The sequence below is a fragment of the Lutjanus erythropterus genome, chromosome 20 (assembly GCF_056507025.1).
Source record: "Lutjanus erythropterus isolate fLutEry1 chromosome 20, fLutEry1.hap2, whole genome shotgun sequence".
In the NCBI taxonomy this organism is placed as follows: domain Eukaryota; kingdom Metazoa; phylum Chordata; class Actinopteri; order Lutjaniformes; family Lutjanidae; genus Lutjanus; species Lutjanus erythropterus.
In genome coordinates this window covers 21,469,144-21,607,723 of record NC_139336.1, presented here as the reverse complement: position 1 = coordinate 21,607,723, position 138,580 = coordinate 21,469,144, and the positions used below count along the sequence as shown (strand labels likewise).

Sequence of the window (138,580 nt, the reverse complement as noted above, 5' to 3'; positions counted from 1 at the left end):
GATCATGTTAACCTTTAAAACAAACAAACTCCAGGTCCTCATCAGGGTTTGACTCCCTGACGGAGGCTTAATGCAGAAACGTGCTGTTTGGTTTGAGGTCTAACATGACAATGATCCTTGTTACGCCTTTTATGTAATTTTGGTCTTGTTATGTCTTTACATTGTATTCATCTTGGAATGTCTTTTTTGTCGTTTCATATGTTACATTTTTAAACACTTAGTTCATCTTGTATGTCCTTTTTGTCTTGTTACATCATTTGTAACATCATTTCGTCTTGTTACGTTGTTGTGTAGTCCTTTGCACTGTACTCATCTTTTTACATCTTTAACATCTTTTTCATCTTGCTGTTGTTGTGTGTGATAATCTGCACTGATTGACACACCCACGTCCCATCATTTACATTGGTGAAAATGTAAAGAGTAGAAAGTAAAAGTAAAATAAAGTATAGATAGTGAAAAATGCACTATAGTATAGTATCAAAGTATTTGTAGTTTGCTACTTTCAACCCTTCTTCACATTCTGATCTGTCTGGTCTCAGCGTTACTGATCTCTGATCACTTTGAAAAAGACAAATTTTCAGTTTCCTCTCTGCCTTTTTCTGTGTTCGTCTTGTTTTACTCTCCTTTTTAAAATGGGTAGGTTTGAGCTGAGTAAGTTGTGGGTGAGGAGGAGGGGGAGGAGGAGGACGAGAGGGGAGGAGGGAGCTGATGGGTAAACGTCTTCCAGGCAGATCCACCTTAAGAAAAAGCCAGAAGGCCCCTCTGACACGCTGACAGCTTGCCATGAGTGACGTGTGATCTGTACAAATTTCAGGACTAATAAATCTACCTGTCAGAGGAAGGAGACTTGAAAGGGCCGCAGCCCCACGGCGCAGCTTAAATGCAACTGCCGTTGATGAAATTCTGTAGGCTGGAGAATTACAGCTGTCAGGAAAAAACGCCTACATCAGATCTGACGGCTCGCCTGGCTCCTTTTTCTAACCTGTTCTCTGTCTCACACAGCCTCTCGCCTTCCCTCCCTCCCCTTTCTTCTTTTCCACTCATTTCCTCCCTTTTATTTCTAATCCAAAATATGTGTGACATGAACTTTAAAAAACTGGCGTGGGAAATATTATCTGTCTGACGACGTGCGACAGGAAATATTCTCTAAATTTACTTGTTTGTTCTTTCTCACAACAAAACACACTCTTTAAAAGGAACAAAGCTAAATCATATCGCACACAGCTGTTTTGCTTTTCCATTACAGGGCGGCTCTATTTTCTTATTGCTTTGAAGTTCGGCTGGACTACAGCCAGTAAGAGACATATTCACTGCTGGTCCGTGACAGCTATAAACATCAGCTCACCCATTCCATCGTCTCCAGAGAGAGGCATAAACCAGCTGAGCGTGTTGCTGTATTTATGGGTAAACGAGTGGAAAAGCCATTGCTCTCTCTAATCTGTCATAAAGGGGATTTATGGGTGTGTGATGTGAGGACCTTGTTCAGACTGTGTATTGACTCATCTCATGCAGACAGACTCCATGAGGCATGCAGGCAGCTAGCTCGATTCCACATCACTGGACACAAGATTCAATATAGCTAAAACTTATTTTGTGTTTTCATTTAGAGAAATCAAGTCATGCTAGAGCAGCTCTGTGAGACTTTACTTAAGAGCAGTGGTGCTTTAAGCTAAATGCTAATGCAGGCATGCTAACATATACAAAATGGCAATGCTAACAAGCTAATGTTTAGCAGGTATAATCTTTACTATATTCTCTATCTTAGTTTTACATGTTAGCACATAAACATTTGCTGCCAGGCAACAGATGGTGAAGCACCAACTGCAAATAGCATTACAACTGCCAGATGCAACCAAGAATTGCTAAGTTTTCAATAAAGATTTTTATAGTATATTGTAAGTTTTCTTATTTATGTATACACAAAGTTTTTAACAACTTGTTTCTGTTTAGCACACAGCACATCTCACTTACTGATGCCTCTATATCAGTCATTCTCAGAGAGACTGGGTCATGACCCGTTGGTGGGTCACAGGAGATTTTATTTGGGATGCCAAATATAAATTCTGCAAATGTAAGATTTATATCAGCAGTATTTTTTTTAATAACCTGTTTGGAAAAGGGCAGACACTTTCAAGAAAACCACAGGCAGGTGATTGGATGAACTATCTGTCATGTCCAACACGGGCTAACTTCAACACAGCAGATCAACTCCAGCCAAAGCCAGCCAGGAAAAGAGTGACAACATCTTCTCCATCGATAAAAGCTTTCAGTGCCGTTCTTTGCTCTTCTTTCAGTGACAAAACACTCTTCAGTTCTGATATAACTGATGCTATCACAGTTTCTACACTAACCACTTCAGGAGCCGTCGTTGTTTGTTCAAGACGAGTCATTTCCATGGACTCTGCCCGCAGTCCCTCCAAGGATGCTGAACCAAGCAAACAGTGAACGGGATGTTACGTCCGAACTTGTCAGTTTTAACATTGTTATTTATTTTGAACATTTGGCTATTTATTTAGAACAAGCAACCTGGATACATTTCTGGAGAAATGCATAAAAGCTGAAATTCTAAATAATTTACACTTGATGTTGTCTATTCGTAGGTCAGAGCCTCCATGTCCTGGCTGAAGTTGTGGCTATTCGAAAGGTTAATATTTTGGCATAGAGCTGATTAGTTCACCCCCAGTAACTGAATTTAATTCCAGCAAGTAACCACCATTACGTTCGATTTCGCACATTTTTAACAAATTGGATTTCATCAAAATCGGTTCAGAATTAAGCGAGTTACAGTTGATTTGCAGTGAAGTCTCCATCTCTCATTTGTTTGATAGTGGACCTCAAACGCTCCACTATGGCGACCGCATAGATGCATAGCGGAGGTGGCAGTAAAGATGACATAACAAGGATTTACAAATCTCCTTAAAGGATCTTAACATATCCGGTGTGGAAAAAATCCGCAGATGCTCTGATTTAAGATGGATGTCAAAAATGTGTCCTGCACCAGACAATTAAAGCCTTGTTTTTAGCCTAGCAGTTGACTCGAGGCACCAGCTGGACCGTTAAGAAGAATGAGGGGTCAGCAGTCGGCATAAAACAGAGCTCTGAGTAGTAAATAAAATAGGTTTTCACTGCAACCATGAGAAGTCCCTGGACATACTGTCAGAAATGTGCACAAAAATATAGACTGATGAGTGCAGTAATATGCAAGACTAGCTGCTACAATATAAGTTGAAGAATGTTTGCATGAACAGTTTGGGTTTTGTTTCCTTCATTTGTACTATTAAATAACCAAAGTGGTTACAAATATGTATTGAAGCGAAAGTGGGGATTTATTTGACTCACTTGCATGGTTGCCTATGAATTTTATTGTGAAGTTATGTGTAGCAAAGTTGTCACGGACCCCGTTTGTGAAAAGTGTGTTCCTTTAAGGTAAAGACGTTTATTTAGCAAACAGATCCCAACTGTCGATTTGCTGTTTCAGTCAGCACAACATTTACATTCACCTAAAACAGCCTGTCATATTATCAGCAGAGTTATCGCTGAATGTTGAGTTGGGACAAAAAGTAGAAGAAGAAAAATCACTAGCAACAGTTAGAAAAGCGCAAGAGCAAGATGGAGAGGGAGAGAAAGCACTCTGGGGTCCGTCTCTCAGTTCCACATCTGGCCCTGATATTTCAGAGTTAATTAGTCATGCAGGGGTTGTGTGTAGATAAATCTATCATCCCGCAGTGCACAAACCATTTGAGAAATGAAAGGAAGTGAGGAGATATACACAGTCGGAGCTCCTTCATAAATCACTGGCCCAGATTAAAAACAGGCACTGCCGTGATGAGAGGGAGGGATCAGGACGACGCTGGCCCTGGACTTTCTCACACAAGAGCACACTTTCATGCACGCACGAACACAGACAGGATATAGCTGCTATATACGTCTACATAAAACAAGATATTGGGGAGTGGTTCAGTTAATTCGAAAAAACAGAAAGGGTTTGATTTTCAAAAATAAATACACATATTATAGCCTACACCTCAACACTTTGTTGCAGTTGCAAATACTAGTTTGCAAGCAAGCATAGAAGGCAGCAGTTAGCTAGAGGCGGTTATAGTTAGCCAAATTCAAAAAGCTTATGGACAAGGAGTTGAAGTTGTTAGCTAAGAATAATGGATAAGAAGTTAAAATAGTTATCTAAAAGTAATGGAACAGTTATGAAATAGCTAAATGGTTTAAATAGTTAGCTAAGTAGGCTAACTGATATGGTTAAAACTCCCAGCTTCTGCAGGATATGACTAACGACCAACAATTTAAGCAGCAATTTGGCAGCTCATTTGCAGGAAAAAATAACTGTAACAATATCAATTTTTAGACAATTAATTTTGTTAAATAATATCAAGTTTGAAGTCTATTCAAATTAACACATTTGGAAGATGACAGGTGGTGTCAACAAAGACGTACTGGAGTTAATCTGACAGGACTGTGGGGTAAATACGGGCTCCTTTCCACAGACATTCAGAGACATGAAGACATACAACACACTCCTCTCACAGCTATTCTTTGGTTGGTTTTCTCCTCCAGTGACACCATCATTAGTTAGAGGAGCTGTTGAATGTTTACACAGTAAAACAAACTTACTCAGCAGTGAACTCATAAACGTATGGCGACCACACCATCTGCTCTCTGTCCCTACAGTATCTCACTCAGCAGAGGAAGGAGTGGGAGGGGAGGAGGACAAGGAGCTGAGAGACTGACAACAAGGACGTGCAAGAAGAAAAGAGTGAAAGCGGGGGAAAATGGAGGGGTGGGTCAAGAGGAAAAGGAAGAGGATTTGGAGTGAGAAGAAAAGCCACTCGAACAGCGTCTGTTAGTCTTTGGGAGACAGAGGCCCGAGGGCACATCTTGGTCTGATTCTGACAGGGTTTCATTAAGAGCTGTCCACCCTAAAGCCTCAGTACAAGGCGCCTGCATGTGTCCATATACTTACAAACAGGACTGAGTGATATGGACAAAAAGGTTCAAGCTAGGGAATTCACAACCTGAGACCTGCACCATCCACAAGGCTGTCACTGTTACGCCAACCCACTCTCATGATGGTTAATGAAATAGATACTAACTTTAATGTATTAGATCTGCATACATGGACACGAATTTTCACTCTTTTTTGTGACACTTACAACCTCTCTGTTCAATTTAGCAATAATAAAGAAGCAATGACATCTTAAACTTTCAAAATAAAGGTCTTGGGTAGGTTTAGGCTATGTAAACTACTTGCTAAGGTGTAGGAAAAGATTGTGATTTGGGTTAAAATCACTACTTCCTTGAAATGATCAACACTAATTATTGGTCTGACATGGGAACTGAACCCTGTTGTCCTGTGAAAGTTCCATGTTTTAGAGAAAAAGCCTCAAAGACCCAGTGTATGCTACTTGTTCAGCACTAAACAGTAAGCAGACACAACTGACCTCTCCTGTCCATTGCTAACTTTTTCAATTGTTTAGCAGTTAGCTTATTGTTTAACCCATTTATCCACTTTTTTTGGGCTTACTATTACAACTGTTTCTCCATTAATCTTAGCCAACTATTTCAACCATTTATCCATTAGCTAACTGGCCACCTTTCAACTACTTATCCATAGCTAGCTTCTTCAACTATTTAGTTACATCAATTATTAGCTAGCTAGTTAGCTAGTGATTTGCTAACATAATGTATGCAAGTGTGAAATCACCTAAATATAAGAAATGTTATGTTTTATTTATCTTAGAATGAGATATTTAAACAAACCAAACAGTGGCTCTAGATTGGGTCTTTTGCATTTTTCATGAGTCTAACAGCCCACACACTGGTCCTTGGAATAAGTCAAGCTGTTGTGTATCAGTTTTCCAGTAGCAGATGGTAATTAAAATTATTTAAAGGCGATGAAATAATTCTTAATGCAGTTTAGAGTTAGGACATAAATTCAGGACTAGAGTCTGAGTTAGGCTGGACACCGAATTACAAGTTAAAAATCAGTATTTTTTGTTGGAAAAAAAAAATTCATGCACTTTTTATTTTCTACTTATTATTTCTTGTTTGTGCTTGAGTTAAGTGTTTACACTCTGCTTACTGTCAATCAACTGACAGACACAGAAAGAAACAGGAAATTACTCCAACAGCATGTTGCCTTACAGATGTTACTGTCAATTACTTCACACCTTAATTAAGGCTTTTTTTAGCCGTCAAGTTAATTTAAAAACAAAAACTAGCAACTTTATAAAAAAAAACTTAATGCAGTTTTAATTGGATTATACGTGTACTACAAAACGACAAGGCAAAAATGGAAGCTGACAGTTGATGGGCTGAACTTTAAATCACCTCAACCTTTATTTTAAGGGTGGGGATTTATAGGTTCAGAGAATTTACGATGAGGTCGGGGTTAGGGTGAGGGTGAAGGTTAGAGGAGGGACAAGGTCAGAGGTTAAGGCAGGGAAAGTGCTGAGTATGAACAGGAACGTGTGTCAGGGAATGTGTGCTCCGGAGGGGGGTCAGGAGGCATCGTAAAGTGTGCAAAAAAGTGTTGAAATGTTGAGAAAATAAAGAAAAAAGCAGTTCAAATGAGTTGAGATGAACATGCAAAGATCAAACTAATAGAAAAGCACAAAAATACAACATTTTCAATGGATTTTTCTACTTTTGTAGAGCCAAAGGATGTGGTTTCTCTTCAAAGAATCACATACCAGTCTCCATTCATTTATTTTAATATTTAAGAGGGAAAACAAGCCCGAAACCCTCTATTACATAATGCCATTCTTATGATTCTTTACAGATTAGATTGGATTATCTGAAAGAGAAACAAGGGAAACAACACTTTTTATCATCCTGATTCAATTAACTGGATGTGACAGTGGATAGGAAACAAACTTTTTGGACACCGAAATCCTGCAGCGTGTTTTATGATTCATATCTGATGATTCAAATAATCTTAGAGAACAAAGACATTTTCCTAATTATTTCCTCACAGCAGAGCAGAGCCTTTATCGTCTGGTTTAGCTTTGAAAATGAGTTGTTAATAATACAAAAATGTAATATGATTACAAGTGGTGGAAAATGAAGAAGCAGATTTAATCAAGTGTTCATCAGCTGTGCTTAAGAACAATTTGTGATGTGCTTGTTCTTTTAAGTATTTCTATTTTCAGCTACTTTACACTTCTAATATACAATATTTCAAAAGGGAATATTTTTGTTTTTATCCCACTACATTTATCTGACAGCTGTGGTTACTTTTAAATTAAGATGTTACATAAAAACATATGACAGGCTTACAAAATACAAAGTTTTCAATCTTCTTGGCATTTAAACGCTTACAAAAAAAATTTGCATCAGTTGGAGCTCCTTGTTACACATTTCAGATGTCAGTATTTAGCAGTTGAGAGATATTTCTATGGAAGCCTATGATGAAATAAAGATACTTAAAGGCATAATGAGAAACACTCTTGTAATCATTATCTTATTATTTTGAGATACTGTGTTATTATTTAGTTATTAATTAGTTATTAAATTAATTAATTTCGTATGACTTGACTTGTGACTTGCTTGACTTAAAGCAGGGACTTGACTTTCTTGATTCTCTCCACAGTAACTTGAGACTTACTTGTGTCTTGAACATGTTGATTTACTCCCACCTCCGCGTCCAGCTAAACAAAATATAAGATTACTTCACAGCAAAATCCCAATCAGGCTGAGGACAGCTGATTCGTTGGTTGCCTGGCAACATTAAAACAAAAAAGCACAGTGCTGCTCTCTTTAAAAACAACGACAACAGCAACAGCTTCAACAAAAAGTTAGATTACTCTGTCTGATCGGGGACTAAAGTATCTCATGACCCCTCAGGTTCATGCTGTGATCAGAGTATCTTTAATTTTGATACTTAAGGTACAGTTGCTCATAATACTTCTGTTGGAGTTTGAATGAAGGATTTTTACATATAATGTAGTATTTTTGCATGTTTGTCATTTTTGTACTTTTACTTAAGGGATCTGACTGGCACAGCAACAACTGATCAATTAACGTATTAAATTCATCTCCAACTATTTTGATAATCAATTACTCGGTTTAAGTATTTTTTTAAGAGAAAAAGTCAAAATTTTCTCATTCCAGCTCCTCAAATGTGAATATTTTCTGGTTTCTTTACTCCTCTCTGACAGTAAACTGACTATCTTTGAGTTTTGGACAAAAATGTTGACAAACTTTGGGAAACATTGATCAACATTTTCCACCATTTTACAGACAAAACAATTAATCTGTTACTCGAGAAAATAATCATTATTTTCAGCCCTAGGTCTGAAAACTTGTTCCACCACTGATAATTACCCTGGGTTATTTGGCGCCATCACCAGAAAACAGATCAGTGTTTTGATTCTATTTGAAATGCAAAGACCTGATTGTGGCCGAAAGCTTATGTGTGTCACTACTTTTTTTCCACGTGCTGTCCTGCAGGACCAGAGCGGACATGTCAGGCAGCTGATAGCCATCTGACCGGGAAACACTAAATCACAGATGAAACAGCAGGGGGAAGCTGTAAATCACACATTACAAAGAGCCTGGTGAAAGCACAGGAACATTGCTCCGCCATGACATCGTCCCTCGTAGCCTGCCTTCAAAGCCGACTCGGGCAGGAAGCAGTCATCCCCATTTCCTGTCTGCGTCACCCAGGGGACGACGGCACAACTGAGGTGCGAAGGAAAATTATTATATGTTTTTTTTCATGTTTGGATTTATTCTTTCTCCCAAGGACGTGCGGGTCCATTGTGATTATGCTCACAACTGTTTCTCTGAGCTGATGAAAAGAGATTACAATGGCACAGGAATCACATTGGTATGAACGTGAACTCTGACCATGATAAAGCTGTTGTCGTGGAAACACTGATGATGGGTTTGTTGGTGTCAGGGTTGGTTTGGTTGAAAGTTAAACAAAGGAAGGCAAAAGACTTTTCCAAACTATAAACACTCATCATCAGGGTGTGTACTTGTTTTTCTGTGTGCACTTACATACAGTATATTGTGTATACTCAATATTTAAAGCGGCTCCGATCAAAATTTTTAACATAATAATGTATCAAATGACTATGCGCTAATGTAAAATGAGTCGCCCGTGGTGATGAACCTCATTCTGTAGTTCACCTTAGCTTTATAGAGATGCAACTTAACTTAACTGCACCTTCAGAGCTCTCAGCATTTTTTTTGTTTGTTTTTTTTTTTGCAAAAAAGCTCTAAAAACCTGCTGTACACTACCTGTTCAGCATCAAGCGGCAGACAGACTCAGTTAGAGTCTCGCTGGCGAACCATAGTAGAGCATTTAGCAGCTAAGGAGCCAGATGTTTCCCAGAGGAGCTGGCAGAGGCCAAAAAAGGGAACGAAAAAGAGAGACTTATTGGATTTAAATCCATGAGGTGGACACAAACACGACTCCAAATGACAAATGAATGATAATGTTGCTCTGTAACTGCTTATAAGTTGATGATATGTCAGTGCAATGTTGAGAAATTGTACAAATTGATTTAAACTTTAAATAAAAGACTTCATCTTTGGGATTGGGGGAAGTATTTTCAAATCAAAAGGCTCAAGTCCAAGTGAAGTCACAAGTCAATGGAGTTCAAGTTGAGTTTCAAGTCAGCTGGTAATAGTAGTAGTTCATTACTGATAAGTTCTGTGTTTACAGCAGCATCCAGATTAAAATGGCTCATAACAGTGCCGGCGGGCTGTTATTTTTCTGGCAAAGACTTCCTCAACAATTGTGATAAAAAAAAAAGTGTGTGTACACATATGTGAGTGTGTGAGAGTGGTGGAGGAGCTGGCTGCAGCTCAGTCTCACCTGCTCCGTCTGTCACTCAGCCGTTTCCATGGCGAGTCAACTGACAGACACATCCTGACACAGCGATGCGACACTGTCGACTGTCGAGTTCACCTGTCACCTACAGGCACCCACGGTGATTTGTCCCGTCAATCATTCACCTCCTCTTCCTCAAAGGAAGGTGAAAGGAAGGTAACAGAAAATTAAATAAAAAAAAACAAAAACAAAGCATGTGTTCATTTCACTCCACTAAAATTCACAAGTGGTCTTATTTTTAATTCAATTATGTTTTAATTTCAAGCTGTGAGGTTTTCTGCAGATCTCGTGACTGCGGCAATGATGATGCTCATTTGGGTGCGTTTGATTTGTCACACTGCCGGGATGTAGTTAGTGAATGTGAACCCCATTAGCCCCGGATCACCAGACTTGTTAGCAGCAGCACCTTCTGCAATAATTTACAACCCTTTCATCTCAACAGAATGTGTTTCTTGTAGAGCGTAATGGAAGTAATCCATTTTCCCTGTCAGCGCTGGAAAACACTTTGTTTTCAGTACAAATTGTGTTTGGGTGGAGGACACTGGTTGGAGGTAGAGGTGGTGGAACGGGGAGCAGGAGATTTTTGCCATGGGTATGTCTCATATATGCAGGTTTTGAGGCCAGGAGTGTTTCTATTTTTGTGCACAGAGGATGTATATACAGTACAGTACAGTACAGTACAGTAAGTCTGCACTATATACTGTACTGTGCTTATGTGAACATGAATCTTACAGTGTGATTTATTGGGAGGAAACAGCAAATGTATGTGTGTGTATATTTGTTTCACAGCAGATATTCAAAGAAGAATATTTTCCCAAGTAATATACAGAGGCAAAAAGCCCTTCTTCTATTAAATTAATATGACAGCTATAGTTTTTAGTTACTTTATGGATTTATACTTAATACCCCAAAAATATATGGCCTTATAAAATATGAATCATATTGTTTTAGATTAATCTACACAAAAAGTGGATGACATTTAAATTTTGCTTAATATTAATGAACCACAACATTCAAGATGCAGCTCAAGATGTTCAGTTACCTTGACATGATAATTCTAAAAGACTCATTAACGTGGGAAAAGGGAAGCACAGGGAGTCAGTTAGTGCAGCAGACTTTGAGACGGGTCACCCAGCCAGACTGTGATCGCAGAGGACAGCCAGGATAAGAGCTAAGCTAACTCGCCTTAGACCCGAGACAGCGAGCCAAGAGTGAGATCGATCTTCGTCGACCCACTTTGACTCTACATCGGCCCACATCCTCCTCCTCAGACCCCCACAGAGCAAATGCCGATGCAGTGGTATCTAAAGAGGTAAAGTTACTGCAGCTAGTAGGCTAGTCTTAGTTAGCCAGGCATGCTAACATTTATAGGTTATGTTGTGTTTCACGTCTTTGAGAGACTACAAAAAACACGTCACTGTCCAGACTCATGAAAAAACAGAGCATCACTCTTCTCAGAGCCTCCTGCACACCGCTTCAACATGTAGACAGATGCAAGGATTGACAGCCCTAGTTACAGTTGCTATGCTATGACTGGACAGCGAAGGGTCGGTTACGTTAGGAGAAAAAATACATGGCTCCATCATGAAAATAGTTCCCTAAGAAAAAGGCTTCAATCAGTGATGTTCAAGTACAATGTATTATTTTTCCGATTGACCGAAGCCAGATGGATTTCATCAGAAGTGCAGCATGCACAGAAAATCTGTGTGCTTTCACGTGGGCAGCAACTGCTTCTTACTGCTACTGCAGTGATCAAAACCACTTCCCCCCCAGTACAAAGTGACGTCATCCATTGATATAAACATATTGATTAGGTGCAGATAGTACTGCTGTATTTGAACTTCAGAACTGGTGGCAGTATTGCAAAGTTGATTCAACTTAAGGATAACTTCACCCAGTACATAAATATAATTTTTCTGGTGGGTAGAGTAGTTAACTCTGACTCTCTAAAACTGCCTACGGACTTCATATTAAAGCTGTGTTAACAGAAATTAATTTAGTTCAGTAGCTGTAATGACATTAATGCCCACAGCATTCAAAAACATCACGCCATTCTGTATTTTCCTTTCTGACCATATCAGAGCTGTGAGTGTGGAGACCAGCCTGGGTATGTATGTACAGTAAATGATGCATTACCTCATGGAAATTAAATTGTTAGCAAAGATTATATTTCAGCCTTCATGGTGATTTATAATCGTGCAATTAAACAATATTTGTTTACAAGAGGAACAACATTTGATTTGCAGACTCTGTGCTGCTTTATTTAAAGCCTTTTCAGCAAACTTTATTTTTATCCCCGACTTTCAAACCAAAGCGCACCCCAAAAACAACAATCCATCTTTCATCCTCCCCCATACATCTCCTCCTCCTCCCCTCCTCTTCTTCACATCTCCCTGCTCTCTCCCTCATTCCTCTCCTACTGTATCTCCCACAGCCCCCACAGTCCCCTCCATAAATCCTGGGACAGCAGCGCTTTAATGGATAATTAATTGATGCCGCTGCAGCACTGTAATAAGACAATAAATTACGACACAGGCCGGTGTGCTGTGTCAGTGTGTGTTGCTAATGGCCCTTCAGGGCTGGGGCAGGAGGCTAATAAATTAGACAGGTATTAACTGTTGTGTGCTAAGTAGCCCTCCACTGCTGACTGCCATGAGAGGAGAGGAGGAAAGAGAACGACGACTCGGTGAGAAACGAAGAGAGATGAGAGAGGCGAGGTGATCTCATCATTCTGTTTAGTCAATATGTATAATATGCAATAGTTTCCGCATTAAAATGTTTAAAAAACGACTAAACCCGTTATATGTTTAGTTGAGTTGTGTACTTAAATTAACCCAAGTGTTCCCAACTATCTTCAAATGCAAAGTAATTTTATTCAAGCTAATGGTGCATTTCATTTGGTCGTGTGTTGCTAACGCGTGTTGCTTAACTTTGAAACACAGGTTATGTCAGAGAGTGACTAAACATAACATTAAACTTTTGTTGAATGCTTCTTTCTGATTGGTCAATCATAATATTCTATGGTCTGGCATTTCTTTATAGCAGGCCGTTGCCATGGATGCAGTTCTAATAATAGACTAATAATAGATCTTTAAATCCATAAAAATCACTTTAAACTTAATATTTTGTGCCACATTATTGATTTATTTTGGTAAGTAATCATGTAATAAGCAGGATAATGTACAGTGAGCAGGTCATTATTGTGAAATAAACCCCGACAGGGTAATGCAGGATCCCCATGCGGCTGTTGCAGGCAACCAAGAAGGTTTTAAGTTGCATTACAATCTGTTCACAAATTGGTGATACAAAGCAATTGAACAATAATACATGTAAACTGCTTCACAGATCAAATTCATGACAATTCATCCCGAGGAGGTCTGCACCAAATGTAATGGTGATCCATCCAATAGTTGTTGAAATAATTCAGCCTGGACCAAAATAATGAAAACTAGAGCCCGGCAGATATTATCGGCCCGATCTTGGCCTATCACAGCTATATCAGTCTATAACAGTATCGGCATTTACTCATACAGCATGCACCTATATGTAAACTTTTTTAACAGAACATAATGCAGATGTGGACGTAATTCCAGTTTAACACAAACCTATATTTTGTTCTATTTGTGCCTTTGTATTTACAGTTATTTATAATTATTAAAACTAACCTGTGGAAGTTTACTGTTCCAGTGTTCTTCCCGAATATCCCTTTGGACATTAAAGTTTTTTGGTAAATTGTAAATTATCCTGCCTCCATTAGATATCTTTGTCACATGTTAACCACTTTTGAGGGATCATTGCAAAAAATGTGTTTATGCGTATATGTTCTATATTCTGTGTATTATATTCTGCATAAAGAATGTTGCTCAATATACAGACCCCAGAATTTTTTACTCCATATCGGACTAAGACTTAAATCTTAGATGTTTTTTCCACAAACATTTAATTCAGCCTCTTTTGAAAAATTGAAAAAAAAAGTCAAATTTAAAACATGCATATTTAACGTCAGTTAGCCAATAAGAAATACTAAATTAATAACTCATAAATACTGATTAAGTTTAGAAAGCTCACTAACTTTTACAGTACGACGGCAACAATGTCCAGATTTAGACATGCAGTTCAGAGGTAAAACACTGGAGTTCAGTACAGTACGCAGTGTCAGTGTCAGTGAAGCTCTCATCATGTTGAGTTTAAGGGATTGTGTCGCTTTCCAGAGAGGAAAATCACAGCTTAGTAAACAAGGACAACATCTCCCGCTTGGAAATGTGGAATTTCAGCAGATCGCCTCTAATCCCATTTTAATGGTTGTCTGATTAAGAGGTGAGAAGGATTAGGGTGTGAGCGTACATGTGTGGTGTGCTGCATGCATGCACACGTCCCCATGTACAATACACCATATGTGTGCCTATTAGAAAGACTGCTGGTGGAGAATAAAAAGAATTATTAATACAGGGGAAACAAAGAGAAAGGGAAAAATTGCAGAGATTAGAAATGAGAAGAAGAGGAAGAAAAATGGCCGCTCAGTTATGTCGTTCCAATTAAAAATGCTGCAAATCTCTCATCTGCTAATGTTAGCCCTAACGAGCGAGGCTTAGTGGCAGTTATGTAGATAAAAACTCTTTCTGATTGATTCCAATGGCCCATTGAAATTTGTTTCACTCCACCTTATTGATCACACCCCGCTGGTTGAAAACTGCTAATTAATAATGATAATAAAAGTGCCACAGCTCATTAAAATCAACCACACGAGGCTGAACTCCAGTCCCTTTTACCCTCTCCACTGATCTCACTTCATCTGCCCTTTCCTCCTGTATTCCTCACTGTTTCACCTGCTTCAAAAGCTCAATTTTTAGTGTCAGATCCAGTTAAGTTTTCAAGCTGACATCCGCAACATCAAATCTAATAAATATTAATATTTCACTTGCTATTATACTTGTTATTGTCTTTACTAATTCACTCTGATGCTGGCAGATAAGTGTCCTCCCACACACACGCCTTCATCCACAATAATAATGTGTTTGCTATTTTCTGCCCACAATCATTACACTGATTGGCACATTCATCCTTTTATCTCATTACATGTTTGGAGCTTTTTATGATTGACATTCCCTGATCTGTGCCTCAACTTTGAAGGGTTGGCTAACCTCTTTTACAGTGTTCTAACTTGCCTTTTAGTGGTATCTAGCCAGGCAGATTTTAGTTTTATTTGTTCTGATTTCAGGATTTCTGCCCCTGGCCAAATGCATTGGAGAGTTTTCATTCTTCTGAAGAATTTTTCTCGTAATATGAGTGGAAGCCCCATTGATTCTACCTCACTACATAAAGGTACTTTATATCCTGCAATGGTATCGAATGTTTTCATTGCACATGAATCGTCAGGTGGAGAATCAGTGCCACAACATTGTTTGGATAGCTAATAATTGTGAAACACAGTCTGAAATAGTTTGAAAAATGTCCCATTGGACTGAAAGCCCATCTGTCCAGCAGTCATCTGACATTTGCACACCAAAATACACTAAAACAAATGCAAAAAAAACAAAACAAAACAGGGAATGCATGCATTTTCAAAACAGTGGGCTTTCAGAGGAATGGGCGTTTTTTTTTTGCAGCATAACAGGCTGCTAGACAAATCCGCTTTTGGTCCAATGAGACTATTGGGGTTTCAGAATGATAGATCATCAGAAGACTTTACTTTCTACCTTGCTACATTAAGGGTACATTACATCCTGCATTGGCACTGAATGTTTGCATTGAATCTTAAGATGAAGAATCAGTGCTATGTCATTGTTCCAATGGCCAGTTATTCCAAAACCTGTCCAAAACATGTCCAAATGTACTGGAAGCCCACGTGTCTGACAGTCATGTGATGCATACATGTCAAACTACACTTGGATATTAATGGCAAAAACTCCATGGTTTGTGTGTATGTTCAGAAAAAAGGGCCTTCGGAGCGACGGCCGTTTGTTTTTGGGAGTACAGGCGGTCATACAAATGGGCTCTCAGCCCAATAGGACATTTTTCTGAGCATTGGGTTTTTGGAATAATGGACAATCGGAACAGTGGGCCTGCAGAATTTACCTCTCCCTCACTACATAAAGGGCACATTATATTCTGCATTGGCACCAAATGTCAGCATTGGACGTGAATCAGCAGATAGAGAATCAGTGCTGTACCATTTCCTGATGGCTCATTATTCTGAAACACCAGCAGTCTGAAAAATGTGCCATTGGAATGGAAGGCCATCTGTCCAGCAGTCCGTTATCCTGACTATTGTTACCATAACGACAAAGGTCACCTGATAAAAGTTATTTGATGTTTATATATTAAAATAAATTAAGAGATTAAAGGCAAGGAGATCCAGATAGTCTGTGTATCTTCAGAACAAAAGGCCTTCAAAGCAATTTGCGTTTGTTTTCGGGATAACAGGCTGTCTCACAAATGAGCTCTCAGTCCAATGGGACATTCTTCTGACTAGTGTGGTTTCAGAATAATGGGCCGTCGGAACAATGGACCTGCAGAGTCTAACAATATGGGTGTAATTCCTCAGGATAGTTTGCTGTTTTACCTGCTGCCTCTTTGTGTTCAAAGTATCTCATTGAGGGTGGAGATGTCTGGGATGAGGTGGAGGCAGCAGTAAAGCCGTGGTAACAGTGACTGTGGATGATGATAAAGCTGTTTGACTGTGTCATAGGCAGCCCTGCTACTACCCCGGCTCTGCAGAGAAGTGGAGCGCTTAATATATTATCAGCGGACACGACTGACACCGCCAAAGACAGAGTGCCCAGTGCCGAGCTCTCGCAGCCCGGGACCTGAAACATTCCACCATATTTTTCGCCGGCTGTCAGGTCGTCTAATAAAGCGGGACAAAATGGAGGGACGGTGCAGGAGCTGAGGGTGGATGAAGTATCTAGCACTGATGTAATATGGCTTATAAATCTAATTTAATTACCCAGTGTGGGGACAGGCTGTAGAAGCCATGACTGGATTTATTGTGTCTTAACTTGGCATCTTAACGACTTTGTGCTTTTAATATCATTACCCTGTAATTTATTCTTTTCCGTGCACACACACTCACACTCACACACACACACACATCTACGCAGTATAACCACAGTCGCCCCAACACCCACAGTGCAGTCATAATCTTTTTAAGCAGGCAGCTTTACAGATCGTAGGACTCCTGAGCTGCGACAGCTATTGATCCATAAACTCCTGCTTTGACTCATCCCACGCCGTCCCTACTGTATGTCATCAAGGTGATATCTCTGATTCAGGCTTCATTTAAGACTTACAGTTACATTTCATCAATGAGAAGTTCAATAAGGCCTGTATGCTGAGGGCAGGGTAAATGCATATTAGTTTAATATCTTTAAAAGGGAACCACTGATTTTACACATCAAAGCAATGAAATACATTTTCATAGTCAGTATATTAGCTACAGTAGATGGCAGTCAGCAGGCCCCCAGTTTAAAGAAACAACAGGAGTACTGATGTTGGAGGCTAAGGAGTATATTGCTGTGGACTGGCTCGGCAGCAAAACGTATTCTAGCCACTTATAAACGGTGCACCTAAAAAAAATCAATATCAGTTTAAATGTATGCTATATTTAGAATATTGTCACAGCTTTTCTTTGCCATCCAGCAGCTTTTTCTGATGGGAAACTGCTCTTTCTGAACCAACCAAACTCCATTGTTAAAATCAGTCATTTTACCTTGCAGAACACAGAAGTTGCTGGTCTACCTCTGCCTCCACTGGTTAGTTCATTTGTGGTATTGTGTGGTTGTGGTGAATCTAAACTAACCTTTTCGAACACCACCGTCATACAATAACAATAACTAACCAAGCCAATTGAGGCAACAGTAGAGCAGCAACTCCTGAAATACTGATTGACTGGTTTTACCAGTGGAGTCTGGTTGAGTGAGAGAGAGTGAAGGTTGTCTAATGGCAAAGTAAAGCAATGACGATCAAGTGTAAATTCCACCATCTATCGCAGATTCATACACTGACTTTTTATGAAGCCTTTTGTAGCTTCAGAGGGAGCTGTATAATGTCAGATAAATGTCCTCAAGTGATGTCACTTGAGTCTTTATTGGTTGGAGCTGAAGACTACAAGTTTGAAAATGAAAGAAATCTGGGAGCTACTACTAGCATAACATATTTCAATCTCCGGCTATACTGTTGGTGGTTGAGTTGTTTTTTTTTGGGTAATAAGAGGTAAGAATAATGCGTGAAGTGAAGAAGACTTGCTTTTTGTGGTTCTATATAGTTAAGTAGTTTCTTTTCTGTCTGTCTGTATGATTGCGAGTCTGCATGGGTCTTCTATTTTGAAATGTAACCAGATTCTCTCTACTTTTCCTGTGTCTTTTTCTGTGCACATTTGAAATGAAGCAGAGCCGAGGGCTGCTTCTGGGACAGTCCAAGGCACCGCTGGTGGAATCACAAGCATTGTGTAGATTGACCGCGATCAGATCTGGCTGCCGCGGCGCAGCTGTAACGCGACACAGTCGTGCCTGGTGGAATTTAGTCGCAAGGGTTTAGTTGATTATTAGGGGCCAGCTCTATAAAAGACAGAGATCAGTGAGGCAGTGAGATGCAGCCAGGAGACTAAAAAGCATTTTTGTCATGTCTGAAGACAGGCTTGTGCTCAAAATGTCGTGTGGTAGCATAGTTATACATGTGCATGGGAGCATTATCTAGGGTGCAGACTCTATTTTTCCTAAACGGCAACTTTAGTTGATTAAATGAGAAAACATCCTTCACACAGTGATATTCTCACTTACAAATCCGGACTTATCCTGATCATATTTCCATGCAATGCAGCCATAAATTTCAGTCTGGCTGAGCTTCCATGTAAGAAGGTGACGATGAGGCCATACCCTCCTCTCTCTACAGAAACAGATAACAGATACTGATTCGATAAAAAGAACACCTTTGTTTTTTACTTAGCACTGTATCACTCCTTGTTTTCTCACCTCCTTCAACCATTCTACATTCTCATTTTTTCATTGCAGTTCACCCTGCTGCTCGTCTTTATCTCATTTCATCTGTCTCCTCCCTTCTTACACTGTTCTCTCATCCTTATTCCCTCTGGCCATCCCACGCCCTCCAGTTCAGCCTGTCGGCTTAAATAAAACAGACAAAAGGTGGAAAATAGACAGAAAGAATTAAGAAGAGATAGAAAATGAGGGATGGGAGAATGAAGGCAGCTTCACTCCTCCACACTCTTCCCCTCTGCCTCCCACCATGGCAAATAGTTCCCAGAGGCCCCTGTTCCACATTAGCTTAGCTTGCAGCTGAGCCATCGACTTAATGCAATCCCCTAAATGCCTGCTGCATGGCCTCACTGACAGTGACATATTTGTTTTGCAGGCTTCTGCAATCTGATGTCTGCCACCGTACTAAAGATTTGATTAATGCCTCTCCTTTTGAGGCCTGTAATTGGCTGTGACTGCACTGGCAAACAATCACAAAGTCTTTCCTGCCTGCCATTGGCTGGCAAGGTGTTAGGAAAACTAATGAACCAAAAGTCTGATTTAACTGTCCTCACTAGAGGAGACACTTAATGATGATAGTCAGAGATTATTTGTTGCACATTTAATTGACCGTTTGCAGTGATTGTCTAATCCTAGCTAAGCAACCAGAACGAGGCATGATGCATTTGTCCACATGCAGAAACATGCATATGGGGCTTTTTTAGCCTTTACAAAGTCAAAGAAATGAATAAAACAGGGTGTTTATCTGCGCAAATATAAGCTGCAATTGTTAGCATAGCGGTTAACTAGCTTACTGCCTAGAGTAGTGAACAAGCCTTACGCTCAAAGCCAAGGAGCATTTCATAAACTATGTGTAATTTCAAGTTACAATTTGAATAAACTGTTCACAGTACACATTGATTGTGTAGTATTTCCTCACAGTTTGGATGCTATCAGAGTTTAAGATAACATTAGTGACTCTGTCCCACTCTTTTTTGCACTTGGCAAAGTTTACATGCCACTGTGAGCAGCTTTACCCTGCTCTTTATTGAATTTGTGGAGGTTTGAATTAGCGTTAGTGGCTCTGTCCCACTCTTTATTGGATTTGGCGGAAGTTTAAGCTAACATCAGTGGACTTGGGTAAATTTACGCTTCTGTAAGGGACTCTGTCCCATTCTTTAATGGATTTCAGGAGGTTTAAGACAATGTTAGAGGCTCTGTCCCACTTTTTGTTGGACCATTATTTTATTATTGGAAGTTTACACATACATTAGGAGTTCTGTCCTGCTCTGTCCTGTCCTGCTTTAGTAGATTTGGGGTAGTTGAAGCTAACATTGGCAGCTCTGTCCTCCCCTTTATTGGACTTGGGAAAATTATGCTAACATTAGGCTAAAAATAAGCTAAGATTAGAGGATCTGTCCTGCTCTTTAGTGCATTTAAGGAAGTTTAAGGTAACATCAGCAGCTCTTATTGGACTTTGGAAAGATCAAGCTAATGTAAGTGCCTCTGTCCTGCTCTTTATTGGATTTAGGGAAGTTAAAGCTAACATTAGAGGCTCTGTCCTGCTTTTCATTGGTTTTGAGAAAGCTTCAGATAGTTTTAGAGGCCCTGTCATGGTCTTTATTGGACTTGGGGAAGTTTAAGCTAACAGTAGTTGCTCTGTCCTGCTCTTTAAAAAAAATACTGACATTAGCCTTAGTCTTTCAGCATGATATGTATCACCCATTCATACTTATAGCCATCAATTGTTTATTTAAGACCCCCCCAAAGTTATTCTTCTGGAAGCAGTAAAAGGTCAGCTGCAGTCATTCTTTTAACCAACTCATGGGGTTTAATTAGCCAGCTAGCTCCGGCTAATAAAGTCTAGTAGCAACAGCTGTATTTCACTCGTAAAAAATTAGGAGGCTGATTTTAAACCTGATGAAGAGTGAAGAGTTTCTGTGGTAACTGTTCCACCATTACCATTATCGTTGTCGGGTGTGAGTCAACAGCAGCTCTATGTCGTCCCCTACCTTATTCTTCCCATTTTACTTCCTCTTCCTGTGTCAGGTCATCAAACCTTAGACCAGAGACAAGAGATCACAGCATCTGTTTTCACTGCCCTCATGGCTGAATCCCGGAGGGTAGAGGAGAGAAGAACAGGGAAGATGAAGTTTGAAAACTGAACTCTAATGAGATTTGATCTCTTTGCCTCTGACCTGACCCCGCTGGTTCACACATATGGTTGAAAGCAATGGAAGAGAGGTCATGAAGGAAATCACTGACCCATATTAAAGACAGACAGAGAGAGAAGGAGGGAGGAAAGAGATAAAGGAGAAGCAAGAAAGGGGAATTTTAATAGCTCAAAATGACAGTAACATGACATCTGGCTCAAAATTATTTCTTTTGTTAACCCATTTTGAAGCTTTTTATGCTTTGGGTGCATTCATCTCTACATAATTGTACACATATTTCCTTGAAAACTGCTCCCCTCGTGCACACATGTAGTTGAAAAACTAAGACAGATCACATGCAACTCGATTTATGAGGCTCTATCTTAAGACCCCGAGGCAGTAATGGGATTTATTCATTCTGCTTTGTACTTAGGTCTCTTGAGATGTTGTTTGTTTTTAATTATAGATAAATATATCTTACTTTTACATCTTTTCTAACTTCTAGCTCTCTGTTTTCTTGTTTATTGCCAACACACATACACAATACATGTGACACTTGCACAAACACATACAGCACAATGCCCTCTACTGTTTGCAGCATTGCTAATGTGAGTCACACTGTCCTCACTGCTGCCTATAGGCTTGTTGTGTTAAGGTTAAATGTGACCTGGGTCACACTAATGATTTATGTCCTGTGTTTGCTGTAAACATAATGAGTGAGGGCCACTGCACTGTGTACATACAGACCCTGTCATATTTTATACTATTAAAACACCAGCTGTTACATTCATTACACGTAATGGGACTATTCACACAAGCCTATCAGAGTGCGTGTAACACACACTCGCAGACACACAAGGAAAACACACATCGTTTGCAGCAAATGAATCATGCTAGTTATGTTTATATGTGGTCTTCCACATATTTTTATGGTATTATTTTCTGTACAGTACAATAGATTAGACCTGGGTGATAAAGCTGACAAACCTATCATGAAGTTTCACATCCACTGATGTCAATAATTATTGAACATGTAGGTTGTGACTGACAACATGTTGTGTGGTCCAAAGGGTGGAGGTGGCAAATGTGATAAAATAAGTTTGTTATATCATTGCTGAGGGATACAGAGAAAATCACATATCACAATATTTTTGACCAAATATAATGATATCAATTATTTCGGCAATATTTCGGATCTGGAAAATATAGTCCTTCACAATGGAGTTTATCTGCTTGTCAAGTTTTAAGGCTGAATTGGAAAAGAAATCAAGAAACCATTGCAACAGTATTGTAGGTATGACTATTGGAGCTGTCACAAAATACTGTATTAACAATGGGGTTGCAAATGTGCATTTTCCTTCACTGATAGTTGAAAATGCTAACAATCGATTTAATCATTCATAATTAATAAGACATTTTCTTCTCATTTTCATTATTTTCTCCTTTTCCCCTTCAAGTTACCTTATTCAACAAATGCCTTGGCCAGACAAAACCATGTCAAATTAGGCACAATTACTGCCTTTTCTAGACTATTGATTATTTATCAATTAATAAATTTTTACTTGATTAAATTTTTCACAATATTATATCCATATCCATCCATATCACGATATAACAATAACCAAAATCTAAGATGATATCTAGTTTCATATCACAACATGATTTAATATCAATATATTGCCCAGCCCTACTATAGATTTCAAGAATAATGTTGTTTTTATCTTAGAAAAGGATCAAGATTATCATCATGTGACTTTCCTCTCAGCTCTAACAGAACATTTAGCGTCCTTTATTGTTTTGGTTTTCTTGTAGCAACTTCAGTTTTAGTTGACTTTCACCACTCTCGTCCCGATCATTTACTTCAGCACCACGGACAGCACCATGGATTATCAATACACAGCACCATGGATTATCAATACACAGCACAGTTGGATGACTGATATTTCAGAGCCATGGTCGGGGTCATAGATTCAGTCAGATAAAAGATCAATGAGTCAGACAGACTAAACATATTCAGCTAAACAACCTCTACTCTCTCTCTCTGCTATTAGAGGATGGAGGGAGGACGGCAGGTTAATAAGCAGGAGGTATTTTGGCAATTTGCTAACAAGGAGGATGACAACGCCCTCCCCCCGATCCCCCACAAACCACCTACTGGTGGTGTGGGACTTGAGAGTGAGAATCAAGGCGCCACTCTCCTCATCCAACTTTGACTTACTATACTTACTGTAGTTATGCCACGGTGCTGTTTTCCCAGATCTCAACAAATAGTTTAGTGAGTGCAATAACCAAATAGAACAGAAATTATGTATTAACATAAGACCCAACTTCCAATAAATTGCCACAAGCTCACATCTTGTCCATGCTGAATTTTGTACATTACAACTAGATCAAAAATCTACATCTAATTGTCTAATTGTCTCTGAAGAGGGATGTTTTAAGTTTTTCAAATGTATATTTTCCACTATTTTTTGTTATAATGATCGTGACTTATTTGAATGTATCATCCATAGCACGAGGATCTCTAAAGAAGCAGGTGTTGTGCTTTACAGCTGGACTAATCCTTGAAAAGAAAGTTGTTTGCTTTAAGCAGCTTTAACCTGAAGCCTTTTATTCTATCTGACGATTTAGAAGAGAGGAAAAATATGAACACTTTCAGGGAGTTTCACATTAGTTCAAATTGTCTAGAACGTACATCGGGCATGGATTAATATAAAATTAAAGGGATATTTACATGAACAATTCTGCTCATATGTAGATGTTCATCATGATATTAATATATTTTTTTACTGGTATTAAAACAAAGTAAGCGCAACACTTCAGAGTGGATTCTGGGTAATATTAAGCTTAATAAAAGTCTGCTGTGTGACACAGGGAAAGGAGAGGAACAGTAAGAGCCCAGAGTGACAGATGTGTTTCAGATGAATTTTTTGATGCTTCGATTTGCCAAACTCCAGTGAAGACCGACATCTTCACAGGCAACTGCTCCAATCCTCAGCCAACGCGTTAACTGCCTTCTAATGGCTGTTTGTGTATCACTTCAAAAACCTTTAAGAAGTTTTCTTTTCTTGGACGAGTATATGGGAAAATGGAAATAACTCCTACGGTATTTTTTTTTTTGCCTGTATTCCGTGTGGTTAAATTTGCCCAAGTCTCACAGGATTCAGTATTTCTCCAGCAATTTAATTCTTGGCAGAGCTGAAAAAGCCTGAACCAGCACTAAATGTCTTCATTAATATCCATCACAGTAAAATAATTTAAAGTAGATTAGTGGCTCTTAAAGGCAAGATAGGGCAGGTACTGAGGTTCTGAGCTGTTGAGTGAATCACATCTTTACCATCTTTAATTAATTGTTTCTGAAAGCTCCCAACCATAATAATCACTGAAATAACAATAAAAAGAACATTCTGCGGTGAAAACATGAGGGCAGCCACTCCCCGACCTGCCCGGCAGCCGTAGTCAGCGCGTGGCCCGCTGTCAAAACACGCCATGCATGTCAGCGAAGAGGTCAGGGCTGGGCGAAGAGGAACTGGCACTCCTCACCCTCTCTGGGCGGGGGAGGAAAAGTGGGAGCTTTGTGACTGACGGAGCCCACAGAGAGCGTCGATCAGACACTGAGCGGCCGGCCTTGGCCGCAGAAAAGAGGGGCGGAACAACCGGGCAGCGCTGCTGCCAGCTAAGTTTTACTGGACAGAGAGCGGAAAATCCAAAGGTTACAGGAATATTTGGTCCTTATTTTCCCCTCAACAGAGATTATGGTGTTCAAACAGTCTTGTTACATGAAAAAAGAACTGGAGTGACCACAGCAGTGGAGGAATAAGATCCTTTACTCAAGTTAAAATAAAGGGTAAAAATTACTCATTCACTCAAAAGTACAATTACAGATGTATTATCAACAAAATGTAATTAAAGTTTTTCGAGGAGCTACTTTGTCAGAAATACAACAGAAGATCTGATTTAAGATCTGGTCTATCTGTTTGCAGTGCAGCCAAACAAACTCATGTTGTTTTAAGAAGTTTAGAGGGGTAATCTGCTAACAACCATAGACTGTAATCGAGTGGCCAGAGCTTCTGGGTCTGAACTGTAAAGCCAGTGTGGAAGTGCCTGCATTCTCCCTAATGGTCAGCAGGGGGCGACTCAACTGGTTGTAAAAAGAAGTCTGATTGTATCATATGAGAAAATTACCCTATTTTTCACGTCCTTTCTTACCTCTGAAAACACTTAAATAGTGAGTTTATGGTCCCAATTGCTCGTTTCAAGGTGAGGTTGTACAATGAAACATTCTGGATTCTGAATGGTTCTGGTTTCTTTACTTCTTAATGTCAGTAAACTGAATATCTTTGGGTTGTGGGTTAAAAAAGGATGTAATTTTGGGCTTTGGGACATACTGATTGACATTTTTCACCATTTTCTGACATTTAATGAACAAAACAACTAACCAATCAATCGACAATAGAAATTATCTTTAGTTGCAGCCCTAAAATGCATCTAAATCCCATTTAGATACCTTTTTAAATACAAAATAGCATTTACTCACCTTGTTGAGTAAATGATGGTTGTAGAGGTTGAGGTTGCAAATGGCAAATAGTTTTAGCTTGTTTGCTTAGTAAGTCTAACAAACACGTGTATGCCAAACACTAGTTATTATTATCTGTGTGAAGATTGATGAGTTCAGTCAGGCAATTTATTTGCAAAATACTGTTGGCTGGCTAAAGTTATTAGCCATTGATCTGTAGTAGGGCACCTATACAGTGCAATTTGTTAGAAATATGCTGAAGCCATATTCTAGCTTATTTTAAAAATTCACTGCGGGCCAATTAAAGTACTCCATTTAGTATAGATTACCTTCTGTTAAAAGAGGAGGAGTAACTTGTTTTGAGTTTGTGTGTTTGTTTCTTGGAGCTGTAATGAACTGATTGGCTGTTAACTGTTTAATTGATAGCAATGTTTTGATGACTGATTAATCAGTTTGAGTACTGTTTTGTTTTCTTTAGAAAGGTCAAGGTTCTGTAGTTTTAGCTTCTGGAATTTGAGAGTTTGCTGGCTGCTCTGGTGCTCAGCGGGCTGGATGTCTTTGAGTTGTGCACAGCAAGGACATTTGAGGGCATCATTTTGGGCTTTGAAAGGCACTGATAAATTCAGTATTTTCTGATATTTGGTGGACTGATTAACTGGTTAACTGATCAGGAAGATGATCGACAGGATTGATGGTTGCAGCCCTACTTTTTGTTTTTGTTTTGTGTTAATGTGGCGAATTCTCTGAAACTGACTGACTGATGTTAAAAATTCAATTAAATATTGTGGGGGAAAAATCCCTGCAGGTCAGTTAAACAGGACCAGAGAGACAAGACAAAAATATCATTTAGCTTTACTGTAAAGGATCACAAATCAGAAAGGTTGGGAATAATCTTCATCAATGTATCGTCTATTATCCAATGTTTTTATGTAAAATCTTAAGCAGGAAAGTGTCAAGTAAATATATCAGTTATTAAAATGTAACAGAGTAATGAGCAAAATATGCACAGTGGAGTAGACTCGAGTAAATGTACTTAGTTACATTCCACCACTGCAGCAGAGAAACAGAGACAGAAAAGACAGACCCCAGATGTCCAGAGTGAAAAAAGAGACAGACATTTTTAAAACAAGCTGTAGGAGACGTGTGTTTTCTGTTCACATGTGGCTTTCTGTGCGTGTGTGTGGCCATGGATGTGTTTCACTGTGTGACTGCATGCATGTGTGTGTGGGTATATGTGTGTGTCTGAGTGTGTGTCTGCTGTGAAGTGATTTATGGGCCCTGTCTTCCTCTGCCAGCAGTTTGTCTCTTCTAGCATGGAGGATGAATGGCCCTCTGTCAGCCCTGCCTCAACCTCTTCTACTGGTCTCTCTCTCAAATTACCTTTCTTCTTCTCCTCCGTCCTCCCCTCTCTTTACGTCTGCGCTATCTTATCTCCCCACATGCTCTTCCTCTGCATGCACCTTGTCATCCTCACTTCCTCTTACACCATCCTCTCCTCCGCTCACTTAGTTGATTTGATCCTTATTTCCCCCGTTTCGTGACCCCACCCTCCCCATCTGTCACAGCACAGGGAACAGATCTCCTCGGTGGATCTGGGGTGCGCTTTGACCAAATCCTGACCTCTAATCTGAGCTCTGATTTCAGGGACACTTCATTCGAATGCGGTGCATCCATTTCAGAGACACTGGATAGATGTCGAGTTCGCTTTGAGCCGACAGAGCAAAGTGACACCTGACGCATACAGTCAGTGATATCGGAAGTGTTAAGTTCCTTTACTTAAAGGGACAGTTCAGATTATTTGAAGTGGGTATTACCTACAGTAGATGTTGGTCAGCCCCATTTTGAAGAAGCAGAGAGAAGAACGGACATTGAAGCTAAGCTAAGCTAACCTTTGTGGTGCTCTAGACAGCGTCTGCCATTTTCACATGAAAAATTACTTTAACAATTAATCAATTATCAAAATGCTTTAATAGTTTATGTTTTTAACCACTTGCCTGGTGGTTTCCTTGCCCAGCATGACATTTTACTTGCCCTGGGCAAGCTTCATTGTTGAGCCCTGTACTCAGAATATTTTCACCCCTTTACCGTCAGGCAGCCCTTCATTTGGCACATTTTCTCAACTGTTGCACTTTTGTATTCCCCCACATGAGCGCACCCGCCAGTGTCGCACAGCTGCAGATCAGCTGTTTGAGTCAGAGATTTATGGAAGAGACAACAAATGCACTTTATGAACCAGAGTATGTATAAAAAGAACTTTTGCAGATAGAGACTTGAGGTGGTTTTTCAATGCAAGTGCAGAGTTGTGCCGATCTTGCACGATCTCACAACATTTCCAAACAGCTGATCTGCGACATAATGCAGTGGCAGCACAGGCATTCATGCTCATGTGCAGGATTACAAAAGTACTGTTCTCTTAGGTGGCTAAAACACATTTTTCTGCTGACTCCACCTGCAACAAAACAGTGCTGAGCTACCATGCCTGGACTCCTCTTTGCTTCTTCAAACCAGAGCAGAGGTCTGCAAGCTTTATGATCAAAAGAGACATTTTTGGCCAAAAAAAGAAAAAAAAAGTCTGGAGCCACATAAATAAACTTATTGTATGACCTCTTGCAACAGGGCTCAAAACTACAAAAGGCATGATGTCTAAGTTTGAAAATGTACACTTTTGTATCAACTGTTCAGATGAATGTGGAAAGATATTTTTGGCATTTTTAGCTCAAATTCTTAGCAGAAAACCATTTTAGTTCAAATATTTGTGACTGTCAGAGGCAGATTGATATCTATAAGAGTGAACCTTTAACAGCATCAGCACACTGCACATCTTCAGCACCTCTAACAGCTGTGAAATGCCAAAAGGCTGAAGAATAATGTCTCCCGGTGTCATTAATTGTGCTGTCATTATCATAATTTAACATCCTGCTCACCCCTCTCCATCTTTATCACTGCCCGTGCTGTTCAGTCATTAATCAGCCAGAAAGAGGAAGGAGAGAGGAGGGCGGGCGGGCAGACAAATGAAATTTTAAGAAAAAAATGACCTCTCTATCAATTCCATTTCCAACACATTAGAAAGGAAGCACTTTTTCTTCCACTCCTCTCCCTCCCCTTAGCACTCAGCCTTCCTGTGCTAATGGTAGATATACAGTGACATGGTAATGATCTGGCCACGGCTGCAGAGCACAGGCTGTATTGATCAGCGGCTGATTTATTGCAGGTTACGGCTGATTATTGGGCCATTAATCAGTCTAGGATTACCCTATCAATAAACTGCTTACGTTTGTTTGTAAAGTGCTTGCCGGAGTGCATGTCCAAACCCCAGTGACACACACACAGCTACTATTTCATCTCAAAGATTAGCTATTTAAAGAAAGATATTCCTTACCATATTCCCTGCATGTATACTGGCTATAAGCTCTGCTCATGAAATTAAGAATAATGGATCACTCCACCGATGCATCTTTCTGCCATTTGTAAAGATAAAAAGATGTTCAATTTTTTAAAATGAGGGCATAATGGTGACTTAGTAGGAGAGGATGCAACGTGGCTGTGTCATCATATCTAAACAGCTGTGATTACAAAGATAAACCCAAATTCAACCAATGCCTGAACACTACATGACCTTCCAATCTTTCAAACTTTTCCAGAAATTTCACCAATTAAATATACACAAAAACTTTTTTGTGCAATTTTCACTTGTTAGCAAACCTGTTACTTGCTTATTTACACATCCAGCAGTTCCAGAGAAACAATATCATTCTTCATGTGAAGTCGTTTGTGTCCTCTTGATGAAAAACAATATAATAACACTACAAACCGATACGATACAATATACTACACTACAATATGATACACTATGATTCAATACAAGACACAATGATACAATACAATGCAATACAGTACAACACTATACGTTGTATGTATGAAACAATGCGATACACTACAACACAATAAGATATGATACACCACAATACGATACAATATGATACGATACGCTACAGAGCAATACACTACAACATGATATGTCATGATACAATACAAAATGGCATACTATGATATGATACTGTACACTATGATCCAATACAATACAATAAAATTTTATTGTCAGTGTACACTGACATTCATTTTACATCTTTGGTCAGCTCCGTTCAAGAGATTACACCCAAATTAAACATACAGTAAACACACAGGACTTTCCACAGACATATGAATCACACCAAGAAGTCATAACAAATATACAAATCACATACAGATACAGATGTCAGTCAGCAGCAGCACAATGATTTTGGTTTAGGCAGATTGTGTATAAAAGACTTCTTCAGCCTGTTGCGTTTCAATGGAGGGACTCTGAATCGCCTATTCAAGGGCAGAAGTTGGTATTCACCACTGAAAAACAAGGAAGAGTGACTCTGTATGCTGCTCAGACTAAACTCTTTGTCACTAACAACAAATAGGAAAAGAGCCTTTACCACGAATGTAATTCACAACCTTAATCTCCTTCCTTAAATTAGCAGCAGCCAGATAAAAAGATACTGCCTCTGTCGGCCTGCCAACAGCTTTACAGCATGCCATAAAGCAGGAGAAGGAGGGTGGGGGATTCTGTGGCGTTGTTTAACCCCCACCAGAACCCACAACCACTACCTGGAACACAACTTTTACAACAGCCAGCAAATTGAGAATAGTGATTTTCCTATAAAAGCCCTGAAGAACAGGGGAGCCTGGATCCGGAGAGTTTAATGAGAAGGTTTGATGGCTCTCCCCGTCAAACACACCGACTTCCCTGCCAAACGCTGTTCTCTCCTTTTTATTTGTGAGGGTGTTCGAGTAACTGATTAAACATCCCAGAACCTCTCGGACGCGCTGCCAGCGGTCCCCGAGTGCCGTGGTCGTAAAACCTGACTTGACAGTGGTCTCGTAAAGCAGACATAATGCTGTCGTAAACATGTCACGACACCTGCCATAAACATTAATGACTGTTTATGAATGAGGATGATGAATTGGAGCGCGCTGGCGTTTCTGGAGGCCGTTCAGCAGGTTGCGGCTGGAGGAACACAAAGCTGTGTTATGATCCAAACTTTGGCAGGCAACTCAAAACAACTCTGTGCTTAGCAGGACATAATCCAACGAAAAGTCAAAGCAAAGTCATCAAGTTCAGATCTGAGCAGATCTGATTTATATATTTACATCTGTAATTAATAATACACTCAAAAATCTGCTGGGTTAAAGAAATAGCCCAACTTTAATCCAACCACTAGGACAGAAAATGTGCTGGGTTGGTTTAACAGGATTACATAATTAGGATACAAAAAAAAAAAAACTGCATTCCATTACAGTTACAGAAAAAAAACTAAGAATACAGATACATTTGGTAAAAATGGGGATTATTAGCAAGATTACAGTTTTAAAGTTTATGATCAAATAAAGAATGATGTACTACTATGTGCAGTAAGAAAACAACATCTATTCTAAATAAACATTTACAGTTAAGACTAACCATTAGCTACACAGGATCAACTGCTAAAGTAGGCTACACACACAAAGCTGACCAACCGCTAAAGTTAATTACACAGACTAACAACAACTATTAACTACACAGACCAATTGCTAACATTAGCCACATAGACTAACCGCTAACATTAGCTCAACAGACCAACCCCTAACGTTAGCTACGCAGACCAGCTGCTTAAGTTAGCTGCCATCAGCCGTCAGCAGAACCAGGCTCAGTGGCCTCCAAGGGAACACAACCGGTCCGCAAGATTAATAAAGCCTCCAAGGCAGGGAATACAACACTGCGGTTGTACTAAGGTGGTGTTTTGTTTGGCCTCCATTACCGCAGGGCTAATCGAGCTTGAGCAGGAGTTAGCAGTTAGCTACGTTACTTGGCTCACATAGTCATGGCTAAATGCCGTTAGCTCCATTGGCCCTGAGCTGCTGGGAGCCAAACTCTGCAAGAAAACCACCTCGGTAACCTATTCCCTGTCGTCAAACTGGCCACCGTTGGTCTCAGAGGCTGTTCTGGCACCGGTTTCACTCTGATCTTCTTGAGTGTAATAATGAAACTCATTCTCACTGATCTTGCCTTCTCTCAAGTTACCAAATATTGAAAAACACTGAACTGAACATGCCAAAAGTTTCATCATCGTCATCTTTCTTTGTGCGGTCACATGGCCAGCTGTTTTGCTAGGTCAAACACCTTTGCATAACAAAGTAGCAGACAGCATGTGCGCGGCTGATGGAAACATGTAACTGCAGAATCACAGGCTTGGCGCTCAGCACGCCGCAGAGGAACAGATAGCTGTAATCCCACTTTCCCACCGGGCGGTCCAGCATGCCTGTCTGTGGTACTTAGAGATAAACATCGCCATGCACTCTGTGTGACCCAGCACACACCTGCTGAGACAGGCTCTATCACATAAACACACACACACACACTTACACACATAAATGCAGGTGCAAAGACAGCAAAGACTGCTTTATGAGCTTTGTCAAAGTATGAATTATGGTACATGGCATGACAGTTTGTATTTAAGTGATGTCAGCAGATCCAATAAGGCTATGTGGAACAGATGTATGTGAGCTTTATATACTTTGTGTGCTGTGCTGTCAGACATCCCTAAGGGGACAGTCTAAGACAAATGTGTTGGTAATTTACAAGTGTGCTTAAATACCCATTATTCTTTCCTCTGCGAGCTCTCTCAGGATCCGCTGTGCTCATTTATCATCAGATGCACAGAGGCACACACACACACACACACACACATAAACGCAGGAAGAAAAATGAGGAGTTGTGCCAGAGTTGTCGCTGCCGGGATTGCGTCAGTGCGGAAGCTTTAAAGGATCATTTCAATTTATTATGACATGTTTGGTCGTTTTAGCTGTCATTGCTATCGGTAATGATAACATTGTACTCAACAAAGTGAGATCTGGGAACATGCTGCAACAAACTTTGATGGTGCAAAACGTACAAGACAGAAAGGAGCAAATAGTTTAGTCAGGCTATCTAAAACCAAAGGTATTTTTTAAATAATGAAGTTTAGGTACAAAACTGTAAAACGTAAACTGTAAACAAAAGCAGGATTCTCATTTCTAACTTTCTAACTTCTGACAGGACAGCTGAAGCTAGCAAGCTAGTTAGCTAGTACAGTTAATGGTTCTGCAGCCAAATGGAGCTTAAGAGTTTGTGGTTTCAACATGGGAAGTCATGTTTAAGCCGTGGATAAACGACGACATGAAACGGCTAGCAAAGTCTTTGGCAACACATATTGCGTAGCTCCTGTAAAACCAGGCGGCGAGGGAGGGACTTGTTCCAAATGTTTGGTAACATTTTTGTCTGATAAAATTATGGGAAAAAACACCTAAAATTGTAGATTAATATATTAACTTACCATCCATAAAAATAACTTCCATGGCCTCTGACATTTCTGCAAACATCAGCAAACACTACTCAATGTCACAACTCATGAACTTTGAAAAGCAGTAGGTTGTTAACTAAAATAGCATCTTGACTATGCTAGGTTACTAAGTGAATTAGTTAGCTGGACATGCTAATATTTGCTTGCACTTAGCCAACAGGCCTACCTTGCCTAGTTGCAGTTGCTAAGCTGTGTTTTGACAGTCAGCGTTCAAGGAAGGGGTTTTGCAAACAGTTATTTTCCCTTAGGAGATGTTGTGTATGGAAGCTGAGATCAGATGAGCTTGCAATTAATTTTATCCCAGGAGTCAAACATTTTGTTGACAACAAAACAGGTTACATTATCTTCTTATCTTACATTTATCTCAGAAAAACAAAACCAATTTCTCAAGAGAACGAGATAATTTATCACAAGAAACCAACTTTCCTCTGACTCGAGATCAGAGGATAACTATGTAAAACTTTAAAATGAGTGTCTCGTTCATTTGCTGCAGTTATTCCGTCATAGAGCAGACAATCTTCTTAGCCAAAGATGAGAGGTTAAGTAACTCCCCTGTTTCAGCCAACATTTTAGATAATAAGACGACATGACCCTTTATTTTCTTGAGATAATGACATAATTCACTTATGATCTCGAGATCTAAAAACCTAATGAGTGCAAGCATAGCCCTTCTCAGCTTCCATGTGTGGCTTTTACTTCATTCAGTCTGACTCAGTTCAATCTCGGAAATGTTCATGTGTCTCTCACCACAGCCGAGCAAACAATCCTCCATTGTATTCGGTGCTGTTGTCATTGTGCAGTAAGCAAATTGAAATGTATGATGCCGTGACAATGTGGCACAAAACACAAAACACTTGCTGGGCACATCAATCACCGCTGCATGGAGGGATGACGCTGTTTATAGCCAGGTTACAGTAAATCACACAGTGACGGTTTAATCCCAGGGAGAGTTTTACAGGAAGAGGGGGGAATTCAATTTCCTAGCATGCCTGAGCAAAGGTATGCTAATACAATACAGGAGGCGAGGATACACAGAGAGTCTGCAGACGTGGGCTGGGGGGGGAGGGCGAGCGGTGAGGGTGGGTGGGGGGGGGTTTGTTTTCTCTGGGGTCTCACACCTTTCATGCTGTTCAGTGAGATTACATTTCAAAAATGCCACAGACAAGACAGACAGGATAATCAATCACGTGAGTACAAAACACACACACACACACGGACGTGTGCACGCTTGCTACGTGCAGTGATGTCTGCTGGCTGTGTCTGTTTGCAGGAGTCATAAATCAATGCTGGGTTGTCAGACGGTCTAACATGAGCTGGAGAGAGAAACGGAGCAGTAGTCAGAGGTGGCAAAGGTGCACACGTACTCTGCTCAAGTAGAAGAAGACATCATATTCATGTTGTGATGTCCTGTTACATCTTTTATGTCATTTTCGTCTTGTTACGTCTTTTATCTTGTTAGATCGTTTATGTCACGTTGTTTCTCTCGTATAACATTGTTTTTGTCTTGTTACATCTTTTGCATCATTTTTGTTTCGTTACATTGTATTAACCTTCTTAGACCTTTTACATTGTTTTCGTCTTGTTACATCTTTTATCTCATTTTCATCTTTAACGTCATTTTTGTCTTATGTATTGTTACATTGTTTTCATTTTGTGACACCTTTATCTGTTTTCGTCTGCTGTCGTTTTGATTGTTTAATCTTTTCATTGTTACCTCGTTAATTTTATACCATTTTGTTATATTGTTTTGTCTTGTTACGACTTTTACTTAATTTCCTATGAATTGTTACATCATTTTCATCTTATGTCTTTTACTTAATTTTTGTCTTGTTACGTCATATTATCCATATTACATCCTTTACATTATTTTTGTCTCGTTATGTATTTTTACCTTGTTTATGTTTTGTTTTGGTCTTGTTACATCCTTTATGTTTTTATGTTGTTTTCATCTTGCGTTAAAACTAAAGTAACAAGCCTGTTTTGAAAGTGTAAGGAGTAGAAAGTGCAGATATTTGTGTTAAATCAAAGGGAGTAAAGATGTCAGAAAAAGAAGAGAAATACTCCAGTTAAGATACCTGAAAAATCTACTTAAACACAGTCACAAAATATTTGTACTTAGTTACTTCCTATCTCTGGCAGTAGTACAGTCTGATTCACGCTCTGTTACACCCTCTCTTTAGCTTTATAGGAGTGACGGAGGACAGATAATGCCAGGTGATCTGTGTGTCCTTGTAACAGGCCACAGTGTCAGACAGCAACCTCATTAAAGTAACACAGTGGCTCATAGGTGACCTCATTATTCTCCTCCCCAATCTCACTGATAACTAAGTCTCACCTGCCCTCCATCCAACTGTGCGTGTGTGTGTGTGTGTGCGTGTTTGTGTGTCTAATGCTTTCACAGTCATGAATCAGCGCTAACCAACGTCACACTGTTTTGATAGCAGCTCTCCTGTTTAGCTCAGTAATTATAGCGCTCGGGCTCGTATTGCTCCAGTAAATCTCTCATAAAAATTCCAGCGCTGGAGCGTCACACAGCTCCAGGAAAACACAGGTAAACACGGAGTAACAGGGAGAAGATGCTGTGAAAGAACATGAGGAAATTTCCCAGCCAATGCTTACTAGGCAGCTGTTTCTACCATAAAAACTGTCTTTTCTTAGTTACCACTAGTAATACAGGAGATTTCACACAACACCATGGACATAATCACTGACCATTTTGTATTAGCCAAACACACTAATCTGTCAATTTTCATATACATCTATATGCATCCTAACCTTTAACCTGTTCATATTTTTATTATCCTTATCATTTGTAGTTCCCTGGTGGTGGAATGAGTTACCTAACTGTGTTCAATCTGTAGAGTCCCTCTTAGTTTTTAAGAAAAGACTTTCACCTCTGCACTTGATCGACTGCAAAAAATTACTCGCAAAAATAAAAATTCGATCCATCCCAGGCACTCTATGCATTGCCTCTTGCACTGCCTGTAGGCATCCACATCACATCAGACTTCAACTTACTCATGCTGTTCTCGCCTGACTGGATCCTTGCTTGTGTTGTATCAACTCTCAGATGTACATTGCATTGGGTAAAAGCGTCTGCCAAATGAAATTGGAAACTAACCTATTTGACATTGTATATATTTTGGATTTGCACGTTATTAATATTTTACATTTACACATGTACACTCTATATGTTTGCACTCTTACCTTGTTCTGCAACTCCCACACAAATAATTTCCCTCAGGATGAACAAAGTTCTATCTTATCTTGCATGTAGATCGTTTTTGATTTTGTTGGCCCAGGTTTTGAAATATTCTTTCCACAAACAATGTTCCTGTTGCTCCACAGAATTGGCTATTAAAGGACCAGTGTGTAGGATTTAGTGGCATCTAGCACTGCACATCTCACCCTTTCCTTTAAGCTTGTAGGAGAAACTAGGGTGAAACTTTTGGAAAAAAAGTACATATCTAGAGCCAATGTTTGATTTGTCTGTTGTAGGCTACTGTAGAAACATGGCAGCCTCCATAAAAGAGGACGCACACCCTCCATAGATATAAAAATGCTCATTCTAAGGTAATGAAAACACAACAATTCTTATTTGCAGGTGATTATACACGAATGAATACATACTTATGAATATTATATTCCATTCCATCATATTCTGCTTTTATAGGGATTATTTCTTGAGTAGAAAATAGTGAAACAGCAAACAGCAAACATCCAGACTGAAGGCCAGATCAAACCAGCATTTACAATTACAAAAAATTGCAGTTCATTTCAATGAAATCACAGGTTCCAGTGTGCAAATCTTTCACATCAAGATCAACTTTGACATGCAAATTCATGTTGCTAATTATTGGCAAGAGTTGCAGAGTCCAAAATAGAAGACACTATCACAGCTTATTAGTTGTGCTGCACCATCTACTTTTATTTAACCCTCCTCTGCCAGAGGATTAACTGCTCCACACCGAGCCCAGACTGATTTTTATAAATCTCTCTTTATAGAATGACCATACCATGGGGGAAGATACAGTACAGGCAGTGCAAAGTAGCTAAGTACATTTAGTAAAGTGCTGTACAAATTTGTACAAATTTGAGGTACGTGTGCTTTACTTGAGTATTTTAATCTCATGCCACTTTATACCAGTTTTTGTTGTCTAGACAAATTTTGCTTTGGGGACAATAAAGTTTACTCTAAATCTCGTAACGTGAATTAAACTTTCTGCCTGAGTCACGTCAGATATCTGCATAGTTGCTCAACACTGAAGACAACAACTCCCATGATCCCACACTAGGCCTTTACTCGGGCCTGAAATGTTGAGCCCGACAAGGCTCAAGCCCGACAAAACTCCGTCCAAAACGGCTCTGAACCCGACCCTCATCAGCATATTTCAGCTCGAATCTGATTACAGCACGACATTTTTATGAACAAGCTTCCCTCTACGCGCCCTGACGCTTGAGCCTGTGAAATGTGTGAGAAACACAAATCACAGATCGCACACAGATCTAAAAGCTCTATCCAGCACCACTTCACAACATCATCAATGTCTGTAACGGAAGATCTTAATGTGCCTTTGAGTGAATGATTTGAATATGTGTCCTTGCCACAAGCTCTAAGTGAGAAAATCTATTGTTTTGTCATTTTCTGTGACCCGGCCCTTTAAGAGCATACAGTGAAACAGCCACATGTTTTTTAATGCGAGACACCGGAGTGCCAGCTCTCTGGGTAAGTGCATGTTTGGGCTGTCAGGGTTGTGATGTGGACAGCTGAGAGCTGTTGTAAGGGGATCTGCTGCTGATGACGGTGATGATAGCGCGGCTTATTGGCCTGTAACTCCGCTGTCTGCTGTAATAGCAGCGCTGACAGATACAGACCACCCACTCTCCTCTGGCCAGAACACATTCATCATACTCTTAAGTTTTTTTTTTTCTTCTTCTTCTTCTTCTTTCCACCACAACATCTGAGCCTGAGGCAAGAAAAATATATATTCAGAACAGGCGATCCGCACGTTCCACTTTTGAAGCAAAGGGATGTTATAGATTTGCAGGATGGCCAGAATAATAAAGTTTCGTGATTTCAAGTGTCTGGTTTGTATTGAGGGCTTGACCGCAGTGCAGCAGGCCAGCGTTGTGGTATGAAATGTGGGCAAGAGAAAGGAGTTACCATCTCACTCATTCCTCCCTCTGTCTGAACTACCCTGAAATTAAATTGCATGCTTTTACTTCTGCTACAGAACATATGTGCTCTGTAAATCACTTGTCTTGTGCTCCCCTTCTCCTCTGAGGAAAAAAAATGTTTTGGTCCCATGAAGGTTCACCCCATTTTGCGTTTGCACCGTCTGAATATCAAATACACACATCTGCGTACACGGCTACGACATGCTCGTTGCTGCCATTTGTGATTTATTAAGTTTTTTAACTCCACATTTTGTGTTCAAAAAATGGCATTGTTCCAACGGTGCATTATTCTGAAACGCAAATGATCCAAAAAATGTCCCAGTGGCCCAAAAGCTATTTGTTAGATAGCCATTTATCCTTATAAACAAACACCCATTGCTTTGAAAGCCCACTGCTGTGAAAATAACCATAACCCTAACTAATATTAAACATGTTTGATTTTGTTGGAACAGCCAACATGTCAGAAGAGACAAAAAAGCTACTAGGACAGCTCCAACTGAGTTTCTGATGAGCCTAAACCAAACAACTGAGGCAAAACCCTCATGATTTGATTCCAAACTTGAAAATCTGTTTTTAACCATAAAATCGGAGCCTTTGAAGAAATGGGCGTTTGTTTTCAGGATGTTGGACAAATGGACTTTAAATCCAATGGGACATTTTTCAGACTTTTGGATGTTTCAGAGTAACAGTAATAAGAACACAAATGATAATAATTGTAAGTCCAAAAATTAGCTAAAATGTAAGTTTAAAATGTGCTTTCTGGTGAGACAACAGGCACATCCCAGCCTGATGATGTTTGTTTACTTTTTAGAAAGTTTCCATTGTCATCTGTGCTACTTGCTGATTTCCGCTTTTCAAATGTGAATATTTTCTGGTTTCTTTACTCTTCTTATGACACTAAACAGGTTTTGGACATGAGAAGACACTTGAGGACGTCAGCTTGGGCTTTTGAAAACTTGACCAACATTTTACACCATTTTCTGACATTTTACGAACAAAACCACTAGTAGATTAATAATCGATAATTGAGAAAATAATCGGCAGATTAATTGCTGATGAAAGTAATTGTTACTTGCAGCCTTTCAACATACAGTTGGACCTGTTTTTGCGACCAGTGGAGTCGCCCCCTGCTGGCCATTTGGTACAGCCTGGATTCATCCATTGATGTTTAAACAAAGGTTTCATAATGTAACTAAGTTCTATGAGTTATGGATCGTCAGATGTTATATCTAGCCCTGAAAACAGCTGGAATAAGTCCGTTTGAGGGAGTTGCATTTTTTGAATTTGTGAAGGGAGCATGTTTTACGTTGCTCTTTAACCTTTGATCTGTGATATTGTATCTGTACACGTCAGCGTTTGGTCTGATAAGCCGAGTTCCCTCTGGAGTCTGAACATTTTCATGAAACATAACTCAGTTGTCTTCATGAGATATTCGGGGCCTCTGGGAGCTGCTAGACTGGCAGTAATTCAATGCACAATCCATATGCGTTTGTCAGAGCGCGGTGCATTCACTTCCCCTCCCTTTTGACCGGGACGCTCCTGCTTCACCGACTCAGAGCCCTTCAGTGCTCAGCTCTTGAAGGAGGATGTGATGTCACAGCTTCATATCAACAACAAAGCGAAGGCTGCTGAATAGGTTGATTCATCTCATCTCTGGAGAGAGATTCCTGCCATGTCTGCTGTGCTCCATCTCTCATGTCTTTCATCCTCCGTCTCTCTCCCCGCCATGACAGTGATTAATGACCCTCAGCTGCCGTGTGCTTCCTCGCTGACACTCCCATCTTTCTTTTTCTCCTCTCCGTGCTCACAAGAAGAAGGATTAAAGTGGGAGAATCTGGACCAAAAAAAAGACGATTGATGCCACATGTGCTCAGTGGGGAAAAAAGGTGGAAAAACCCTGATATTGGTCAACATATCTGGTTATTCACAGGCGTATAAATACAAGTGTTCATACTGCCACATGGTCTGTACCAAGATAACTAAAGGAATGTCCCTGACTGTTTGAGGATCAACAGGTTTGTCTGAGCAGTACATCACTCATGATACTGTATGTCACACAGTATCAGGAGTCATCAGGAGGGAAAGAAGAGAAGATCTCTTTGAGGAAGGAATGACAATCACTCAACTAACAGTGGAAAACAATTTGAAACCTCTAAATCCACACATTACTCATATTAAGCTTACATGCAGTATACAGAGAAGTGGAAATTGTGAATCACTTTGTTCATTTCCATTAAAAGATTCATAGTCACTGATTAAGTGGTTTGAGCACTTTTTAAGCATCTGAATCAGTGTTCAAATACACATCAGTTAGTGAACGCATCATTGATCATAAAGCCTGATGTTTAGTGCTGATTCAGACTGTCCTCAGTTCAGTTCAGCTCGAGGTTTCTGCCTCTTATAAAGGACGTTTTTCCTCGTTACTGTCACCTCAGTGTTTGCTCTTGTTGGGTCTCAGTGAATAATATTATAAACAGTACAGTCCAGGTCTATTGCCCTGAGATAAGAGCACAATATACAAAAAAAAAATCACTTGACTTTACTACTACATTGACTCCAGGTGGTTAGAAAAACAGTCACCTGCAGGTCACCTGTGCAAGCAGCCTATTCCAACTCATATTTGCATGGGAGAAGGTTGGGCGGAGTCAAACTTTCACAAAAAACAGGGCATTCATGAGATCATGAGACCACTGTTTGTGTCACATGTGAAACCAAAAGTTCATGTGTATAATGTAAATTAGGTTACATGTGTAACTTAAGTTATGTAACTAACATTTTACTAACCCAAACCATGATCTTGTCCTATAGTCTTGTCTTTGTTGATAGCGAATAGCTAGCAAGTTTGCAAACTGACAGCAACCAAGCTCTCATCCTAAATAAAATTCTTTATTGAATGAGACTGGACCAAAATCAATTTTTTTATTTAACTTATTGACAAATACAACTCCAGAAACTGCTTTCAACAGAGACCGAGCTAGCAACAGGCAGTTAGCAAGCTTGTTAGCTCAAAGTACTTTTTTCCTGTTTAATGAAACTCTATTCTATCAAGCATTTTGATTTGATTTATCTAACTTATTAACATATACAACTTCAGAACTTGATAGCAACCAAGCTAAAGAGCTTGCTATTTGCTAGTTTTCAGTTAGCAAGCATGTTAGCTTTGAGAGATTTTTTTCCTTCTTAAACAAACCCTCCATCAAATGAAATGATGCAACAACAGTTGAGCATTTGGACCAAAATCAAACTTTTTAACCTTTACTGCTTGTGATGATTATAGAACTAAAGAGCTAGATAAAAGTCAAAATACGCTAGGCAGGACGATAAACACCAACCAAAGGGATGTTTCACAATATAGCAACAGCTGAAACTGTTGGCTTATTTAAATCAGGTCTTAAAACATTACTGTTTACTGCAGCCTACCAGTGAAGTGGATACGTTACATATTTTTAGGATAATCTGTAGCTATTGTTTTTATATTCGTCTGTTGTCGCTTTTGTTTTATGTTTGCTTCTTTCTTTATATGCATTTCTGTAATGTTTTAAACTATTTATTGTCCTGCTTTTAGCTTTTGTTTTTAATTATCTATTGTTTCTAATTTAATGCATTTTCAAGTTCTGTAAAGCACCTTGAATTGCCTTGTGTATGAATGGTGCTATATAAATAAAAATTGCCTTGCCTTGCCTTTTAATGCCTTATTGCATATAAACAACACATTAATTCATGATTTATTAACTGTTAATGAAGCCATTAATTGAAACTTAACGCACATTTTCTTAATATTTCATGTCGTACAAAGTGTTGGTGAATACCAATCGCATGTAATACCAAATTAAGAGGTGAGTCAGTGCTAACAGTCAGTAGCAGCAGATGCTAACAGCGCACAGCTACAGCTCATCCTCCAGAGTGACAGTCTTCATTTGGACTCGTCCCTCCTTCACTGTCTGACCTGTTAACTCTCAAACAAGAGGTTTTCTCACAGGATGTGCAGGTGATGAGAGGCACAGAAACATCTCTCGCCCTCCCGTGTCACTTCCTGTTTCTCTGTCACTCTGTTTCTTTATTTGTCCTGATGTCTCTGCCTCCACCTGATCCCCATGTGTCACGCTGAAGAGTCTCTTCCTCACTCAGCGCCCTGACAGGTGACAGACAGACGGCAGGTAGGAGAGGACGGTACAAAGCTCTGTTTAGCTCTATATCCACTCTGTCTTTCACAGAGTGTCTACACCCTCAGATGCTTCTACAATCCCCCCAGTACACTTCAAAAATGTAACAGAGGATTTAGGGGATTTAGGGGGGTCTGATTATATACAGACTCAGCAAATAAATAATGAATCATTTATTTAATTGTCTACAACACGCTAAAGGTGTTAATTTGACAACATCGATAAGTGGAGTGGAGTGGATTAACAAATATGTATGGTAATTTAATGTAACACAGTTGCAGTAGTTATCATTGCAAACAAAATACTGTATTAGTAAACACTCAAAACTGGCAATATAGCTGCGTACAACTACTTTATTACATTTATTAACAAGATAAACCTCAGCTTAAAGAGATACATACAGCACAAGCTAGTTCTGACCGGGGTTGTTCATAGACAATATGTGTATTTTTCAGAGAAATCATATGTATAAACATCATAGAAGCTCTGTCAATGTGCACAGCACAAAAGCTGAGACTCCGACTCCTCTATCTGTCATTTTCTGAGACGTGTTCCTCATCAGACAGATAGGAGAGCAGAGGAAAAGAGGGTTAGGACTGGGTGCTAATATCAGCACCTGCCTTTTGTCCGACGTCCACGCGGACAAATCATGAATAAATCATCGAGAGAGGCGAAGATAAGACAGCTGAAACAGACTGTGACCTCGGGATTATTTCACTTTAAAAGCTCCCAATCAGTGTGAACAAGAGGTGCTGGGAGAAAAGGGGTTCAGGAGGAGATTAACCTCTGGTCACAGCTGTATGTCAGCTGAGATGGTATCGCAGGGTTTGGTGCCACTCACAGGCCTTTTTCACAGCACTGACACAACAGTATTTAGGCTGTTGTTGCATAATTTGCTGACTTATATAAAAGCCAGCCTATTATTTCAGTCTACCACCCACTCTTCATGGTCCTTCACTCTCTCTCAGCTGTTCAAACACGGTTCTTCTATTTATAAGCATTAGCCTGAGAATATATTTACTCAGGTCCAATGAAGCAGTCCGGTATGAAAGAGCACCAGTTTAGCTTGTCAAATGAGCCTGCGCCGGTGCTGCGCTGCCTGCTAATGACAGATAATTGAGCTGCTGGCAGGTTTGCCTGCCTGGTTTTATGTCGAGATCTGAGTACCCGATCGCGTCGCCGTGACTCTCAGGTCACGTCAGTCTGCACAGCCTCAACAGAATCAATCCTGCATGATGAATGTGAGTCAGTCGGCTGAAGCGAGCTCACATGCATAACCATTAAGAGTTGAGCATTATCTGCAAGCTGAAGGGATAGTTCAAATTATTTTAAGTGTGGTTGCATGAGGTTCTTATTCATAGTGAGGGTGTTACCGACAGTAGATGGTGGATGACACGACCAACATGGAAGCTAAGAAATGGTCTGCTTTTGACAGGGTGAGCAACAAACATATGGTAGCCACTTAAAAAACTCAATATCTAACTTTTTTTGACTAGAAATTAATGTCATATGAGCCAAATATCCCTCTCTCTCTTGTTAAGCCAAACTCCTTTGACAAAATGAGTAATTTTATCTTACAGCACGCACTAGTTGCTGGTCTACTGGTTCCTTTCTTGTGCTATTTTGTGACCTTGGTGTTTTAAAATGTTAGTCTGGATTCACTGAAGTCACAGTAACACAAACAAACTGACAGACAGAGGCAGCAGTGGACTATCGGGTACTGAGGGTGAAACATGCAGAGTTTGTGTATCAGTAATTTTTGTATTTTCTGTACCATTTAGATTTTCTGTACACCTGCAGCCAACAGCCAGTTAACTCAGCTTTCCACCTACACCAGCGAGGGCGGCAGAGGCCAATTTATGGTTAGTTTGCTCGATATATCCAGAGTAATTTAATTCATTGCCAAGAACCTGTGAAAAAGTTTAATGGCGGTAAAGAACGAAAAGAATTAGCGATACCAAAGGAGATTAGAAAGGCATTAGGATGTGGGAGGCTCGGCCGCGCTGCTTAACGACTCCTCTGTTCTGAACAAATCAGTTTTACTAAGCAAAGCTGCTCTCAGCAGAATTATGGCCACTGTTATCCTCTCTTATTGCCTGCCCCCATTAACTGGGTCCTACCTGAAGAGGGATCGGTGGAATAACACCATCAATTCACTCCGCAACTTGGTTCCTGGGAAAAAAAAAAGTTCTCCTGTAATAAAAAATGATTCTTCTGGCTTCATTTCTTGGCTCATATTTCCAGAAAGATGACTTAGCAAGGTGAGCAGCATCCAGTCCAACACTTTGGTCCAGACTCAACAATTACTAAATGGATCGGCAAGAAATGTTGTAGGAGAAGAAGAAGACGTACTTTACAAATACTTCTTGGGGAAATTACATGATTTCACTCTCTTCTTATTTTTTTATACACACAGGTCCAAAAATCTGGATGTTATTATGTGAATTTTGTAAATCTAAAGTAACTCTTTACAACACAGAAGTCACACAAAAATACAAACAAAGTGCACAATTAATAGAAATTTCACTGAGATGCAATATGGCTTTCTGCAATTTTCAAATCGCAGGTGCAATATTTGTTAAAGGCAAAATATGTGTCAACATTTTTTTAGATGAATGGATGAATGTTGTGAGGCAGAGATGTCCTGTCCTACACACCGGATTCTACAGACTTAAAATTGTCTTCATTTTGTAGAGATTCCTGAAAAAAAAAAAAAAAAAATAAAATAAAAAAGTAAAAAAATTACACTATAGACATTTAACATGTTTTTCAATCAAAATAAAAATTATTTTATAAAAATTATCATTACCTCAAATACTGGAAATCATATGGCAATTGTGATTTCAGTCAAAATGATCTCAATTAGATATTTTTCAATATTGTTCAGCCTTAATAACAGACCTGCACCTCTTGCGTTCTACTAGATAATATTACTGTTTTTTCCAGAGAGCGATATTTGGCTGTAACAGTGGATTCTTGGTGAAAAGGGCTGTCTGTCATCAAAGTAAAGCTGTGAAAATAACTCAACATAGCATACACTTCAACTGACACAGATTTTTCCAAATGTACCTTTTTTGTTTTGCAGCTGACTCTGTCCACTCTGTTAGTTTGTTACTGCATGATTTCTTCATTTTTAAGTTCAATTTTGGTTTCATCAAAGTCACTCAAAGTCGGTCAATAAACTAACAGACTGAGGCATCTGTAGACGAGCTACTCCCATCTGCTGTGGGGTAAAATTGCTGATTTTGCCAGTGGAGTTTGGTTGGTTTGGAGTGAGTGGTATTTGGCTTATATAACCATGGTTTCCTGTCAGAAAAGTCAGCAAGGTAAAGTAGTGAAAATATTCTAAATATAGAGTACACTTAAACTAACATTGATTATTTTACATTTTGCTGCTGACATTGCTTAGCTTCCTACTACTCCTGCTGCTTCTTCAAACTGTTGGTGTGCCGAGCGCCATCTACGTAGCGAATACACTGGCTATCGATAAATACCTCATACGACCCCGCTCAAAGAATCGAAACTGTCCCCTTTAATACTAAGTGACATATAACTGCAGTAACTACATCCTACAGTAACAGTGGAAAAGGTACGGTTTGATATAAAGTGCATTTCCACCCAAAAACCTATCATTTATAGGACTTGAATTACGTCTCAATGTCAGAGAAGATTATCTACTGCCATCGACACGTCATTCTGATCTCGTTCCATGTTTCAGGTGCAGCTGCCCTGCCTAGAAGGGCTGACAGGCTCAGTTTTCTCACATAAACCTGGGCTGCAGAGAGCCAGACGTGAAAGAAATACAGTGTGGAGTAAAGGAGGACGAGGAGGCGGGAGACGTGGTGGGGGGAAGGAGCGGGAGGGGCAGAAGGGGAAGGGCTGGTATTGATCATCCGCCAGGTGTGATGGATAGCGCAATAAGTGGCAGCGGCCAGCGGAGGAGAGGAGAGAGTGATTTCTGCTTTTCAAAGTCCTGATGAATGAGAGCGTCTCAGGGAGGCCGGTGTCCAGAGCCCAGTGCATGATGGACTGTGGTGTCAGACGGAGAGAAATTGAAGGAGAAAAGAGGGGTGAGGGGAATGGAGGGAAGACAAGAGAGGGCAGACTGGGAGGAAGAGGCTGAGCTGAGGGATGGATGGAGGGTGAGAGAGATAAAGGACATCAAGGAAAATGTAAGAAAGATGGGAGGTGGAGGGGGGGTGAGATTTTAGGAAGAGGGTCAATACAGTGCAAAGGGAAAGGAGACAACTGAGAGATGGAGATAGAGAGAAAGAGGGAGATGAGGGCAGGAGGCGACAGCAGAGTGAGTTCATCTTTATTAATGGCCAAAGAGCAGAGAGGGAGTTATTAAAAAGGAGAAAGATGAATGAAAGAATGAGTGTGAACGAGGGGAGGGGTGACGAAGGGAGATGTGATATATGCCCCCTCCCGGCTTTCTGAAATCCAATAATAACACTGAGGAATGGGCCAGCTGCTGGACTGAGGGGAGGAGGAGGGAGGAGAGGAGGGAAGGAACGAGTGAAGACCAGACAGGGGCAGCAGAGAGTCTCACACACTGACAAATTTATGAAGGAAGTTATTTGCTACACATTAATTACCCTGATAACGGGCTAATTGTGCTTAAAAGTCTAAATTATAACCAATCAACATAAGTATGTCTGTGTCTTATTCCATTCATGCAAGCAGCTCTGCAATAGCTAAATGCTAACATGCTGACAATTAGCAGGTATAAGGTTATTTGTCACATACAGAGACACATTAGTACAATATATAGTGACAACCAGAGCGCTACAACCACCGAGCCACAGTTTGCAGGCAGTAGGTCATAAACCACAGTGTAGGATAAATTACAAGTATAATTATTATTTTAATTGTGGCACCAAATGGGACAGTTTGGTGGTGAATGTAGAAAACCAGGAGATTTTAGTGTTTTACAGATATTTGGCAGGATTCAGGACATCCAACTTGAAAGAAGGAAAGTCTAGATGTCAAGTCACCGTGTGTTAAATGAAAAGTTAGAAGATCACAAGTTCACAAAAACCATGAATGTCTGCACCAAATTACATTACACTGCATCCATCTAAACGATGTGAAGCAGGACTACCAACGCTGGCAACCCACACCCCAGTTCAAGGGGCTTGTGGGCGGGTGACCTCTGATTCCCCCTAAAAAAAAAGACCCAGTCTCCCCCCCAGAAAAAAACTTTTTGAAACCAAAATGTTGGCAGATGTGGTGTTAAAGACTAAGGTTGGTTATCATTTGGATTTTAATGGTTTTAATGGTTCTACTTATCGATTCGGTTCTTAACAATTCTTGACGCCGCTTCCTTGAGGTGCCGGGTCAAAACAGGTCACATGTTTATTTTACTTTAATCAGAAACTATTTTGATAATCATCAGCTCAACAGTGTAAGAAGTGAAGCTAAAACTTCGTCATTATTTTAAATTAATATCCAAGTGAAATGTAGCGGTAAATGCAATGATGTGTGGAAATATGTGCATACACGCAAGTTAAATTAGCGTGCTGGAATAACTGAAATCAAAAGTTTAATTTCTTAATGATTCCCTCTGACCCAGAACTCTGGAACCGGTTCCACTTTAGGACAATTTCAGGACAATTCATCTAACAGTTGGTTGTGTCTTGGGAACCCAAGTTTTGCAAAACTCTTGTGAAATTTGTATGTTCTGTTTCTAAATGTGGTTAATATCTGCTTAGATTTAGGTAAGAAAGGGTTAAGGAAAGATTATATTTTGGGTTCAAATGATCACTCTCATAAGATCTTTTGCAGTCTGGGGTTCCCATCCAGATACAACTCCAATAACTTTCAAAATATTTCACTCAAAACCAAAAGTTTCAACTTCATGCTAACACTAGAGTAAAAGTCAGGGGATCAAAAAAATCCTCTGATTCATTCTCTGTGGACCGTGAATGTCTGCATATGATTTCACAACACAGACATATTGTTGCCTGATAAAATTAATATGTTCATGTGCATTAAAGTCCAAAATTAACTCTGCTTTTAGCTTTGATTTGGTCTCCACCAACTTTCTGAGAGAAATACCTGTCTCCTTAACTGCTAAATGTTCCACTATGTTCACCATCTAGTCGCCAACTTTGCCTATATGGTGCTAAGCAGGTAGTGTAAAGTGGGTTTTTAGAGCTTTTTTGGTAACAACAGCTTCCTGGTGCATCTGAAGACCTTTGAGAGTAAACAAAACAGTAAAGTTGCTATAAAACCAAAACGATGAGGTAAAAGTTGCTACAACTGAAGGTAACTCTAGACGAGTGATAATTAAGTCATTAAAACTCCTCTGCACACAGTTTTAAAACATATTTAAATGGGTCTCAACTGGTTTTCAACAAACCCTTAACCCACATAGGGCTGCAGCTAACGATTACTGTCATCATCGATTCATCTGTTGATTATTTTCTGAAGTTGTTTGGTTTAGAAATGTCAGAAAATGGTGAAAAATGTCAATCAGTGTTGCCAAAAGCCCAAGATGATGTGTTCAAGTGTCTTATTTTGTCTATAACACAAAGATGTTGAGTTTACTGTGATAAAGTAGTAAAGAAACCAGAACATATTTACATTTAAGAAGATGGAATCAGTGACTCAAACCAATTACTCAGTTATCAAAGTAGTTGGTAATCGTTGCAGCTCTACACCCCAAATGTCAAAACCAATTATTTAAAAGTCAAACACAGGGAAAATTTAAATGTCACTACCTCTGTAATTTACTATAACATCTTTTGCATTGCACAGCAAGTTCTGGGGAAGTTTTGACAGGAAACATATTTTAATTTACATATTTACATGTAATAAACTTATCAAAGCTTGTCAGACGTGCATCAGTACCATTTTCTGTGTTTATCAGAACTGCAGGCTCGGGGATATTTGCAGGCAATGACACAAACTTGCCAAACATTTTTTCGGGTATTTCTTTCCGATAAAAATGAGAGGTACCTTCAGAAGAAAGTAAAAATTAGTGAGAAACTGGTTTAAGCTGTGCACTTCATGACAATCACTTGCATCATTAATAGGGCTGCACAATGAATCACAATAAAATTGCAATATTGCCAAGTGCAATATCCAAATCACAGAGCCAGACCCAAATCACCAGTTTTTGAAAAAAGGAATTCTCCAGATGAAAGAAAACATGTTTGTTTGGTACCAATCTCAATAAATATCACATCATCACAATTGTAATATTTGTTTTTCAGTGGATGTGAAAATTGTAATGCAAAACTGATCATTTCCACTAACAGTATTGCATATCGCCATCGCAATTTCAGTCAAAATAATGGAAAAATGGCTTTTTTTAACCAAATCGTGCAGCGCTAATCATTAAGTAGACAAAATGTCCACACCTTTTGAGGATGGAATAACATTAAAATCAGAGTACAAGCCTGGCAAATTAACACTGCTTCCCTTGGCATCCAGAAATATGTTGTTGAAAACCAAGCAGTGTGTCATCTTGGAGGACCTCTCAGAGGAAGGACGCTGCCTCTGATGGTGTAAACGTGCAGCCCAGAAACTGAACTCGGAGTGAAGATCTGTAATCAAAACTGAAAAGAGCATCGAATGCGGCAATGACAAAATTCCTGCATCGAGCTCCAGTTAAAAAAATGGCCTCCATCTCATAGAAGAGCCAGTGAAAGATGACAGCTTGTCCTCACATTGCCAAGTACTGACAGACAGTCCTGAATCACCTCCAATGAGATGTGACCCATACTGGCAACAAAAGAGCACTTGGTTTTGGCAAAATGATAAAATTAAAATAGAGATGGAGCAGTACATCACCAAAAGATGTCTTCGCATTCAGCAAAACATTCAGAATTAAAGCTCTGTGGGGACAATTTAAAAAAAAAAGTCACTCCCTTAAGTTGTCAGCATCGTTGTCCTGCACTTTGAGGCCTGTTATGTTTGCACATGATGTGATGTGGGAGGATTTCTGTGTGTCGTTTGGTGCTGCACAGGTAGGACAGTTTGTTTACTGCTGAGTAGTAAAGTTAGGGGCTGTAAACAAAACAACAAACTACAAAAACGCTAATAAGCTCCACAGAGCCGAAGCTGAAGCCTTGTGGCTCTAAGTCCCAAAGTCCGATAACTGTCACTTGACATCACTTGAGTCAGGGTTGGTTGAAGAGTAACAAGTTTGGAAAACATTCCTACAATGTCACAACTGCGACAATTAATGCAAATTCAACCATTCAACGTGAATTCTGCACGACCTTGCAATTTTATCTAAATTCTGCAACTTTTCCTCAAATCACTGCAGCTTCCTGCGAGTTCGACCAATCACAGCGGTGCTCCGGGCAAACATCATACATGTTTGAACCCAGTGTTTTAGTATTTACTTTTATTTGGATTTATATATTTTTTTAATTTTGTGATTAGTACAGAAAATAACATGTTCCTGTTTTGCTCCAAAAACATTTTGCCTCTTGCACTTCTTCTACAAATAAAGAATATTTTCTTAGATTTTTTTGTAATCCTGAGCCTCTTTGGTAAGGTCGCTTCAAACACTTAAAACAAAGTGTGGTTTTGTTCTCCCTGGAACAAGTTGCCTTTGATTGTTAATGAATTATTGTACGAAAATGTTGTGAATAAATCTTGCGAGCATACAAGATGGTGTGTTTAAGACTTTTTGCTTTTTAATGAATTAGTTTTCTCTTTGTTCTGCAATTTTATTGCAAAAATGCCTAAAGACATTCAAACATGCATCACAATCTGATTTTTTTTGCCTGGGTAGACAAGAGAGCAAGTTCATATTAATAATTAGTAAGTGTGTAAATCAACAAATATGCCTAAATGAGATGTTGGTTTCACATTAGTGACATTAGTCTTTTTTTCTTCATAAGCAGAGTTGGAAGGGTTATTTTTAAAAACATATTCAGATACAGTTACTAACTATGTGTTAATATTAAAGTAAAGTAACTGGACTACTTTCCATTACTTTTGGATTACCTGAACATAAAATAGGGTGATATTGTTTAACCTAATATAGTGTTTTTAGGGCTGCAACAGTGGCAAAAGGAGTATATTATACTTTTAAAACAACTACTCTGACTTTTCCTACTGGAGTATATGTAATCCTGAGACGATTATGATAATGAACATTTAAAATAAAATAAATAATTGTTAGAAAATTATGAATTATTAAGATGAAGACATGAACAATAGATACAGCTAACATGTAAGCTGAGCAATTGTGCATTGAACAAAAGCACTGCATTGTGGGAGATTTTGAAGGAAGAAGAATGAATGGAATAAAACTGACAATATCTCTGATTCTATTGCATCGATTTTGATACTTAAAGTAAAAAAAAAAAAAAAAAAACTGATGGCGTGTCACCCCAAATCCACGTTGTACCCCTTTAATAAATAAATATTGGTGCAGCTGAAATTTGGCCTGAAGTGTTTATTGTTTCTGCAGTTGTAAGGACAGGTTGTCTCCTGTTTATTTGGCACCGCTGTCACATGTCAGTGATCTTTCCATTACTGCTCTGACAGTCGTTATTTACATCTGGAAAACTTGTGTGCCAGAAAGAAACAGAGACGTCTCAACGTGCCAGGAGTCCAATCTCTTTAAAGTACAATGTGTACCTGATATCCTGCTCGCACTGATGCCCTTTATGTTGCAAATCATTTTATTTTAAGGATAAAAAATGTGACATCTGTTGGAAGTAAGTCACAGTGTGTCATCAAATGCTTGGATCACATTCTTACCTCTTATTGTGCATCGTATCTACATCTCTGATTACTCATATCGGTAAAATATGAGTCGAAAAAGAGGCCGTTTGATTCCAAGAAACTGACAACTGTTGATGTATTTGGTAGCTGGAAATATCTCGAAATGAGCTCCAAATATTTTAATGAGACATCACTTTAGCGAAGACAAATACACCAATAAATATCAAAATAGCTCCAGGCAAAACAAGTTAGATCACCAAACGTCATTTTTTAAAGAGCATTTTAAATAGTGTCTCAGGATAAATGTTCCCCTTAAGCCTCACACTCCTCTGCACTGAGAGAACTTGGCATCCTGCTCTGCCGGTCTTTATGTATCTGTATCCACAGGACATCATCCATTATAGCTGAGATTTCCAGCCTTTGATTCCCTCACATGTCTCATAAATCACTGTTTGGAACTCATTCTGGGCTGGAATATCACCAAAGCGTAAATACAACAAGCTGCGTCCACCCAGCATAGTTTAAAAAGCAGACAACATGGACGAATCCTCAGTTAGTTTGACTCGCCAGTAGCCCGACTTTCTATCTATCTAGAATCACTTGACACTTTTCCACTGCGCGATGTGAACTGACCAGCTGTGTGTCTGCTTTGTCTTCGCAGTGACGCCATTGTTCTCCAAGTTGACTTCATCTTTACACAGCTGCAGAGTGCAAAGTCCATGAAAGACAAGTGAGGCTGAAGCGTCCACCTCCAGGCAGCCTGTGCAGTGCAGTGTTGTGTCACATAAATCTTCATACTAACCATGTAATAAGCAGGATAATGTACAGTAAGCAGGTCAGGATTGTGAAATAAACTCCTTTAGGATGACTCAGGAGCCCCGCATCATCCTGTTAGGATTTACTTACATTTTCCCTTTTGTAAATGCAACATTTTTAAGTTTGAATTTTGCAATCAAGTTTCAAATTTCCATTAAATATTTCTGATTAATTTGGAAAGTAATCAGAGCTAATACAACAAAGCCATGGGATTTAAATTACATGTTATTCTTCATTTATCTGACCTTCTTCAACAGATATTTCACTGTATTTAATTTTGAATGCTGAGAAATTTGAGAAATGTAAGCACATTACTATCCAGTGTCAGCCTGGATACAGGCTTTCACTATTTGCACTTAATGTCTTACATTTGTTTCTTTACAAATTGTAACCTTTATGTGCATGGATTATAATGGGTCATTTATGGACTGAGACCAGCTTTGATGGATTGTAATAACTGCATGCAAGTATTGGCAGATATGCATTTCGTTTTACTAATTTTTACATGTATGTGGATGGATTGTGAATTTGCACTGCTGAGGGACCCTCCACACTGACTGGAGAGCCATGAAAACCACTTGCCTCATAGTCACACCTGTAACCCCAGTGCTCCCAGTGAATACTTTTTACACTCCTGACCAGTATGGAGGAGTAACATCATGTCCATATTGTCTGGACAGTCAGACAGACTGGTCTATGCAGAGGCTGCTGCAGGAAAGTGTGCATGTGCGTGCAAACACGTTCACACACGACGCGGTTATCTTCTCCGATTATAAACACGATAAACAGTTCTATTTCGTGATGATTACTGTTCACCCCGTTCATTGTAATTTTGTTTTCAGTTCTGCTTCATCCTCTCATCAGATTTGTAAACAATAACACCCGTTTTGACATGAGGGGGAGGCAGGGCCCTTGCGTACTTCATGGGGCCCAACTTGCGTAATGTGTGTATAGGGCCCGAGCAGCTCTGCCTTCTGTGCTGACCTTTATTTCACTAAAATTCAACTTGGATCCTTTTTTTAATTATTATTTGTTTTTCCAAATATTGTTAATGACTCGTTAAAAAATTGTGGGGTGTGAACGTTTTTGGCTTCTGAAATGAGGTATGCCAGAAAGAACTACTGGGTTACTCTAAAGACAGTCCTTATAAAACAGTGTTTCTGCAGTTATGTCCTCAGACATCAACATCCCAAGCACCAAACGTAGAGACAGGAACAGCACACAAACACACAACCACTTATGAGCATGTGCAGAGTCTACAAGCTGATGTGGTGTTGTGTTTGGGATCCCGGGGCTCATGCATCACGTCTTGTGGGACACGTAAGGTGACTCCCGGCAGCCCAACAAGAAGTGGCACCACATACATCTCTTAATGGAGTCACTCACAGCTCCTCCCTCCCTCCTTTATTTCTCTCTAACACACAAACTGGTACGCAGCTCGTTTATCTGCTCTTCTTAAGACAGATTAGCTGCTCAGGCGCCACGGCAACCACGCATCTACCATCATTACCTGAGCAAGTTTTCCTGCAGTCACAAATATACTGACCCAGCAGAACCACGACACGCTATCTGAGACTGTTACCCACAGGCAGAAAGGAAGTATGTGTATACTTAGTATACACATAGTAGATGTTTTTTAAGTGACAAACAGGAATTAAGCGGAATCAACTAATCTTTGGTCATTAACTTAATGTAAATATGTTTAATCGATTAACTACTTAACTATTTTGATAATCAATATTTGAAAAAAAAGCCAAACTTCTCTGATTCCAGCTTCTTAAATATGAATATTACTCCTCTATGATAGTAAACTGAATATCTTTGGGTTGTGGATGAAACTAGATATGAGGTCGTGATCTTTGGGCTTTGGGAAACACACTCTTCCACCATTTTCTGACATTTTATAGAGCAAACAACTTATTGATTAATCGAGACAGTAATCAACAAATTAATCGACAATGAAATAATCATTAGCTGCAGGAATTTTTCATATTTTTCATTATACTGCTTTTTAAAGCTAAAATGATGAATAAAATGGAAGTTGCTCCCTTTTGCTTTGTTATGACCCGTTATTTTTTGGTAAACTCTGCAGAGGCAGAATACAGTAACTTCCAAATAAGGGTCAAAGGTCACATTAGAGGTCAGGATTAAAGTGTAGGAGGAATAACCTGATATAAAGCTATAAAACTGCCACATATCCAATAATCTGCCCGCAACTATTTTGGCTTGACAACAAGAAAACCTAAAAGTCATTTTGCCCAGCTCTGCTGCTGCCTTTTTCATTTGCAGGCCAGAATAGTATTTAAAGGACCAGTGTGTAGGATTTAGTGACATCTAGTGGTGAGTTTGCAGATTGTAAACATTTGCATCACCATCCCCTTCCAAGCGAATCAAGAAAACTTAGGCCATATCTAGAGCCATATTCTGTAAAATATATATATATATCTATATTATACATCTCCCTACCATATTACGCCCATAAATCTCTCTAAGTCTTCCACACTGGACCTTTAATTACAGCACACTACTTGCATCATTACCTAAATAGAGAAGAAGTCATGGGAGGGGGCTGTCAGTGGGACAAGTGGAGAGAAAAAAGTGTTTCTACATGCAGGCTCGTGGAGTTAAAAGATGGGAATAGTCAGCTGAACAAGGGATGAGAAGTGAGGAGGAGAAAGAAGGAGGAGCTGAAGCCAGACAAGCTCATTAAAGAGAGGGCAGCGGTGTGACAAATGATGCATGGAGCTGGCGGCATTGATCTCCCCTCCTTCACGAGGGGGAGGAGGCTGTCTGGGCAGGGAGATGCATGGAAAAGTGTGTGTGTGTGTGAGTGTGTGTGTGGACTGAGAAATACTCAGGTGCCACTGCCCTAATGGAGAGGCCAGAGCCGCCAGCCTGTTGACAGATGACTTGTCAGAGGAAGGGAGGAAGAGAAAAAAAAGAGGAGAGGTAGTGATTAGATAGTTGTGCTAATGCTTGACCTCCGCTACCCCGGTGCCTGTCCTTCATCTCGACTGAAGGAGGGAGAGGAGGAGAATGAAAGAACGAATGAAAGAGAGAGAGGATGGGGTGATAAAGAAAAAAAAGTGGGAGGAGAAATGCTGAGATGGATTTTTTTTTTTTCTTTTGGAGAGGGGAAATAACTGGCTTTCTTGGCACTACATCAGCACATTGTTCAGACGCTGAGAGCTCTAATAAATTAAGTTTTCAGACATTTGTTAAAGTGACCGCGTGGACTAAATCATCCTACATCATATCCTGTCTCGTGTCTCTGTATTTAAAGGTTTTATTAATATCAGTATCGTGCTATAAGGAGGTTGTTCCAAGACTGTCCGCCAAAGAAGAATAACAGCAAGTGCCCCAAAATGACGCATCTTTACGTTCAAGTGGCAAAGACGATGATAATTATGACAAGAGCAAAGGAGGAAGTCAGGTGATGTTGTTATAGAGCAATGAAGTCCATGTGGAGGTTGGGGTGGATGGATGAATCAACAAAACATCGGACTACAACATGAGAGACTGCTCTTCATTTCCCATTTCCAACCAAATGTCAACTTTTCTGTTTCAAGTCTGACCACGATTGTTCCCTAAATCTCAACCACCTGTTTATTTCTGGTAACCATGATGACAAACATCCCCCCCGTAAACTTAACAAAGTATCATATTAAAGCAAACCACGGCGTTTCCCTAAACCTGACCGAGTTGTTTTGTGCCTAAACCTAACCAAACCTTAACCACAGTGTTGTCACATCATAAAACAGATTTGCCAGCAGTGTTCTGTGGTGGTTTTGGAAGGCACTGTCAAAAGTTCGGACAAACGACATAATTTGTCATTTAATTTGAAGGATTTTCCTGTTGGATGACTTCTAAACAACAGCCTTACTGATTCTACCTTTAACACAGTGTATTTTTAATTTAGATAATATCAAACATTTCCATTAAAAGCAACAACTGTACACAATGAATGTTATTCAATACAACAAGTATAACCTTTGCAAGCTTATAACATGCAGTTTTCTGTTGAAATGGGATCACAGAGGTGTCGATTAAACTGTGTAGTAAATCCACTGTGGAGTTAATGTATTGGGTTGCATTATATTGTAAGGTATACCTAAACTACAGCCTTAAAAAATGTGTGAAGAGATGTACCAGGCACCGTGCCACTGTGGTTGGCGAAGAGAAGAGCGGCGCAGGCTCACTGTTGGCAGCACGAAGAAGGCAGCTGCTGTGAGTAACATCCAATTTCTGTAGAATATCTAAATATTATCAAAAAATGTGGTTAAATGTAGTACTATAACAACAAGTGAAATGTAGCATACACAGCACACTTTACCTTCTCGCCTTCAATTTAGCTTTCTTAAGCAGCATTCAGTTCAACTCAGTTCAATTAGATGCAACTTTGTCAATCCACAAAGGCAATTTGATATTGGGCATGTTAGAAACACATGTAATTAAAAAAGAAAGATTAAATAAAGAAAGATGAACTATTACAAAGGTTTACAGGGTCTGAATCTAGTGATGACAGTGTGAAGGGGGTAGAGGGTCAAAAAGGGGTTTGTGATTGGATGTTTCTTGCTGAAATTTAGGACTTGCAACTGACATCGACTTCGAAGTTTTTATGTATACACGTGTGCCATTGACACAGCATTTTTTTAGACAGTGTTTAACATTATCGATTAATAAAGTGTTCTTCATTTTAACTGCTTACCGTGAGACTAGTCACAACAATGTTTTTTGCTCACCTGACATGATTTTTGCCTTTTTTTTTGAAAGAGAGTCTCGAGTTTGGCATCATGGCCGTCGCTATCTTGGGGTTGTTTTAGAGTGAGGCGTGACCATATTTGGACAAGAGGGTGGAGCTGGGGAGGACACACATTGCTGCACCTCTGTCCTGATTGTATCTGACTGAGAACCTGAGGACAAGCTGTGGAAGCGACTTGTCCATCATGAGGTAGCCACGCCCTAAAGGTTTGTCATCTGTTTTAGTCTAAATTGGACCATAATTCATAAAATAAACATCATGCTGCGTTGAAGAAGACTTGAAGCTACTGATTGAGTCCATAAACTCGTTAGGAAACTGTTTACTGAGGTCATAAATTAAGTGAGAATTAGGGCCATTTTCTCATAGCCTGACATACAGTTATACCTCTTTTTGCAACCAACAGAGATGCCCTCTGCTGGCCATTACAAACAACACAGGTTTAAGGCTTCACTCATCTGACCTGGAAGCTCCGCCGAATAGTTATACAGTCTTTTTTCCAAATAACTTCTGATGAAGTCACATGACTGATCAGCTGTTTCTGCTCCAACAGTCTCCTCATGACTCTATAATACATGAATGATCACTCTACACAGACCTGAAGGCACTGTTCTCACATTAATACAAGTATTATTATTATTAATTTGAATTTTCTTTGGCCAATTTACTCAAAATTTGGTTAAAATTTTAGATACATTTGGATGAACACACAGTTATTGTCTACGGGGGGAAAAAAATCCACATTTCCACATAACATTAAACAACCAGTCACTGTAAACAATTTGTCCTTGAAAGGAAATAAACAAAACTTAATTTGCTTCCTGTTAGAAGAGAGAACTCTGCGGATCAGTTTGGAAATATGTCATCATAAGTTCACAGCTTGTGCCATGCAAAACTGTTGTTACACTGAACTTGACCAACAATAAAGTCTCCCTGAACAAACACCCTGTAGAAGAAGCCTGGAGAACATCTTTTTTTTTTTAAAATAACAAGTGCTTGTCAACAATCAACAAATGCACCAAAGAAGCTCTAATTTACTCAAACCTACTGACAACTTGCCACATAGTAAACATGACTGTTTAAAAGGGTTTGTCAATTTTATTATAGGCTGTCCAGGGAGACGGTTTTACGTATTTGTGTGCGTGCGTGCAGAAATGCCTGCGTGTATTACTGGGAGACGGGCCAAGTCAACTGCAAGGACAAAGTACAAAGAAAACAGTTTTCAGAGGAAAGGCAGTTGAGAAGGGAAGGAGGGAGGAGAGAGGAAGAAGAAGAAGAAAATAAATGAGTGGGTTTGTTGCGATTCAGGCAGCCACACCGGGACTATCATTACCATACATCAGGACAATGAATGAGGCTTTCAGCAAGCGGTAATAAGAATTTGATAAATCATGAGCCGAGAATTAACTAGACGTCAAAACAATGAGAGCACCCTGATAGATGAAGAGAGGATGATGGCATAGATTAGTCAGAGCAGAGCAAAGGAGAGGAGAGGAGAGACGGAGAGGAGGAGAAGGAGAAGAGAGGGAAATAAAGGTCCACACAAGGTCAGGAGAGGTCTGAGAGAGGGTAAGGAAGGGTCGGCAGGAAAGGAAAGTGGAGTGAAAGCTGAGGGGAAAGAGTGGAACCAGAGAGGAGGAGGAGGAGGAGGAGAGGACTGAAGAGGTGAACGAGGGTTAAAGAGTGATGCGGCGGACACAGCGGAACAAAAACTGAGCAGGTTTTCCTGTGGAGATGTGACTGGATGATACAGTAACACCTGCGTACATCTGCACAATCCCTCAAGAGATTATAAATTAAAAACTGGCTCTTTTCAGATCATCGTGTTGTGATTGCAGATGATCATAACAACCGCTGACCTGTGTGTAATAAAACAAGAAGACTGAGGGTTTACAGCTGCTAGCTAGCAGCTCTTGGCTGTACTGTAGGAACAGAAGATTGAGTGAAACACCAACATGCTGATTATTTTCTCAATTAATTGATTAGTTGTTTGGTCCATAAAATGTCAGAAAATGGTGAAAAATACACAGAGGTATTCAGTTTAATTGCACAATAAATTATTGGTTAGAGTATGAGCTCATGAAAATAAAGGAAAAAGCTAACTTGTACAACTTGTTAGTTTGAAGTTGGAGGATGGATGAAGTGCATGGACAGTTATTACTCTTAAATAAACATTTATAAAGATGTTTTTTCTCGTACCTGTTAATTTCATAATATGCATGTTAATTTACATTTTTATCAACCGTATACTAATAATAGTCAATTCCCTAATTAACATGTAAACTTTATATAAATGTTAACAAAAGACTTTTGTAAAATGCTAATTATAGCATTAATTAACTGTTGGTTAATTGTTAAAACAATTAATTGTCGCAGCTCTACCAATATTAAAGCAGCTACAGGGAACTTTCATGTTGTGTTGATTTTGGAGCCCCCTGTGGACAAAAGCAGTAGTGTTTCCAACGTCATAACTGCAAAATGTAATGTCAAAAATACAATTATTTAAAGAACAAAATGTCCTCCTGCTTGTTTTTAAATTGCAAACTCACAAATCACTGTAACTTTGTCTGGAAAAATGAAAACACGGGCTCAACAAAAATCTCCGGTGAATGACTGATAACAGAGGCATTAGTATGAGACTAAGACTGTTTTAAGATCAGTTCAAACTCCTTGTGGTATATTAAAAAAGATAGAATGATTACATGCTAACCTCGGGTGACCATATTTTCAAACCCACAAATCAGGACCCATAAGTGTATCACACATTCATGCACACACTCACATATTTGCTTATCCACTCAACACAAGCGTTTTTATCAAGATATGGACGGTTATTTCATAACTACTGACCACACGTTTCAACATCGTGGACGCCGTGAAACACAACACTTTGGTTACATTACAAAGGAAAGAGGAGGCCACCTGGAGCTCTTTAGAAAAGACTGACTTTCTCTGACAGCATGACATGACAGCTAACTGTTAGCATAATGACAGGTTCTAACAGAAAAAGCATCATAGCCTATGAAGATTGTCTATGACTCATAGGCTAGCAACAGGCTTGACAACAACTGATTGAAGAAAGTGCAGAAGAATCAGTGTTGAATTCAGACCGGCGGTACATTTTTATATTGGGTTGGATTATAATGAGTCGGACATAATAAGCATCTATGTAACAGCTGAGAACATCATATTTTAGTTGTGGTGAAAAAGAGGACAGTTTAGAGTTTTACAGATATTTATCAGGACTCAGGACTCCCAGATTTAAACCGACAATCCTGGACAGACTGGGGTGTGTAGTCACTGTATGTTAGCTATGTTAGCTTAGCATGTGAGCATGCTAGCATTTGTTAATCAGCACTTAAGTGCAGCTGAGGGTTATGGGAATCACATTAGTTTTGCAGATACTTGGTAATACATTCAAGAAATAATAATAAAAAAAAAATAAAATTCCTGATGACGGTGCTCAAATAGAAGTTTAAAAAAGTACTTAGCATTGCACTTGTATAGTTTTGTCAGATGGACAGTGTTAAAAGAAACAATCAAAACCGATGAACCACGGATATCATCTGGATGACTGACGCCTTCGTCCTGTGTTTCCCAATCCTGGTCCTCAGGGTCCACACCGCCCTGCGTGTTTTAGACGTTTCCCTGTTCACACACCCAATTCAAATGATCAGGTCGTGATCAGACTTCTGCAGAGGCTTAACGATGAGCTGGTCATTTGAATCGGGTGTGTTGGAGCAGGGAAACGTCTAAAACATGCAGGGCAGTGCGCCCTGAGGACCAGGATTGAGAAACGCTGCCTTAGACGCTCCACTCAACTTGAGCCAAGATTCTAATATTGCTGTTTTACATAACTTCAGTGAATACATTAAAAGGTACACATAAAGGTCTGTCCAGAGGCATTTATTAGTTTCTGACTCTGGAAAAATGGGAAAAACTGTAACATTTCACAATACTGCATCTCTGAACTATCACTGTGACCAAATCACACACATTTAAGCTACTCTATCAGGGGTTTCCAAACTTTTTCATGTCTAGCTCCCCCACAATAGATGCCTATTAGATCATGGACCCCAATCTGAGATGATTTTGTCTTAAGAAATCCCTTCTGCGTGTTTTTGAGGGAGACTGAAGATAATCAAGCCTTTACAGTCAATCAAGTTAGAGCTACAACAATTAATCAATTATTAATCAATAATTAAATTAAACACCAACTATTTTGATAATAAATTAATCGTTTCGAGTTATTGTTTAATAAAATAATGTCCAAATTCTCTGATTTCCATTTCTCAAATGTGAATATTTTCTGGTTTCTTTACTCCTCTTATGACAGTAAACTGAATATCTTTGGGTTTTAGACGTAAGAGGACACCTGATGACATCAGCCAGGGCTTTTGAAAGCTTGACCAACGTTTTCCACCATTTTCTGACATTTTATGGACTAAACCACTGACTGATTAACCACGAAAATAATCAGCAGATTAATTAATGATGAAAATAATCATTGGTTGTAGCCCTAAATCAGTTCTCAAACTAGGACCACTATAAATTACAATCAATCAAAATAACCAACCTTTTTTCTTCCCCTGTTCCAAATTTCAAATAAAAACTTAAAATTATTTAATTAGTAAAACTATTCCTCCTTTGCTGGGGACCCCCTACAACCCACTGCAGGACCCCAGTTGGTCCCCAGACACCAGTTTGAGAACCACTGTTCTATGTGGTCTCCTTCTGATAACTAATGTAATGAATTTTTATTACTTACTCTTCATTACTAATCTATTCTAATAATATTTTGTCATATATAAACATAAACAATATAACAACCTTGCTGAAAAACAAACCTAAGTGTGGACAGGAATGGTCTGGACCAAAGTGGTGGATCCTCCAACACACAGACCAAAACACAGACATCGCCGTCCCTGGAGCCATGCAGCTAGCATGACAAAAACAGCACTGCAAGCAGTTCTGCAAGGACGTCAACCCAAATTCTGCAGCTGATTTGACTTTGATTGACAAGTTTTTCATTAACATTCGAGTTTATTGTCTGTCTTACTCATACCTCATCTCCCTTCACCCTCTCCTGCCTCGGCCGCTCCTCTGCTGGCAGGGTGAGGGATGTGACAGGAGGATGTTTATTTAATGAGAGCAGTCTGGAGGGGGTAATGAAATCTACCCTAACACCATTAACAACCAGGCTTATCAGCTCCCAGGACACACGTCAGCATGCTGCAGCCTTTTGTTCTCTGGCCCGGGGCGGCCGCCGACCTTAAGGACAGATTAAGGGTTCCCTGAACGTCGGTGACACCTACCCCGAGAAATTAAAAACTGACCACCAATCTCTGTTTTGAAGTAACTCTATCATTTAGCTCATATGGAGGAGACGGTGTAATTGGGCAGGTGTGTGACAGGTACATGTAAGGTATCTGTAGTGTGTGTGTTCGAGTGTGTGAGGTGGTTGGTTTGTTACCTGACCACACAGACACAATCAATCTTCCTCCATGTCACCGTAATTGATGCTGATGGATGGACTTGGACTTCTCTTCCTGTGACACACATGCACAGACAGGCCACAGACCTGCACGCTAACACAGACAGGAAGTCTGTGCATGTACGGCAACCAGAGGTGGCAAAAGTATACTCAGTGTTTACTCAAGCAGAGGTACAGATGCTTGTGTAAAAAAAACAAAAAAAGACTGCAAAAGTAGAACTATGAAATTCAGCTTTTTTATGTAAGTAGAAATGAAAAATAATTAAATGTACTCAAAGTATAAAAATCATCTTTTCGCATCATTTTTGAATGTTTTTTGTCTCATTCCGTCTTTTAAGTCATTTTTTGTCTTATGTCTTTTTCATCTTTTTTGTTTTCACCATCTTATTAGGTCTGTTACATCGTTTTTCGTCCTGTTATGAGTTTGTCGTGTTCTTACACAATGTTTTGTTTTGTTACGTCTTATTAGGTCTTTCATGCAATCTTTCATCTTTTTATGCTTTTTTCATCTTTCATCATCATTTATTGTTTTTGTGTGTCTTTTTTGTCTTGTCACATATTTTTTGTCTTTTTATTTTACCTCTTGTTATGTCTTAGGTCATTTTTTATCTTTTTATGTATTTTATTTTTTTATTAGGTCTCTTATGTTGTTTTTCATCTTATTACATAATTTACTCTTAATTTCATCTTGTTGCATCTTTTTTGTTTCCATCATTTTATTAGTTCTTTTATGTCAGTTTTTGCCTTGTTGCATCTTTTTTGTTGTTTGTATTTTTTATCTTTTTCATCATGTTCCATCATTTTTGTTTCGTCTTATTAGACTTATTATGGCTTTTTTTTTTTTGTCTTGTTACGGCATTTTTCATTTTGTTGCATCTTTTTCATCTTCTTATGTATGTTCTGAGTTTTTATGTCTTATTAAGTCTTTTACGCTGTTTTTCATTTGGCTTTCATTTTTCACTTCATTGCATCTTTTTTTGTCTGGTATATTTATACATATTCTACATTGTCTTTCATCTTGGACTTTTATGTGTTTTTGTCTTATGCCTTATTTGTCTTGTTAGGTATTTTTTATGTCCTTTATGTTGTTTTTGTCTTATTACATCTGTGTGTTATTGTCCCATCCATTGAGGCTGCAGTCACTCTTGATGTTTGGCAGGCAGAATGCAATGACTGAGTGAAAATAAAATAACATAGATAATTCCCTTCAAATGCAATAAAACCTAAGAGCCTGCTCTGAAAAATGTTAGGAGTAGAAACTACAGTCTCTTGTGTTAAAATGTAGGGAGTAAAAGTAAAAAGTCAGAAAAATAAATACTCAAGTAAAGTACAGAAAAAAAAATCTACTTAAGTACAGTAACAGACTATTTGTACTTTGTTACAACACAAAGAGGGACAACAAACGTCAGTCTTTTTGCAAATTTATCTGATGTCTTCACCTCTTTTTTCCTTTTGCTCCTTCCCTGTTTTCCAGACCCATGTTTCTGGTGAGAAGTGCCATCCTGGTGTCGTTGTTCCATCCTTGAATCGTACAATATTCAGTGAAAGGCTCATTTGCTGAGTGTTACTTTAGAGCGAAGCTGCTGATGGCCACACAAAAGCCATGTAAATGAGCTGTGAGAGAGGCCCATCAGTCATCATGCCAGATGCGCTCTCCCATTATTATTTATGGCCATAATTGGCCCGTGTTTCCTCAGGCAATGACTCTACACTGATGGATCTGATCATGACTCTGCTCAGCCCAACAATCAGGAAGCAGTCAGAAGGAAGGGAGGAAGAGAGAGGAGAGGGAAAGTCTGCATGTGAGCAGGAGGCGGGAGCTTTCAAAAGGCAAGCAGACTGTTATGTAGTCGCACAAAATGGGATCCGAATACTGATGGAATTTGATTGTCGAGGAGGAAATGTTGAATTACTTAGCTGATTCAAATTGTTTTGTTCAGTTCAGTTGAAAGACTCATAGTCATTAGTCAAGTCTTGATTCAAATATAGTTCAAATTCTACATGAATTCATGGGAAATAATAAAAATATTTCTTGGCACGTTGGCATTGTCTGACTTGGCTAATCCAAACATTGGCAACGAGGTGGAGCGTGGGGCCAGCCTTTAATTATGCACAACTTTAAGCATTAATATCGTTTATACGGGCGAGTTATTTAAAAATTCGTCCTCGTACAACTGTCATGAACGGTGACGTTAGCTATAGAAACCAAAACATTTTTTGTTTGGCAGTCTAATACTGGGGCTCTACGGGGACTGACTCAATTTTGGAGCCAGCCTTTTGAGGAACTGCAGTTTTTGGCACATCCACATTACACACATGTTCATAGTAGGACGTAATTATTAGTGATTAAAGTACGATTCAAGATTGTGATTAGTAATACGGGCCTTTATAAGTAGAACTAAGTTGACTTAACTTTTAGGACAGAGATAAACAGTTGGTGATGTTTCCTCTCCAGTCAGGTGCCATTAAAGGTTCAGTGTGTAAGAGTGGGGATTTATAGCAGAATGTGGCACAAATGGAGTATAATATTTGTCACGTTGTCATTTGTGTATAATCACATGAAAATAAGAATAATTGTGTTTTTGTAACCTTAGAATGAGCTGTTTACATCTACAGAGGTCATCTTCCATGGAGGCCGCCAAGTTGAACCGCCATGTTTCTACAGTAGCTCAGAACAGACCAGTTATACACTGAAATAGAGCCTTAGGGTAGTTCTGTGTAATTGTGTAGTTTCTCCTGCACACCACTAGATGCCACTAAATCCTACACTCTGGTCGCTCTTAAATGAGATGACATGATTAAAAGTGTGTCACCTCAAATGATGGAAAAAGTAGGGGAAATAGTTAGTTTTACATACATCAGCAAGTGAACGCATCACTGTTCATACCGCCGTGACTTTCTGATTCTGACATCTTCAGTTCAGCAGGTATTCTGCATTCCAGACAACGTCGGCGGTCAGAATTTACCAGCTGAAATTTCTAACCTCCTGACCTCAAAGTGATCCAGCGGCACGATGCCGACAAAAAAAAACATGGCTGACTGTGTCAAACCGATGACCTGCACCTGCCCTGCATAAACAGCACAGATGAAGAAAAATTATGCATGAGGTAAGAGATGCTATTATGCAATTTACATGAGGAAAAAGTTTTAAGTTTAAGTTTTTTGTGATAGTATTAATTATTTTAGGCTTCCATGGCTGCTGTCACTGCTGTGTGATGTCAAACAACCGCTTCTACATGAAGTAAGGGTAGATGGATTTGCCCCGAGTTCACAAGTAGTGGCATTTCATTGTACTGTTTTTTAGGAGGAGGTCGGAGTTTTCAAGTTGCAGGCTGTCTGGGTTAGTTCAGTTGATTGCTGGTTAAAGCTGTTGCAATTAATCCAGTACAAAACTGAGCCCAACAAAGTTATAACATCATGATGTTTCTGTGTCTTTCAGTCAGGTTTTAATCAGGAAGTTATCCAGGCTGAGCTGACAATTGTGCTTTCAGTCAGTGACTTTGGTGATTCAGTCAGTTCAGTTTGAAGATTCAGTGTTAAAGATCCTTAAATGTGCTGAACACCTCTGCGTGGTTGTGGCACCGACACACTGCAAAGGCAGAATCGACTCACTCCACAGATTCATCCATCATTCGGGGCTGATTTAACCCTCCTAATAAGAGTCAATAAGAGTTGTTGTGCAGTCAGTGGCGATCAGGAGAAACAGTTGGGGGATTGAGATATGGATTGTCAGGGGATTGACGTTGGATTCGGTTGGTTGACTCGACGATTGACTGGCAGGGCTCAGAGGTCGTCGGGTAAGTGGTCTTTCTGCTCCTCGTCTCGGGTGTGAGGCTGACCTCCTCTCCTGATCACCTCCTCTGTCTGGCCCGGTGATGAGTTAATGACTTTCTGTTGAGGACGGCTGAGAGGAGTTCGTCTGTAGAAATGTTGCGTGTCGCGGTTTGTCGTCGGTCATCAGGCCTGTGTTGACAAGTCCTGTCAGTCTGCCTCTTTCTCCTCCAGTTGGCAGGTGGACGACTTGTTGGCAGGTCTATTTCCCCCGTGTCGTACACTGAAGGGCACCATGTTGGATTAGTGCGTGCGGTGTTGAGTGCAGGTGCTCTGAGGATGCATATCTAATATGTGTGACCGTGCCAGCAGGCTCAGATAATGTGTTTTGCCTTGTTCATTTGGCTCAGAAAACGCTGACCTCTGGAACTGGTGAGCGCTGCTTCCTCGAAGTTTTTCCCCCTTTAATGCTTCAGTTTGTCTATCGACTCATTGCGTGCAGCTTGTAGTAACCTTTCTGACCTTACTATAACACTGTTGACTCAGGTGATGAGAGACTCAGACATTTACAGTAACTGTGTCCAACACAGGGGTGATTTAAGTACACACTTTCTGGACTCGAGCAGAAGTACAGTACTTGTGTAGAAAGTGTCTGGTAAAAGTAAAAGTTCTGATTCAACTTGTTTACTCAAGTAAAAGTGAAAAAGTACAGGCTCTGAAATGTAAAAATAAAAGTAAAAAGTTGTCCTCTGAAGGACACTGCTACCAGCTGTTTCTGTGCAAAGCTAACTGAACTTCAACTTTTCTCCAGTCAAGTGTCCCTCTCTCATCTTTTACGTCTTTTTACATCTTTTTTGTTTTGTACTACGTCCTGTTATGTCACTTAGTCACCCCTTTCTGTCTTATGTCTTTTTACATCTTTTTTGTTTTGTTATGTCTTTTTTTGTCTTTTGAAGTCTGTGTTACCTACATCATTTTTATTCATGTTACGTCTTTTTCGTTCTGTCGCGTAGTTTTTCGTCTCATTACATTGGTTTTCTTTTGTTATGTCATTTTTCATCTTATATGTTTTTCAGCTTATTACATAATTTTCCATCTTGGTATGTCTGTTCGTCTTTTTACATCTTTGATGTCTTGTTGCATCTTTTAAGCAAAAAATAAATTAATTAAATAATAAGCCTGTTTTGAAAATATAAGGAGTAGAAAGTACAGATACTTGCGCTCAAATGTAGGGAATAAAAGTAAAATGCTGTCAGTCATACTCAAATAAAGTACAGACACTTAGAAAAAAGTGAAGTGATTGTAGAAATGGATTTGTACCTCCTAGAATTCAAGAGCACAGTCTACAATTACAGTACAACACTAATGACAGATGTCATAGCTGTCAAAATAGGACAAAGATGAGAATATTGAGATGAATGAGTGATTACTTATTGGAGAAATCCACTGTGCAGACACATTTTCATTTTGGGAAACTGTTCTTAGGATTTTTGAACATTTCAAGTAACTGTTGCTTTTAAATGAGAATGTATTTCATTTGTATTCAGAAGTATTAATGTACTGTGCACTATAAAACTGCAAGACTACTACGTAAACAAAATATACTCATGCAATATATTAGGAGTGTTTTCATTGATGGCAACCATTTCCTGATGCAGCAGATTCAATCAGCACCACGAACAACAAGCACACAATTAAAACATTAAAAAATGTTTGTGTGACCTACATTTTAAAACCCAACAGTAACCAAACAGATCAATAATATTCAGCACAAACACTGCTTTCACACAGGCAAGGTCCAGTAAATCCAGTCTAGTCACATATTCAGCTTAAAACCCACAATCACAACTATAAATACTCTCAAAATGCACAAAATCAGCCAAACGCTGTTTACACTTCTGCTTGTATTTGCCAAAGTACACAACTAATATGTGAGCATGCATTTTCATGTCACACACTGCCAGAAAGCTGAGACTTATATGATTCAACTGATGCCAAACATGTTCAGATACAGTCACACCAGCAGAGACAGTCAGAATAACAAGCCAGCAAACAGCAGTGAGACACTCACCCTGAAGGCTGTCCTCATCAGACAGATGTTGGTCAAAAGTGACGAAAACGGTCTTTTTTTTCAATCCCAAAGGTCCAGTCGATCCAATCCAGTGACACAATCAGTCTAAAACGCAGGATTTCTGTAGTACAAAGTACAAAAAAGACGAAATCGAGGTAGTTACATGAGTTATGTTGAGAACCATGGGGCAAAAAACACTAATGGGGTCCATGTTTTTGTGAAATTGTAATATAAATTTAAAAACTCTACACCTTCATCAGGGTCTGACAAACACATAATCAGTCTGGATTGAATGTCAGCTGTGGGTCACATTCTAATTCTTACCCCTAGAGGGCGCTAGACTGATGTCTCAGGCCTCATGTACATAAATGCCCAAAACTGGAGCAACAGTGACAGTAAATCAGTTTAAACTGAAAATATATCTAATCCTGAAAGAAACCCATCAAATCAAATGCTAATGAACGAATAACATTCAAGAAGAAGAAGAAAATATATAACTAACTGAACAAAATAAAAATCCATGTCAGCGAAACTTACCATCAATAAATTCAGTTCATTTTCTAAGAAAAAACAAACAAACAAGAGTTTGAATAACTGCATATAACCCTCACAAAAAACACACACATGAATTTCACATGTGCAAAATCACGTTAAATATGTGAAACTTTTTTTTTCTTTGCACATGGAAAACATGGTTTTAGAACAATTTCATGGTGTAAATGTAACACATGGATTTCACATGGGCAAAATAAAATGTGTTGTGTGTGTTTTTTCACATATTAAACATGTTGTTTGCATACAGGAAAGTTTTCATGGTGTAATTTGTATGTTCCCACGTGAACTCCATGCAACATGTGGTAACATTTTATACTTTTATAATTTTATACATTGATGTGTTTCTGTAAGCTAAAGAAAGAAAACTATACACATATACAGAAAAAATGCTTCCATACCAAAAAGGGAATTTTGTGGGACTCAAATGTGAATGAATCAATACTTGTCTGATCCAAAATATTTTAAAATTTGAATCTAAACATTTGACCCTTCCACTGCCTCCAGGGCCCACTTGCACCATGCACTTCAGACTATAGTTTAAATGGGGCCCCTTTGTCTTATTAAACCTGCTATAACTGAATTTTGGCCACTTGCTTGTTAGCTAACAGTTTCATTTTGCATATTCAGTCGACATAAACACTCCGTCTGCTAAACACTCCAGTATTTCCACCAGCTCATCTTGTTTGTCTGCAGTCTAGAGCTGAGCAGGTAGTGTACAGTGGGGCTTTTTAGGGCTTTCCCACTGAAAACAGCTGCTTGCAGCATCTGTAAATTTGTATGAGAGGATGAGAGTGAACCAAGGCAATAAATTTTGGGGGCCATAAAAGCAAAACAATAAACTTAAAAGATGTTAGCAAGTTCCCCGTGGAGTTGCTGCTCATTATGCAATGCATCCAACATCTTTAAAAGTAGCTAATATTTATTATTTAGAAAAATTTATTGTAATGTGCACAGTCCCAAAACCAATATGGTATTAAAGGATGATGAAAGAATTAGGTAATGTAAGAGTACAGTAGATTAATGAACACACTCTAGTTGTGATTAATGTGAGGTTGGAGGCAGTGGATCATAGTTGGAATAAAACATCTGGGGGGGGGGGTTTCCAAATGATGTAACCTGCTCTCAACCCCAAAATATGCTATTACAGAAGACATTAAAAGGTACAGTTAGATCACAATCTGTGTGTCTGTAAATCTGATGGTGGAGATATTTTGTGTGTAGATAATGTGGACTGACAGAGGTAGAAGAGAGCTGTCTGCTCAGTGCGTGCCTGTTGCTCCGTGTTGACAGACATGCAGTCACAGTCGGCTGTTTCTTGGCTGCTTCCTCTCTCTCAATCATATAATAACGCAGACAGACAGAGCTGACTTGGCCATGAACTTCACATTCCTCTTGACATGTGGTTGCGAGGATTGCCTAAACCTAAATTAGGTCTTTCTGTCTCTATTTACCAAACTCTTTTTTTTTTTTTAGACTTGCTAGCAGCATCTAGGAATGTCTGTTAGTCCACCGTATTGGTTCAGATTGACATTTCTTATAAAATACTGGATGGATTTCTATGATATTTAGTACAAACTTTGATGATTCCCAGACTTTTCCTCCAGTGTCACCATGAGGTTGACATTTTTGTTTTTGATGAAATGTCTCAACAACTACAAGACGAATTGATATGGCATTTAGCACAGACTTTCACGTTCCTCTCAGGACGATTTGTAACAACTTTGGTTGGATGTCTTAACTTTCATCAAGCATATGGTGTGAGGGCCAGAACCAAACCACCAGAGGGTTTAATCTGACACCCTGGATGAGTTTGCGCAACGTAAAAAAATTGCAGAGCAGTCATTAATTTCAGACAGTCCTCTGAAGAAAAAAAAAAAGTAGTTATTGTGGTTAAAATTGTGCAAAAGAATTGTCAGTCAACAGTTTCAAGTAAAATACTACGTTGTTGTTCAGTTCCAAAATACTTTTTTTCCTCTTTTTTATGTTTGTAGATCCACTGGGTCTGTATATTGTCATGTACATGTAAATGACATAGACTGACTAAGTGTGGAAAAACTGAGACATTGATAAAATTGCAATCAGTGATTTTATTGAGACGTCTCAGGCTGTACATCATCTGTGTAAATGGATCATTCATTCATTGCAGATATTTCCAGAATGTACTTGTACTTACTTTGAAAAATTTGGATACTTTGTTATTTATAGCTGATTATGTGGTGGTTTTTCCTGGTTCAGCCGACTTGAGATCAAACAGCGCTGTATGTGGCCACATGAACTAAGTCTATCATTAGGTCAAATTTTTAATTAGCCCAATACTTTACCAGCAAAATTAGCAAGTAAGATCATAAATATGGTAAACATTATACCTGCTAATGTACTGGCTCACAGGCATGAAGGAAATCTGTGTGAAAGTTTCACATTAAATTCAGCTTGAACAACTGAACTTTGACCCACAAATTTAAAATATTTTTTAGTTGGATAAGAATTACTTTACACTGTAAAAAAAAATCTAGTTGACACAACTCAAAATTTCAAATCAACGTACTACAATACATTTTTGAGTTTTGAGCCCAACTTAAACTTTATGACTTGTGTTGCCAACCTATAATCTTTAGTTAAGATAAAGTTCTGTTTTAGATAAACTTGAATCTTTAAGTTGTAGAAATTTAAAAAAATGTATTTCAAATGTATTTCTGATTTGTCATGGCTTGGTGTCTGAAAATGAAATTTAATTGAAAATATAAAAATCTTAAACCCTCACTTTAGTGAATTGATGTCATAATTTTCAAAATAGAATTTCTGGGGTGTTTTTAGACTTTATCTAGAGAAGAAAAGTAAATTTTCTCATCAGTAGTTAGCAAAACTTTCTCAAAACTTAAGAGTCTGAGTTGAGCTCAAAACTCAAAAATCTATTGCAGTGTGTTGCCTTTAAATTTTCAGTTGTCTCAAGCTTTTCGTCTTTACAGTGGACCTACAACAATGATTAAAAAAAAAAAAAAAACATTACTAATTTCCTTTTTTTTTGCTAAAACCACAGGGAGCCACTGTAGAGAGACTCAAGAGGCATGTGCAGGTTGCAGACTCCTGTTAAATCCAAATATTTTGTAACTTTCTGATATAATAAGGTTTTTTTCTTTTACCAATATCCAACTTATCTGCTTCCTGAACAAAATGTTTTTCCTCTCTTTTTTTTTTTTCCTTCCAGCCCCCCCTCCCGTCTCATGTCTTTATCTGAAACACATCTTTCAGGCGACGGAGGAAGCCTCTCTGTCACAGTGTGCTTCTTTTTCCTTCCAGGAGAGGATTGATGCGTCTCCCCTCTCTGTGACTGACAGACTACATAAACAGCTAAATGCGTGGCTCAGAGCTGTCTGGCAGCCGGGCCCCCCTGTGCAGGCAGAGGCTGTACTCACACTGATGTCCTGGGGGCCTGTGAGGGAGGAACGAGGGCCGGGGGCTGGCAGTGTTCTCGTACGCCTACACCCCTGATGTAGCTACACAGTGTGCAAGCTGCTATTCTGAGGAGTGCATATAATTTGGCGTGATGCTCTCATGGTATTAACTTGTAATCTTAATTAATTCATGAACATTTGGACACATTTCGGAAGCATGTGTGATGTTTCCAGTGATATATCTCACAGCAAGTGTGTAATTCCTGCTTTGTGGTGCCCAGAAGGGGGGGAACACAGAGCCAGCCAAATTATGAAATGCACTTAAACACCAAATTTTCTTCTTTAACAGTTAATTTTATACACTGATTTTTTTTTTTAAGTGAGGCAGTTAAATGGCTCCTTTCACCTTCTCTACTTGTGTTTGCTTGAAGAAGCTTTATTGAGTCTCCTGGCGGTAAAAGAGCAGGCGTGTGTCTCCATCTGCTGGTGAAAATGTGTATAACTGATTGTGATCTTTTGCACATTCCTGCACAAAATCTGTACACCTTTACTTATAATATTTTGTACATATTTTCATTATTCTAACAATTTTTCAAGTTTAGTGTCAAATTTCTATTTATGCTTCTTGACTTGCTGTACATTTTTTTTTTTTTTTCTTTATATATTTTTTTCTACTGTTTACAGTCAAACCACCAAAATGCAAAGGCAAATTCCTTGTGTGTGAAAACCTTCCTGCCAATAAACCTGATTCTGACTGGATATTTACAAAATTTGACATGATGATGGTGCAAGATGAAAGTTAAGATCGCCAAAGTTAATACAATACATCCTGAGGAGAAAAAAAAGGATGTCTGAACCAAATTTCATGGTGATATTTTCAATAATTGTGGAGACATATTGAAAAAAAAAAGATCAACCTCGTTTGCCAATAAAGAGACACTTCATCCATTAAATTTGTTTTATTTTCTTTATGGTTACATAGCAAATCAAACAGGACAAAAATCTGTTGTCAGTAGTTGTAACACACATACAGGTTTTCACACCTTTAGGCAAAGTTAGGAAAAAGGGCAGAGTTAATGTGTCATTTCCAACAGGAACGGTCATATTAACCTGTTTTGAGAAAAGACTGAACACTTTCAAGAAATAAAAATGTTTCTATCATGTTTTAAAAAATAGATATTTTTCCAAAATAAAAATATATTTAGTTTTTTGTTGTTTCTTTTCTGTACTTCAGGAGTTTGACATTATTAATATTGAGCATGAGGAAAAGGCATTATTATGAGCACTGAACTACAGACTAGATTGTCTAAAAATACTGTTGATCAATAGGATAGCATGTCATTCATATGGCAATTGATTACCCACACCTTGCATAATATAACATGAACATCTGGGTATGTTATACACTGTCAATGAGTCATAATGATCGATATCTGGGCGGTCAGACAACCACCTGAAGGATTTCAACAGCCTTTGTGAGTTTGGGTTGGTTTGAGTCCGACTTGTTGCGACCCCCTTTCTCTGTCGCGCTTGTTTTATCGCAGAACTCCGGCTGACCGCTCTGCTGGTGTCCAAACTCGAAGCTGATCCTCAGCTCTCCCATCTGACAGTGAGGGAGGACGTCGGGGATCCACTCGATCACAAACGGACTGGCCTCCTTCTGGTCTGCTGAGCCTGGTCCTGCAGAGAGACAGCAGTATAAAATAAAGTTCTGCAGACTATTTGTTGCTATTGCTGCTAAAAAAACAAACAAAACAAAAACAAACAGTCACTCACCGACTTTGAGGAAGGTGCGGAGCTCCATCGGTCGTATCGCCTGCGGCCGATCTGTCCTGAATCCCTCCGGTAGCTCAGGTTCAGGTGGAGGCTCGGGGCAGCGAAAACGTGAATAAGAGCCGTCAATGTTCTTTACAAAACTCTGAGAGAGCTCCAGAGGCAACTGGTGGACAGACAGTGAGATATACAACATATATACAGGGTTAATATAAATAGAGAATACTGGTGGATTAACTCAAAATAAAAAAATCACAAATAAATATTCCACTTTAAAACCCTGACATCTGAAAACATTTTTAATGCAAATAAAATGCATTTTTGCATCAGGCTCTTTTTTTTCTCCCACCAGGTCTGCCACAAAACTGGGCACTTGTCTAAGATACATCAAATAAATGTGTCAGCTTTTTTATGAACTCATATCTTCCCTTTTTTTTGGCAGCTGTGCTGTAAGTAAGGCTTGGTTGTTTTAAAATGCCAGAAGCTGCAGAAAAATGTCCATCAGTGTTTCCCAGAGCCTAAGATGACATCTTCAAATATCTTGTTTTACTCACAGCTCAGGAAATATTCACTTTACTGTCATAGAATAGAAAAGAAAACAAAAAATATTAACATTTAAGAAGATGGAATCAAAGAATTCTGGCTTTCTTCTTAAGAAACCAACTTATTGATCATCAAAATAGTCTGTGATTCATTTAATAAGGAGGGTGCGTTTACCTCGGGGGTGTCAAAAATGCGTTTGACCTGCATGAGGTTGGTGATGTGCCAGGTGTACTTGGAGAAAGAGCCGAGAGGAAGTCCATCATTTCTCACAAATGCTGACGTCCACATAGACAGACAGAGAGAGGGAGACAGTATTAAGATCCTTAAGAGAGTAAAAGTACTAATATAATGATGTAAAAACACTCTATTACAAGTAGAAATCTGTTCAATTTTGTCTAAAACTAAAAGAACAAAAGTATAGTCAGAGAAGTCTACTTTTTTACTTTCACAGTATTTTGTTGTACAGAAGAATGGCCCTTGCAAATGATATATTATTGTATAAGACATTAGTAGGTTGTTAATGCATCAGTGCATTAAGAAGCATTTTACTGCTGTAGCTGCTCAGTGTGGGACCAGTTTTAACTACTTTAGTTTGTTTTATCTGGAGGTTCTGAGCCTCTAAAAGGTCACAAGATAAATCTGACATGATTCTGAGATGATTAAAGAGGACTGGAGAGAAGAAAATTAATATTGATTTTTTGTGTTGTTCTCTAATCTGTTGCTGTTTTAGTGAAATATGGGACATTTTTATGTCTTTGAGCCTTGAAAAAGTATTTTAAAGAAACAATCAAAGTTTAGTGGAGAGGAAATTGTCCCTCTAGTGAAACTATTTATATCTGAAACGTGACAAAGGGCCACAACAAGTGGTCACAAGTCCAAAAGGTTTAGGAGCTGCTGGCAGTGTACTTTATAACATTTTTTTAAATGTAAAATTTTACAAAAACTAAAACACTGTAATAAATGTAGTGGAATAAAAACTACAGTATTTCCCTCTGAACTGTTAAGAAGTACCACAAGATTGTAGTTAAGTAAAGTACAGGAGTAAATGTAATTAGTTCTTTTCCACTACTGTGTTTGGCTGAGATTTGTGATTTGTGATTCAGTACAACCACTTGGAGCTCTATATTTACACAAGTGTAATAACAATTGCATGATTAATTATGTGTAATTAATTTAGTAAATGATGATGTTCCACCTGTTGTGAGGTTGGGCAGTCTCTTCTTCTTGGAACCCAGCGACAGACGATGTTGCAGAGCGTTGAAGAACTCCTGGGGGATGTGGTACACCAGAGGTTGAGGTTTCCCTAAAGGAAAAACAGAGACACCATCAACTTTGTCTTACTGTTTGCAACAAACAACCAAAGCCAGTCCTCCTGCAGAGATTTACAGGGTCGTGTCTAGATGGGAACACTAGACCTGCAAAAAATCTCCAGTGAGTGATCATTTCAACCCTAACCATGATCTGTTCCTAACCCTAACCAAAATGTTTTTTGTCCCTAAACCTAAGCTGATCTTAACTTCAGCACTGTCACATTATAAAGCAAAAATAACAACAGAGAAACAAGTAAAAATCTCACAAAAGTTTCACAAACGGATTAGTATGTCATATAACCCCACTTCAAATAATCTGAACTATTCTTTGAACTTCCGAAGTGCATATTAATGGTGAAATGATTTATCTTCTAGCTGAAACAAGACGCAGTGCAGTAAACAAGCTTCAGCTTTACCATCAAACTGGTAGTGCATCGTCTGATGGATCCTCTCTGTGACACTGGCCAACCACTGATGGAAGCCCATCGTCACTGAGCGCTCATCCACAACCTGAGTGCTCCCTGTGGCAGACACACACACACACACACACACACACACACAGATTAGAAGATCAAGCAACACAACACTCACTTATTATCTGCTTTGTTTCTAGGTGGACCACCCACCAACCACGCATTTAGTCTGTAAGCTCTTGCCTGTCAGACGTAATTAAAAAAAGGCCTGGAAACATTATGTCAGTCACTAATTAAATGTTAAAATATGCTGCGTGTTTCCACTACAGTGCGACCCTGTTCTTTTCAACAGTGGATCAGGATTAGAGCTGCAGGATTAGACAGAGGAATGATAAAGATAGAGACAGATGTCTAAGACGATGTAAGGCTCTTTAACAGACAGATTTAGGCAGCAGAAAGATGAAAAGGCAGAGAGGGGAGGGCTCAGGGGTGAGACGGGCACCTGAGGCCTTCAGCCCACCAGCACCAGGCGCCTTCCTCTGACCAGCTCTCCTCAGGCCGGAGGCTGCTGACACTCCCTCATTCCCCACCCCAGAGGGAGAGGCCACTGAGGGGCAGGAAGTAAAAGAAGGACAGGTTGGAAGAAGATACAGATAGAAAGAGAGGGAGGACAATGGAAGATTCAGACAAACTGCATTAATGAGTGATAAATGTGTGTAATAAATCTGTCGGGGAGTTTAATGATGAAACCACCAGAGAGAGATTCATCCAGGCGAAGTTTCTTTGTTTTATGATGAGAGTTGACTGATCCGGCCTGTTGCAGAGGCTTCTCACTGGGACTAATTACTCTGCTGGTAGAGTTCTGCTGCACGCCTGAAAAGACAAACATGGAGAAAGACATGTTAAGCAATGAACCAAATAATACATTAAAAGAATGGTTTGACATTTGGAGAAATATGCTAATTTATTTGCTTTCTTGTTGAGAGTAGATCAGTACCAAGGTAACAGCTGTCAAGGCTGGCACGAAATGACGAAATCCGTGATGTGCGATAACACTGTTCAGTACTGCCATAATGATATGACTTGTGATAAATAAAATTTAAAACATCTAAGTGTGGATATTAGCTACACTTCCTGTCTTTCTACTTTAAGAAGTATACTGCAAATATAGATTTAACCACATTTCCCTCGCTCTTCTCTCCTCCCTCAGCCATTATACTAGCTAATTTTGCACTATAATAATAATATTATTAACTAACTTCTAATCTTATTATTGTTGTTGTTATTATGTTTATTATGCTATGCTATCATATCATATTCAGTTATTATTTCAGTCAAAATAATTGTACTATGACGTTTTTACCAAATTCTGCAGCCCTAAGTTGAATCAACAACTCTAACAGTTTCCACAAAAAGTGAAAATTATAACCGTGAAAGTATGAAAGACTGTTGTGTTAGTTTTAGCCAGGTGTATCTAATAAACTGGCAACTTTATGTTTTATCTAAAAGTGGTCTCGGTGGGAAGATGGTTTTGTTAGAGGGGAAAACCAGTGGAGACTCTCATTAGTCTCAGCAAGAAAGCAAATGAGCGGCATTTCCCAAATTGTCAAACTATTCTTTTAAAAATCAATTGAAACCGATAGAAAGTCTTAGTTACCACTGGGGGTGTAGTTGATGAAAGCAGCAAACTCTGAAGCCAGCTTCTCGTCGCTTGCAAAGGCACACACACAGGCGTAGAAGTGAAGGCAGGGCTGTGATGTGACCGAGCTGGGAGAAGGCTGAGAGTTGGTGGATCCACCTGCTCCTCCATCAGCACCACCTTTACTCCTCCTGCTGCTGCTGACCTGACAGGCACAGTGGAAGACGCCATGCTGCTGCTCTCTGCTCTTCCTCTCGCTCTTTGAAACCTCAGACAGTCCGGCTGCACCTACAGTGAGGTGCAGCAGCCCCAGAGGATGCTGGGAATCCGTGTGGCACTTCACCACCAGGGTGTCTTTTGCGACACGCTGCACCAGTGGCCCCGGAGACTCTGTGGCCAGCCTCCACAGCTCCTCCCTGGCTTGGATGGAGGCTTGTAGCCCCTCCAAGACGGAGCTCTTTAAGGTCAGCGGCGTGGCGCGGCTGCGGCACTCGATGGCCTGCTTGATGTGAATGCAGAGGCTGTCGGATGACTGTTTGGAGCTGGTAACCGCTGATTCTGACTCACCCTGATTTGACCTTTGACCCTGCCTACATGAGGGCAAAAAGCAGCGCCCCAGGTTGATGCGGGTCAGCAGAGTGGCTCCGTCACCTGTCGCAATGGCCGTATCTGTGGGAACGACTTCGACGAAGCCCTGCTCTGTCGCCGTGGCTCCTCTTCCTCTGTGACACACCGAGAACACCTGCACTCCTCCACCTGAGCCACCAACCAGGACTCCTCCTCCTTTCCCGCCTCTCTCCTCACTGTCAATTATCACCTTCACCACCTCCACCGCACCCGTCTTGCTGCTCCTGCTTACCGTCGAAGCATTTCTGAGGGAGATTCCGCAGGCCTTGTTCTTGCAGCTGAGCCCGCGGGTGCCGTTGTAGACGCCACACTGCGGACACTTACGAATGCCACGCAGGGTGGCCCTACCCAGGTTGGAGAGGAAGGCAGGAGTCGTGGATGTCTTTCTGCTGTCTCCCTGTTTTGCTGCCAGGTTGGCCGGAGTGGTGGTGGAGGTCTGAGGGGTAGAAGATGAGGTCATGCTGGTGGAGGAAGACACTGTCACTTCAGTCTCCATTCTGGGACTCAGTACCATTAAGTGTTCCGCTAGAAACCTGGACAAACAGGGAAAAAGAAACATAAATGTCTGAGCAGATGACAGGAAAAAGTGACCCACCTAATGTTATGAATGTGAATAGGTGACATGACTTATAAATTATCTTGATATTTTTAGACTATTTTAGACTATTGATATAAAATATGTATCTCTAAATACACATTTTCTCTCACCTAACATACCATAAATTCTCAAAAAGTGCAAACATATGATAATCTTGTAGAATATGATGCATTGTTGTAGATTAAACTATTCAACAGTATATAAAACAGTTAAGTGGTCCCTCCAGGCTTTTTATTAGGGCTGCACAATTAATTGCAATATTACTGAAATTGAAATACAGCCAAATGCTACATCCAAAATTGCAGAACCAGAACCAAATTGCAAGTTTCTGAAAGAGGAAAAGTGTGTGAGAAAACAGCATTATAATGTTATAAGTACTACAGTGGTGCAGAGATGTCCTGGTATAAAAATCATTGAGATTTTTGATAAATAATCAACAATAATGTGAATATAATAACAAAGTTAGCAAATAACAGAACAGTTAGAACAGTCTGGTAAGTTCAGAAAATTACACAAATTAACTGTAATGCAGCCTTTAAAACCAGGAAAAGACAACACTTCGCCTATATATTGCCCAGCCCTAATTATGTGCAAAAATGAACTCATCCTAGCGTGTTTAAAAAATATGAAATAAAATTACCCTATCAAACTTTATTCAAAAACACATAGCTTTCTTAAGTTTTGCTAACAATCTGACAACATTATAACAGTTACAACGCTTTGTAACAGCACTCTACTTCAGATGTATCATGTATCCGTTTAACCTCGCCGTGAACACACCACCTGTCACACACATGATTTAACTGTGTGTGTTTTTCAAAGCTAATGTTTAAACTACCTGTGTTCCGCTTCTGTTTGGTCAAATTCAGCTCTACTCTGGCCTCCAAAACCGTCTCGACCGTCGCCATTCCTCCTTACATCCCGACAACCGCATTGCGCCTGTAACGACACTCCCCATTCGTCAGAGGTGATCACGTGGGTAAAAAAAGGGGCGCGGCCACTCGGAAGCGCTGAATCATGGGAGGTGTAGTTCGTATTGATTGGCGGGCGGATGCTTGAGTTGAGATTAGTTTTCAAGTGGTTTCTGTCTACCCTTTTGTATTGTTAAGTACTGTACATGTACTTTACTTTCTGTTTTTTACTTTTTCAGTCTCTTCTTCTATTTGTTCCAGTTTTAGTTAGCTTATTTTACAAATTAAAAATGTGCTGAGCTTATGAAATATGTTTTGTTGTTAATTAAACCAGCCAGTAGTTTATACAATACACCTTTTTCACAGCAGAGATATTGATAGGAAATAGTAGGATAAACACCATATACCTATGTTATAGGGGTCTGCAACTTTTATATGGAAATGAGTAATGTTTAACATTTTAATTTTCATTGAACAGAAAATTCACCAACTACTAACCCTAAGTTTTACCAATTACTAATTTTTAGTTGAGATTATTTACTTTTCTCCTTTAGATAAACTTAAATCTTTGAGTCTTCAGGGATAAAAAGAGAATTAAATTGTTGTGGCTCCGGACAGATTCTTCTTTTGGCGAAAAAAGGCTCTTGATCGTAAGGGTTGCAGACTCTTGTGTTAGACTAATCAAAGTCCTGTTCCATTTAGTTTGGCTTTCCGGTGAGCCAAAATGCACAACAGCAGCACCCAGACTCTGTTTGAACTTAATGGAACTGTACTTATGTTAATGAACAATTTAATTTATTTAAATTACCACAAACTATTGTAACATGGTTAACCCGGAGCCTTCAGGTCCCCAGGCAGTTGCCCATTTATGCCTGTGAAGACATCCAGTCTTGGGCTGCAACTGACAATTAGTTTCATAGTTGGTTGATGGAGTGACTTTTTTTTTTTTTAAATAATCATTTAGCCAAGGGGAGTGCAACCTTTACGGTCAAAAGAGCCATTCTTGGCCACAAAAAAATAAATAAATAAAACTGTCTGGAGCCACAGCGATTTAATTCTCTTTTTTCCCTGAAGACTTTTCCTTTTTTTTTAAATTTGGCATCCATAGCTACCTTATGTAGACTCAAGAAGACAAGCCCCGCCCAAATTTAGAGTACACAGTACCAAGATGTATGCTATGATGCATTTTAAATAAAGTTTTAAGAATTGGTGTATACACTCATCAGCCACTTCATTAGGTACACTTGTTCAACTGCTCATTAATGCAAATATCTAATCAGCCAATCACATGGCAGCACGTCAATACATTTAGGCATGTGGACGTGGTCAAGACGACCTGCTGAAGTTCAAACCGAGGATCAGAATGGGGAAAACTTTTTGCTTTTTGAAATAAAAAGTTTTGCTGACCTATAACCTTTAGTTGAGATGATTTACTTTTTTTCTTTAGATAAACTATTATAAATTAAACTATTCATTCCATATAATTTTTTAGCCAAAATCACAAGGAGCCACTGGAGCAGGACTAAAGAGACACATGCCGCTCTGGAGCTGCAGGTCGCTGACCCCTACTGTAAAAATTTCCTTTTCCCCCTTTCCCAAGGTGATGTATTTACAAAGAAAAAAAACAACTGTCCAAAACCTATTTACAGTGATTCAACAGAGTGAAAAGAAGCAAATCCTGGTCTGACAATGTGTCACACACTGGGCTTCAAAACATTTTTAACCTTTAATACACTAAACTGATCGAATAATCCAAAAATAATTAGCAGATTAATTGATAATGAAAATGATTGCTAGCTTTAGCCCTATAATACTGTGAATGAGATGTTACTAGGCGAGTTTAGGAAAAACATGACATCCCTGAAATACGAGCGCCTCTACAGGACTGTGCAGTAAATAAAAGTCAACCACAATAATTCTCAGCGCTACATGTTCCACCTGATTATAAAGAGAGGATGCAAACTGTGTGAATGACAGCTGTTTTAAGCATCAGCATTTTAATGGGACAAAGCAAAAACTCAAACCATGTTACTGTAGCATCAACAGAACTTCCCTTGCCAAAACATAGGTTGAAAACATTCTTAGGCACCGCCTACTCTTGGATGATTTTTGGTTAAATTAAAAGTAACTCACTGATAATAAGGCAACACAATGGATTTTCCAACTATATTAAAAATGATGGTGGCCACAGTGCAAAAATCTGATCCTCACAAGGTTGTTTCTTAATCTATAAAAACAATCGTTATTTAGGTTTAAAACAGAATAACTTAAATTATGCTTCACTTGTCAATCGAAAAGGCTTTTTGCATTGCATAGCAATGCCGCTTGTCCTCCGGAAGCCTCTGGAAGAATCAAATGTTGCACTGTTTCTACTGTACATGGACCAGCACTGGACAGGGATGCTACTGTCAAACAGCTGTTTCTGGAATCCATAACTCCGACCAGAAGCAAGCACGCTTCCTTAATTAACATGTTGTCTTTATACAGATTCAGTACAATTGAGCAGACTGTTACATAAAACAGACTTCCAAAAGGAAATTACAAAAGAAAGTGGAATGCAAAAACATAAAAAAAACCCTAGTATTTCAAATTTTGTGAAAAGATAACCTTTAAGTATTTGTGCAATATTTGTCTGCCTATAAGTAAGATAAGAGTGGCAGTAATCCCTGCAATTGGTTTTATTTGAGATATTGAAAATCTAATTTAAAAAATAAAGTTGACAGTTGACAGCCACTTAAATGTTTTATAAACAAACATAAAAAGGTCTCACGTGTCACATAATTCGATGGTGTCACTGCAACGTTTCTTTATAAGACAGTCCCGAAATGAAACACAAAAAAGGCAAAAGCTCTTTATACAATGTCAGCATTTTTTAAGAAAAGAAAATGACACTTGAAAATGACAGCAAAGAAAAAAAAAAGATGGCGTAGTCCTTTTTTGTTTCAGGGGGGAAGATAGATGAACTGGACGTTGTCTTGTGTGTAAAAGCATCAGAGTTCATGCACACACACACACACGCGAGCACACACACGTTTTCTTATCCACAGGCTGGATTCTCAGTCCGTTCAGTCTGTTCCGGGAGATGAAATGAAGGAGCGCTGAAATTTACTTGTTTTTGTGGTGTCCGCTTTCCCTCAACCTGCCTATGTTTCTACTCAGTGATTTCCTACGTTTCACAGAATGACTCGACAACACCCTGAGAACTTTCACTTTAGTAACAGGTGGACAGACCAGAGCAGTGAGAGCAAGAGGTTCCAATTGAGAAAAAAATCAAAATCGCACCCCTTACTGTGGACTTTTATGTACTTTCTGTGGCAAAGTTGGTAGCCTCTCCTCCCTGTCTGATTGTTTAACACTGGTATAAAATTCTGCCCTTTGCTCTTTGGCTCTGAGGGGCTGAAAACAAACAAAAACCTGGTGTTTTAATATAGATTTCATTAGCTGAACCTTTCATCTTTTTGAACTTAAACATGGCTGTGCTAAAAATATCTTGACATGGTTGTATAATTTACAATTGGCCAGTTATCTGCAGGCATTACAAAAATACGCCAAACAATAAAATGGGCCCAGGAATGCAAGGTGCATTTAGCGATGGCTGTTTTTTAACAGTGTTAAAGTGTTCTGGAGTGAGTTGTTTTCTTTACACTTGCAGATTTGGGCAGTGGGTGAGGTTATGGGGCTGGTAAGGTTGATAAAATGGCGAACCAGCCTCACTAAAGAGAATAACTTGTGTGTGGTTACAGAGAGAGCACATCTAATGCACTCCTTCCCCCAGCAGAGTATCATCCTTGTGGCCTCAGAGGCGCAGAGAGGGCTACTGTGATCAGTGATCAGTGGGTGTGGTAGCCAGCAGTGCTCATGCCGGCCTGGTTGGTTAGCACCGTCCCGTTGACTCCTTGTCCAGCGTCCACCATGCCCCCATTGCTCACGGTGCCCACGCCTGTCCATCCAGCACCAGCATGTAAATGACTGCAGCAGAGAGAAGCAACACAGACAGACAAATGGAGTCAGATTAAAATTACACGAAGTGTAAACTATATATTCTACGCTCTACCTGTCATATGTATATTTCAGCAGTCTTGCATAGCCAGACTCTTCACTGGCTCAAAGGGAAAAGAAACACGCCCCGTCTTGTTTGCATTTGTTTAATCCAATCACATACGTCTTGGATGGCACTACGCCCAAGATGCAGCGACGGTGCTACTGCAAAATAGCGTCGAAGCAGAGCTTGTTTTGGTGGAAAACTTGCTTCTTCCCACTGTTGATCGTATCACAAAAAAGTGAGTGAAAATGTAAACACAGTTACTATGGGGACCATAATTAAAGCACGTTTCCATTAAGTGTTGCCATGGTGACAGTAACTGGGAGAGCAAGAGATAAACAAGTTCAGGGAGGGAAAATGATGGCTGCATGAAAACAAGATGTGCAAGAAAAGGAAATGAAAAAACATTTTGCCATGTTCAATCTCTCTGCAGCTCCTTCGATCTTGGATCAGATAGGATCAACTTTAGCGATCCTGTGCTCATCATCATCTCTGGTACTCACTTGTAGCCCTGCTGATCCCAGGTCTGTCCATAGACTCCATAACTTGGCACCTGCCACCCATTGGGCACGTACTGACCAATCTGCTGCGTGTTGCTGTACCACTGACCCCACTGGCTGTAGGGCTGCGCTGCGAAGCTCACCGTGTTCTGCTGACATACAGAAGAATATTTCAGGAGGCAGAGGATCATGTTGCACCAACATCATACAGCAGCACATGAAAACAGTGCAAACACAGTACATAAATGAACAAGCACAGCAGCAGTCTAGCACCAGGGATTTCATTTAATTTAAACTAAGTGTATATGTTGTATTGAGGATGGTCTTGGTGCATACCTGTGGCATCTGTACCTGCTGTATGGGGCTGACCATGTCTGTTGTTTCTTTGCCCCAGTAACACTTAACAACATAGCCCTCTATGGATGTGCCATTCACAGAAACAATGGCATGAGCTGCTGCTTCATGGGAGTTGAACCTGCAAACAGAAAAGAGATTTTAGACTGTTTAAAGTGATAGTTTGGATATTTTGAAGTGGGGTTGTGTGAGGTACTTGCCAATAGTCAGTGTATTACCTACAGTAGATGAATCGCTTTACATTGCTATCAGATAGCTTTTTCTGACAGGTAAATACCATTATAATCATTATAATCCAAATCTCGTTCTCCACAAAACAACATGAATCCTTTAGCAAAAGCAGTAATTTTACCTCACAGAACACAGGAGTTTCTGATGTACCGCTGCCTCAATCTGTTTGTTAGTTTGTGTTCTTGTGTGACTTTGGTGAATCCATACCAACCTTTTAACTCACTAACTAACTGATCGAGGCAGTGGTAGACCTCCTATTTTCTGCGAGGTAAAATTACTGACTTCCCCAAAGAAGTCTATTTAAAGGATGTACATTGCTTAGCTCCCTACACCAGTACTCGTTCTGCTTCTCCAAAGTGGAGGTGTGTCACTGCCGTCTACTGTCGGTAATACACTGACTCCTGATGAATACCTCATACAATCCCACTTCAAATAACTTGAACTAATCCTTTAATATCAAGTCACCCTGCACATAAATGAGATTCATATGTGATTGTTAAGCCTTCAGTTGCATCAAATAAATGGCTGCCAGGTCAAACAGAAAATCAGCTTACCTCACAAATGAGTAGCCTTTGTCTGGGAAAACACGGATTTCCATTATTTGGCCAAAGGGTGAGAAGGTCTGTCTCATAATTTGCTCTGCAAACAAAATAAAAATCATTAATATTCCATGTGCATGTTGTACTTTTAAATCTGCAGCTAAATCTCATGGACAAAACATGACTCACCTGTGAGACCCATTGTGACTCCCCCGCAGTACACAGTGCAGTTACTGGGGCTGGACTGGTTGACCACCTCATCAAAAGATAACTGCTTAGTATTGGTTGCTAAAAAAAAAAAAAAAATAGGAATATTAAATTACTATTTATTTGTTGTATTTTCTCAAAACATTTCTCTTAACCTCAAATATTACAACCATTTGCATTTAATTATTGTAAACTTACTTTCATTTGTAGTTTTGGGAGCAGGCTTCCTCGTGGCCCAGTTGGTCCTGATCTGCCTCCCTCCCAACCACTGACCTCCCATCTGCTGTATGGCGTTCTCTGCATCCTGATTGAACAGAGCAAACGTGCAAACTCCTGAATCACTGACAGCAAATACAAAACATCTCACTGGAACCCCTGGATTCAACAGTGAGTCAACAGCAAAAACCTACTAATGTTTTCTCAGTCCTCTAAGTCACGGGCATTACTGGCACACTTACCCATTTGTTGAAGAAGGAGACAAAGCCATAGCCTTTAGATTTACCTGTGGCCATGTCTTTCACCACTCGACAATCCCTGTGGACAAACATAACAGACAGTTAGTCAAGAAATTCAGTTTATGATACCATTAACCAAGTATTTTAATAATGATGTTTCATTTAATTTATTAATTAACTGTGGCATTTTAAAGTTTTGTATATATGGAAGTTTTTGGGGTCAAAACAACAGTGATGGAAAACTGACAAGTCGAAACATATTGGTAGGCAACCTAACACATTGCTTGTTTGGGTCTTTTCAAGATAAAACATATAATTACACAAGAGTGATAAAGATCATGAGAATACACTTACGATATTTTCCCAAATGGCGCAAAAGCTGCTTTTATGTCATCTGTGGTAATTTCAGGACTTAGATCTCCAACAAACACATGGAAGTGACCTAAAAAAACACACACACACATAATTCAGTTCAAGAATTAATAAACATTCCCTGTCTGTTTATCATTGCAGGATTTATGCTTTTGACTACTAGTCAACTAGGAACATCTTTATTCTGGGGCAGCCGTAGTACTCCTATACTTTACATGATTTTCTGCACTATTTTATGTCTTAGATTCTAATTTGACTCATGTGACTTGATACGTATTTGTATGAGCACTGTTGAAGGGAACCTGAGACCAAAGAACTTCATAGTCAACAACTGCTTCCTTGTGATTGATGTGCATGTGACAATGAAGAACATGAACTCTTATTGAAGCACTGAAGGAACACTATTCTGTTTCCTTGTGTAGTGGATATTATATATAGAGAAAATTACAATAAAGTCTCCCTTTAACCCCCTTGAACCTTGAAAAGCAAACAATTTTCCAAGGAGAAATCATGTAACCTTGAGACAGTTTTTCTTACTACTTACTGCTTGTGTCTTTCTTTTGGCTGGTTGGCGTTGTGGCCCAGTTGACCTTGACCTCCTGTAAGAGAGACAGTTGCAGAGAACGGGGAAGAGGACAAAAGTGAGAAGTGAAGTATGCCTGCAGAAGAGAGGAAGGTGCTTTTTCTTTGATTTGAGGTTTTGTCACACACCAGTTTTACTTAGGTTATATTTTGTGATTGAGAACTTTTTTTTTTAATAAGGTGGTCTCTGTATGCCACACTTGGGTTCTTAAACCACCACAACAAAATTGATTTATCCATTCTTATTATAATCTAATCTTACATACCTTTGCATTAATAAATAAAACAGTAAAATACAGTGGAGAATATAAAGGGATATCAAGATTTCACCTTCATAATCAGGAACATTTCAGTCTCAGTCTAGTAAAAATTTGGAGCAAAACTGTAGGAAGTAAGGTCCAAATAACAAGGGACTTACAAACAAGTGATTTTTACGAACTTGTTATACTCCTCAAATGGTCCTTCAATACCTGTTGAGGATAAAATATTTTCAACTGAATGTATTTCTCTTGAAGTTGCTCTTATGTGGATTCTATGTGGAAATAACTTTGCAAAAAGAACACATAGCAGTAAAGATGTAGGGGCACAGAAGAGCATCAATTAAAGGAGATCAAAGAATGTTAACACGTAGCATGATTACACAGCAGGGCCATGTTAAATCAAGTCATACACAGATGGCAAACTCACTTAAGGAAAATCTTAATTAAAGCAGAGACAGCATGGCGCATGAAGTGACAATCAAAAAAACCCAAATAGCACTTTGTTTACACCTTATTAGGTATGCCTGGAATGCAATCTAATACAAAAGTCTGCAAAAAATTCCACCTTTATAACTCAGAAATTTCAGGATTTGTTGTAAAAATGTGCACTGAAGAAACCATTCGTTACAACAACTATATATGTTAGAATGGGTACAACTGATCTCAACAACAAACAGCATCTGGAAAGTTAATTAATGGAAGCTTTCATAACCTATTTGGTTTAATGTCTAAACCAGGGGTCAGCAACCTGCAGCTCTTTAGCCCCTCTCCAGTGTTTTCAGCCTTTTTATAGGTCTAAAGTGATTCTTACATTCTCCAGCTATAAGATTGTGTAGACAAATAAAAGATGTTTTAATATTCTGTCAATTAAAATGTGCATCGTAGCCCAATCTTACAGTTCAGTGCCTTTTCCTCTAAATTTTGCCATTGGCTCGTCTTAAGTCTCCTAAGCCTCACTATGGATACCAAACCAAAAAAAGGAAAAGCCTCCAAGAGAAATAGAGAATTTAATAGTTGTGGGTCCAGATAGATTTATTTTTTGGGCTAAAAATGGCTCTTTTGATAGTTGTTTGCTGACCCCTGGTCTAAACTCTGCAAAAAGAGTTGGATAAATCAATCAGCAACTATTCTAAGAATCAACTACATTATTGGTTCCAACTTCTCCAAAGGAGATACTTGCTGGATTTCATAGTTCAGCATCAGAGAGTATTAGGGCCAGACATTAGGAAAAAATATGAAAGGAGAGAGACTTCTTTTTTCTTGTTTTGAATTTTGAGAATAAACTCAATGTGGGGAAAATACTTTCAGTATTGGTGCCAGGCTTAAGGAAAAAATACGAAAAGGTAGTTTTTTTTAACTGTTGAGAAAGTAAAAATGTCAAGAATAAAGTCAAAATGACAAGAATAAAGTTGAACTTTTCATATTATTGGCAGGCATAAGCAAAAATAAATCACAGGAGGATCAGTCTTTTTGCTTCTTGAGAGTAAAGTCAAAATATTGAGAACAAGGTATAAATGTTGAGAATAAAGTAAAAATGTCAGCAGTAAAGCTGAAAATTTTCCTGACATTTCGACTTTGTGCTCAAAAGGCTGAATTAAAAAAAAAAAATCCTTTGTGCCTGGAGCCCAAATACTCCTCCGTACTTTGGTCTTTTCACTATTTGACATTCTATATACTAAACAATCAGTAATTGTTAACAATCGTAGCTGCAGCCTGATGAACGATGGCTTGAGTTGATTTTTATTGTGTATTGTACAGTGATGGCAATATTGCTAAAACAACTATTATTGAAATGCTCATAGCTTCAGCGCCTGTGCAAAACATAAACATGGGTCTGAATTTGATTTTCTTTTCCTTTTGGTAGAGGAACAAAAAGGCATCCTCCTAAATCCACGACTATGAGGGACAAAAACACATAAAAAGGCAGAATACATACACTTTAACAATCTAGTCATTTATCATATCTGATTACTCTGTGTCCATTATTGCTTTGATGTTTTGAACCCATGGCAATTACTTGATGGAGTATCTAATGATGTGTTAATACAAAGAGGAAGCAAGAAACCGGGAAACAATAACAAACAAAACCAACAGCTCACATTGTCATCTATTTAGACATTATGTTTTTAAAATTCTGATACTTCACATCAGTCAGGTTACAAAGGCTAAGATCTGGTCCTCCCACCCTGTTATCTAAGTCTGTGCACAGAATTTGAATAATGTGCACATGGGAATAAAAAAAAATTAAGTGAAGATAAGGTTTAACAAGCTCCACAAGCTTTTCCAGCTGCTTCATTTGAACCCTGCCCACCCAGCCTCGCCCTAGTCAACTCACCCAGGAGATATGATTGCTTACCTTACCCAGAATTTTCCGACCATTCATGGCTGCAATTGTGGCAGTGGCATGTCTATGCTCATAGAACTCCACAAAGCAGTACGGATCATGACCTGCTGTCTGTAGCGGACAGGAAACACAAATATTAGAGTCCAACTGAAATCACATTGAATACTTTGTATACTATTTTTTTGTAGTTAAAATAATAAAGTTTTAGAAAATGCTTTGTTTATAGTTTCTTATTACCAAAAGGAAGGGGAAAAAAGCTATTTGTGGAAATGTGTCCCTTTGCCAGACACAATGGAAGTGAACAGAAGGCTGTGCAATATGACCAAAATCTCATTTTCCAGTACAGGACATTTCATATCCAGATAACAATACATAAGACAAAATAGCATATTTTCTGCGAATGCAATCAAATAATAGTTTATATAAATATAGGTACCGGTCCGAGGCATAATTTGCAAAGCGTGGTTGTCTGGTTCGTATCAGACATTCCATACCCAAGCTACGTCGATGCAACAGAAGTAGCCACTCTTTTACCAGCTCCTCGTTCTGTCTTGGCTGGTCGACGTACTTCTGTTGGGAATTACCCCGTTCTATGTCAACCTCACTCTCCTCCACAAATTTTCTACCTGCATCTCTGCCATGCGGAACAACGTAAAGCGTCCAAATGATGAAAAATACTTCTGTGAAGTGTGTGATTTGGGACACAATGAAGTGAATAATAAAGCATAATATGAAATGATAGATATTTTTGTATCCTCACATGATAGATATGTATCATCATATAACAGCCCTAATGAACAGCAGGCAAATCTTCAACAATGTTAATTTTGTGTATGTGTGACCATGCCCTTATTTCAAACCATAGGGCAGTGGTTCTCAGTCTTAGAATAACCTCGCTGGTGTTTGCAACCACTTACTGTTGCTGAGACTGTTCAGGGATTATTGTAAAACACATGAAAGTTACCAAACTCATATTTTTCAGGGCTTATTGCTTATGTTGTGTGTCTTTTAGGGACAGATGTATTAAGAGCTGCTTCCTGTGCTGCTTGCCACAGTTTATTTTAGTTGTTTTATTTTACCTGATTAATCATGTGGCCTGAAAACCAACATCTACAGTGTCCTTTTCTGAATGAATGTTTGGTGGTTCTGTCAACAAGCAAAGGTGCAGGACAAGACGTGTATTCATGTTTATAAGTAGCGTAAGAAGGAGACTTTAGCAGGGCAGTTAACGTGGGTTAAGAGTGTATGGCTCTTGTCAGACTCGGTGTGACCTTCTGCTCTGGCGATGATAGACTGCTGATGCTTCAGATTTATGCAAGATTTGATCTGCTGTATGGAAACAAGGTCTCCATCTATGTAGATGGATATCTAACCAAATTGCCTTGAATCAGTGCAAAAACAGGGGGTGCCAACAAAAGCTGGTCACTGTGGCCATTATACAAATCATAGTAAATACATTATCATTAAGAATTAAAATGGGAGGATGTAATACTATTGGAAAAATTGTGAAGAGGTGAGCAAGTGGCAAAATCAGATCACAAGAGTGGGTAGCAAGGTGTTTATGTATGAACTCTCAAAAAAAAAAACTATTAAAACAGTTATTCTTGAACTTAACTAACAAAGGGGAATGTTGTAGCCAAAGCATCTTCTCAGAAAAGAGGGCAAACAGGAGCAAAGAGTGAAAAAGATGACAAACAACCTTACATCTACTATCATTTTACAGCTCTTGCAGGGTCCAATCTGGCCAAACAACTCCAAGATGAGGGCCTCTGTCACGTCCCTGGACAGATTCCCCACATACCTAGATACAAAAGAACAAAGGACAGAAGACAGAAGACAGAAGACACAGACAGAACTAATTAGGCTACTGTTTTGTGATGTAATTGGTGATCAAATAAAAATGATTTGACATCTTGTGTGCCTGCTGAAGCACAAGCAAGCTTTTCCTTCAGCAGAATGAAAATCCAGCCTGGGAGACAGACATTGTTCATAGCCTGTGACTTGTTAAATTGTCTCTGATTAACTCAATCAGTGGCTCTATGACTGGCTGGGTTTTTAGGTTGTTTTTCGTTAACACAAACATGCCTGTGCACTGCTACATGTAGGAACTGTAACAGTCTGGATCACTAGGTAGGTACATGGGTGTTATGTCTTAACAATAACTGGCTTTACATGCCTGATTACATTGACATTAACTTATATACCATATACACACAACTTTTCTGATAATTCAGCCTACTCATTGTCTTTGGTCTCCCTTTAATACAAGCCGTCATCAATAAAGCAACCAAAATCATTGGCATGACTCAACCCAACAAGAAAAGCAGACTCCATCACTATGGACCGATCACACACCCCTCACCACTTATTTCAGCTACTCCCATCACAGGTAGCCGCTTCAGAGCACCTCTGGACAAAAAGAGAACTTACAAACGATCTTTAATTTCTACTGTTATATTCACAGACATACTGTTATATCCATTTTACACAAAGCAAAATAGACTGACACTACTTTTTAATGCAGCTTTGCACACTTGCACTTACTATCAGTGTGTGCATGAAAAACGGGCCTGGAGCTTGTCTGCGGCTAATCTCGTGTACTACTGGACCCATCAGCCCAATTTTTTGTGTGCACATTTGTGACTGTATGCTGAAGAAACTGTTGACTCCTCACTCCTCTTAATTGGCCGCAAGTCATCAATAACTGCGATGCTACAACAAGGCTTAATTACTAGCATAGTGGATTTCAAACGAATCAGGGGACAATTTTAATCACTTATGTGAAGTGTTTTTTATCTTGCGCCTGTTGCTGTCATGAAGGAACAGACTCAACATGGAATTTTACCATAAGGAACCAATGTGTAAATGCCAAAATCGCATACAAAAACAGATTGCAGCACCCAGCACTACTATTTCAAGTCCACCTTCATGATTCTGAAACTGCAAGCCTGAAGGCAGTTAAATACCAAAATCATTCACTGCAAATGATTCTCTATAATACCTAATAAAAAGAAGTTATTAAGCCAGACAAAGAGTGCAGCTGAGGACAACTAACATTATTGAAATCTCAACTATTGACCTTGTCCTTACATCACTGCTGCTGGCTTTAAATAGACTCAAGTTAATCTTACCCTGGTAACAAAAATAACCCGTTTTAAAAGCCTCATTATTATTCACATTAGCATGTACTATCACGTTGCTAGATTACTAATAACAAAACTACTCAAATTTATTCCTTGCTCTGTGCAATAATTATTCTACCGTCTGACTAACGTTATTGGAGGTGACGGCACACCAAACTCCATAGAAAAAGCTGGCAGTTTGGTGTTCTCCAGCTCATCGTCAGAGTTAATGGTAGTGTGTAGAAGTCTTTGATACATATGGCTAATATCTACAAAAGATTATTTCATTCGGCGTGCATGAAACACACCAAGCGGTATTTATTTTGATAACAATCCAAATTTTCTTGACAAGCAGTATGTAGCGACGCGTTAATTTGAGATTTTTCTGGAATTAGCTTGCTAGCATTGCCGAGTGTACCAGAGGTTGTACCTCTAGTGTGTGTTTAATTTTTATTTCCGTGCTGGGTTGGGTTTGTCGAGAGCCTGTGCACATTATTTAATAATTGTTGGATTTCTAACTGAGGTAGGGGTCCAGAGAAAGGAGCGATTCGGACCTGGATAATAACGCTGCCTGCCTCTGAATGTTAGCTACGTGACGAATACAAGTGGTTAGCTAGCGGTAACGCAGACACACACACACACTTACAGGGTTTTGGGCTGGTCATCGTCCATTCTGTTTCACTTGCTGGCCGAGAACAAGTCGCAAACCTGAAAGCAAATCCACGACTGTCGCGGGCAGCTGCCTGTGACACTGTCAAGTTATTCTATTGCGCAGTATGAACTGATTTACCACCGCCGTTAGCTCCAGAGTGAACAATGGGTAGCCGACAAAGATGGCGAAGCGACCGGGGCCGACTCGGACCGCGCATGCGCAGTAGTTCAGCCACAGGCAACTTCTAGGCATATTACAAAATACAGACTGAAAAACTGAAAATAAATAGGCTAAGACACATTAATTCAATATATAAATGTAAACTCGCCTGTAATTTTTGTCTCCATAAAGAATATGAACAGTACTTCCTGAAATTGTTCATAATACTTTGTTTAACTATCCCCTGTTGTTTTATTATTTCTTTTTTGCATTTGATCATTTAACAGTTTTCTCCCTTTTCTTCCTCACTGTGTCACTGATTCCACCCTGGCATTTTGTCCTCAGGATGGTAGGGAAACCCATCCCCGCAAATGTGACAAAAAAATAGATCCTACAAGTCGTTATAATGAGAAACGACTCAAAAATTAGAATTTCAAAGAAAGGATCTAAAAAATGAGTTACTATTTCAAAATAATGAGAAACTTTATTTAAGAAAAAATAATGGGTATCTCAATATAATGAATTAGTATCTCAAAATATTGGATTTGTATCTGAAACTAATGAGAAAATCTCTCAAAACAATGACTTACTATCTCAATGTTTCTCATTACTTTGAGATACTAAGTCATTATTTTGAAGAAAGTTTCTCATTGCTCTAAGATATTAACTCATTATTTTAAGATAAGTACATCATTACTTTGAAATACTAAATCATCTGTGTCAGCTTTTCAGCATTAAAAGCTGCAGGCGCCAAATACATGGTCAGCTTCAACTCACATTCAAGAACTTTTCTCCAATTAAAAAAACAGATTTGTTTATTTAATGTGAGAAAGTTTCTCACTATAGTAACTTGTATGACTTATCACAATGGCGGAAGTTGGCCTCAATACTCTTATTCCTAACATTTACTTGATCATCATTTTAGACCAGCGCAAACATGCATTTTTTCAAGCAATATAGGTATCTGTAGTGTCAGAGTCCTAGAGTTCCATTGGAAGAAAAATAAAACAGCATAGATAGCAGTTTATTAAATCTGTAGTTTAAACACATGACCAAATTGAGAAGTGGCACTAAACGGCTGGGTAGACCTCTTTATTTCACCATGTTAACTTATAAAAATCCCCTTATCTGCCTGGTTGAAATACAACTAATGTTTCTGTTATGAAATTATCACATTTACTGCAGATATAAATCATTTGATTCAGTTCTCAGCATCTGAAATGGCACATCTGATATTTATTAGACACCTAAAATAAAATAAGAAAATAAGATTTAGTATCCATGTGTATTTTATTTATGGCATTGAGGACTTTATGCACAGATTCGCTTTTACTTTAGATTTTATTCATGTAATATCTTATAAACAATTGTTGTAGGCCTGCAACCACAATTATGACAAGTATTTAAAAACATTGCAGCTCAATTGTACCTTACCTTATACTGTAAAGCTTGTATCATCAATACCACCCTCGTACTGTAGTACAATACAACTCTCAATTGCGGTATCCCCTTTATTAAGCTGTATTTTGTCTCGTAGTTTTCATGGAATATCACATGGGTTTCAGAGGTATTTTTATTTTGTAACGTATCTGAATGAAGACTTTGTTCATTAAAAAAACATCAATGGAATCAGCCCTTCCAGACGTGATATAAAGTCAATCACAACAGAACCACCATAGTGTTTATAAAGTGCAGGGAACAATGTTGTAAACTGTTTTAAAAACAACAAAACCTGATTTATTGTCACATCATGACACCTAAACTACAACTTAAACATGTCATTAATTTATTTTAAAATACATAAATTAAATTTAACCAGCAATTATCTAAAAAGAGATGAAAAACTCCCAAAAAAAGTCCAGTGGTTTCCATGCCTGCACCCTGATGCTGCTACATGCTGCTCTGATGATACAGTCCTGAGCAGCGTAGTATTGCAGCTGTGTATCCAGAGGTGAGTCACTCCATCATCTTGGACAGATGTTGTGGTCGCTGACGAGTTTCTCCATCCTCTTTATCTTGCGTTTGTTTTTGGGCATTGGTTTGTCATACATGCCGTTCTTCAGTAGATGCTCCTTGCTGTGATGAATCTGAGCACCGTGTTGCAGCTGGAAGGAGCACAGGGCTTTCAGGGGCCTCAGCAGAACCTGGACAGACACATGGTGAAGACAGGAGTGATGAAAAATTAATGACATTTATTTATTTTCCCTTGCAACCTCTATTTTGTCTAGTAGGAATGACCCTAGAGAGATTTAACTCTCATCTTAGAAGTTCCTCTCAGCTCTGTAGAGCTTTGTAGGGTCTTTGGGCTGATTTGTTTTGTTTTTATGACCTGCACCTTTACCGTTTTGATTCAGTCCTCCCTGTTTTCAGAGATAGGCAGCTGTTATAACTATTGAGCCTGGTCAATCCTGAAATTTTTATAAACTCCTGGACTAAAGATATTGCTATCAGTGTTTGTGTATTGATACATAAACAGATGACGGTAAAATGTTAAAAAAGTGTGGAGCTTTACCAAAGAGAGCTTTATCAAATTTAATGCTAAAATTGCTATCTACTAGATGTCTAAATAGGCAACTGTCTGCGAAAATAACTTGGCTATATCAACTTTACAGGTCATAATACAGTATGTCAGTAGTGTTTCTGCTGCCCCATTTAAGGCTTTTCAACCTTCATATTTTTATTCCAGGGCTAAGAGTTAACCCTGGGACAACCCTCTATTAAAATACACATTGTTAGCCCAGAGATAAGTGAAGTCCAGGGCTATATGACCCCTTTGATCTTTTAGCCCTGGGCTTAGTTGATTTTCAGGGGATAACCCCACAAACTCAGGGCAAACCCTGCTCAGGAGTAGGGCCAGCAAACACTAGGCTATAGCTGAGGTTAGCCCACTTTGAAATGTGTCAGTGTTTTCTTAACCTGTGGCTAAAAGCTCCCCTAGCTCCCCCAGGTTTAATGTTCACTTCTGTAGAACAAAAAGCACAGAACATGTGAACTCTCAGACAATAATCATATTTCACCTCTTGGATGTTGTCATTCTGCTCCAGGATGGACAGGGCGACAGCAGCACATTCCAGCGTGGACAGACAGATGTTGGAGGGCTGAGTGCGGATCACGTACTGACTGGACAGAGTCCTGTTGAGCTGCACCTGGTAAACCAAAGCAAAGGTCATCAGTGAAATGAATTAAATGATTTTTTTGATGCTATTTCAGGTCAGCATCTTTTCAAAAAATGTAATTTAATGTGATTTAACGCTGCTTTCTGGGTCAATACAGCACACACTAATAAATTTACTCCCTCAATTGACCAATTTTACCATCAAAACTGATTGGAAGTGCTGAATTTTCCCTTTTAGGATTACAGATTTATGAACTAAAAAGAAAATACAAACAAATGCTATTTTGTATACTTAAAATAGATGCATGAACACAATATTAAAGCCACAGAAGAGCAGCTGCCAATAAATTGTAGCAAGAGAGGATTCTTTCTGAAAGACTCAAAAGCATCATGTGCCTTGACATTAGTAAACAGCACATGGAGCTTGTTTTTTTCCAAACCAAGCTATGACTGCATTTTTCCAAGACACCAAACACAACCAGGAAAACAAGAGGGAAGACATGAGATGCTGATAAGTCCAGAGTGTTAACTTGCCCACATTTAAAAGATATGTCTTTTTTTATTCTGCCTTGAGTTTCAATTAGTCATTTCATGTGGGTGAGGCAGCTTTCCCACCAGTGGGTGTAATGGAAGAATTCATACTGTCTCAGGTGGACAGGGCACGCTTCTCTCATCCAGCAAGATTTTGTGATTAAAGCCGAAGACCATTTTAACATAAAAATCTTGCTTACGACGTCTGTAATTCGCCTTAGTGACACACTGGAGGGCACATGTCGTTTCATGTTATAACACAGTTATACGCACCTGTTTAGGCAGGTGGAACAGGCTGTTTTTGAGGAACATGTTTTTGGCCTGGCTCCAGGTTCCATCTATAATGATCACATTATGTTTCACACTGCCCACTTCCTGGTATTGCACTAATTCCTCCAGGTTCTGGGATTTGGGGCCTGGATACAAGATCAGTGTTCTGCTGTCCCGACATACTGCAGCCAGCTCTGGGTGCCTGAGAGGAGAAAAGATGGGAACAAACACTAAATGAATTTTTGAAGGTTTTAGAGACAACAATGCTGTGATATTGTGAAATCAATACAGCTTACTTTTCTTCGTTGAACCTCCTTCCCACTATGACATTGCATTTTCCTTGTGGCAAACAAGCAGCGAGTAAAGGAACTGTGCGAAGTACTCTGCTCTCCTGAAAGAACAGAGGTTATAACAGCTGATCATAACCACGAGTCTCTCATAAACATGTGCTAATTACTATCATTAGCTGGCATGTTTGATTAATAGTACAAAGATGCATACATGGAGTACATCTCACTGGCAAAAAAGTAAATAAATAAAACATTGCTCCAAGACTTCTTAGACTAAAATATAGGAATTGGATATAATTCTGATAGTGAACTGTGTCATTTCACAGGGGTTGTGAGGCACATTCATGGATGGTTACTGACTGTGGCTTGGAACTTATGGGTAAGTGAGCCTGATTCAGACCCTCGGGCTCAGGGCTTAGCAAGTACTGAGTTGAAATAAGCACCAAAATAGTCGCTTTTCTCTAAATTAATACAGTAATTAACTTGATACATTGCCACAAATACAGTTAATATAATAGTTGCACACAAGTGTGATTTGTAGATTAGATTTTGTAGGTTTAAGGCAACCTACATGTAGTCTGAGAAGTGAAACCCAGGGCATAAACAATATTTATGCCTTCATCAGGGTTGCCAGGTCTGCTGCTTTCCCGTGGAATCGGGGTACTTTTGAAGCATCACTGCAGGTAAAACTTTTTGTCCATAGGTTGGGCTGACCTATTTTGTATGCAAATTACATGACTAATATCTATGAATAAAGATCCATATTTGGACTGAAATTACATGATTATACCCAAATCCTATCAAACTAACTCCAGACTAAATCAGGCATTAACTACAGTTAATGCATGTGAAGTAAAACAATACATTTATGTTGTCCAGGCAGGACATTTATGTTGTCAGCCATGTGATATCCAGTCACTAACTCACCTCTGCAGGATGCTGCACTACGTACAGACACGTGGAGACCTCCAGGGGTTGTGATGGAAGAAAAGGACAGAGACACACCTTCTGAGGGCGACTACATGGGAGGAAAGTTGAAGACGTGAAGCTGTGAGTGCCCAGTTACTTCCCAGCCTAGCCCCATCATCTCTGTTTCAGCTGGTCTTCAGCTTTTCTGCAACGACATAAATCTGTTCCCTCATTAAAGCATGCCAGTTATTGAGGAGAAGAAGAAGAAGGGGAGGAAGGGGGGAGTCGAAGGGTTTCTTTCCTGCCTGGTCCAACTACTCTACCAACTTAGCTAGCTAGCATTAGCTTCTCTTAATTCAGCTCACCGGCACCGTAAACACGTCGGTCTTCTCTCGCCAACTTCCACCGGGAGGGCAGCCAGGTCACCGAAAGCGTCGACTAAACCGTCTTCCATGGAGGGGCTGTCACAGGTTTCTGCTCCATTCTCCTCAGGAGTGACAGGGGAGCAAGAACTGGGGACATTGTCCATTGCGGAGTTAGCAAGAAGCTAACTTATCCGAGTAGTCAAACACAGCGCCGACGAGGGACGTCTGGCATAGAAATAAATCAGCTAGAAAGATTGAGACCCGATGTACTAAGCCTTGAGCAGTCGCAAGATCTCGCGAGAATGAATATTGTAACCCAAACTATAAACTTTTCTTCATCCTGATTGAGAGTTTTTTGTCCCTAAACCTAAGCAGATCGTAACCACAGCGTTGTCACTTTATACGATGTAGTTATTTAGTACAACGTGCACAAATAAGGAACAAAGCTTGCAAACCTCGCGAGAGTTTTGCAAATCTAGCGTTCTCTTCTAGACACGACCTAGTTACAGATAGGTTGGTAAAGCTAAATGTCAATTTGATTTATATATTATATAATATTTGGAGTTGTAATATTATTTTTATTCTTTATTTAGTTCGGTTCAGCTGGCAAGATCGTTTTAAATGGCGGGGGGGTTAATGTTTTTTTTTTTCTTTTTACCTTACAGCACAAAACTGAATTATGGAAATGTGCAAAAATGTATGTTCTCAAAATTGTTAATTTACTGATTTATTCTCTATATATTTCCACATTTTTATTTACTTATATATTGTTTTATTTATATCTCTTGATATTTTCACATTTTTTGTACTTATTTATTATTTATTATTTATTTATTTATTTATTTATTTTGTCAGTCTATGAGGCCATTCTAACCACTCTAACTACTGTATTTCTATGACCGCACTATTTCTTTTGGTAATGGTTAATGGTAACCTCGTAACTCACAGCTGCCACCTGTCGATGTGGGGGAGAAAAAGGTGTTTTTTGTTTTTTTTTTTAAATGGAAAGTAGGAACATGCTTATTTGTAACACTGTGTGTCGCCAAAGCCCGTTTAACCTGATGATAACAAAAGATGAAGTACACAAGCCACTAAACACAAACATTACTCTACAATGACAAAAATACCAGTTTGAACTTAACCCTTACTTCTCTCTATATCGTATTTATACCACATTTGTGCATGTTTGGATATATATCTGGGAGAGTGTTTTTAATCTCCTCTTCAAGGTCTGCCGACATGGGACCACTGGATTCAGGCTCAAAACAGCTCCTTTTTATTGGCTAAAAACATCTTTACATTAATAAACAAGTGTTTTGCCTGATATTTGCAATGCAGATAATGTAAGAACAGCTGCTAAAGGTTCAGATATTTTAAATTAGCATTTATTGTAGCTGTCCATTTTGAAAAACACTAAGAATTAGATAAATAATTAGAGGATACCTGTAATATGTAAAAAAAAAAAAAAAAAAAAAAATTATACATGTTTGCATGTAATACACACTTTTTGGCTGTTTACTAGACTGTGCACGTACACAGTCTCCTTGTTGAGATGAGGTGTCAGGTTAACAGCCAGGGATGGTTATTTATAGCAGAAGATCCACCCTAACACTGCACAAACAGACACATGCACTCTTAACCTTTTTATTCACACCCAAACCTCTCCCTTCAAACACGCTATGATTCATGCATCAGTCTACACTGGATAAACTGAGGTAACCTGGAGAATCAAAGGAAAATATCCTCCTTTCGATATCTGATCAATGTGATTTTTGATTTCATGCAGGTACAAATGAGTACAAATTAAAAAACTATACTGAGATATACAATATTTGCTCTCTTTATATTTTAAGTTTTAAAGGGGACCTATTGTGCTCATTTCACAGCTCAGAAACATCCTTATTTATCTCATATTGGCCTTTTATGCTGCAAGTTAGTTCATCCATCCAGTGCTGTCTGTGGTTTGCTATGGTGTTTGTATGCACAAAATACAGCGGAATGCATTGATGTCAAACAACTGTGCTCGAGGGGATACAACTGCTAAGGTACAGCTATATGGGGCACTGAATTTGATGAAGTCAGTCTCACCATTTACTGTACAAAATCACAACTTCATGACTTTATTCACTAACTTTGGTCAAACTGAATCATATTTATGGAAAAAATAACTCAGTGAGAGTTTCCTGATGGACAGATAGCTTTACTTGTTGCAAAAGTAACCACTAACTGCTGTTAAATGTAGCTGCTGCTAACTAGTTAGCCATGCGGCTAGCAGTCTCATAAGCTGACACTGTTCAGACCAAGTGACTGTTGGTGTTTACACCTCAAGCACTGGAGTTTTAGACTGCTGAGAGAAGGTTTTCAGGTGCTGGGCAGGGGAACCCAATGAGGAGAGCCAGCTAGAGGAGATGAGTGAGTATGATGCAGATCTATCTGTCCTTTTCTTATTGTAACACAAACTCCAGTCTGCACTGTAGTTCATATGTGTCACAAGCTAGCTAGCTAGCTAAAGGTAAGTTACAGTTATCAGGCAGCAGTTAGCAGTTACTTTTGCAACAAGTAAAGCTATCTGTCCAAACTTTGTAAATCACAGAGGGTTCAGGTGGAGCAGGTGGAGGGCATCAGAGGGAAAAACCAGAAACATTTTTTCCATAAAATATGATCCAGACCAGAGTCCTGGTCAGGGCCACTGTAAATCACCTAGGTACAACTATACAGACAGAGTGGGTGAATGGGTGCAATGGGGAAGAGATGACCAATTGTTGGCATCCACTCAATGCATGAAATAGGAAAACAAAAACATTGGAACATTTGCAATTCATACAGTCTGAAGCTTTTTGCTCTCAGGGATTACTGTTATGTATGTTTGCTTCATTATTGGACATCTGACATTATAACAATAGTTATATGACAGAAAAGAAGGGAAAGCATAATAGGTCCCCTTTAAGAATTTATCTCAGTACACTGTAGTCTAATTCTACTGTGATTTTAAGACCTCAAATAAGGACACATAAGCAAGAAATTTGACATTAAATTGTTAAAAATACTGCAGCTAAGTTAGAGTATTATACACTGTCTGTTGTATTTAGCTGGTTCTGGTGGTGAGGCAGGTGAACTATCCTCTTGTTTCTCTGTTTCAGCCAATTCTGTTGACTTAATATCAACCTCTTCTGGTTCAGTTTGTTTTGAAGCTGCTTCAGTCTCATTTGTTTTCTCTTCTTCCATTGTTTTAATGTCTTTCTCCTCAGCTGCAGCTGCTTCTGTGTTTTTGACAGTTATGTCATTGCTATCTTTTTGACTTTCAGTCTGTGGGGACTCCACTGCAGCCAACAGACTCTCAGATAGAGCAACATTGCAGGGGGGTTTCATCGCTTCCTCTCCATCTCCATCTCCCTCGTCGGCAGTCTCTGCTGGTGATGCCGTCTCCTTCTCCTCCTCCCTGTGTTCCTTCCCACCAGCCTCTTCTTCTTTTTCCTGTACAATAGCCTCAACTGGAGTCAGGGGGGTTAGGTCCAGACATGCCTTTGGAGCAGATGTTGCCTTTTTCCTCGGAGGGGCAACTGGCTTTTGCGCTTCTAAATCTTGTTTCCACAATTCCTGATCTGTTGGCTCACATTTCTCATCTGCAGGATGATCATCTGTGCTTGCCCAGTCAGGTTCCTCTGAGAGGAACTCGAAGCTTGAGATGCTAAGAGGATCTACTGGGGCTTTTTCTACCTTAATTGAGACAGTTTTCTTTGCCTTGTCTTTCGTCTTCATCTTTGATTGGGTTTCATCTTCTTCGAGCGATTGAGCGAAAGGCTCACATGGAGAAGAATTGGCACTGGACCTGAAGAAGTCTGTGATTTCCTCCTCTGAATTTGGCATCTCACCCTTTTCAGACTTGGACAGCATATCACAGAAGTCATACAAATCATTTGACATTACCCGAGGACCTTCCTGTGGACATTTTCCTTTATTAGTTGATTCCACTTCCACCACAGGAGTCTCATCGATAAGGACATATTTCTCTAAATATCCTCGGGCCTCCCGGTCTGAATGCCTGCTGTGGAAGGACTTCTCAGAGCTCAAACTTTCTGTATCTTCTTCTTTATTCCGACTGCCGATTGCTTCCTCATACAGGTCTGTGTAAAGGAAGGCCATGGCTTTGGGCTCCTCCAGCAGAATGGGGTCGATAATTTTGGGCGGTCCTTCTGGTAGAAAGATTGGAGTCAGGATTTCCTCTTGGCTGCCAAACAAATTTGAACCACTTGGTTTTGAAGGGAGCCTAGTGGGTGTACCTGCAGCCGCTCCGTCGCGTGTGTCCAGACTTTTCGGGTAGTCATCTGTACCAGCATAGAAGACATCATCTAGAAGCTCGCTGGTGATTTCTCCAAGACTGATTGTGTCCGACTTGTCATGATCCACAGTTGTCGTTGTGGTGGTGCTGTCATTAGACTGCACTGGTTTCCCTGTGTCCTGGCCCGCTGCTGCAATCTCTGCCTCTTGTTCCTCCTGTCCTTGTGTGGTCACAGCAGGACTTCCTGGAGCCTGGGCATCAATCAGGGTGAACGCTTCAAAGTAGTCCACATTACCAGCAGCTCCTCTGGCTGGAGGTCTGGCCACTGGAGCCCCTGGTGGATCCATTACTTTTGAACGTGAGGGTATGGCCATATCACCTCCTGCTGCAGGTGCGCTGGATTCAGTTGTTATGTTCACCAGCTCATAATCATGCATTTCTTCACTGGCTTTAGGAACAAGGCTCTCCTCCAGATAAGAAAGGTTGTCCACCATTTCTTTGCTTTCCTCTTCGTCCACAGTTGCCAGTTTTGGAGGAACAACAATGTTGAGGATTTCAGATCCCTCAGACACTAATCTGAACAGCCGTTGCTCTTTATCTACCACAGGATCATTTGATTCTTCTTCATCTCCTTCTCCTTCGGTTTTCACATTTGGCTGTGAGACTCCAATTAGCTCCGGCCTTCCAGAGATGTTCTCAGAGCTCAGTACAAGGACTTCCCGTTGTCTCTCTGCCTTGCTCCTCTCTTTAGTTTTCTTCCGTCTTGACATCAGCTCCTCATCCATGACGAAGATAATCTTTCCTGCTGGACCAGACCCAGGTGTTGTAGGCCGGACTGAAACTGGAGAGCCGAGCTCCACAGTGGAGTTTCCAGCCTCGGATGCCCATGGCGTGGCGCAGCGGCTAGGTGTCGTCTCCCATGCGATCCCGCTGTCTTCACCTTGCATAGTCACCATAGAGAAGGAGGAGTCCATCATCAGGCACTGCATCTTAGGCCGGACGTTGTCATCATGGACAGCCTCACGTAAACTGAAGGCATAGAGGAACAGTGTGGCAGTGAGATAATACTACACAAAATCGATCAAGATGCCGGTTCTCTGAAACATGTTGTGACACTGGAACATTTTTGTGTTGTTATCCTTAATTTTTTTTATGTATCCAAATTATGTTGTATTATTTTACAGCACACTAATGACATGTAATAAGCCATACTTTGTATTAAATTAGACAAAATCTAAAAAAAATATGTTCTGTATTTGACTGCAAACTAAAATGTATTCTCCACTGTTAGACTCTTATTGGAGGTTAATTAAGAACAAATTACAACAGAACTGTACTGTAAACTAAAAAGAAATCACATATCTGCTACATATTGATTCCCAATACATGAATCAAATAAAGGCTGAAACTATAGAGGTAGAGGGATATTTTGTCTATAGATGACTGCACAGACGTATTGTAATCCTGTTGGCAGATTTGATGAAAGAAGTTGGCATCAGTCTTGGCTGCTCTGCCAATTGTGTGGGACCAGCCAAAGAAAGCGTGTCTCTCATATCAGATATGTGATTTCCCTTTAGCTTACAGCACAGTTCTGTTGTAAGGTGTCCCTAATAAGGCTCTAATACAGGGTCCAATACTGTCTAATAAAAAACATGTTATTTATAGTTTTGTCTAATTAGACACAAAGTACAGCTTGCTACATCTTATCAGAGTATTATAAGATAAAGTGCAGCAGAAATGTCCTTTTATATACAATTGAAACTGCAATTTCAGACAGAGTTTAAAAAAAAATGAGCAAACTAAAACATAACAGCTGTAGCAGTATAAGTAGTGTAACAGAAATTCTTAAATAATGATTTATAAAAGGTTAGATGCTAAAAATTGCCTTATTAAAGCAATCAAAGATATTAAAGTCAGTCAGGGAGGCGTGGCTTTGGATAGCAGATTTAAATAAATTCTCTTTTAAAATAAATTAATTAGATTAGAAAATACATCAGGAATTATTTTGATAACATTCTGATGACTTTTGTAAAATTATCATGTAATAGTACAAAATGTATACATAAAAAATAATGTAATTTTACCAGTATTTAGCAGAGAGAGATGCTGATTCAACTTCATCATCATTTTTAAGGATGTAGTTTGTGATACTGTTGGACTGTGATGCATTTTTTGACAGGTGTTTCAGTTATTTTTATTGTATGGGATGGACAAAATGATAGCAACACCTGTTAGCATAATCAAATACAGGTCCACAGCACCGCAACTACATGCTCCAAAATAATAATGAAGTTGAATCAACACCTCTCTAAAACATTGAAAATAAAAATCATGACAGTAGGATTAATTGCAGGGCTTTTGTATCAGACTGAATTAGGTTTACACACACATGTAAGCGACAATTAATTCACCATCTAACATGGCCATGAATTAAATTTATTACTGTAAAATTAACAGTTGCCTCTGACTTGAGATTGGTTGAAAATGAAGAAATAGATTATATTCTACAATTGGTTTCCTGCTGTTATTAAAAAAATATGAAGCAAACCTCATTATACATAAAACTCTGGCCTTGATCTGCAGTAATATATCCACAATACAACGGGAGTTACAGTTACTGAATTGCACCTGTTTCGAAGGTGCTCCACTTCATCGCTGCCATCAAGATTTTGTTTTGTGTCTTCAGGTGACAACACCGTCATCTCAGCGTCCACATCTGCCTGTGCCAAACCCTCTGTCAGAGTATCCATTGTTGTAATATCTTGATGAATCTGCTTCAGCCTCTCACCACAACTCAGCGCTGCTCTGTTGATCACATTCTAAGCCAACGTGTTGCAGCTCCAGTCGAGTCTTCATGCTCAGCGTAATCTTGAAATAGAAAACTGCTCCTCCAGTGTTTCATGTGAAGCATTCGCAACATGTAGGGAGATCATTTTGTCATCTGTTCACACTGGCTGAACCCTTGCATTTGGTATATACAATAAATAAGTTCCTATGGGTTAATTAGTTGTAGCCTGTGACCACTTAGAGCTGTGAAAAATGCAACATGAAGATAAAGCCTCTCCTTTATTTTATTTCCTTTTTGGCAGGTCTAAATATAATTTATTACTGGTTGCCTATATCCAATGTCATGAGTCTGTCTGTCTATAAGTCTGTCATAGGTTACAGTTTGGTTTTTAGTTGTGCACAGTTGATCACGGATCAAACATTTCCAAAATTTAGCTTTGACAATTGACAGTGAACTTGTGAGGAAAACAAAATTGATAAAAATAATAAGAACACATATTTCTTGGCTAATGTGCTACTTTAATCTTCAGCATATCGTATTTAAAAATCAATTTTTATTGATTCTTGATCTACACTTCTATGGAAATGTCACCCTGCACCTGTTTATGTCTGTCCTCCTGCAGAGTGACAGAGATACTACATGGGAAGTGAAAGACTGGAGGAGTTGGGGAGAGTTTTACTTATAGTCAGGAGGTTGTATCTGGGCAAACGTCTTCATGTGTGAACGAGTATGTCATATTGCCTACCCAATGGACATGACAAATTTGGCTAAAATGTACTGGAATTAAACATACAGTTCATTCATAATAGACCAGTGTTTAGCACATTTACTACACATTTCATTGTACTTAACTAGTAGTGAAAGTAAACAATCATTCCTTAATTCATCTCAATCTTGTTTTGCCTGACCAACACTTCACAATCTAAAATATGTTGACAGAAAACAGGGAAAAGCAGAAAATCTTTCTGTTGAAGAGGCTGAAAACAGCTTTTTTTTTTTTGACTGAACATGACTTAAATGATTAATTGATTTTCAAAATAGGTGATGATTGTTTTGATAATCTTTTCAATCCTTGAATCAACAAACTGTTGCAGCTCTTAAGATCTTAAGTTCTCTAGTTCTCAAGATTTTACACAAAACATATGATCACTTTATAAAATATGATCCATTGTTACTGATTAATCTACCAAAAGTACATGAAATAATTCAAATTAGCTCCATCTTGACTAACGACAACACTGAAATACTGCTTGAATATTAATACATCAATAATAATGATCCACTAACATAATATTATCACACTGACAGTAGCCACTCTGCATTACTTTTAGTTTGATACTTTAAGTACGTTTTGTTGCAATAATTTTGCACTTTTACTTAAGTGAAATTATGAATGCACGACTGTTTTACTCATTGGTATTGCCACTTGTACTTAAGTAAATGATCTGTACATGTCTGTCCACAAGATGGCAATCATCAGTAACATATAATGTTTTCCTGCTGTTCCTGTATGTTCACTGCTTTTTATAAAAATACTCCTGTAATACATTATATTAAGGTAAAGTTTAGAGGAAGGTTGATAATGTCATTATTGTTGTTTGTTTGGTTTGTTGTTCTTATTATTTGTCTTAGTGTGCCTGTGATTCTTTTTAATTTCTTTTTAATAGTGTCGTTGTTAACAGGGTTCTTTGGTTGATATTAGTTTGAGGATTTGTGATGTGCTATAGTGTGGCTGTCTTGTATGTATTGTTTGAAATAAAATGTATAAAATAAAATAAAATAAAAATCCAAAATATAATCGACAAATAAAATATGACATGTTTGTATTTCATACCTCAAAATACCGGATGCGAGGAAAGATTTTATTACCAATTACGTCAAATTTCAGGGGGTTACGTGATGACGTCGACTGTTTAATGCTCCCCACAGAGCAGCAGCGGAGGATGGAGAGTCAGCCGAGCAAATGAATGAGATGCGGGCTGATGATGAGAGGACGAGCCGGCGGCCGATGGAGCATCAGCATCACACTTTGACATTTAAATCCCGGTTTAACGCTTTAAAGCTTAATTACAAGTAAAAAAAAAATAAGACGAAAAATCAGCTTATTTTGCGGCAACTCCACTTACATTATTATTAGCCTTTATTTATTTTTTTTTTTGTTTGTTTTTTAACATCGACGTCTGCGGAGCTGTTGCAGTCTTGGAGGAGGAGAATGATATATATGTTTTCTGTCTTTTCTCCAAAAACAAAGATGAAGCTCCCTCTGGAAAGAAGATGTCTACCATCATCATCCTCAACACCGAGCGGCGTTATTATAGGTTTCAGTAAAACAAACCAAACCAAACACTTGGATGAAGGAATTTAATGGCGAGAAAGAGCCAGCGACTGAAACTGGGATTTATGAACTGTCGGCTTATTGAGATTGAAAGCTGAGATTGAAGGCTTGTTTTTTTCCGGCTACATGTACGAGTCTGTTTAAGGTTACCGTTGGTCTTATTTGACAGTGTTGTCCACACCAGCAGCAGTTAACGGTTAACATTAAGCTAGCAACGGATGGATAAAGCTAGCTTATTTAGAGACTGTGTGCTATTTTACCGGTTAAACAACATTTTTGTTAAGTCTCTGTCGACATTTTCTCCTTGTGTTTAAAAAGGCAACTTTACAAGCTTAATTTGGTCATAAATCACCCTGCCTTTCACGTCAGTCTGAGCTCGATAATCCTCGTTTGTGCTTAACTGAGAGGAGTTTTATTTAACGCTAAGCTAAGCTAACGGTTGCTAGCGTCAGTGCTGCTGCTTCTTCTTCATCATGCATGCACAGACACGTTTGTGTGGATGAAACCACAACCACCAACAACAATATGAACCCAAGGGCATAACAACAACACAACCACCAACACCACCTCCACCCAGCCAGCCAGCATGTCGGACTGAGAGCAACACCGTCCAGGAGAGATACACACACACACTCACACTCACACACACACACAGAGGAGCAGGATCAAAAAGCTGCAGCTGTTTAGCCTCTCCAGCCTCAAGAGACCACATTGAGGATCATTTTCGACTCAAGGACACCAAATCCAGCAAACATGGGGTACGTAATTAACTTTGTTGACAAGCTACAGTTGTCTCTCTTGCAACATGACTGACTTTGTTGTTTGTCAGATTTGAGCAGCCCCTTCAGGACATTTCAGCAGACTGAGTCTCAGCTGCACAGTCTGCTAGCTTTAGCCACCCATGGCTAACTGCATGAAGTACTCCTGTCATCTTCCAACAGCTTGTCAAATACTAATGAACATGCTTGGCCCTTGCCAACTACCCCCAGAGATACACTAACACATATACTGCTGATAGAAGTTGCTTTCCATCATTATATCCACACACAGCTTCATACACTGAGATTTTACAGTGCTGGAGCCAAAAGATTAGGCTGTAATGGGTTAGGCTACTGATGATATTGTTCAATTTATGGCTAAGGTTAAAGTATCAGAGCCCAGACTAAAGCTGCAAAAGTTAGTTGATTAATCAATTAGTTGTCAACTATTAATTTAATTGTCTGCTTCTCAAATGTGAATATTTTTTGGTCCTCCATGGCAGTAATCTGAACTTTTTTTTGTGGCCAGAACAAGACATTTGAAGATGCTACCATGGGCTTTAGGAACACTGATTAACATTTTCACCATTTTCTGACATTTTATGGCCCAAACAAATAATTGAGTAATTGAGAAAATGATCAACAGATTAATCAAAAATGCTTGGAAACTAGCTCCAGAGATAAAACGCTAAACCAAATACTGCTGATAGAAGTAGCTGTCATCACTATGAACACTCACAGTTTCCATACACTGACATTAAAGATTACTTAAGCTATAAGATTAGGCTTTAATGAAACATGCTGCTGTTGGTGAATTGATTATGGTCAAGTAGGGCTGGACAATATATCAATATTTTATCAATAACATGATATGAGATTAGTCTTAGATTTTTGTTATATTGATATGCCATGAGTGTTGTCTTCTCATTCTGTTAAAAGTCTAGTGTGTGAGTTTGGGGATGGCTCAATACCAATTTTTCATGTCCGATAAATAAGTAAGCCTTGAGTAACTGCCAAACTAACATCTCAAACTTCTCAAACTGAGAGACAAATGTGTATCCAATGTTTTACAGCCACTTCTTTAACAATTTAAAGGGAATTTATTGGTGAAGAGTCTTTTCACAAGTTTAATGGCCAACATAGGTTTTCCTACACTTGGAAGGGGAGGGAGAGATGAGCTGTTTGCAATCTGTTAGCTACCCACTACATGCCACTAAATCCTACACACTGGACCTTAAATATTTTGTGAAAGCAAAGCAATAGTCATCCCTACAAAATTGTTGCAATATGGATAAATATCTATTGAGGTATTTGGTCTAAAATATTGTCATATTTGATTTTGTCCATGTCTAATATTTGGGAAATAAGACATGCACATTCTTATTTATGTCTGTTATAGCCTAAATATAGCTTGAAAGAGTGTAATAATTTATTTTGTGCTGCCTACTTAAATCCCCAGCAGAGAGTAATGATCTCTCCTGCACTTGGCTCATGTAATGCATGTAGCTGAACCTGCAGATGTATGGTGATTCTCCTGATCAAGAGCGACCTAGTTCTTACTCCAGATGAAAGCAGATGATGTAGCATGTGATTGGTTTGTTGTCATATTGTGGTTGGAGAGAGGTGGGGTGGGGTGGGGGGTGAACTGCTTACCTCCTCATGCAAAGCACATCCTCTGTAATTCTCAAGGCCAATGGTTATAATCCAGTCAACAATCAATTCCCTAGACACAGAAGGAGAGCGTGTCCTATGTGTGCACTCAGCCCTTAATTAGCGAGTCAGACTTAGCTGTTCCAACAAGTGCCGGAGCTTCTGTTCTTGTATAATAGATGGTTGTAAACAAGCTGTCCTCCTGAAACTTGGCACTTCTGAATAAAACAGTGTCCAGGCAATATTTTCCACTTTGCTGATGAGACCAGAAGGTCAGAGTTCAGCTTGGCACCAGCATGTTTTCACTGGAAACAGACATATTTCTGCAGCACAGTGGCGGCAGTGACTGACTGCTGTCACAGGAATGTAGGTAGGAGGAGTTATTAATGAGCACATTGCATGCAATAGTGAGGTAACACATTCCTTTTGATGAGTCTTATACTGATACTCCTTATGCCTAGACCACATAAAGCAACAGATTATTTTCACAATTTTTTTTTTCACTCTTATTGGCGGACAAAATATAGCTCTGCGAAATTTACTGATATTTGAAGGGGTTCGGATTTGTGCAGTGAGGTTATATGAGGCACTTGTCCAAAGTCAGTGTGTTACCCACAGTAGATGGCAGTCGACAGGCTGCCAGTTTGGAGAAGCAGCAGGAGCACTAGGGCTTTGTTGTTTTTATGGCAGTTTTATGGAGTTGCGTCAGTGCTATCAAGTATCAAAAAATACCCCAAATAAATGTTCATACCTTAGGAGAAAATCCTCTAGTTGCGTTAATTTTTTATATTGTAAAACTGCTTTGAATGGAAAAATGCCAAGGTGCAGAAACACAAATTATAGAGTTGATTTAGACAACTTAAGTTTAACATTTATTTTGATAAATGATATTATATTTTTATGTTATGAAACTGCTTGAAATGTGTAAATTTAATGTGACAAATAAAACCAAAGATTTGTACCATAATGTGTAATGTAATTTTAATTTTTATTAAGATGGATTTTATAAAAAATGTATCAACATTAGTATTGTTCAGGAACCAGTATCAAAGTCAAGGTATCATTACTTGTACCAGTATCAAAAGATTTTGAAGCATACCCAGCCCTAAGTGGACAGGGTCAGCAGCAAAACCTATTTTTGTCACTTAAAAGAGACCTACATAAAAATAAAATTGTTATCACTTTAAGTGTACACTTCATTTAGAATGGTTTGACAGTTTCACCTTGCCGTCAGACAGCTTTTTCAAATGAGAAACTGCCATTACATAAGCTAAATATTGCTTTCTGCAAAGCAACCAAACTCCGTTGGTAAAAACAGCAGTTTTCCCTCGCTGAACACCGGAGTTTCTGGTCTACTGCTAACTTGACCACGTAGGTATTTTGTGACTTCAGTGTTTTAAAAAGTTAGATTGGATTCACCCAAGTTATACAATAACACAAACAAACAAACCAATTGAGGCAGCAGAAGACCAGCAACTCCTGTGTTATGCAAGGAAAAATTGCTGATTTTGCTAGTAGAGTTTGGTTTGTTTGTAGAAACTGATATTTGGCTTGTGTCTCCAGTCTGACAGGACTATCTACATTGAAAATATTCTAAATATACCGTACATTTAACTAATATGAATTTTTTTTAGGTGGCTAAAATATGTTTTGCTGCTGACCCTGCTAGCATCTACTGAAGGAAATACACTGACTATCAGTAAGTCACAGTTCCACTTCAAATAATCCAAAGTAGTCCCAAAGTTATATCTGTGATTACTGTGCACTGAAAAACCTCACAGGATGAAGAGGATGTGAAGTTGGTCGTGGCCAGGAAAAAATAGGGTAACAAGACATGCTGATTCTGCAAAGTAAATGTGTTTTTAGAATATGTCATTTATATTGTATTCTAAATGGCTGCCTTGTAAACATGGGTCATAGCAACAGGCACAACAACAGTGGGATTTTGGTCCTGAACTTCGACAGTGTTGCTGCACAGTATGAAGAGGCCTCAGTAGCTCCTGTATGCAGCCAGTGCTACAATAATAGTAGCACAGGTCTATGCAATTAAAAATAAAGATAAAGAAGAAATGTCCTATCTTGTCAGATGTGTAGATTTATAAATGTTAAATGGTTGCTCTTTAACATTTCATTCTATTATGTTCCTTTTAAATGAATTCATGTGAGATCCTTCCACAACAATTTAATTGAATCGCTGTGGGTCATTCCTTCTCTCGCTCCTCTCATTTCCTGTCACCTCTCCGCTTCGCTATAAAAAAAAAAGTAATTAAAATCCAAAACATAAGAGATGAAACAAGTTAAGTTCAAACAGCTACACAAAAGCCATCAGTGAAGAAAAGCTATACAGTTAAAGTAGGTTTTAGTAAGATATTTAAAAGAGGACATTGGCCAAAGGAGTCGATGACATGCCTCTTAAATTTTTGTTTCTATTTACATTGTTGCTCTATGATTCACCAGACATTCATTGCATCCAACATACCTCAACACTAAAATCCTACAGGTTTTTAATAGACCCATCTCGTACAGCGTGACCTGCACTGAACTTCTGCCTCTCTTCACCTGCTGACATCTCTGTGCAGGCAGAACCAACTCCATTTTTGTAGGGCTGCACAATAAATTGCAATTGCCATAAAATCGCAGTATGGCCAAGTGCAATATCCAAATCACAGAACCAGAAGCAAATCAATTTTTTTGGAAAAGTAAAAATGTATGAGAAAACAGTATTATAACGAGCTACTGTAGAGCTGCATAGATGACCTGGCCTAAAATTCTTTTTCTCGAGATGAAAGAAAACATGTTTGTTTGGTACAGACCTCAATGGGTTTTTTTTTCCAGTGAACATGAAAATTGTTATGCAAAACTGATCATTTCCACTAATGGTATTGGATATCATAATAGCAATTTCATGCAAAATAATCACAATCTGACTTTTTTACCAAGTCGTGCAGCCCTTGTTTTTTGTAGGAGTAGAGACCATGATTAGAAATGGACATTGTCTCTAAATGCAATGGAAAGGTGCCTCAAGGAATAAAAATAGTAGTCAATAACTGAACCCTACAATTCACATGTTCTTGTTGACGTTGTATGATTATCTACAGTAGTGTCTGTCTGTTTTCTCAGCACCATATTTGTCTTTTCACAACTTCTTACCATTTCTCTTTCACTTCCTCTATTGGTCTAATTATATTTTCCATGGAGGTCAGGGACAAGTGATCGGAAAAGAGAAAGGACATACTTAAACCGTTTTTTGACTTCTTAAACCCAGACATTGTAAAGGCAGTGAAAACAGTCTTCATCCATCAGGGCATCTCTGTATTTTGAGAAATAGTGAGAAAAAAAGATGAATGTGTCAGCCAGAATCTTCTTTATTTTGCACATGAACATAAACACACACACAGTGAAAGCTCTGACTCTGTCGGCTGAATGGCATATGGGTGTTGTTAAACTGGAGGCTGTGCCTTGCCAAGCCCCTGCTGCCGCCCTCTGCGAGTGGGTTAACTGACAGGGACACTGGGATCGGATTGGGCGAGAGAGCATGTGGGAAGGAGAGGGACAGATCGAGTTGGAGGATGTTGCCGGCTCATGACCAACCCTGTGTCACATGGCTGTTGCCATGACGATGCAGCAGCTGAGTTAGTAATGCAGGGTTATTTTTCCTGCTCGTCTAGCGCGCACAGACTGCAGCCGCCCGTGCCTCTGACACAGCGGAGTTTGCTCTAGTTGGCGTCAGATTATTTTATCCTCTTCTTCATACACAGTATAAGAGATGGATGTTTTACTATTTTATAATGGTTACATTAATGATGATGCTTTTTAATTCTTAGAGTGTGAAGAGTGCTGTGTAAAGCATTGAGAATAAAACAAAAATATAGCATTAGGGCTGCAACTAATGATTATTTTCTATGTCCAGTAATCTGTTGATTATTTTATTAGCTCATCTATTAGTTGTTTGGTCTATAAAATGCCAGAAAATGCTGATTGGTGTTTCCCAAAGCCAAAGATGATGCCCTCAAATGGATTTGATCACAACCCAAAGATATTCAGATTACTGTCATAACCCTTACAGTGAAACCACATAACTTTCCCATGTTTTCCACGTGGCCACATGTGATCATGTTGGAAAGATGTTGCCACACACACAATGAAACCGTTCCAAAATCACATTTCCCATGTGCAAAGAACAGGTTTAACATATGAAAAACACATGTTCCACATATTTCACATGTGATTTTGCACATTGACATTTATGAAATTAATGAGGTTTTTCTTTAAGGGAAAAAAATAAAGAAACTAGACTTAATAAACTGGAATCAGAGAATTTGACTTGTCCTTTAAAAAAAAAAGACTCCTAACTCATTAAATTTCAAAATGTTGGCATTTAATAAAGCAATTTATAATCAGTTAATTGTTGCAGCTCTAATTAGAGTTGAAACAATCAATTTATCAGTAGTCAACTAATTCTTAATAATTTTTCTAAGTCTCATAGTCAAGGATGATTGTTTGCTCAGTGGCAAAAGATATTATTGTTCTAAAACTAAGACATTTTAACCACGGTACAGCAGATATGATTGGCCAATTTTCTGACACTTGATTGTTTAATCAGTTTGCTGCTTTTCTTTGTCTTTTATGATACAGTATTAACTAAATGTCTTTAGATATTGGACTGTTGGACACAAAATAATTTGAAGAGGTCAGTTTGGACTTGGAGGAATTCTGATGGGCTTTTTCTGTTTAATCAGATTAATCAACAGCTGCAGTTGTAATTTTTAGATCTTCATAACTCCAAAGTGACGGTTTGCTCTGTGACACAAGATATCGACATATCACCGTCTTAAAGGCAAGAATGAATAATCTTGTCAGGTTTCTCAGGGATTCTGCTTTTCTTTGTTTTGTATCATTATTATTTAAATATCTTTGGATTTTGAACTGTTGTTTGGAGAAAACTAGGGCTGCCACTAACGATTATTCTATTTAGCATTTTCGCGATGAATCAATAATCATTACGTCTATAAAACGAAAGACATTTGAGGAAGTTGTGAAAGATGTTCATCACAATATCCCAGAGCCAGTGTGACGTCTGTAAGTTCCTTTGCAGCAGCAAATGTTTGACATGGATTATCAAAATAATTGGCAGCAATTTTTTAACACTGACTAATCGATTAATTGACAAATTGTTGCAGCTCTAGACAAAATCAGACATTTGTTGATGTCTCCTTGAGCTCTAGGATATTAGGATTATTACTATTTTCTGATATTTAATAGACAAAATTAATAATCAGTAAATCAGGAAAATATTTGTAATGATTTATTGCTATTGAAAATTAGCATTAGTAATGGTTTCCAGTGATCCCCTGAATCCATGTTTGTCAGGGGATAAATGCATCAGCTCACTGTCCTGAGTGACTGATTTGCAACAGTAGCCTGTCCTGATAGAGAACACACTGTACGTAGTTAGAAGATAATCTGAACACATTACCCTTTCAGACACAGACAGTGTGTCTTTGTTTTCCAGTATGCAAACTCGGGTGTCTGTGTGTGTCTTCTGTTGTCGTGAACATTTCTGCTGGTTGTAAGTGGAGAACTGCTGATTTGATAACATCTGCGGTCAGATTCCTCTGTCAAAGCACTTGTCATTGAGACTTGAATGCCACAGTACGCTTCATTGTGGAAAGGGATTATGGGCTAACAATCACCACACACTCTCATAGGGACACACACCACCAGGGCAGATTTTGATCTAGGCCACGCTGTCAGACTAATGACACCCTGAAATATAAAATGAACCGCTCCAGCTTGGTCATGGCACCCACTTCAACACCCTTAAAAACGCTGGGTAATTGAGACTTTGACACTATGTTGAGCAGGGCTGAGTTCAGTGAAGTTAAAATTGTGACTTAATCTAGTAAAGCATCTGATTCTGACTCATTTCCTCCATTTGAAACAATACTAAAGGAGTGTTTTGTTTTCACTAAAACCATGAAAGAATACAAAATATTTCCAAATTAGATAATTAGTTTCCAAGTTGATTTTCATTTGGCTGAATTCACTTTATTTCTCCCTTTTACTTCTAACACAGTTGACCTATTGTTCCTCTATGTTCTTTGTAAAATTCAAATCACAAATATATACAAATGCTTGGTTTGAATTAAAGGGTGTTTAGTATGAAGTCTCCAAACTTACAAAACAACTAAGCTATTGGCTTCTTCAGACAAGGGAAATATCATTCACTCATTAAATAATTTCTTTGTTTTTTCAATAGACTTCAATCAGACAGGAGCCTGCTGGGCATCCTCTAACTGAAGTTTGAAAAAATATTCATAAAGCACTAAAATCAGATATTATGTGGATATTATTAATTAATTGATTATCAGAATAGCTGTCAACTAATCTATTAGTTGATTAATAACTGATTAATCTTTGCAACCCTAGTTTGTATTGCATCCTTAAATGTGACAAATGTGAAACAAAATGCAGTGTTGAAGGATTTGAACTAAGTTACAGGTTACTTCATCATCTACTGATGAAAAGTCTTGAGCCTTTTCTGAACTAAAATTTGTCATTTAACAAGAGCAAGTTTGTGGAAGTACATCCACTGTGTGGTATTTCCTCATTGTGTGGAAGACAGTCCTGGATGCTATCAGAGTTAACGTAAGCAGCTCTGTTCTGCTCTTTATTGGATTTAGTTTACATTCCAGCAACCTCAGCTAAACTTGTTATCCAGGACAGTGTTACATTCGCCATACACACCAGTTACTTCTCATAAATGCCTTTTCTCTTGTAACATTAAAACTGAAAACAAACTGTTTCACAATTCAAACCATTAAGTATAAATTTAACCTCTGTCCTGTTCGTTCAAGTATTTAAACTAAGCTGCCAAACAGGAATATGCTAGAATGAAAGATCTTACATTTATCATTATCATTATGTACTATCATAATACAAGAACCAACTACAATACAAGAACAGTGCTGTCTTCTACATGAGAAATGCTGCTGATGACGAAGCTGATTTTTGTAAGGGACATGTAGCTTTAGCCTCAGTCTTTTGCCACTGTAGGCTCTCCTACACACTTGGAAGGGGATGCTGAGACAACATGATTGCAAGTATTGATACCCTCTTTGCAGCTGCACATTTTCGTTCTCTCTTTTCCATAGCAAGTTGGCACACACTGCTGCTGTGTTCATAAATTCTCGCCTCCTCTCACTTCTCCACAGTGTTGTCTTGTTGTCACTCATCACATTTGCTCTGGTTGAATACTCATCATCATGTTATAGCTTTGTTATAGTTACTTTTTTAATTAACATCTAAAATTATATGCCCTCAATATTGAGTCCGTTATTTCCCCATGGTATTGAAAATGTTATTGAATATGGTTGTTTTTCCAAATTAGATCTTCCAGGATCATGACAACACTAATCATGAGGGAGATTAACAATTGTTGTCAAGATATTTAAATAAAAAACAAAAATGCCAACATGGTGGTGGCACTAGCATAAAAAAAGTCAGGGGATCAGCAGAGTCAGTTGGATTCATCCCCTGAGCATGATGAACGTTGTGAAGTGACATTAAATTTCATGCAAATTCAACTAATAATTGGTGGACCAAAATGATGGATACCTGGAGCCTTGCTGTTATAGAACAAAGTGATGCAGGTAGTCAGTGATATCTATAATTGCTGTACTGTGCTGACACCTGTATCTGAAACATCAAAATGCAAAATCCAAAATGCAAAGCATAATCACTTCTTTCATACACCTCTGCCATTCTAGACAAGCGGCTTCAGTCATGCTGCATTTAGGCAGTCTATAAGCCAATAAAGTAAGATTATATTTTGGCTCTTAAATCCGTGTGCAGGTAGCCATATAATCTCCTGACTGTATTTAGTTGACTAAACAACAAAAGGGCTCTTCCACAGGGCAGTGAGCTACTGCTGGAGTTGAGTTTCTCGTCCAGCAATCCACCAAAAAGAATACTAAGACAGAAGCCCTGAGTGGTTTGTCTTCATCATCAGTAACCCAACAATAAATCAGGCTCTTTAGCTTGACACTGGACTCACTTAACACAGACTTGGTCCTAGGATGTCCATCAGCCAGTCTTCCAGGGAAAGTAGATTTAATTGCTTGGCTGGGAGCGGAGTGTCCCAGGTCTCCTCTGGGACACAGCGATTGTTCCCCTCTCTGGGAACTTCTCATCATGTCTCAGTGTGTTAATTAAGACGGCAGAGTGGAGACTCTGCAGATGTTATTTAAAGATAGACGCACTTAATCAGAGAGACGGTGGTAATGTGAGGGACTGTACGAGAGATTCACACCAGCTCAAACAGGCTGGCAGCTCAACAGTGGCGATGGTGAGAATATACTCTACTGTACACACTACACTGGTGAGTAAATTGATATCGAGAAAGGACACGAGAGGGTGAAAAAGTTTTGAGCTGTATGTGTAACTACTTTTGTCTTTGCCGTGAAGGTTTGTGCATGTCGCCGATCACCATGAAGACATTTTACTTCCTGTGACATGATTTGCTTACAGCAACTCTTCCGTGTTATCTATCAGGACACGTTCAGGACAAGATATTATGTAAAACCAGCACGATTCCAGACAGGAGAGTTTGGAAGGTTGGTTCATAAACTGACTGTTTGCTAACTCTTGGTGATTGTTTCTAAGCTTCCTGGACTCACATAGCACATAGGCACCTGACAATAGCAGAGGCAGACTTACTGCTGAAAATCACAGTAATTTTTGTAACAATGTGTTCTTGATTTCACACAGAAGAAGACAAAGGCCGGCTTTCATTTTTGGTCAGTGGCTGCCATCACTGCCAGGTCTGGCAAGAAGGTGGCTACAATATTTATTTCAACCAAGCCAGACTGCTCTTGTTGGAACAGTGGAAAGACTATCAAAGACGGTTTTGGTGATGGTGGTTTCTTGTTGAGTTTAATCTTAGTTCGGTAAAAGAGAGAAACTTGAATTGAGAAGGTGTGCAGTTGTGTTTTTCTGTTTCATGAGGAAAATAGGTATAAGAATGTTTCATTTCATGACACTTTGTGAGTTTATTTTGTTTACTGGATGTAGAGAACGCCTGTAGCGTATGTACGGTACTCTGTGCTCATACACATCTCCCAGCTGAGACTCAGAAGGATGGGAGCAGACAGGAGGCGGGGAGAGGAATATATCTGGTTGCAGGACTGATGGGAAAAATTTAATCTATTAGCCAACCATAGATGACAATTGAGGTTTTCGTGAAATGTATCCACAACTGTTTGATGGGTTGTCATAAACTTTGTTTTTGGCATCCATGTTCCCATGAGAATGGATTGTAATAATATTTGTGATCTTCTGATTAAAAATGCAGCCATCTAGTCGTTGGTTTATCACCAAATACTTGCAAACCTGATGACATTCCCATCAGCCCGAGCTTTACTTTGTGTTTAGTAGTATTTAGAAAATGTTAGCATGCTAACATGCTTGGACATGGTAAACATTCCTGCTAAACATCATTATGTTAACATTAGCATTTAGCTAAGTACCACTCTGCAGCTTCACAGGCCTGCTAGCATGGCTGTGAACTCCTGGTCTTGATTTTTTTTTTTTTTTTTTACAGTAGGCCATTGTTTTGCAGAAAAGATATTTTGACATGTCACAGAAGGGAAAACGCACATGTGATTAATCAAATTCATGATGACTGAATACCATTTAGCTGCTTCAGGTTTCATGGTCATAGTATTGTTCATGTTGGCTCACTGTCACGTTGTCATGCCTCACTGGGGCACTGACTACAACAGAGCCATTGTTAATGTGATCAGTAACACCTGTGCTTTTCCTGCTATGACAAGTCCAAATGTTTCCTGAAAAAAGGACTGTTGCTTTGCTGTGATGGTGAAATTTGGAACTAGTGAAATAGCAGTGTTGTTTTTTGAACTTTTTTAGGGTAATTCACCTTTTTAAAATGTTTTTGCAGTCCAATTTTTGCTTGAATTGTGTTTGTACAAGAGTTTTTGAAAGTGTGCCACACTTTTGAGCATGCAGAGATCATGATCAGGACATTGTAGACTTCATTCTGAACTCTGGAATATAAACATATACATGCAGACTGTTTAGATGTAGACAATCTTTACTACTATTAATCTCTGTTAGTGTTTGTTCTTTTCATTTTTAATATACTTTAATATAATATATAATATAATATATTTTGCAATATACAGTAAATGGTGGATTTTTCTGCTTATCATTTAAATACTCCATTAATGTTAAAATTCCATTAATTTGAAAATAAGACAAACGTTTCAGCTTTTAAAGAAACATTTAGATAAGACAGTTGTAGCAAAGTCTGTCTCTTATTGTATTTAATGTAGTAACACAAATTTAATTGTCCGTTGTCATTGTTATTGGAAACTCGATTTTATCTCATCCTTTTATATTTTTTACAATGTGTCTTTCTTTTGAGCTGAAGTAAATGATTTCAAGCAGTCCCACACTTTGCTATTTTGAAGAAAAAAATGACAAATTGGGATATTTCCAAACAGAGTCTGTACATCCCAGGCAAAAAAATCTTTGTTTCTTGTGAATTTCCATGAGTGTCCAGACCAGTTACAACCAGACAGTTACAGCTTGTTTTTCTTTTAATCTGAGACCCTGGGAGCTTTCCATAGCAATGTTTGGAAGCCATCCAGTGCCTGCTGAGCTCTGGGTGTTGGCCCAGGTGCTTCCAGGTCACCTTTGGCATCGTAGCCTCACTTCAGTGTCTCTACGTCAGCGTTCGCCCTGCTGCTCAGCTCTGCCCTGCACACACTCACACACAAGAGGCCTCAAGTATAACAACCTGCTGCTGTTTACCAGCCAGATCAAAATCAAACACCAGCAGTTTTTCCCCAGCTGCACCTGCCAAACAAATATGCAAGCGTACCAGTTCTCTCCACAGTATTGATCTGACCCCACATGATCTTGTCAATCAATCGAACTGTTGTTTTTAATGAGTCTAATCTCCGCTTTGTCATGCAAGTTGCTCTCGGGCTGCACCAGTATTGAAGAGAGGCACGCAGAAGCTTTAACTTGTGTCAACCTCTGCACCTTTACCGCTGTCATTCAGCTGTCTCGGGACTGTCTGTCATTTCTCTAACAGTACAGCTGCTGTGCTCGTAGGGAGATGATGGTTGTCCATGTCTGTGTGGGCTTTGCTGCATTGTTCAGCTCTGTTATTTTTGAAAGTAGAAGCAAATTAGCATATCTGCCCTTTCTTTTGCTGCTTTTAAAAAATGCATAATTCCTGCTTGATTCTTATCTCAGCCGCCCACACACGAGGCAGTAGGCTTCAAGAAGGAAGCTCTGTCTCATTCCTCTCCTTCTCCTACATCCAGGTTATATTCGGCATTTCTTATTCAATACTTTTTCTTGAACTTTTTACAGCTTTTTTATTTTCCCATCAACTTCTGTTATTGCCGTATTAGATGCAGCAGTGTTCTTTCTTAAGCATGCATTATATTGTGTGTTATTTTGTTATTACAGAAGAAACACCAAAACTAGTGTCAGTGAGGTATACAACATACTTAAGAAAACTTAATTTAAGTTGTCTCAGTCTTTATACAAAGGTTATATTAGTTTTCTTGGGGTTTTCTTTGAAATCTGGGCAATCATGCATGGGTAGCGGGAGATCTCATGATTTCTGGCACTTGCGTGAGAATGGCAGCAAGTAAAGACAAAGTTTATGAGCTGAAGTGCAAGAGAGCATTTCAGTTATGCTGGACACAAGAGTTTATTTAGGGGGTGTTAACAATGGGGTCGTTTTTCAAAGGTAACTGATTGCTTGGCGGCAAATAGGGCTTCTGACAACCCCTCATCTGGGGCCTTGCCAGCTCTTGAAACATGAACTCTGAGGCAGGTTGAGGTAGGAAATCACTGTTTACCACGGTGTATCATTCATGTAGAGCTGCAATGATTAACTGATTAATTGATTACCAAATTAATCACCTTTTTTGAAAATTTTTAGAAAAATTCTCAAAATTCTCTGATTTCAGAAAATTCTCTGTGACAGTGAACTGAATATGTTTAGGTTATGAGGAAAACAAGACATTTGAGGATAACATCTTAGGTTTTGGGAAACACTGATTGACGTTTTTCCTCTATTTTCTAACATTTTAAAACAAACAACTGTTCATAGATTATTCAAGAAAATAATCAACCAATTAATCGACTATGAGAATAATTGTTAGTTGCAGACATACATTCATGTTTCATGTTGTTATTTTATAAATGCTAATAAATAAAACAATTTGTATAGGGGCAAGTAAAAAATGACTTTAAACAAGCAGATTTTTGACCAACTTGTCTGACCAGATAAGTAAAAAAAAAAAAAAGTCAACGTTGAACCCTGAGATTCTGCATTCACATGCAAATATTTGTTTATAGAGATTACTTCGTGACTGCCTTCATGGTTGCTGCTAATTGAACTTAAACAAGATATTGGTCCTCATGTTGTACATTTTTCCGTGTCATGTTATGTAAACATAGCAGAAGACGTCTTCTGCAATTCATACCATCACCATCACTAATATCACTTTCAGCTCTACCCCATACACCATCCCATTGCACTCCCATTTTCTGACACTGATGCAGCAGTTTTGTAGCCGAGTAACTATCATTTAGGTCATCTCAATCCTGGTATTATGATTGTTTGTATGAAATTGTTTTTGTCAAGCTTCCCTAAAGCTTTATTTTGAACATAACTCATTTTTAATAACTCTGGCTTCCTCACCCGCTGACTGCAAAGGTTCATTAACTCCAAGTAATGAAGTGATCATGACATTGTTTATTTGTGTTTTGGAACACTGCAGAAAGTAAGTCTACATTAAGAAGCAAATTTTAATATTTGCAGATTCATTTGATTTGATGGATGCAAAGAGAGTTGAATATATTTACTATCTGCCTCTTTGTGCCACATGTGAAGAGGAAGACTGTGAGCATATGTGTAACACTTACATGTGTTCGTTTGTACATTAACACACTTTTTCTCAGTGTGAATGTTTTTTTTCCTTCGTCCAGTCACTGGTAGTACAGAAACACATCAGACCAGTGAATTATGGATGTGCTGGGATCTGTGAAGCCATTTCTCTCACCTTCCTCTGAATAATTATGTTCCTCAGTACTTTCACTTTCTTTCTTTGGGAGGACAGTGTTACAAATTGGACGTGCAGATTTATTCTCACATTTGCTTTTGTGTCTTTTAGCCAGGAATGGCTCTGGGTTGCTCAGTGGGTCCACCACTTTGGTCCCTACAACTGTTTGATGGATTGCCATGAAATTTTTATTTAGACATTGCAGATGAAGCCTGCTGACTTTGTGATTTTCTGAGCAAGCAAGTAAGCAAGTCAAAGATTTCACTTATTCAGTGAACGATCTCAACATCTGCTCAATCATTTGGCATTAAGTATGTTCATGGTTCATGGTTCATGATTTCCAGACGATGAATCATAATGACTTTGGTGATGTCCAGACATCACCAGGAGGTTGACATTTTAGTTTTTTAATGAAAGCTCTCTGCAGTTATCGGATGGAGAAATCTAGAGAAGTAAAAAAGCTGCTGGATGGCTGTAGATGTTCGTCTATGTCTATGTTGACTTGAACACAGTCGTTTTCTGAATTGTCGATGTGGCTGCAGTGGTGTCCAAAGCTTAAGTGTTTGTCACACACAAACTGTAATTGTCTGTTGTGTTTGCTATTTTGGTGAAACCAAATCCTGTTTTGCCTCCTCGCAGGCCAGTACTCAGTTACACACCACATATTTAAGGGAACATAACCTCAGACTTAAGGCCTTTTAACCAGATACTGATTGGTTTATCTCTGCTTCCTTTCCCTGCACAGAGAGCAGCCCATCTTCAGTACACGGGCCCACGTCTTCCAGATCGACCCAAACACCAAGAAGAACTGGGTTCCCACCAGTAAACATGCCGTCACAGTCTCCTACTTCTTTGACAGTACCAGGAATGTATATCGAATCATCAGTCTGGATGGATCTAAGGTGTGTGTTCTGTATATAACATTCAGTATGGTGTTTGTGTGTTGTTTTGTTCCCTTTATGGAGCCCTGGATCAGCCTTTCCAGTGCCATCAATACAGCTTGTACATATTGTTCTATAACAGTATTTAGTATGTTTAATTCAGTCAAACATTTGTTTCATGGTCAGTTCTTCAAAATTCCAGCCATATGCTAATCAATATAAACTGAAGATTGTAAATGTGACTTGCAAACAACTGGATTTGGAGATAGAAAAATATAGATTTTTTTGTTTTTGAAGTTAGAAATTCCACTATCGTGACAATACTACTTTAAATATTGTAAATACGTACGTCTTTGATTTTGTCAGTATTGTCCTAAATACCATTTTTTGAGCTTCAAAGCTTCAGTGAGAACTGCCTGTGAAGGATTCAACGAAAATATTGGAATTATAAGTCCAACGAGAGACGAGGACAGGAGGGGAGACTTCAATCACCGTCTATTCCATCTCCGCCTCAAAGTCAACTTGAAGAATGAGTGTTGAACAGTTGCAAGAGCGGATTCTCAGGACTGCATTTGTGCATGCGGAGCAGAAATATTTACTTGTGTGGATGCTCTTCCGCTCACGGATACTGTTCTGTGTGTTTGTGTCACATGTGCACACCTGGCTTTATGTGTGTGGATTTTGAGACTAATTAAACACCATAGAGGAGCTCCATGTCTCACTCTTTATTAGTATTTTGTCTGTTGTTTTTTGAGCAGCAGACGCAATATCTCTTACACTTCAAAAAAGCCCCCTGCACCAATCACATACTGATTTAGACGTTGATTACCATGGTAATGGCAGAAGTTTTGAAACTTCGAAGCATTCAGGTCAGCCCTAAATATATCCCACCTCTGCTGTCAGCTTGTCTGACTTGTTTGCCTCGGCCTGTCCTCGGTGCTGAGGCAGTGAAGGGGCGGTCAGGCCTGTCATATCTATGTGGCAGTGATTATTTTAGTCTTGAGAGAGGTGCAGGGGTGGAGTTAGCATAGTTATGTAAGAGCCTCTCCGGGTGACTACTGCTGTTGTTGAACCAGCAAGTTTTGCTGTGTTCTGCTGGAAATAGCAGAGATTGGGTGGGCTGGTGCTGGAGGACATGATTATCCAGACAACAATAAGTCTTCTCAGCAGAGAAAAAGAAAACAAACAGACACAGAGGCCACATAGGGACAAAACTTCCTGGTTGCTTTTTTCCAAATTCTAGAGGTGAGAAAATTTGTGATAAAAAGTTGAGAAAAATGTTTGTTGAAAAAATAAACCAGTTAAAAGTTGCCTAACAGTTGTGTTCATGAACATACAGTGGTTCCTAGCGGTTAAGAATTTATTGGTGGATGTTAACCTCGCCACAGCGTCCTGCAGTAAACCCGTGAATCACTGTAACGTGTGAGGTGAAAGTCTTAGCAGACATTAAGTTCCTCTTTAACCTCTTCATTCAGACATCCAGCTGCCATTAGTCTCTTTAAGATGTTGTATGTTCAGTTTTAAAGATAGACTGAAACTACTAGTATCATATGAAACTAGATGACCTAGAATCCACTGGTACCAACCATGTCATACCAGCTTGTTGTGAAGTTGGCTAAATAATGTTTCAAAGTTTGGCAAAATTTTTCAAAGGAGTCCCTTGATGTCTATCTCAAGATGTCTTCATGTAAATGGTTTTGTGGTTAATCAAGAGTCACAGACATGCCTACTTTATACTAATCCCATGCAGTTTGTGACAAAAAAACGTACTTTCTTGCATGAAGTATAAATTGCAATACTTCTGCATACTATATATCCTAAGCAGTATTAGAGTTGCATAAATTGGGTCTAATTGGAAAGCTGAGACGTATTGAGGAATATTGGTTTTTTTTTGTTGTTGTTGTTGTTTTTTCAGAATAAGGGCAAAAACAGTATATTGTGTTCATGTAAATGTAGCCAAGGAGCCCATTGTGACCTCTAGGATAATCACAACCTCACAAAACTTCCAAACCACAAACTAGAGACCTGGGGCATTCAGAGGATGGATCACTTTTCTACGTGTATATATACAGAAGTACTCGACATCCAATTGCAGAAAAACACAGTCTCCAAAATGTAAAATGTCTTTGATACCAAATAACAGCGTACATTTTTCTATGGTGCTCTTCAAGTTCCCGATGTCTTAATGGTATATTGGAGGGATTTCAGACTATTTTCATCAATTCTCGAGTCCACGGTAATGGTTGAATTGTGCATCAAATCTGTGTAATAAATGGTATCAACCCAAAAAACAACTTATGAGACATAATAGAATGTGGGAATGGTTATTATATACTTCCATGTTAGTGTTTTAAATCCTTATTTTATTTTAAGCCCTTATTTACATTTTTTAATAGAAAACTTTGTCACACAGTGCTGAGCTGCATCTCAGATTTATCTCCAGGTTATTAATTTTCAGGTGACGTGTACGACTTTTAGGAGGACAATATACCATTGACCTTCTATCTCCCCCTAAAGACACCCCGTCCCTACCTAAAAATGACAAAAATGCGTCTCTGGTAGTGAGGGAAGGATTGGAAAAGGTTAAAGATATGTCGCAAAACAATCTCAACTCAAGTTCCACTTAATCGCTCATGGAAAGCTTGAACATTTACAGTTTCATGGCAGAGTAAATCTGTTGATGAGAACTGTGTGATCCGTGGAAACCAAGCGGACCTTGAGCTGAGATCTCTTTTGTCAACTGTTTCCGAGGTGAAGAGTAAACTGTGAATATTAAAAGCATCTCACCAGGAAATTTGATATTTCTCTCATAATAACCATCTGTGCTCGCCTCTCTCCCAACACTGCCAGCGAGTCCTCCCACGCTGATCAATAACATTACAGTCAGTTGGACACTCCTCAGAACTCCTCATTGACTGCTTCCTTTTTACCAAACAGTGGGAATACAAACCTACGTCTCCACACGACACACACACACTCACATTCACCTGGTCCCAGTAGATATTAGGCATCTATCTGCTCTCGCCAAAGGCAGCTGTCCCCACTTACAGCCCTGTTTTCTGAATAAATGAAGCTTTAGCGACAGTATATTTATTCTGACATGTTGTCCTGTCTCCTCCACAGGCCATTATCAACAGCACCATCACCCCCAACATGACGTTCACCAAGACATCGCAGAAGTTTGGCCAGTGGGCCGACAGCCGGGCGAACACTGTGTACGGCCTCGGATTCTCGTCTGAGAGCAATCTGGTCAAGGTGAGAATACGGGACTCAGACCCACAAGAGATTTTGATTTAAGTTTGTACACGCTCCCCCAAAAACAAGTTCTTGTTGATTTTCCATCCCTGCTGTGGTTTTATTTGCTCCTGTTATTTTTAGTTTGCAGATAAGTTTGCTGAGTTCAAGGAGGCAGCGCGGTTAGCCAAGGAGAAGTCTCAGGAGAAGATGGAGCTCACCAGCACTCCCTCTCAGGTACCGAACACCGTCACCACCACTGAACCCCTGGCAGGCTTTGTCCACTTAAATCTCTCTTTAAAGAAGTTAACTTAACCATATAGACAAGTTTTCAGTTTATTGAAACTTAAAAAAAAAACTTATTGTCATGATAGCTTCAGTCTCAGCTCATGTTGATGGACATACGTCAGTGTTAGCATACATGAAATTGCTGCCGTTTTGCCTGCGGCACAAGTTAAAGATGGGTTAAGTGATTCTGGAGAAAGATAGTTGATCGCTGGGAGTCTGAGGTCTTATTGTACTATTTTCGTTCTGCACAAATTGAAAGCACAATAGCCCCTTGTCATACAAGCAGGGTTGCCAGGTTTGTGGGACAAAACCAGCCCAAAACCGGCTTCATGTGATGTGTGCCAGGCCTGTGTGTGTACGTGCTTATCTGGAGTCGGTTTGGTAGGATTTAGGTATAAATAAATGATTTCATTTCACATATGGATGTGTATTTATAGACATTATTAATGTAATACATGTGAAATGGGTCTACCCAACCAGTGGGCACAAAAAGCATCTTGTTGCAGGCACATGAGGAATTATTAATATGTCATATTCCTTAAAAGGAGTTTGGTGTAACATTTTCCCCACAGTGTGCAGGGAGCTGTAGTTTAATTCTGACTGCTAATACTATATGTATATTTTTTATGTTTTGTCACCACTAGGCTACAGAAACACTATGTAACTGCTAATGTATAAGGTTGTCAGAGCTTGTGGAATGTGTTTTCTGTGTTACTTTAGCGTTAATGAGGTTGGTAATGAGCCCCATGTGACACTGAAGCCAGACTGTTATGAATCACTGCTCATTAGAGATTAATAAGAACTCATTGTAGTCATGCATGACGACTCCTGTAGCACAAGTTACAAGTTATGAAGCTGATTTATGTTTCACTCAACGTTAAACTCACATTCAGCCACCAAGTTTAACACCTTGTGGCTTGTTTTACCTCCTCTGCTCTCCCTAATGATTCCTCCCCAGGGTGGCGGTGTAAAAAGGAATGTGTTGTCAGTCAACAAACCTGTTAAAAAGAAGGTAAAAAGAAGTGGAAAGAATCATTTTCATGACTCCAATGGCCCCTTTTCCCAGTCTTACCCCCAGTTAATGATGAAATCTCTCCTCGGGTGTCTCCCCTGCAGCACTCTATCAAAAAAACTGCTTGCAATGATGGATTAGACGGATTTCTGCATATCAATAAAGCTCAGGCTTATAATTTATTATCCTTGTTTTGATATGTGATACCAGTCTTCATTTTCAGGAGAATCCTGTCATCAGTCTTGTCTATCATCCCGATGTCTGACTAACTACCAGAGGAACCCCCGTCTTTCTGAATTTCCCATATAAATCTTTCACAGACGGCCCTCCACTTCTCCTTTCATGCTCTCAAAAAGTGACAGTCAGCTGCAATTAGGGATGTTTGAGTAGCTGCCAATCACAAGTGACAACAACTTTATACAGATGAATGGAAAAAGTGAGACAGTTGCTTGAGAAAAACAGACTCACAGTTCTGAAATGAAGACATAAAGTATGTCAGAAGTATTTTTAAGCTCTATGAGGGGCACAAAAATGGCCTTAAAAGAAACAAATATGAATTGACACACAGAGAAAAGATCCTGTCATTTGAAGTTCATTTTGTGTCCAGTGTTTATTTCGGAGTAATGATCAAAATGTTTATAATTCAGAGCATTTCTGATTACATTTCAGCAGAAAATCCTGTTCATTTTTGAGAGCATGGAGTCACTTACACATTATCACAGTTGATTTATTGTGAATCATAATCCAGATATAAAGGAATAGTTCAACATTTTAGGGAAATGTACTTGTTTGCCTTCTTGCTCAGAGTTCAAATAAGAGGATCAGTATCACTCTTGTCTGTATTCTAAATGTGAAACGAGAGCAAGGAGACTAAGTCTGAATTATTTTGAAAAGATATCCAATTGCTATTATTTTCACTGATATTGCAAAATGATCACTTATTGTCAAATATTGTGCCTCAAGAAAATATTCAGTTAATTGTTGAAGCCTACAGGAGAGGGTTCGCTTCGCACAAAGACGGGAAAAAGAGGGATACATGTGACCTGACACTGTTCAAACAAGTTTCATATTTACTGTACAGACATGAGAGTGGTACCAATCTTCTCTGACTCTCGACATGGCAGCAAATTAACTTTATTTTCCTAAAATATTGAGCTTCTTTCTTCAGCAAAATTCTTTTTTTTTCTAATAACATTTTTGACTGTTTCACCGATGTGTCCGAGCAGGAGTCAGCACCGGGTGATCTGCAGTCACCTTTGACCTCAGAGAGCATCAACGGTACGGACGACGAGAGAGTCACACCAGACACGCCGAAGCACACCGAACCCAGAGCAGAGCCTTCCCAGAATGCACTGCCCTTCTCACACAGGTAAAACCGGAGCCAGGTAAACCTCAGGTCGGAGAGTTTAAACAGAGACAAAATAAAACTTTTCTCTCATTAGGGTTGTGTTTTTCTAATAGTTAACCCACCCTGATCGTGAGCTCATCTCATCCAGTGGAGTAAATGAGAGTTACTTGTCCGTTAGTGACTCTCCAGAGTGCTGATTTAAAATGAAATTGGCACAGTGCAGCGCAGATCGCTGCAGCTCATGTCGATTCATTCATTCATTATTAATCTGGTCCCGCAGGCCTCTGGACAGCATTAAAGCATTACAGTAAAACACTACGCATGCTTCCTATTAATTATAAACCACTAAATGAGTAGAGATAGTTTTGTCTGCTGTGCTTCAGGGCATATTAATGCAGCAGGAACACTTAGTTTAAAAAAGTTATAATCATGTATGAATTAAAGTTTTCTAAAATGCTTTTCTTTTTTGCAAATGACCATAAATCATGAATGTGACACAGAACAGAACTCCTGTTGGGTTTTGGTTTTATTTCAAGTTAAATGCTCAGTGACTATCAGTAGGAGCATTTTATATGGTCCACTACAGATTATTATTTAACAGTTTTTGTAATCTATGACTTGTTTAAGTTATTTCTCAAGCAAAGATGTCATATATTTACATTGCCAATTAAATATATTTGTTTTTTGACTGTTGATTGGACAGATTGATGCCCTTTTTTCACTATTATTTGACATTTTATATTCTATTCTAAGTAACATGAAAACATATAAAAGAACAGAAGGAAACATGAACCATGTGGTCATTATTTAAATGAAACAGCTGTGCAGTTTGTGCAGGGATGTGCAGAAGTTCTCAGTATGATGTATAGGGAACTTTGCAATGAGATGTGTGTTAATGTAATGTATGGATACATGCAGTAACATACAATGTTAATGTGACATGTAGAAGGTGGGGGCGGGGGCGGGTATGAGCGACAGTGTCAGTAGGGGTCTCTGGCCGTGTTGATGAGGCCAGCTGCAGTTTGTGGCGTGAGGTTTTGGTTTTGAATGATCTTGCTCTTGGACAGTCAGATGGTAGTGAGCTTATTTAATATTACTGGGGGAGTATTTAACATGTTGTGCTTCAGTGGTTAATATTGTCATACAAATCATAAGAATATGCCCAAGCAATGCATTAATTTAATGAATTTTACAAATGTATTTATAGTCAGATCTACATGTGCCATAATGATTATAAGCCTATTTAATTTCACAAATTCACACAGTCTGTGAATTTTTTTTCCCAGCTGTCTTTCCAGCATTTGGCAGCTGCATCTGTGTTGCTTCTAGCCTGGATTATGTGTTTAAATTCTTAATTTATGTCTAGATAGATGTATTATAATGAACCAGACAGTGTATGCAAAGAAGGCGCCCAGTCAGTCCAATGCCCTGTCTAATTCTATTATACATCTATGATTATTATAGTTTGTAAAAAGTAGACTTGTCCAGGCCATGCCATGCTTGCAATCGGCCAGATGATGCAAATATTGGCCCTGTTATGTGAACGCTCTCGTGGCTACATCGGGAAAACCCTGTTTTGGTTTACTGCTTGATTCCACCGGGCACGCCTGTGTCGGTTATGGCTGCGTTACGTCCACCAGAGCTGATTGTGGCCATTTTGCACCATTCTTCCAGTGCGTCACAGAAGTGTCTCTCCACTCCACTGCGCTTCACATACGTGCCAAGTCTATTTTTGACAAGCTGCACAGAGCAGATTGAGCAGGCAGGAAGTCAGACTCAAAAAACAGCTTAGAGAATATGTTCAGTTTTCAAAATAAAAGATCACGTGCAAACTCACAATCATGTAAACAGACAAAAAAGAAACTATTGAACCATGTAACCTACTTATTCATGGTGGTGGCACAAAAAGAAAGGAACCAAGAGGACCAAGTCAACAAAATCAGGTCGGCAAAACACTGCAGCTGAGATGCTGCTGGTGGGACATGCAGCCATGTGGGGGACGAATCAAAACACGGTGGAATCAGCAGTTGGATGTGGCCACTTTGGCCATTTTGAGTTTGATGATGCTACCATGCTGACCTTTATTTGACTAAAATTTAACTTTAGTCCCTTTTGATCAGTTGCTTTGCCAATTATTGTTAATGATTCATAAAAATGATGGGGTGGAGGAGTGTAAACTTTTTTCAGCCTCTGAAGGGGAGCATGACAGAACAAGTTAGCCTGACAGCTTTTGTTGGGTTTAGTGAAGCCAGTTAATAAAAAGATATCCTGGGTATGTTGAGCTTGGTTCACAGGACCACTGGTGTTTAATGACAACAAAAGAAAATCACAGCATGTGGTTTCCGGTAGAAAAGTAGAAAAAGTAGCGTGTTTATTCAAGTACTGTGTTTAAGTATAATGTTGTCAATCTGGTATGTGTACTTTACTTGAGTCTTTCTAATTTATGTTACTTTATACTTCCACAAAAGTTATTTGATTGATTAGCCACAAGTTGCAATATTAATGTGCCAATGACTTATTCCTCTAATATAACATGAACACAGTCCTTTCTATTTAATGAGTACTTTTTTTTTTTACTTAAAGTGCCCTGATTGAATGCCTGGAGTATTTTTCAATGCGATATTACTACTTTTACTTAAGTTACCGATATGAAAACTTCTTCCACTGCTGGTCAGTGAGGTCAGTCTGTTTGGTGTGACAGCAGTATTCATTACAGTAAACAGCTTTGGCATGTAAAAGGATTATGGGTAGATGACGACAGACCTGACATCTGATAGGCTGCAGCTCCTCGTGCTTGGAAAGCCTCACACACCATGAAGTGGAGCCGTTTAACTGAAGTTACAGGAACTGAAGCTGTTTTTCCAGCCTCACATGATGACAGTTTACTAAATCCGGGTTTCATGGCTCACTTAGTGTTGGTCGGCATGAACTGGTGTTTACATGTGTTCATTTGGCAGAGACGCTTTGTCTAAAGCGACGTACAAATGAAGTACAATCCAAGCCACAATAGATCAAACCAAAAATGCAACAAATTTAACTTTTCCATGACAGAAACTTAAAATAAGTCCTTTTGTTTTAGCTCGTAATCACCAGTAGGTGATCCAGTGACCTTTCATTTCAACAGGGAATTTCCTGCACAGACTCAGGAAAACTAACAGCCACCTTACTTATGATTAAAACTATAAACCAGATAGTTACTGATAAAAACAATCACTGGTTGCAGCCCTACTACTCGTGTTCTTGTCTCTTCCTCTCATCCCAGTTCATCCAGCATTAATAAGCACTGGGAGGCAGAGCTAGCGGCGCTGAAGGGGAACAACGCCAAGCTGACGGCGGCTCTGCTCGAGTCCACGGCCAACGTCAAACAGTGGAAACAACAGCTGGCGGCCTATCAGGAGGAAGCTGAGAGGCTACACAAACGGGTATCAGCCACTGCACAGATAAACTGACCTGATGTGTTGAAAGTTCATTTTTAAGATGCTGTGATGAAGGTTTGTTTTTTTGTTTTCCAGGTGACGGAGCTGGAGTGTGTGAGCGGCCAAACGACAGTGATCAAATCCCAAAAGACAGAACTGAACCAAACGATAGAGGAGCTGGAGGTGGCTCTGAAGGCCAAGGAGGAGGTACGAGGACTCTGTTACAACAGACATGTTTGTGTAATGAGTGTTACATAAATGTGTATCTTATATTATCTCAATATTTTTTAATTACTTCCAGGAGTTAGAGAGGCTCAAAGCAGAGGTGGAGAGTGCCAATGAGTTCCAGTCTCAGAAAGACTCCCTCACACTGAAACTACAGGTGAGTAATAAATTGTGCTTAACCTGCAGCTGATTAGGGGGGTCACATGAGAAACTGATCATTGGTCACCCTCTGAATTGTGGGCTAATATTTTGTTGGCAATGTTCAAAACTTGATGTTTTACTCATGTAAGTACGGCATTGAGTGAATAAAGTTACAGTTTAATATAAAAGATCCAGTTCATTATCATTGCCAGTGAACACAGTACTGACCCCTTTCAAAATAAAGGTTTGATGACAGTTTAATGGTAACCAAAATGCTGTTGACTGTCTGTCTTTGCTAGATTTCCTTTTATTAATTTGTGTTTTCAGTTATGTTTTGTTTGTCTGTCCTTGTGTGTTTTGTCTCTGTGTCAGTCATTGTTTTACCTGTAACCTTTTTTCTAGTGATAACTTCAGTTTGCCAATAAAAAAACCCCAAAACATTTTCCTTTCATTAAATTCCTGTATTAAAGTGTACATTATATGAGTCTGGACAGACATGGATGTGGACAGCAACTTGACTGGTTGGTGAAGACATACAACCGCGAGGCGCTAACTCTAGTTTTTGTGTGTGTTTTTATTTGTTTTGATTTTATTTGTGGTTTGTTTCAGGACACGGAGTCGAGGAACCAGACGTTGGAGGCCCAGCTGAGCGAGCTGGAGCAGCGCCTGGAGAGCAGCCAGCAGGAGAGGGAAGCCTTCCGCAAGAGCCTGCGCTCGCTGCTGGAGCTGCTGGACAGCAAGATCTTTGAGCTGACGGAGCTGCGGGACACACTGGCCAAGCTCCTGGAGGGCAGCTAAAGAGACCAACACCTCCACTAACGCCACCAGTAACACCACCAGTAACACCACTACAGCCAGCGCTCAAAGAGGAATCACCTGCATGTGGGCACTCACATCGTCACGGACACGTAAAACAACTTGAATTCTCTCTTTTCTTTTCCACAAGTATACGTGTAAAAGAGTATGTTTACACACAACTTTATGCATTAACGGTACACACACATTTTTGCTACGGTACACGTTTACAAACACGCCAAGTAAAGTGACGAGGCTTTGCTTGGATCATGCCTTCCCTCCGCTCCACTCTGGAATATTCTGAACAACGCGTTCAAACTCTGAATTTGATTACTTTTGTCTCTTTGAATGTCACTCCGTTTGATGGGACGTCAAATTTTTTTTTGCTCCTTCAATCATTAAGACTTTATTAATTAAAGATGACCTGCGCTTTTTTTTTTTTTCTTTTGAGCTTTGCTTCTTTGGTGCATCCTCCAAAGTCTTTCTCTTCCTCACGTCATCGTCAGCCAAATGAACCCGAGAAGGACTCAGCTTTGAGATTTTTAGTTATTTGGACTTTTGAAGGGGTCGAATGTCATGAAGAGAAAACAAATGTTCCTCCTGCGGCTGAAATCCATCAAGGGACTGCCAAAAAACAAACAAACAAACAAACAAACAAAAAAAAAAAAAACGCCGAGTACGGTGAGGACAACGTCTTATATTCTTCTACAATATACGAGCAATACAAAAAAGGGAGCATCAGAGGGTAAACTAACACTAACACTCTCACTTTCAGGTAAATTTTACTCTCGGATACATTTAGACCACAAGCGAGGCGGGATTTTACTCAACAGTCTTTCTTTCTATACACTTTTTTTAAAGAATACTACTATAATGACTTCATAGTGCACTTGTAAAAATGGAGTTTGTGTGTGTGAGTGAATCAGATGTTTTCTTTATTTCCCCTCTTTGTTTCTGTTGCAACTTGAAGTGCAATGATTGAATCCTTTTTTTTTTGTTAATTTATTACTAAAGTAACATACTGAAGTTGTACAAAAGCAAAGATCTTTATTTACATCTTGTTTTCACTTAATCTTTTTTTAAATTCTTGTCTCGTACGTGGGTGTCAAGGTGGGTTTTAGTTCTTTTTGGAAAAAAACTGGCAATATTTTGAACTATTTATCGCAGCGTTTATCGCAGGTTGGATTTGCAGAGAATCTTTTTTCTTTTTTTTTCTTTTGCCAAATACCGTTTTTCCTGTACAGATTTGAGTTTTTGCTGATGTTGCCTTTGGTACAGAGATGCATCAATGGTAGCTATAACTGGCGGTACTTTAGTTTGTGGGGTTTACTATTGCCAAAAATTCAGCAACGACATTTAAAGAGGAAAACAGCAGTGTGTAACACCTGAAGAACACTATTTAAGGGCTTGTTGTTGGTTCGGGTACTTTTGGGAGACTTGAATGACTTTATCACGTTGAAAATAATGAATATTGCAGCTTGAAAGGGAAAAAAACATTTGAATAAAGACTTTTAAATGTTGATTATACCACATGCTTAAAAACACAAATTGTAATTTTGAGTTTATAGTAAAACTAAACCAAATGAAAATCATGAAGTCGTGTTGTTCTTTGCAAGCTGGTATTCAACTCATTTATGTTTTACAGCAAATTATAATTTTTAAATGTTTAAAAACCACCAAAATGTAGTTTTAAACAGTTGCATGGGCATTTTTAAGTGTTAAAGGGATAGTTCAGATTATTTTGAAGTGGAGTTGTATGAGGTACTTATCCAGTCAGTGTATTACCCACAGTAGATGGCGGTTGAAACACAGTTAGTTTGGAGAAACAACACAAGTACCAGTCTAGTCAGCAGCAAAACATATTTTAGCCACTTAAAGAAGGTCCACCTAAAAAAAAAAAAAAAAATCAACATTAGTTTAAGAGTACGCTATATTTAGAATATTTTCACTGCTTTACTCTGCCATCAGACAGCCGTTTCTTACAGGAAACTGCTGTTGTATCAGCCAAAAACAACTCAGTCTGCCAGTTTGTTTTTGTTATTGTACATGTGACTTTGGTATTTAAAAGGGTAAGTCAGATTCACTAAACAACTGCATTATAGCCTGTTATAAACCAGTTATTACATATTTGTATACTGCTTATAAATGCTAATTAGGTGGAGTTGAAGCAAAATATTATTCACATCCAGCAAAGTGATAAGGGACACCTTCGTACACCAAGAGCAATTCAAATACGACATGTTGGTGCTTAATTTTATTTTGAAAGGGAAAAAAAATATAGATATAATTGGGATATAGAAAGCAGAGAGGAATGTCATGATAGGAAACCAAAAAAGCAACAAAAAGAGAAAACCTTATAAAGTACATTTACATTTGTATGTTTTAAAAATCATTTAAAATATGAAGTTTAAATAAATAC

At 39.1% G+C, this 138,580-nt stretch overlaps 5 protein-coding genes across 9 annotated transcripts; 1 reads left to right on the top strand and 4 right to left on the bottom strand.

Moving 5' to 3' along the window:
• Positions 1 to 73,733: 73,733 nt before the first annotated feature.
• c20h2orf42 (chromosome 20 C2orf42 homolog) lies at positions 73,734 to 80,912 on the bottom strand. Of its 2 annotated transcripts, XM_084746422.1 has the most exons (9): positions 80,531 to 80,912; positions 78,486 to 79,627; positions 77,582 to 77,701; positions 77,331 to 77,435; positions 76,832 to 76,936; positions 76,301 to 76,408; positions 75,280 to 75,380; positions 74,566 to 74,728; positions 73,734 to 74,469 (listed from the first exon to the last, which is right to left on the bottom strand). In XM_084746422.1, the coding sequence occupies exons 2-9, from the start codon at positions 79,606 to 79,608 to the stop codon at positions 74,231 to 74,233; spliced, it is 2,064 nt and encodes a 687-aa protein (XP_084602548.1). In that variant the 5' UTR covers positions 79,609 to 79,627; positions 80,531 to 80,912; the 3' UTR covers positions 73,734 to 74,230. The 2 variants fall into 2 exon arrangements, with proteins under 2 accessions (XP_084602548.1, XP_084602549.1); XM_084746423.1 differs by lacking the exon at positions 77,331 to 77,435 and having other exon boundaries at positions 80,531 to 80,902.
• A 1,658-nt stretch (positions 80,913 to 82,570) lies between these two features.
• On the bottom strand, positions 82,571 to 94,472 carry LOC146308489 (cytotoxic granule associated RNA binding protein TIA1-like). 4 transcript variants are annotated; one of them, XM_084745604.1, is made up of 12 exons: positions 94,258 to 94,472; positions 92,194 to 92,290; positions 90,502 to 90,600; positions 87,848 to 87,902; positions 87,286 to 87,373; positions 86,935 to 87,010; positions 86,675 to 86,780; positions 86,459 to 86,557; positions 86,285 to 86,369; positions 85,497 to 85,620; positions 85,149 to 85,297; positions 82,571 to 84,572 (listed from the first exon to the last, which is right to left on the bottom strand). In XM_084745604.1, the coding sequence occupies exons 1-12, from the start codon at positions 94,281 to 94,283 to the stop codon at positions 84,434 to 84,436; spliced, it is 1,143 nt and encodes a 380-aa protein (XP_084601730.1). In that variant the 5' UTR covers positions 94,284 to 94,472; the 3' UTR covers positions 82,571 to 84,433. The 4 variants fall into 4 exon arrangements, with proteins under 4 accessions (XP_084601730.1, XP_084601731.1, XP_084601728.1 ...); XM_084745605.1 differs by having other exon boundaries at positions 85,149 to 85,294; XM_084745602.1 differs by having other exon boundaries at positions 85,482 to 85,620; positions 94,258 to 94,471.
• Positions 94,473 to 95,748: 1,276 nt separating this feature from the next.
• On the bottom strand, positions 95,749 to 100,237 carry dtwd2 (DTW motif tRNA-uridine aminocarboxypropyltransferase 2). The gene is made up of 6 exons (XM_084746580.1): positions 99,903 to 100,237; positions 99,556 to 99,646; positions 98,635 to 98,729; positions 98,342 to 98,540; positions 97,440 to 97,568; positions 95,749 to 96,566 (listed from the first exon to the last, which is right to left on the bottom strand). The coding sequence occupies exons 1-6, from the start codon at positions 100,064 to 100,066 to the stop codon at positions 96,387 to 96,389; spliced, it is 858 nt and encodes a 285-aa protein (XP_084602706.1). The 5' UTR covers positions 100,067 to 100,237; the 3' UTR covers positions 95,749 to 96,386.
• A 2,432-nt stretch (positions 100,238 to 102,669) lies between these two features.
• On the bottom strand, positions 102,670 to 107,271 carry LOC146308487 (uncharacterized). The gene is made up of 2 exons (XM_084746495.1): positions 106,810 to 107,271; positions 102,670 to 105,210 (listed from the first exon to the last, which is right to left on the bottom strand). Exons 1-2 carry the CDS (start codon positions 106,929 to 106,931, stop codon positions 102,960 to 102,962), a joined length of 2,373 nt encoding a protein of 790 aa, XP_084602621.1. The 5' UTR covers positions 106,932 to 107,271; the 3' UTR covers positions 102,670 to 102,959.
• A 1,633-nt stretch (positions 107,272 to 108,904) lies between these two features.
• On the top strand, positions 108,905 to 137,753 carry homer1 (homer scaffold protein 1). The gene is made up of 9 exons (XM_084745817.1): positions 108,905 to 110,062; positions 125,567 to 125,723; positions 128,826 to 128,957; positions 129,081 to 129,173; positions 131,463 to 131,605; positions 134,847 to 135,006; positions 135,097 to 135,207; positions 135,302 to 135,382; positions 135,976 to 137,753. Exons 1-9 carry the CDS (start codon positions 110,058 to 110,060, stop codon positions 136,162 to 136,164), a joined length of 1,071 nt encoding a protein of 356 aa, XP_084601943.1. The 5' UTR covers positions 108,905 to 110,057; the 3' UTR covers positions 136,165 to 137,753.
• The last annotated feature ends 827 nt before the right edge of the window (positions 137,754 to 138,580 follow it).

Coding starts and splice junctions, on each gene's coding strand:
- homer1 (XM_084745817.1), top strand. Junction 129,174..131,462: donor TCACCAGCACTCCCTCTCAG/GTACCGAACACC, acceptor GTGTCCGAGCAG/GAGTCAGCACCGGGTGATCT. Junction 135,007..135,096: donor CTGAGAGGCTACACAAACGG/GTATCAGCCACT, acceptor TTTGTTTTCCAG/GTGACGGAGCTGGAGTGTGT.
- c20h2orf42 (XM_084746422.1), bottom strand. CDS start 79,608: ATGGTACTGAGTCCCAGAATGGAGACTGAAGTGACAGTGTCTTCCTCC. Junction 75,381..76,300: donor ACTGCCCAACCTCACAACAG/GTGGAACATCAT, acceptor TGTGGACGTCAG/CATTTGTGAGAAATGATGGA. Junction 74,470..74,565: donor CCGCACCTTCCTCAAAGTCG/GTGAGTGACTGT, acceptor GTCTCTCTGCAG/GACCAGGCTCAGCAGACCAG.
- LOC146308489 (XM_084745602.1), bottom strand. CDS start 94,283: ATGGACGATGACCAGCCCAAAACCCT. Junction 87,374..87,847: donor CCAAAAGAAAGACACAAGCA/GTAAGTAGTAAG, acceptor GTGTTTTTTTAG/GTCACTTCCATGTGTTTGTT. Junction 84,573..85,148: donor TGGGATCAGCAGGGCTACAA/GTGAGTACCAGA, acceptor TCTCTGCTGCAG/TCATTTACATGCTGGTGCTG.
- LOC146308487 (XM_084746495.1), bottom strand. CDS start 106,931: ATGGATACTCTGACAGAGGGTTTGGCACAGGCAGATGTGGACGCTGAG. Junction 105,211..106,809: donor GTGGAGCACCTTCGAAACAG/GTGCAATTCAGT, acceptor CTATGCCTTCAG/TTTACGTGAGGCTGTCCATG.
- dtwd2 (XM_084746580.1), bottom strand. CDS start 100,066: ATGGACAATGTCCCCAGTTCTTGCTCCCCTGTCACTCCTGAGGAGAAT. Junction 97,569..98,341: donor TGTTCCACCTGCCTAAACAG/GTGCGTATAACT, acceptor TTGGTTTACCAG/GTGCAGCTCAACAGGACTCT. Junction 96,567..97,439: donor AGAATGACAACATCCAAGAG/GTGAAATATGAT, acceptor GTGTCTGTCCAG/GTTCTGCTGAGGCCCCTGAA.